The sequence below is a fragment of the Neopelma chrysocephalum genome, unplaced genomic scaffold (assembly GCF_003984885.1).
Source record: "Neopelma chrysocephalum unplaced genomic scaffold, ASM398488v2 Primary Assembly neopelma1_24, whole genome shotgun sequence".
NCBI classification, from domain to species: Eukaryota; Metazoa; Chordata; class Aves; order Passeriformes; family Pipridae; genus Neopelma; species Neopelma chrysocephalum.
The window spans coordinates 2228277-2372455 of record NW_020897693.1 but is presented as its reverse complement, the minus strand read 5'-3'; the positions used below and the strand labels follow the sequence as shown (position 1 = coordinate 2372455).

Sequence of the window (144179 nt, the reverse complement as noted above, 5' to 3'; positions counted from 1 at the left end):
TCCAAAACCCCACAAACAAATCAGAATATACCACAAAATCCTGCGGGTGGTGTGCAAAGGAAATTACTTCTTTATTAAAAACTCTGCAAAGCCATGTGACATTAACCTGCAAAACAACACTGGTGATGGTCCTTTTACTTCTTATAGAATCACCAAGCTTTAAATTAATAATTATTAAAATTAACTTATCAACTAAACCAATACATTTATTATCTATTAGTTGCCATCCACACACGAGTGACAAAAGTGATGATTTTACAAGCAGTACGTGCCACACCAGGTACTACATCAGGATTTACATGAAGAGGTAAACTTTGTCTTTAGGTGTTTAATAATTGTAGAAACAATATTAAAAGTTGAAATCTACTGAAGCAGAAAAAAAGTTGGGATTTTCAGTGGCAACCTAACTTCATTTATAAGAGTGAAATATACTGATGATTAAAATTGGAAAGGAGAAAAGCCATTATGGAGCCTCCCTGGTTTCAGCCTTTAAACTCCATCACTGGTAGCAGCTAGCTCTTATCAGTCCTGCTCAGAGCAGTAAACCCATCATTTCTAGAAACTTCTGACAGACAACACATGTCCCAGGTGACAACTGTGGCTCAAATGCCTTTGGGTAGAGTGCTCACATCTACACGCTCAGTGAAGACACTGGTTGTACGAGTGCCACAGACGGGTATGGGACTGTTCCCACAAACAGCAGTGTGGGAGGGTACTGGGTAGAAACTTCCCCACCATGATTAAAGAAACTTAACTAAAAAGAAAAGTAGGAATTACTCCTCATCCATTTTCTTTACCATTCCTGTTCCTTCTGTACATTGTATCTGGACGATGTTTTAAACCCTCCTGTTATTAAGCCTTTTTCTGCTTAGTGAGGAGGATATAATTTTAATCACGGGGTTGAAGTTACAGTTAAGCTAAAACAGCTCAGCCCCACTGTGATAAGAAGCACTTGGTCTGTCAGAGAGAGTTCTGCAAAACCACTCGTCCCCCAGCAACAGGGCTAAGATGATGAAGGTGCCCAGCCTGAAATACACTCTTTCTGCCTAATTCAGTTTCTAAATCTCATCAGGAACGGGATACAAGTACAAGCTCTATTTGTAGTAATGTGAACAGAAACGCACGCAAAAAGAAATGACTCATAGGAGAGACTCAAGGACCTCGGAGAGATTGTAATACTGTCTCTAATTTTGGAAACACTTCATGATTTGTATCCTCTTTCAATGCCAATGGAAATAATGAAAGTTAATACCAGGTGCACCAATGAGTCCTGGCAGTTTTGACCTTTAGAGGAACGAACTTGGATTTACAGATGACAAGATTCATTGTGAGCACATCACACAGCACTAAGCTGCTGACTTTCAGGCTCGCTGTGATTTACTGGAATACCCCAGCCCATACACCAATATTTCAATACCCACAGGAAGGGAAGTTCTACTAACAAACATCCCCGTCTGCAATTTTTACCAGTAATTCCCGAGACCTATTTCTGCCTTCTAAGTCGTGTTAACCAACATGATGTAAACTTATAATACTTTTTCCTCATAGGACGTATTAGCATTACACATTGCAAATCTAATACTAAGGCTTTTTCATTGCACACAAACATAGTACAAATATGACCATGAAGCAAATGTGGACCACCTGTTTAATAAAGTGCAGATGGCTTCTGGATAACTTCAGATAATAAAGTGCAATGACTTCTGGAAAGCAAAATTAATCTAAGCACTAGCACCAAGAACTTGCTTTTCTTCTGTTTCCTTTTGAAGGCACTTATCTAGCTCACCTGAGTTACAGCTGTAGGTATTCTTGCACAAATGTACTGTGTTTTGGAGATACATGTTCTGCTAACTCATGCTACAGTAAAACTCCTCCCACGTAGAAGGCCTACAGGTTCACACTAGTTATGCCCCAATTCTTAAAGTCCTTAACTTACTGCTGAGCATTTACATTGCAGGAACAGCCAAACAACTTTTCCAGCAGCTACACACTTTGAAGTATAACCGTGGGGCTTACCTGAGAATCATAGAATGGTTGGGGTTGGAAGGGACCTTTAAACCTCATCTAGTCCAACACCCCTGCAATGAACAGGGACATGTTCAACTAGACCAGGTTGCTCAGAACCCCATCCCAACCTGATCTTGACTGTTTCCAGGGATGGGGCACCCACCACATACCTGGGAAACCTGTTTCAGTGTTTCACCACCTTCCTTGTAAAAAAATTAATTCTTTCATGTATCTAGTATGAATCTACCCTCTTTTCACGTAAAACTATTGTCCCTCATCCTACCTCAACAGGCCCTACTAAAAAGTCTGTCCCTATCTCTTGTAACTCTCCTTTAATAATAGAGGTTAAAAATAAATACTGGAGACTTCCCATTTGTAAATAGGGACATCAGCCATCACCATACACCTAAAGTGTATTTGTACACCTGCAGGTGTACATAGAAAAGCAAGCCTTCATTTAGAAATTAGTTATTACATGTACACAGACATACAGGATACTGATTGACTTCTACAATCAATATGAACAGTAAATTAGGTCTGGGCTGGATAAACAATACAGGACATTGAACCAGACTTCTCAGAGGCAGTTTCAGAACTTTATCTCTCCCCATCTTATTTTAACAGCTGTTGTTCTAGCTCTCCTAACTTCATGTCTGGCCTTTCTGAGACCTGGAGACTGAGAGAGTCTTCAATTTCTGGGTTTTTTTCCCCTAATAAATCCACGGAATATGGTGTTTTTTCTTGGCATGTATGGCCATGATGGAAAGAAAATAGATTACAAAAGAGAATTTCCCCATTTCTGCCTGTACTTAAAATCCCATTCTTGGTTTGCAAAGACAAAACAGCTGAACAATTAGAATTAACCCAACAAATTGTAGTACTGTTCCTCTTTCTGTCCTTCCTCAAAGTTTACCTTGTCTTGGATGCAGCAAATCCTGGGCACTGGTTCCTAACATCCAGAGGTTAACTGAGAAGCCTTCCTTGCTTGCTTGTACCCAGAATGATTTTCCAGCACTTTATATCCCAGAGAACCATTCACTGACTGTACTCTGTGATCCAACAGAAAGTTCTTCACATATTTCCTTTGACTAGGGAAAAACCCATTTTAGTAAAAATAAAAGATTATTTAACTTTCAGTAGTGAGGTGCAACGACAATAAGTTTTTCTGCCTTCATAATGTATCACTGCGATCTTTTATTCAAAACAGAATTTGTTCCAGAGATCAGTGACTAAAATATGCTGCAGGCTAAAGAGTCATAAATTTTCAGATCTCACCCAATGAGTTTTAAGATGCTAAGTACATTAAATGTTTAATTACAAAGTAACTCAACTGCAATGTCATAACTTGAACAGTCCAGAAACCTCATGAATTCCAGCTTGCATTCAGTTACACCGAAAACAGAGCACTACATATTTCTATATATGTCTGAATTTGCCTCCAGTTACTCTCAAAGTTCTCTTTTCTTCCAGTAAATGAACACATTCTCACATTCAAACCTGAAAGAAGTCCCAGAACAGCATGGAGCCTCTGAACTCCCAAGGCCAGAAGGCCTCCCACTGCCTTCAATACACTTTGAATCAGGTCCTGTAAGAGACTGTGTTGGCACCTAACTTCTTTTATTTGCCCTAGAGTGGCCCATAGGCCTCTAGAACCAAAGTGCTATCAAACAAACAAAACCACCCCCCACAGCTTGATTTTCACATTTATAAGGGATATAATTTCCCATATATTAAAGCATTTTAAAAATAATTAATAAATATTTTTTAAAATGTTATTGATCTGACCTTGAATACTGAGTAAAAATATGTGTAACAATGTAAAACCTTTATGCCTTGGACTGTTGTGGTCAATTTATGTCCAGTTACCAACAGCAAAGGAAAAATATTTTCAAGACAGCACCTTCCTGTCGCAATGACTTGCACAAGAATTTTCTTGGTCTCACTTCAGAAAGGCAGGGGAGCTGGCAGTAACATTGTGTTCAGAAACAAATATGTATTTAAGCATTTTTCCAAAAAGGTAGGTCCTATTGATATTTCTAGAAGTTATTTGGATGTCCTGGACACACAGCATTCTAAAAGAGAAAAACCTCCCCTTTATTTTCATTTTAGCCTGTCTCTCTCTGCTGATGTCACCATGAGCATCAGTGACAGTGTCACAAACTTATCTTAGTGTCAAAGATTTTCTGGACATGGCAGTGTCCTTCTGTACCATTTTCTGACTCTCTCAGAACACCTGATACTGGTTCAGCAGAAATAGTTCATACTGGTATTAAACACATCAACAGAAATCTTAGTAGCAAGAGTATTTAGGTTACCTTAAGAACTGAAGAATACACTGGCTTCTAATCAGCAAAATACTTAATAAGTATAGTCTTAACTCTGGCACAGAAGCCTGAAAATGTTTTATTGAATCAAAACTAGACTTAATCTGAGCCAAACTTTATTCAAGGATTTACAATAATGACAGTGTTATGAACAATCTTTGGGCACATAAGAAGCAGGAAAAAAATGTTTAAACCTTTTATTACTATTTGCCTATTTTTGCACTGTAAAAATATTCTCACAATGTTGCAGCCCTTCAGCTGTAGAATAGTGAGGAAACATTCCTGTAACAATGCTTCCAGAGTGGAACAAATAACATTCACTGTTTAATAACTTCCACTATTTAATAAATAATGGATAGTACTTAATCCTGATTTGACTGTGTGGCAGAAAAACCTCATGGGAGCCCCAGTTCGACCCTATTCATTAAGGAGCAGAATCTGCTCTCCTTAGAGAGGAGGGGAAGTGTTTATTCCCTGATACGTCTCTCTGACTACAGGTGGCCAGAAATACCACCTGTGCTAACTGTACTGTGCTGTTTGCACTCAGATACAAAACCAACACCCTGAGTTCAAGCCAGTGTGTAGCTCATTTATATTTCACCCAAAATCGGGCCCATGAAAACTAAAGAATGCTGTTCTCACAGTCTACTTCACCTTCTGCCATTTGATGCACAGATCCACCTCCCTTCCCCTTGTTCCATGAGATCAATTGGCAAGTAGAGATTGCTGCAAGTGTGGCCACAGAACCACCTTACTCTGCTCCCATCCACAGTAACTTAGAAAAACAAAGAGCTATAGCCCACAGAGATATTATTAATTTCCTTTATCGATTGAAGCATAAGATACAAGGCACCCAGCAGCCCCTGAGCCACGCAACAAAATAGGTGCAAGGACCAGCAATGAAAAACACCAAGTAATGAAACAAAAGATATAAATTATGAAAAGTAAAGCTAAAAAAAAAAATCAATATGCTGCTTTTCTGAAAGACTGTGCTCAGTTTTAAAAACAGAGGCGTTCGTGCTGAATGTTTAATTAGCTATAGATTAGCTAAAGAAGGATTTCAGACCATCTGGAGTCTATTCTGTAACTTGATCTGGAAACCTCTAGCTCAAAATAGTCCCTGGGGGAAGGCACAAACATACATACCAAAACCTCTTTAGCAAGTTTCTGGAATATATTTTAGATAAAAATATGCCATCTTTATCTGCTGGGAAATCTGAGATGAAAAATAAAAAAAACCCAACCCCACAGTGAAACACCAAAATACTAGAAACAATTGGAGAAGCAAGGTATCATTTCTTAGGGGAGCAATAACAGGAGGTTTACACCAAAAAGCCTGATGAGCAGCTTTAGCTTCTAAACATTAAAAGGTGCAATCATTCAACAATGTCTGATAATCACCCAAATGATAAAGATACATCCTCTGAGTTTTGACAGGAGGCTTAAAATAAGACTTCCAATAACAGAGGAACAGAAGCCCCCATCGCACTGCAGGAGGGGGGGCAGAAATTAGAGCATCACACAAAAGTTGTCCTAAAATAGAACTTGGAATGATGCCATAGTTAATAGCTATAAATACAGAACACATTGATGTATTGAACATGTTTTTTTAAATACAGTTTTAAGCAGAATGGAAATGAAAGGCAAGTCTTGAAAAAAATTTTGGTCACCATCAGCAGTACAAAGAACACTGAAACAATTCTAGATAGTGACTAGTGAAAGATTTTTATTTTCAAATCAGGTTGGATCAGACTCAAAGGCTTTTCCTCTGCTTCCATACCAAGAAGGGAAGAATGGAAGAATTAGTAGGTGTGTCTTAGAGTGAAAAACACAATTTATGTACAATACCTGAATTACAGTCCAGCTGGTGCATATCTCCTGGGGTGACCATGTTCTGGGGGTGATATTGGTATGGTCCTTATTAAGCAGTTGCCTGCATAAGAGATCACTTCCCCTGAGAATCAGAGCAGACCTTTTCAGAGTATATTTTCTGTTTTTTAATAAAGATGATATCCTAGGAATCTAAAGAATGGGACTGAAAGCATAATTTTGTTCATTTTGACACTGGAAAGAGTTTCCAGAGAGAAAGCAAATGAAAAAAACCAACTATAAAATACAAACTGCCTATTTAGAAAATAAGATGCAGCCTGGAAGTCAGAAATGAAGTTGCATCTCTAACCTGGCCCATGACTGAGCAATACAATCAGGCAGAGCCTCACCAGAGGGTGTTATAGGCAAACTTTCCATCCCATTTCATTCCCATCAAGTGCAGCTTGTGCTCACATCATAAGATGCAGATGTGGGTACATATTTTCCCATTCAGACTGGGATTGCATCTGGCTCTGCACATGGTGTCAAAGAGTATGTCAAGCATGAAATACATTTCCCTATAACCCTAGGTATGTTGTGAAGTACAAACATGGTATTTGGAACTGTTCAAATCCTGGGAGAACTGTTTTTAGCGAAATCTTTTAAAAAATTCCCATCTTCACAAAAAATATTGACAACATAAATTGATAAATCAAGATTCTTATCAAGACTCAACACTTAACATAAATTCCAAATATCCGTCTACAACAGCAATTCACCTGCATCTAAATGACCTGATTTAAATGGGATGTAAATGATCTTTAGGGGGTTAGTCCAGATGAACAGAAGAATGGAGATGTACAAAGCAGAAAGTGAGGAGGGCGGATTCAAGTGGTTTCTCCTCTAAGAACCCGGAGATTGTTCATTCATGTAGGCAAATTTCTTTCAAGATTTTTAATATACAGAGATTTTTGCACTTCCTTCTATAGTTTTCCTTACATTAAAGATTAAATATCAGTCATCGATATCTCTGGAGATTATTTTAGCTTCATTTTATACATTACTATGTCTAAATATGATGCAACAGACCCTGCAGGCAAGTTTCTCCATGCTTTATTGATTTGCAAGGATGACATAATTACAACTAATTTATAAAACATTTTTTCCCCAAAACAATTTCATACTAATTCCATTTCCTTGGAGAAGTTCAGGGGAGGCATTACAAGGGTCATGCCACAGGGACCCTTTGTCCCCACAGTGCTCAATGCATCACATCACTAAGGGTTCTCCATTTTACTCACTCTTTAATTTCTCCAGCATAGTCACTGCTTTCAACTTCTAAACTCAGAGAATTCAGGGAACAAGAAAATTCACAGTATTCCACACTACACTTAACTCATAGTGGAGGATGATGAGGGAAAGCTCTACTAAAATCCAAGAGGCACAGTCACAAGCTATCTCCGAACTTGTATCAGTCTGAGCATCACTTTGTACAGCACAGTACCTCAAGAAGCAAAGCCCCAGCTCTCAGCAGCCCAGTCTGTTTAAGAACTCAGACTGAGCTTCCTTGAGACAGCAGTTCTTCATGATTCTTGTTCTGATGCTCAAAAAAACTGTTTTTGATCTGCGGCACCAATTTGCAGCCTTTCTGTTTTAGCTGACGTGACTGGGAACTGTGAGCTCTGCACCACCTCACTTTTACACAGGGGCTGTGAAAATTTGATCTCCCAACTGTTGCAGCTCCCAAACCGATATTTTAATAAATGATATCATCGGGGTGGTCAAACTTAATTATTCAGGCTAGGAATGGCAGCAGGCCAGAAGCCCACACATGGTCTGCCAGCCACCTGAGCTGCACAGGCTGCTGGCAACTTCTGGTGAGGAGCTGGGACACATAACCATTCAAAACATCCACAGCAGGAGTGACCAGAGCTCCTGAGTGAGCATGCCAACAATTTGTGAAGCACTTCAGCTGCCGTGGGAACACTCACAAGCAAAACATATCCTCAAGGCTAAGCAGTGCTCAGTGTGGAGTCTGCAGGTACCCACGTTCAACAGAGGTGCATGAAGTGACAGGCAGATATCCAAGTGACCACACCAAGGTACACTGACTGTGCTGGGGAGCCATAGTGATTTTTGTTTGGATTTTTCTCATTTCTGAACCATCTTCTGCAGGAACTGCAATTGCATGCTTCAGCTTTCCAGACACCTACTGGAAAGTTTTCATGGCTGAAAGGATTTTTGAGAAACAGAAAGCTTCATTTCACACATAAAACCTGCCTTTTACCTTAAAAGCTTACCTTGTTCCATCCCACAGACCTAAGCACAAGGGCCAGCAGAACTCACCAAGAGCCATTGCTAGTTCATATTAGCAATGCAGACACAAATGTGGTGCAAAGGAAGGAAGCACTGCTCTTTTCTTTCCTAGAATACTGCTGTCATTAAAAAATCCCCCTGGAACAGAAAACTTAAATATTGGCCCAAGACTCATGTTACAGGGGCCAATGTCACTGGTACTGTGTGATATCTGCATTGAAACCAAGTTTGACTATAAATTTTTCTGCATTCACTGTTTCTCTTCCTTTAGCACATTACAGAATATGTTAATTCAGTAAGATCAAAAAAAGCAATAAAAATATTATACATATAATATTTACTTGAGGTTTTGTTGTTTCAGAAGGAATTAAAGTGATTCAACTTTTTTAAAACCCAGCTACAAAAAAGACAACGACTACATACATAATTTCAGGGGAAAAAACTATAGAAAAAAAAGGAAGTCTTAGGTCATTGACTTCTTGACTCACTTTTGAATCTTGGGAGAAATGGTTTGATGATTTTAGAATGTATTTATCTATCTACACATATTACTATTTTAGTAAGCTAAAGTCAAATCGATAAAATCATTTGGCTTAAAGCCAAAGTGACACTGGTAAAAATTGCTAAGACAATAAAACAGAAAACCCCTAAACATTCATCTCAGGGTAAGCCCAGATATTTTCTCTAGCTATATCACTTCTTTTTCCTAAAACATTTTTTAATAGATTTCCTATGCTTTCAATGGATCTGCTTTTGAAAAACATGAGCCTCTGCAAATACATGTTCTGTTCCAAAAGAAAGAAAAACAGAGACTAAAAGTCATCACCCAAGAAATGTAAAATGCAGATGCAAAAGTGTGAGATAAACAACACTGTTTAACCTATTTACCCACATCTTTCTAGTTTTTCTCATTATACAAATCACAAATAAGTAAAGACACTATGACAAATCCAGCAAATGGGAACAATTCACAGCAAATGCTCCATGTTCAGGAACACTCCAATCAGTTGACAGAAGTCAGGCATAGGATATTTACTTTTTATTCCTACCAGATAAAACAGAGCTTCTACCTAAAACTGTGTCTGTGCTCAGGAAGCTGGAGTGAAAGATCCCTCCTTTATAACGGTGGATTGAAATTTACTGCGGCCACTTGTGAATTTAAATATTTGAAATCATCCATTAAGGCACAGTTGAGCATAAGAAAATGTCCACTGCCTTCATTAGGTTCTATTAAATCTTACCTATTTACAAATGCGTCTCTGTGGTTTCTGCAGCACTGACATGCACTGGAAGGAACAGCAACATTCCCATGAACTAGGTTCATACTCTTTCTGGAATAAAAACAATGGACAAGCAGCCACATAACACAGAAATATCATTCTGCCTAAGGTACTAGCGACACAAACCACAAGGACAAAGCTCTGGCAGCATCATTACAGTTAAGAGCATCTCCGTACTTCTGTGACAAACTCTGAGGCACAGTTCAGCAATGCTACACTGCAAAGGGGTTCCAGCTGCTTCTACAGGACAGGACAGATGTAACTTCTTACACAGAACAGGAGAGCCTCAAATAAATCAGATCATTTGGAGCTGAGTGTTAAAAAAGAACATACAGCTATTTCAAAGACATGGGCTCTGGGGGGAGGGAGAAGCTGCATACGTACATCCATACGTCCTGCAAAATAAGGTGCTTTTTAAAAAAATTAAATGACAGTTGTTCTGTGCAATTATGTCCATACATACTCCTCAGCAGATGGTCACGGCATCTGCACTGGTTCAAACTTGCTTCAAAGTTCTAACAGGCTCACTTGATGGATCTGCATTCTTCCCTCTCCTTTGGCACACTAATTTCATCACTCCCAGCAATGGTTTTACTCAGCACTTATAGACGTGCCACAACTTGACAGCTATACAATTTACTCTCACTAACAGCAAAACAAAATGCACTTATGTCCCATTATACTTACCAGAGTCTGCCTTGGCCTAAGATTATAGGAGCATTACAATTTCTATTTTGCTGCAAAAGAGCAAACTCAAAATTGACTATTTTTCCTTCTTTCAAAAAGATATTTTTTTCTGGTGCTTGATTTAAGGTCCACTTTTCTTCTGCAAGGCAGCTGATGCAGACTAGCATTAGTGACTGTTTGGTACAGTGCCTTTCATCACAGTCATCTCACCACTGGTTTTCTGCAGTACGTGTAACAAATAGCCCGAGTCCCAAGTGGGACCTTTACAACTAAACAGCAAAAAAAAAAAAAGAAACAGACCAAGTTCTTTGGAGAATGTGATGATATGGCTCACAAGTGTCAGTGGAGCAGCATACATTTTCATCAGCAGAAAATGTCATCCTGTGTTTTTAACCAGAGGAGAACTACAGGATTGTATAGTCAATGGACTAAATAATTCCAAAAGTACTTCTGGTTCATTATGTACCAAAAAGGACATTCTTTCAGGCGACATCTTCCCAAATCTACTATTCACCTGGATCCCTGGGGCAAACACGCATCTCCATTTACCTTATAAGAGCAGGTAATGAATTATCTCACTCTTAACTCACTAAGGTCACTGTATTCTGAAATAAATCAAAATAGAACCATGAGAGATAGTCTATCAGTCTTACAAACTGTTTCAATGATAGATATATGAAAAGTGCATGTGTACTGGTAAAACTTTTACTTCCTCATTTCATCTTAGCATTCTCTCAACACAATCTTTTTTCTTAAGATACGATCCAAACTAAACTTAACAGGGAGGTTTCCATTGACCTCAGCAAGCTTTGAATTAGACCTGTAAATTAGATTCTGACCCTTTTCACAGGATTTATGGTCTTTACAGCCTATCCCTGCAAAAGTAGGACATTGTGAACTCAGTGTTTTATGCATCTTAAAATAACTGCCGACAGATAGTGCAAACTATCCTGTTCATTTAAGCATATCCCTGAATCCTGGTTATTTGTCTATCTAATTCCACTGTAACTGACCCCTTGCCCCTGATTATGCTGCCTTCTCCACAGTAGTTCTAGGCCACCTGTCTTGTTGTCAGGGTAGGAAGCTCAGGAGAGAGGAAGAGTAACTGTTTGGCCATCTAATGTCATATTAATAATTTAAAACATAGTTTTAGCAATTTTTTTTTCTTATATTATATGAAAGGAAGCAAAAAAAATGAATGGATAGCAGTAGTCATCCTTGACTATTGTAATATTGAACACTAGTTAATATTTAAAGAATATACACATTCATACGCAGAGAGAATTTTTCCCTAACTCTCCACAGTTCAGCCATAACCTCAGTTTATAACCACCTTCCATACTTGGTTCAAACTGAAGTGATTAGTCAAACTACTTGACAGACCAGCCCCTCAGCTTTATCATTCAGATATTGATTTAAGCAAATACTCCAAAACCCAATAATTTTTGCAGAGTTAAAGTTCTTGCTTTACTAAAGAACAGAAGACTAAAGGAAAGAGATAAATCATTAGCCTGGAACTTCAAACTATCACGATAAGAATCATGTAATCCCAGGTTAGGTCCACCCTGAGCAGAAGCAGCTGCTTCAGTACTCTACCCCTAGAACCCCAGACTGTCCTGACTTGGAACAGACCCACTAGAATCATCAAAGTCCAACTCCTGGCCCTGCACAAGCGACAAGAATCATGCCATGTGCCTGAGAGCATGGTCCAAATGCTTCTTGAACTCTGCCAGACTTGGTGCTGTGATCACTTCCCTGGGGAGCCTGTTCCAACACCCAACCACCCTCTGGGTGAAGAACCTTTTTCTAATATCCAACCTAAACTTCCCATGACACAATTTCAGACTGTTCCCTTGGGTCCTGTCACTGGTCACCAGAGGGAAGAGATCAGTGCCTGCCCCTCCTCTTCCCCTCACAAGGTCTTCCCTCAGTCTCCTCTTCTCCAGGCTGAACAGACCAAGTGACTTCAGCCCCTCCTCACATGACTTCCCCTCAAGGCCCCTCACCATCTTCATTGCCCTCCTTTGGACACTCTCTAATGGCTTAATGTCTTTCTTATATCGTGGTGATCAAAACTGCCACAATATTCAAGGTGAGGCCTCACCACTGCAGAGCAGAGCGGGACAATCCCCTTCCTCAGCTGTCTGATAATGCTTTGCCTGATGCCCCCCAGGACAGGGTATAGCACAAGGTACAGCCCTGTATCCTCACATGATGATGGCAGCCCTTGGAGGAAAACAAACAAAACCAAAACAACTCCCCTGTGAATCACCTAGCTCAGCCTTTTTCTGCTTTGGAGTTTCCTTTGGCAATAAGCAAATTCCTCTTCCACCTGCACATCTCAGCTATAGCATTCAATGCCAGGAGACAAGGTGTGTGATGGAAAAAAACATCACATCCTTTTTACAGCCAGTTACACAGGAGAACGACTGGAATGGAGCACAGCCTTGCAGGGGACACCCAGTCAGTGCCAGATGTCTGACTTCATCCTGTAAAAAGAAGAGGTAATGTTAAACCACCTGCCAGTAACTCACAGGCAACTCTTCAATGGAATACCCTTACTGAAAAGGATTACAGCCCCCCGTCACACCTGTAAAGACCCTCGCAAAGAGGTGTTCTGATTTAGCAGCATTTTAAACACACTGTTTGGAGGCTTAAGTGAGTCCACAAAAGTGAGGCAGGGAGAAGCCAAGGGTATCAAACTCATATCAGCATTTCTACAGTTATGGGGAGACTGGTGCTTTAGCAGGAAGCCTTTATGGCACCCACACTCTCTGCTCAGACAGTTTTGCAGCACTCTCATTCAACCAAATTTTTTACCGTTAATATGATGTCATACTTGGGGGAAAATGCAGACAGAACTGAAAATCTTCAAGTCAGCTATTGAAAAAGAGTAGTTAAGTATTTCTTGTTTGAGATGTTTGACTGATATATTGAATCAACCAATCTATGGGATAAATTTCTGTTTGGAAAATAAAACACTTTACCTGACCCCAGCTGGTACAATTGGAGAATTCAGGTTTTATTTATAGCTACTTTAAATTACTGACCTGTCAGGGTGACTTCGCTGTCCTTTGATACTCTGCTTTGCCATAACTGCAGAGATTTTCATTGTTTTGAGCTTCACTGTTTCCAGAGTTTGCAGTGAGTTTCTGTATTGAAGGCTCCCTTTTGGTGCCTCTAGGTTTTCCACAGTGTTTTCTAACAAATAGATCTGATTTTAATTAAGGAAGGTAAAGAAATAGATCAGCTGCTCTATAGTTATACATGCCCCTGGTCAAATCTTCTGTCAGAGGAAACCCAGTGGCAACAAAACATCTCCACAGCAGAACACAGCCAGACTTATACAGAGAGGCTGAAACAGTCTTGGTTCACAGAGATTTGTGATGCATTTTGATTCTCCTATACCTCCTCAGGTAAAAAATACTCATTTACTAAAACTCCACTGATTCAATGGATGAATCTTTCAAACATGATTTTTTATGCCTACTCTTTTGAAAGGCACGAGTTAAGAAAGTCAAAATTGACCTAGAAACTGAACAACACATGCACCTATTTAGCATCTGAATAACTTGTAGTTAAGTATAAGTATATATGACTAATACAAGCATTGTGATAAACTGATGTGTTGTTGGAATTTACACAAAAAATAATTACCTAGAGCTTTCGTAGAAGTAGAACAAGAGCAGAATTATCACACTGAAAATAAATGTAGCAAAGTTTTCTAGGCAACCTTGACAGCTGTCTACTGGTGGGAATTTACTGCTGTGCATGTATGGAATTAATCCATAATTTAACATCCATGCTAGCTTACATTTCTTTAGAAGTCTTTTTTCCTACTTGATTGACTGATATGACCCTTCCCTCACATCAGCCAGGATACCATTATTTATGTGATAACAACCTCAATTTGCAAATTACTTAAATCTAATGGGGCTTTATTTCATTACCATACTGGCTGTAATTCCAAGTCAACATTCATTACTCACATCGTCCCATTTTAATGCAAACAACTATGCATTGCTGAGAAGTTATGTATAATATCCTAAATATTTGACTATGGAAGAAACGTGCACTTTTGCCTAGAAAAAAGTAAGAAAAAACTCAACATCATTCTATATTATGTAAACAAATAGAAATCTGAATTCAGGACTTCCTTGTCCTACAATCATATAGGACATATAATTAAAGAACCATCTCTCCAGACAATGTTCTATACAGTAAGGATGTATTATTTGACTTACATATCTGCTTCCTCACCATATCAAGTGCCTATCTAGCCACAAACTGCTGTTTTCTTCCCCCTTTCAAGCCCTAAAGAATCAATTACTGCAGTGTGTCGTTAATTCATTTCCAACCTGGGTCATACAAACATTTCAGTCAGAACTCATTTTTTTCCACACTGCCAAGGAGCGACCAGGCAAAGGGGGCACAGTACATGCTTCCATGGATCTGCCTCAAAATCAGCACTTCTCCAAGTCCAAGTGACACATAACATCCTGTGTAATGAGCAGAATGACACGTTAATTATTCTTGCATCGGTAAGGACAGCAAAAAATCCACCAACAACAAATCAAAACTAAACAGTTCGATGAAGTTCACTACTATTTGCAACTCCACTGCACTTACAGACTGGATATCCAGCCAGTCTGCATATCTGGCTCCAGAGATAACTTCCATATTTCTCTTAGGGATTAAAGTTCATATGTTAACTCAGAATCTGGGCATGACCAGCTGCTTTCCAAATATGACTTTTGTTCTGTCAGCCTGCTTCCAGTCCTAGAACAGATGAACATTATAGTTCATTGCTTCAATTTTTTTTCCTTGTATGGACAGCTCCTGTTTCCTACGTTTAATTGCATCTTTGTGGATTAACGCCCTTCAGCTCAGATCCTGGTTTCTCTCTCCAACAACAGAAGCTGGAACCTTATCTGGTTAGTCTTTCCCACCCAAAGCAGTTAACTGATAGCAAGAAGGCAGCAAACATAAATGTACAATGTGCCTAATAATATGTTTCTAGCAAAAACAGGTCCCTTTCCAAAAATTCATTTAGGTAAGTAAGCAAGTGAAGCTCTCATGATTTCTTCAGAAGTTTTTCTTATACGGGTCACTGCCCATGAACTACTAGAAAGTAACCCATCCATTTACTTTGAATGAGCCTTGGCAAATAGTCAGGAACACTCAAAAATCTCATGAAATGCCAGGGGCTCTTTTCCATTTCCCGTATTTGGTACATTTCACACCTTCCAGAGGATGCTTATTTAGGCATAGGAAACCACTTCAAACTGCTTTATCAGGAGCCAACCATTCAGAGACTGAAACTTTACTCCCAGAATTCTGCAACCAGCAAATTATAAGCCAGGAATCCTGAACTAAATAATTCACTTGGTAACAGTGTTAACTTTAGCAAATGCACAAAACCACCAGAATCCAGGGAGGAATTGTTTGCAACTCACCATGGTAACAGTGCACCAAGGCCAGCTATCAAAACTCACCCCTCCCCACTAAATGACTTGTCTTGCAGGAATAGACAGAATATCAACAACCCTCTCCCCAGCCTCCTTTTAAATACTAATACAGATTTCAGTACCACACTTTGCAAATAACACGTAGGTTGTTTGTGGTGTTTTGTCACTGTTTGTTTCTCTTCTTTTTTAAAAAATTTGTCTTTCTGCACTTAAAGGGAACGCTGAAGAGCTCTTCGTGCAGCCCCTCTCCAGCTCAGGAACAGGCCCAGCCTGCTCCCATTAATGTCAATAGAAGTCTCACAATTGACTTCAAGGGGGAAGAGAATCAAGCCTTGTAGAGTGCAGGAGTACACTGTTAAGTACAATAATATTTGTTTCACCTTCACCCATCTTAACCTCTTAAAAGGCTTAAATTTACAGGCAACAGTGTCTGCTCCTCTCAAAGGGGTTTTGCAAATGCGTAGCATTAATCTGGCACTTGATTTTCCACTTGAGCTGGTGCACACAATGAGGCAAAGAGCAGCAGAAAGGTATGTTGGTAATGACTCCCACTGATAAATCCATACATATTTTACATTGGAGTGTGACCCTTACACAGATTAGGCTCTTATTTTCCCACAAAAGGTGATTTGCATCTAGCTGGCTTCCTTCCAGATGGTGACCAGAAAGTGCACCAGGGAGGCTTGCACCAGACACCCTCAACATTCTAATAGCCTCAATACGGCTTTTGGATTTATGGCTAAATCATCCCATTAGTACACAGCTCTATTACAATACAACTGTAAATGTAATTACGTGAGATAAAGGCTACCCTTCAGCAAGGACAGCTGCAATAGCACTAACACTTTATTCTTACCTGATTCAGCATATGCTTTTAAACTCATGTATTTTGAAATAGGAAACAAGAAAAATGTCTGTGTCACACCATAGTGAACACTACACATCTGCTAAGCATTCTTCTGATGAGTCTTCTTGCTCTGAGTCCTCACGTATCTTCCACCTTTATCTTATACTTTCGATGTATTCATTTATTACAAAAAATATTTCTATGGTATCCCATTTCTTTCTAATGTAACATCATCAAAGATAAAAGTAATATACAAGTTCAAGAACTGCATCCTTTTCTGCATCTATACAGAGAATCTATACTTGCTGCAAGCTGTATGTCCAAAATGTATTGCAGTGATTTTGTTCAAATATGTTTAAAGTAATGCATCTATTCATTCTCAGGTATGGTTTTTCGGTAGATAAGTCAAATAAAACAACTTCTCTGCTTTACCAGGGAAATGGTTGAGAGATATTTGACTCCGTCCTGCCCCAATCCATCTCTTCTGATGAGACTGAAGAAAGCAACTTCTGTCTCCCTGCGCTCTCTCTCAGGTGGGCTCCACGCTCCCAGGCAGTGGGGCTGCAGGGCTGCTTTGCCCTTCCCTCTGCTGTCTGTGCTCTGGCATGAGACCCATGGATTTGGCCCTAAACATCTGTCAATGCAGGTGTTAGTTGATGCAACTGCTTCTCAAACAAATGGGTTCTTTCCTTCCGGCTGCTCATCAATTCCTTGGGTCCTGAGTATTCCTAGTTCCTTTCTTTCCTGCTGGCACTCACCAATGGATCTGACTCACCTAATAGATGAGTGATGCAATAGTTTTCTCTTAGCAAATATATTACTGCTCTGAAGCCTCCTGTGTACATATATTTTACGTGAAGATGGCCCCTCTGGGCCACTTCCCTGCTAGCCAGTGACGGGCAGTTATCTTCACACTAGATCATTTTACAATCACTCACATTTATAGCTCCCTCCTTCCATCTGACAGTGCTTTACAGAGGAGCTTGCTAATTCTCAGATTCCAGGCACCCCTTTCAACAGAAATTACTCTGTGACTTAATTACAGAGAAATTAATTATACCTGATCTGCAACATAGGTTTGTCCTGCTCATTTTGTCCTGTTTCCTCAGGCTGGAAACACATCACTGTTCATTGCTTTTAGTGAAAAAGTCACTAAATACCCCTACTTACTAAGCAGCAGCCTCATATTTGCTGATGATCATTCTCTCATTTAACTTTTGGAACCGAGACATTTTTCGTGCTGCAGCACAGGTTCTCCTCAGGTTGCAGGTCCCACACAGTGGCTGCAGGAAACCAGAGCAGAGTTAGGATTTCATGTCACACACAAATAAATCCACCCTTGTAGCGTGTTCAGAGCTGCATGACAGAGGTGATCTCTCCTATTTACTGTCTCAGCACACTCCCTGAATGAATACAGCTGCACCTTGGAAGTTTAGCAGATCATACCATTTACGACTTTTATAAAGAGAATTAATGCAAAGTATAAAAACAGAATCGCTGAACGGAGAGCACAAAAAAATCATTGCATTCCCCCAAGTCTGAGTAAAGTACACTATTCTTGAATGTAGCAACACTGGCAGAGCTGGTATTGACCTATCATAGTGTTCTGCAACCTCCTGTCCAACACCCTAATATCACCTTACACCTCAAAAATTAACTCTGTACTGACAGAAACCATTATAAAACTAATATGACTTGAAACCATTCATCAACAGTCACACAAACTCTGTTTTAACTAATGAGCCATTCTTATCAATTATGTAATGTTCATTGTCTTTAATGTTCAAACATCTCAATAGCAGCATATTCCAAAAGTCATTAATATTCAATTAGCTCAAAGCCTTCACATTTGCATATTAATATTTGCTTTATAAGTCCCACAGAAAGGTATTTGAAAGGCTAGCAGTGCTCTGATCTTGTAAAAAGCAAAAATGTTAGGATTATTAGATTTTGAACACCTTTTAGGCAATGCTTCTAGAATCACAGATCCTCATGCATTTTTTCCCTAAACTCTAGATCTTCCACTGAGAAATCAGACTTTAAACAGTTTGACGCTATTACTGGTGCAGTCACATAAACCAGATTGAGGATGTACAACCTACAGTATTGCAAAGCAAAGAAATAGTCTAAAATAATGGATTTTTCCAAGCAAAATTCCAAATACATTCAGGGCTAAAGCACAATATTGATTTTGCTGCTTCTGTGAATGTATCAGAGACATTTCCTCACAGAACAGAGGTGTAAATGATGGGAGGGACTACCTTGATCACCCTGAAGTCCTAAACATATTTAGTAGATGTTAGATTAAAATGTAAAACCAACACCCATTCTGCCCATACATACACTCACAGCAGTGGAAAAACTCTCGCAGCCTGTAACGTATATCTTTAGTATAAAAGATAAAAAACCCCTTCAGACATCACACAGAAATAACAAGAAAGTGTATTTAGCAGCACTGAAGGTCTTGCACTTTCAGGGAGCCACAGTGAAGCAGCTGAACTAAGCCCAGGAAGTGAACTTTGCTCCATAAACCAGAAGAGCACAGAAAAATAAAGATCCCAACAGCCTGTGCCAGCGTAAACAAGGATGAGAGGGTGGGAGAGAATTCCTTACTCTCCTCAAATCTGGCAACTGCATGACAGATGGCAGTCCCAAGCATGGGTGGAAAACATAAACAGGATCATTAAGATTTCCTATAGGAATGGCAGTACAGCATGTTCAGACTCTCATCTTCAATTCCTAGCAAAGAAAAATAAAAAAAACCCAACAAATGTAATGATGAAAAAATCTGAATGTATGAGGGAAGAGATAGGGGAAAGAACTCTTCTTCAATCCTTCAGGGACTTAGTGGCAATCCTCAACTAATATAATTGATTAAAACGAAAAAGACACTCAGTTTAACAACTCTTTCTAATCCATTTAAAGTATTCAAGAACATCCTAGCCTTGAATATAACTCTTTCCTTGAATTTGTCAGGATCCACTTTCAAATGCTGTGTTCTTTAGCCTTTTGCTTTACTTCCAAGTTAATTTCCTAACTTCAGTTCTCTTGTTTCCAAACTCGGTAGTGGTGCTGAACTAGCCATAAAAGCATTGCATGGAGCACATCCTTACTAATGGATTACTTTAAGAACATTCAGTAGCACAGAATAGTGGAAATTTATAAACTGTATTATCATTGTTTTCTAAAGTAACAAGAGGTATTTAATTACTATCAAAACTTCACACATGGCTTCCAAGCACAAGGTGTCAGGACTGTAAATGTTATCTGGAAAAGTCCTTTAAAAAGGGACCTCAGAAAGTGCAAGATGTTACGTAGAAAATATGTGTAAGAGTTTAAAAAAATTCCCCCCTCCCCCTCAAGAACCTCACTGGTTGCCATTTTCAGACATCAGTCCAATCCAAATAACCCCAAACTTTCCTCTTATGTCTTCCCCACCAAGCCAACCAGATACATCTATCAGCCTCATTTCTCCCCCTAAGGAGGTCAGTTTTATCTTAGCTTTTTCATCCTCATTGTTTTATGCTAGCTTTATCCTCAGCTGTAATGCTGCTTCTCATTTCCTCTTCCCTAAATAAACAGAAAATTAGGTTTTCAGTGCAGATACCAAGTCCTATCTTCTTTCTTCCCTGCCAAAAATAACTTGTTTCAGTGAGCTTGCTGGAATCATCACAGTGCTCAGATTTAGAAAGGCTGTTTTTATAGCCTGTTTAAACAATATATTGCAGCTGGTCTGAACCAAACCAGAAATACCCACACAATCCTTGTTAAGCTACTGTCTCCACAGTTAGGAACCTAAACTCTATGCAATCCACATGGCATTTCCTTTAAAGCCCCTTCCGTGATCATTTCAAATGCTTAACAAATACCATCCTACTCAACTACAGTTAGAAGACAAGATTTGCCACGAAGGCAGAATGTAATCTGCAAAGTCTTTATTCTTCTTGAAACAAATTTGAAAGAACTAAGTTTATTTTTGCTCCCACCACTTCATTTCTGGTTAATTAGATGGTGTATTTCCTCACCTGCAAAGGAACAAAGCAGAACAACTTAATTCAATGCCATTGAGCAGCACATTTCAGAGCTGAACAGAGTAACATGGAAAACACATAGAAACTGTCTCCAGAAACACTATATGACTATAAAACTCCACTTTGTACACAATATAAATATCAAGTGCCTTACGTCAGGACCCTGCAAGTAAATCTTAACTCACTATGTCAGTATTAAGACAAAATTTCAGGTTATTATATGCAAATAGCATTGCAAAAGGTATTGGAGATTTCCTCCAGCAATCTCTGAGCTAATACCATACATACCTTTCACCACTACATTTTACTCATTCACGAGAATTCATAAATGTGCTACAGCCCTCTTACACCAATTAATTTCTTAGCACAGGATTAGCATGTTACAGATTGTTACAAACCTACATTGTATCAGGCACCTAATGCTCCTGAGCAATGTCTTCCAAAAATGTAAAGTCAATTTGCAAATGAGAGGCATTTGCTTACCCTGAGCTATTATATTGGGACTTATATAATAATTGGGACTTACAAATAATTGGGACTTATATTCGGATACTGCACGGTTTGGGGAGTTTTTATCTTTCAGAAAATGACAATTAAAGGCTTTAGGCTCAGAGCAGGTGTTAGTGCTTGTTTTCAGAATACAGTCAAGGTTTCTGTTCCTCAGTTGATTGTTCTTCCAACCTTACTTCAAATATTCTCCACAAAACCTGCTGCCTGCTAACTTTTGTTGCTGGCAATGCCAGTATCAAGGTCACCCATCAATATACATCAGTTGTACATGGCTTTCTTTCTTCCCCCTCTGAGACTGGAATTACAAAAGCTCTTCCTGCATTTGTAGCACAGGTCTGTGTCTTGCAGAGGATATTTTCAGAGCCTACACCTTGTTTTAGTTTCAATAACTTTCAATAACATCTGACCACTTAAGCTTCCTATTGATAATGGTGGAGACTAACACAGCCACCCCTATTTAGTGCAAGACACAAACATCCTTTTCTCTTCTTACTGCACCTTTTGCTGCAAACACTCCAGCTCAGTTCTACTTTTCAGCTTTTATTCTTGCACAGGGATTTGAGAAAGAAACAAAGAAACAACTGCCCCTGGAACACTGCAGTGCACATTCTTTTTTAGCCTACTTATCCTTAACTGTCAGGTGTTTTATCTCAATTTTGTTACCTATGAGAAAATTCATTGCAAGTATCTTTCACTGACAGGTATATTTATAATCTTGGATTTCTGCAGCGGTCCAGCCACAAACAATTAGACCATTGCATTCAAATGTACAACTGCTATTCCTGCTCCAAATCCGCTGAGAACCCTCCTGCAATTCCTTACTATGTATTTTCCACATAGGCCTGCATGCAAATGAAGCAAAATAATCTGCTCTTTGCTAGGACTGTATGGAGCCCTAAACAGCCTGATTGGATTATGAGATGTTAAGACTTCTCTCAGTTAAGTTTACATTTTAAAGACTGAAAGATTCCTAAATTTCTAATCACCTATTCCCATATATTCTGTCCACTCTTTCCATTACTCATGATTCATTCAGATACTTCTGTCTTCAACCTGCCTTTCTCCTGGATTCATTTTCATCTGCAAACTCCTTCATGACTATTAATTTACCTTCCTTTTTATTCTAAAGCCCTCCAGCTTCTTCTCCAGTATCTCTCAATTTACTGTTATTCATAAGCTGGTTTTCCTTCCCTTTTATACATCTTCAACCATGCAACTGAATGCATGCACTTACATCTTTCACCTGTCAAGTGTGATGAACTCTAAATAAATATTTAATATATTGTTTTAGGACACATAATTTTAATAAATTTTACAAATTATATAAAATATAATTATATAAAATGTAACCTTAAAATTATGTCTGTTTTTACACCTCTGATACAGCAAGGCATGTATGTAAAAAAAGTTAGTCTGTTAGGAAGGTTGAATGCTGTTGTATCAAATAACAGCTCACATTTCTTGAAAAGCTCTTCCACAGCCTACAAATCTCTGTTTTGCTTAATTTGTCATGAATTATCCCTGAATAAGCACCGCAAAGATCTGAGGACTTACAAGCAGCATTAACTTACATGTTCTACATTAATAGCCTAGCATTTTACCCAAATACCACTGCTTTTAGGCTTTATTTAGTTCTCCCCAACCTCCAAATGATAGAATATTACCAAATTTCTTAGCAATACTAAGTAAAGCATAAAAATTATTTATTGTGCTACTTTCCAGAGAAGCCAATATAACAGACAATGCTTAGGACTAGGTAATAAGTGTTGAGGTTACCACATACATTACCCCTTAAAAATTTATATACACCAAATGGAACAGACACTAATCTCAAACATGCCAGAATAAAATCTTTGCAAGCAATATCTCGTGTTTTTCTGCCATTTTTCCGCTTTATGTTTATTCCACATCTGTTGTAGCAGAAAGAAAGTGGAATCTGGCCCAAAGGTTACTTCTAATAAATCCTTTCCTTTATTAGTAGAAACATTGTTATTCACAATGCAACATATGTTCCTCTAATTACATTTTTGAGCAAAAGTATTAATGACATTTTGGCCATATATCTACTTATCCTTTTCAGAGCAAGTTTTCTTTTCACACATTTGCATTATATAAAGTTCAGAAAATTATAATTAAAAAATAAATAATTATTAATTAAAAGTTTGGGATCTCAATACCTCTTATTTGCAGTAAAACAGAAGCCAAATGCAGACCCATCCAATGATTTTGAGCAGCACTCAGCTACTGAAAAGCATTTTTATGAATATTCCAACATAATGTATCCTTTTGAATAACCTACTTTCTAATGGTGCACCTTCATCAGGATATGAACCAAGTAAAATTTAAATGTTCATCCCTTCTTACCTTTGTAAATCCTTAAAGTATGGAGAAGTAAAATGGGATGGGAATTTGAAACGGAACATTTCAGTGTTTCTGAGTGAGAATTAAATTTTGTAATCTGGTCATATTCAACAGTATCTTTGCAAATTCTTTCATGACTGAAGTGAGGCACTGAAAAAGGAGATGCTCCCAATTATTTGTATGTTACTCCTGATAATTTTTAGTCATGCAACATGGCTTTCAAGAGTAGCAAACAAATACCAAGATATTCCATGAAAATTGCTCATATGGATCCCAATACAAACTTGGATTAGTATTATTCTAGAAATGAAAACAAGTAGACCACACTAAAAACTAGTATAAATTCAAAATTCAGCATTTCCTTAAATCATCTAAGATCTGTACTGTCCTTGTTACCTGCTTTTCTATTATGTTCTCTGAATACTCACAAGGAAGAGCATTATTCTTTCTATTTGTGCTTTGTATTAAGCATGTGTGAAAAGTACTGTCCTTCAACTCCTCAGAATGAAATCTTCTATTTGAGTCAGGTGCACACAAATGCTTATAGAATTAACACACATGAAAAAGTTACATCATGGAAGTTTTGGGTTTGTCTTACAAGTGCCACTATAAAGTTTAAAAGTACCTCATTCTCCCATTTATTTCAAAAGTGCTTCTAAATAGCCCTGAAAAACATGGTAAGAGCCAAACACATTCTAAATGCTTTCTAAAGAAAAATAAATTGACTTAAACATTAACATCAATAGTTCTAGATTAAAGGACCACAAATATGATCACTGCTGATTAAACCAGTGAGACCCACTTAGAACAAGAATTCTCATCTGCTAGGAAGAGGGGAAATTTGTTTCATGCTGTATACTAAAAGAATACCTTCTGACTTTTAACAGTGTGGGTTGGATTTGAATGTGATCAATAGTGCATTTCATCACCAACAACCTTCATTATTTAGTTTCCTTAAACAATCTCTCTTAATTTTCTGCCACAGGCTTGCCCTTGAATTATCTTCCTCTCTAAAGCAAATGTCTTTCAATTCCCTTTGAATGCCAGACTTGTCCTACTGCCAGGAGGTGTGAGAGAGGAGGCTCATGGAGACTCTCACATGCTTCGTGTGAGCAGGAAGTCCTGCTCTCTCTCTTTTTTAACCAAAGAGAGCTGCAATGATGGAGGTGTGCTGACCTGCAGGAGCCAAAACATTCTCCAGTGTTTGAACCTACCTTTTTGAAGCTCTCACACGCTGCTGTCCACGTGTCCCAGTTCAGTTCTTCCAACAACTCAGAATATATATTAAAGTGGAGGCAGCAGCCTCTGCAAATGAAGATACCATCAGGTAACATTTCTTTTGTTTACTTAGCATCTATGCTGGAGTAGGAGGGAAAGAGCAGAATTCAGCATTTTTTTATTACATGTGGACCTGACTTCGTTCTCCTGATATCATTTATATCCATGGCTTTTTTCCTTCAGTAATTTTAGAGAACGTGTTCAAAGCCACAAACACAAATGACGCTAATGGTAAGATTGTGTTTGGGAGGCCATACTGTGAATTGCTGAAGGTGAGAAGAACTGCACCAATAAAAATCTCCAGGTACGTTAAAGAAGAAATTAAATACTGAATTCATACATTCCAAGCTTACATATATGAATTTTGAGATCTCTGAACGTTAAGTCAGATGCCTTGGGCTGTCAGTAGAAAGTTAAACTTGCAGACTAAACCTGCCTTAGTCCAAAAAGTGCAAACAAAGTGACCATCTGTCAGTAAACCCACATCTTGAGCATTTTGAATTTTGAGAAATTAAAAGAAAAGCAAGCTAAGTTGTTTGGGTTTTTTTTCTGCTCAGCCTAAAAATCTCCAAGAAAATGAAAATACAAGCCTTTAAATCTTTTCTTGTTAAAGTATTATAGCATATCAGCCAATATTTCCTTGAAATAATACCCAGGATAGCAAAGTACATCTCTTTCAGTAATATAAGTATAAAAAAGACATATCTCCAGGCAATCATGGAAAATGCTTTCCTGATTTAAAAATGAAAATGGTCTTGTTAGCGTTTTTGCCAAGTGGAATATCTGAAGAGAGTTATAAAACAACAACAGGAATTAGAAAATATTATTCTTCAGCTCACAACTCATGCTTTTGATTTTAAAATCAAAATCACAGGAAAAATGATAATTTAAAGCAAAAAATATACATCTATATTTTTGGGAAGTTGGACCTCATCCAAGACAGCACAGTGAGGTTTCCTGTATTTCCAAGCTTTTTATTCCTTATGGGTAAGGCCTAATTGTTAGACCTGCTTTTAGAATCAGAAATAAACTTGTGTAATTCCTTTAGAAGTTAATCAGTGGTGCCCTGAAATAAAATAAAGGTAATGTCCAGAGGTAACTCAAGGTTGATGCTTCTAATGGTTCAAACAGCAGCTCTTTCATTATTCCTGATTATGTATATAGGGAACAAAATACAAAAATAAATAAAAACCTACTTTATTCACATTTCTTATTAGCTGTTCCTATCCCCTTACAGGACTTACTCTAAAATTCTAACTCAGCCATTGACTTCAGAGAGAGTTGGATCAAGACCCTAAAGAATAAAAGCACTCGTACTTTTTTTACTCATGTAAGAATCTGAAATTAAAATTCCCATAAGATATTTCTGCATTTGAAACAATCAAATTTTGCAGCTGAAATCTCAGAAATGCAACTGCATTATTAACTAGTCACTGTAATAATGACAAAGAACGAAAATAATGAGATAGTTTCAACACAATTCACAAAACTCATTAGAGCAACTTATTTTCATCGCAAAACCTGCAGACACAGCAGCAAACGAATGAAGCTCATCCTGTCCCACCAACTGATGTTGATATGTAAATTCAGACAACACAAATGAGCACACCTGTCAGAGTTTCTCTCACAGACTGCATAAAACAGAAATAGTAAAAACTCCCAAGACCTCCCGAGACTTATTCCCTGAAGCAATGCTGCCATCTTGCGAGGGAACAGATGAAGTCAACGCTTTCATTTAATAGATATATCCTAAGTGCTGGGGAGATCCGTGAGACACAGGGGTAAGGAATCACCAGGGATGTGAGCTGGACGTTTGCTCCCCCTCCACGGACACAGGTTTTTGAAAACAGAGTGGAAATGATAAGCAATACTGTCCAGGAACTTGCTACCTTGAGTAGCAAGCAGAACACTCAACGTTGCAGTGGTAAATTCAAAACGAAGTGAAGTGACATTTCAGGCGAAAATGGAAGCAAAGGAACCACAGGCAGTCCGTGCTTACAGTTGGTGAATCCCACTCCCTTTCTTTTAACTTCCACTATGCAGCTGGTATTTTGTATTGCTGGATTGGAAAACCCAAGCAATTTTAAAAATAATAAAAAAAAAGGCATTTTGCATGGCCAGATCCATCCATCCATCTATCTTTGATAGATGGGACAGAATGCAGGTTGCTGACAAAAAACAGGCCATTGTTATTCTTGCTATAATTCAAACATTTTATATTTTTCTAATTCTCTACATTCTAACTCTCTATATCCTCATTCTAATGCACACACACCAGATTTCAAGACAATAATTACAACCACTTATAGCTGGATTGAATTTAATAGCATGGGCTGCTATTAAATGTAGACTGAAATTTTCCAACAATGCTTTTTACTTCAATGTCACTTCAAGTGCTGCACACCCTCAGCAGGAATCTGTTTTGAAAAACAAGTAAAGTAGCTTTAATATGATCAAAATATGCTCACTTCACCTTTGTGAATGGACTATTTCAGTCTTCTATTTCCATTTTTATAATGTGTAATGTAGAAAATAAAATTTTATCATGTTTCACTTCGTGAAAGTAACAAGAAAATTTACAGTATTCTAATGACCGTATGCCATAGAGTCTGCATACACACTCAGCTTTCACCTGGGAATACTGAAAAAGCTCCTAACATCAATCTATTGGCACACCTAAAGATTTCCTGTGGTTAGAAAAAAAAAAAATCACCTGCTCTTCCTGGCTGCAAAATTCATATCTTCCTGCAAACCCCTCAGAGCAGAAACAGCTTCAGGTTATTTAGGTTTAGAGTTGTAGCTATAGACAGCAACCTCTCCGCTCTCCCAACATGCAAATTTGTTATATTACCAGGAGTTCTTAGAAATCCTTGCTGGTGTTTCTAAAATGAATCTGTTACTTTGCAGTTGAAGCAACTGCTGAGTAGACTGAGGATTACTGGTGTCCATCATTGCTGCATACTGTTAGATTTTATTCTTGCTCAGTCTATTACAGCTCTGGGTCTTCATTTATTCCTTGGAAAAATAGTGTAAACCACCATTGTGCTCTGTGTACGAGAGTGACACAGCTGTTTACACAAATGTAACATGTTTTGGTATGTCTTAAGGAAAGGACTACAGCCTCAATTATCAGACATTTCGGCACTTACTAGTTGAAAACTATGTGTATTTATTAGATTGCATCTCCACCCCAGCATGCACAATGTGAGCCAAGAACACCTTTTCCTACTCCCCTGCTCCTGCAGAAGGACAGGCAGAGGAGGGGGGAATTCTACCCCCCAGGCTTCCCAAAGAAGAGTTCTTCACTGGGAAACTGTAAACCAGAAAATCTGACCATATATAATTAGAAAATGCTTTTGTTGTTTGAATTACCAGCAAGATCTGCTCTTAGTAATTACTTGGAGGTACAATGAATCAAGATATATTCTTCCTGCTTCTCTGTAAAACACATTGCCTTCTATTCACTGCAACAGTGCCCCTGAATTTTTAATTCAACATACTTAAGGGTCTGGAGTCTCTAAACTGTGTACTTGGTTATTTATTTAACCTGAAACCACTGCCTAGAACAAATTGTTTAAGGAGAGATGAGATGATGATGTATGTCTCCTCCATCTGCAAAGCTGTCATGGATTTGGGGGTAACAGCCTCTGAATCCTTTGATGCTTCACACCACCAGGTTAACTCCTGTAAATATGCTTCAAAATACTTCAAAAATCCGAAAATGTTTATGGCCTAAGAAAAGAGTAGGTAAGAGGAGGGAGAAGGGATGATGTGACCCACATTCACAAACAAAATCTGCTCATTATATTTCCTGATACTGGTTACCCAGTTGACAAATTTAGATTTTTCTTCTTCGCTGGAGTTTGAGAACTCTTAAAAATATTGACTCAGGAGATGAATGTATTTCACTTGGAAAGCAATCTTACATAACCAGCATTGAAATGACCCTGTAAAGTTATGGGGCTTTGATTTTAATGTCTTTTACCTCTATATCTCCCTTCAGAATGTTAGTCTGCCCTCACATATTTTGCCTCTCCTACACACCTGAGCTTATTTTGCTGTCTTGAACCTGTAAAAAAAACAGATGCACTAGAACTGTTTAATACAGAGGACACATTTGTAAGGGTAAGATTTTTTATGAGGTGTAAGATTTCTGTTACACTATGCAAATTCATAGAGCTGAGCAGATCAATTAGCCTTCTGCTGCGAATTCCTTCTTTAGAAGTGGTCAGGATCTGCAGAAACCCTTCAAAGGAAGAGACAGTTGGAGTAAGAACTTCGTAATAGACCCCATTAAATGAGGAGGAACTTAAAAATAAGTTCAAAGCTAATGATTTAACACATAGGATTTGTCTTTTCTGATTTTTAGCAGATTTTCTGCTGATACAGAATGACACACTAAAAAGAAATAAATATACTTCTTATGGTATAGTCCAAACCAGTAATGTCATCTTCACTATCTTTAGATCAGTTTTATGACAGCCCAAGCTGTGGCTCCTGGTACGTATACACTGTTCTTCCTTCAAAATATGAAAAGCCTTAAAGCTCATCTAACTGACCAAGAACTCCTCCAAAGTCAGAAAATGCCCGGTGGAGGACTCGGTGACGATAGTCTGGGGGTAACTGTGCCCCCACGCTGCCCCTGCAGCCCAGGGTTCCCTGCCAGCCCCACGCAGCAGCCTCCTAGAAGGGCCAGGAACAGCTCTGACAACAGGGACGGCCCAAACTCTGCTCCAAACAACCCCAGAAGTTTGGGAACAAGAACTAAGAGGTCAGAACCCCTGAGCTCCTCTGAGATGATCTGAGCTTCCTACACGAATTCTCATGTCAGAACCATCTTTTCTCAGCAAGCAGTGAACATTCACGACTCTATTTGAAGTGCAAAGGGGTTGAAAAAAAAGCTACTTCCAGAGTTACAAAATTCTATTTTTTTTTTATCTCCAAAGCTTTTTTCTCCTTCTTCTTTTGAAGGAGTGTCAGTCATGGCTATATGTTTATGGGGGACATCTAGTAAAGTATCCGCAGGCTGAGTTCAGCCAAGTATCCAATAAACCTGCAGTGAGACAACCATCACCAGTACCTGCACCCATGATGAATACTCAGATTTTAACTGGCTGGGTTTTACTCTAACTGGACTTCTTTACTCAAAACCTCTATCAGCAAATAAAAGACCACTTTCTGAAACCAGAGGAATTCTTACCACAAAACTGTTTAGCAAGATAATGTTTCTAACAGTTTTTGAGTAATGTAATTCAGAAATTTAAAATATCCATATAAATTGAGGTATAGCTCCCTGCTCAGCCAAACCCATGACTAAATATGACACACCTTGTTCCAACAGATTCACAGAGTACATCAAGAGAATACTGTAATAGCAACTTTCTATACATCTATTATCTGATGTATTATACATGCTGAAACTATTTTTAGCTGTTTATACAAGTATCATAAGGAATGCAGAATTCTGCATTCCAGTGACAGTTTCTGAAAAGAAATTATTTCCTGAATTAACGGCTAAAGATTCTGACCTATTCAGGGTACAGTTGGTCCTCTCTTAAAAAAATTATTTTAAAATAGTAAGTGCTTCACCTTGCAGGTATAATTTAACGTATTGCAAACATCAAGTAAAGAATGACTACTTACCTAAAGTAAGGTTTTAAGAGATATTTTCCTTGATAATGTCCACAATTGTCAATGCCATACACAACAAATATAATTGCTTAAAAGAACATTATCTGCCCAAAAAGAGATTTAAGAAAAACTACATTAAAGAAAATAATAAAATAAAAAGTTAAAAAGACAATTTTTTTTGACCACTAGGTTGCTCAAAAACATTAATTACTAGAATAAATGACCTTCACTTGAACTACTCTCCATACTTTGCTAATTGTTTATAATGATGGTTCAGTCCCACCAGAATTAGGTGAAAACAGCTCAGTGTCTTCATGCTGAAGTCCTTAGTGTTAAATTGAGATCTTATCCTTCTGACTGTTCACTTCAAAGTGCTACCAAATTAATTGCAAAGGCTCTATAAAAAAATAAGGCATAAATAAGGCAGCTCTTTCCATAAGGCTGGAGCATCAATCAGGCTTTTGAGGAACAGCTTAATGTCTGCTTACAAAAATAGAGGAATAAATCCTCAAAGGTATTAAACTTATTACAGGAATACCTAAACATCCACATTTCAGCATGTTAATTGAAAAAAGGAAGAATTTCTACTCTGAGAATGTTACTACACAAGAAACAAAATACTATCTCTACGTAAGAACTCTAGGAAAGGCAGATCAAAATTAGCAAGCAGATAAGTTGGCATAGGGGAAGGGAGCAGAAGTGTAGAAATGTAAGAATGATGGCCCATTTTCTGCACTGTGATAGTAACTTTCCCAAATTAAAAAAAAAAAAAATCTCTTGCCTTCTCTATTTCCTGCATGTTAGCTTCACCTTGCCTGTTTAATCAGGAATGCTTCTACCATCAGTACTTCACCAAATCTATTTATGTCCATCTGCTTAAGAAATTTCACTTTCGCTGTTGTTCAGTGAAGGAAGTCAACCCCAATCAGTCTGGCCTTGCTAGTTCAGGTAGCACTTTAAATAATAAAAGGCTTATCATGTATCTGTGCAGAAAAAAAATTTAGAAAAAATCCAGTTTACCCAAGGCAGCAAGTTTGTAATTAATGATCATTACAGAAGCTTGTATTTGTGTCATGGTGACTGTGCTATCCCAGGTATTTCATATTCCTTCTACATATTGCACACAAATCAGCAATAGCTCAAGGAATAGGTCACTTGCCTCAATCCTATGAATGGAACAGGCACACTAAATCTGATAGAGATCACAAAACCAGAGCAATGAAGGTGCACTCCTCATTGATCCTTTCTCTGGATCCCTCTGATAGGAATACAAGGTCTTCCCATCTACTCCCAACATCTGAGAAAACACGTGGTTTTCCTTTCATTGGCAACACTGAATCTGACATCTACATAAACAGGGATCTGAAATTACTGTATTTTACACATTGAACAAAGTGCATTTAATACTTATCCTTCCTTGAATATTTATTTGCACTTTCAAACCCAGTAGAAGTCAGTCTAGAAAACACAAGTACCTTATTATCTGAATAACGAGGTCTTCAGACAGTGAAAAGTAAAGCAGCTTGAGTATTTCACAAAGACCTAGAAAAGAGAGGGCAAAGTTAAGAGAAGAGCAGCTTTCCACTGTTCTGTTGGGAGCTATGCCTTAAAATATTTAAGAAGGTTACATTTGGAAGTTTAAAAAAGAATATATGGGTTCTGCAGATTGCTAGAAGAAGGAAAAGGATCGTTTTCCCTGCATATAAATGAAATACTGAATTTCAAAGTAATGTAGAGCTCTGTAGAAAATATGCAAGCACCACTAAATAAGAGCCTTATTTAAATAGCTGCATTGTTTAAATCAAAATCAAGCAGGAATTCTTTTGATGAAAAATAAACTAATTTGCCATAAAAATAAGGTATTAACAAGACAAGTAAAATACTTTCATAATATTTTTATTATTTTTGGACTAGTGTTAATTTTATTTTTTTAATAGCAAGAACACACAACATTTCTTTGTCATACTTTAAACTCCTTTAAATTTGCTAGACCAAAATCCAACAAAGTTTCATTCATTTCAACTTTCTGCTCTCTTATTCCCTTTTCCCAAAACCAAAGTCAAAACACTACCAACTACACAGAAACACAGACTTGCTAGGCAGTCCTTGAAAATAAATACATTTTAAGAACAGTCTAAATATAACCTGCCCTAAGTTATTGAAGGACTTCAATGATACCCAAGATGCACACAACATGGTACCAAGGACACTTCCTAAAATGTCATAAAAGAACAGCATAAAGGTTCTTCTATGATGCTGAAAAAATCCTTGCCTGTTTAACTGACCTTTCTTTCCAGTTACAGAACATTAACATTGAAACATGGTCACTAAACTTCAGTTACTCAGCTAAGAACCTAATTAAACTATTCCCATTTTAGAAATTACAAAAAGCTATAGTCTTATAACACATCTTAACTGGCTGATGTTGTAGAATGGAGCAGAGAGGCCCCTGGGCATCATTGTACAGAAGGCTCATGGAGAATACAGACCTCAGTAAGGTAAATCAGGTATTCTTTATCTCTGCCAGAGGTGTAATAATTTCAGTATAAGAGCACACTTCTTCAGAACCCACTCACTGCATTCTGCTATACTGAAATAAATCAGCCTTCACAACTACCACTGAATCCATGCAAATACATTCCTTTTAGTTTGATCAGCGGTGGAACAACAAAGATGTTTCAGTCTTATTAAATTCCTGGTGGGTTTTCTTTTTTTCCCCACCCTCTTTTCTGGCACTGGATTCATGCCTGATCTTCTGGAAAACTCAGCATCTGAATCACCTCTCACTGTACAGAAACAGGATTAATTAAGCAGTATCTGAACACAGTTTACACCCCATTAAATATCTGTGACTTGGTGAAATCACAATTTTCCCTTTCCTGTGAAAATACTACACCTGCAGGAAGATGTTTAGTGGATCCAAATGTTTACATATGCTTAGAAAATATGTGAAAATGTCACTAGTAGCTTCTAGTGAGGAAAGCACTCGTTATCACTTGTTTTAGTTCTGCAAGGCAAACTGAGGTCTAGTCACTGAGTCAGTCTGTAGATACTTCCCTACTTAAAGAAGCGGTGGCTAAGGCTGAAGAGCTGAGAGAGGTCTCTGTTTGCATTGCACACTCTCGTGTTGAGGATTTTCTCTTCCCCATCTCACTGTCACGCCACAATGAGAAACCCGAAATCTCTTCACCACAGGTTTCTCTGTTCCGAGACCCCTGAGAAAACTGTAAAATACCTCTCTAGCACAGGGGAAGAGAGGTGGGAGGTGGGGAAACAGTTTCAACTTCTATGTTTGTCTGTTAAAGTTTTGTTTACTGAGCATTACTGGCAAAAACAACTTCTGGATTTAGAAAGCTCTTGTCTATGATCAAAACTACTGGAAGCTGAAGCAACGTGCAAACTTCTGTGACAAGCTCCCTTATCCCATAGGCTTCCTCCACTGAATGCAAGGCCTGAGCTTTAGGTTTTCATTCCCAGTCCTGCTGGACTGGGTGACAAAAGAGACACTGTGCTGCCGTACAGCTGTTTATTCCAGCAGCACTGGCTACTCGTAAACAAGGAACAGAGGCGTCCTTATGCCATTTCCTGCTCTCCTCAAACCTCGCTCGAATTCCACTACCAAAACAGCTCCCAGCAGAGTCACGGACCTCCTGTTTGCAAGGTGTCTCACACCTACTGCTGTCTCTGGGATTCGGTACATCAGGTTCAGTTTTCTCAGCAACAAGACTTTTGCAATAAAGAAAGGAGGCAGAGATGGTTTTGTGCACTTGATATGAAAGTTTTAGCGTTTTTATAATAGTATTTTTTATCAAAAAGTTTCTTAATTATCAGTGTCTACTGCAATATCAGGAAGTAGCTTTACTGCTTTTGCCTTCTGTCCTATAAAGGCACGCAGGGAAATGTTTTGGTTCTTCCCAGAATCTCACTGGATACAGAAATATAACAAAAAAAACAGCTGGACAGTATCACGCTTATTCTTTTAAAGATGTTCATTCCTTTTATGATCAGCATCATGGCTACCCATGCATCCCCCCATGCACACGGATTCTCAACTTTCTCTACTTTTCCCTTCGTCTCCCATTATTTTCCAAACCTTTTGGATTTGCCTTTCACTTTGTTATGTCCTTTTCTGGGCAGTTCTTTAACATCATGCTAACCTTCAAATTTACATAAATTAAGCAAGTTTATTTCCTTCTTTCAGGTTTAATTTGAAGAGCTGAGGAAAAGAGAGAAGTCTTGAAACTAATGTGAAAAAAATCCAGTATATATAGTAACATGCAAAATTTTAAATGTCATGAATTGCATCGTGCATGGTAAAGTCTAATGTTCCCATGCACTTATGTCATGCTGTTCCCACACTTGAAATTTCCATATTCTTTTCACGTGCTTTCTGATGACATAACCATCCCTAAGCACAAGGAAACATTGCTAATACACTGTTAGAGCACACTATTAAAATAAAAATAGTCTCTCTGCAGACCCAAAGAGATGTTAAGCTGCTCACATCAACCCTCTCAGCACAGTGATAGAGGAAGGTCTAATGGTGCCCTCAAGAAAATGTCATTTAAAAAACTCCAGCAACTTAAGGTTAAGACATGTTAAAAATCCAAAGAAGAAAGGACAGAGAGCTGCAGTTAACAATTCACAAAAGGATTCTAACATCTAACTTCTTCTAATGTACAGACATATCCACTTTACAGTGTAAGAGGCTGCCTGAGCTACTCTCAGGTTTGAAAACCAGAAATTTCCTTCTCTGCATTCAAAATATCTGCACTCATCAACACTCTATCTCAAGATTGGCATATTTGATACAAAACTCTAAGTTCTGCTATTTCAGCTGTGACAGACTATGTTGGCTAAGTAGAAATAGGTAACGCTAATAAGTAAAACCACTTGCCTCTTAAAAATGTAAGAAAAATAGTTAATGAAATGTAAGTGGATAGTTCAAAACCATAAGTCCCAGCTATTTCCAAGATTCAAGGCTGCAGCAACACTCAGATAACCTGAGCATCTCATGTATTTAAACATTAAGTTACAGACTTCTGAAATGTACTGAAGCAAATAGTCATGGGAACAACAGGACCAAACATAACCATGTATTCAAAATCAAACTTCTCATACCTCCAGACTTTACACAGATGAAGTGAGTACTGCAGAAGAAAGTGCCTTGCTTTTTTACTTCATATCTGGCTCTTTAGTCCTGCCTGTGAACGTCCCCTAGGTATTACGGTTTTAACACGATTTCTTCATAGAGCATATTAGTACCAAACTAACTCTGTGGTTGAAACAACATCTTACCTAATTACTGTTTTACAACACAACATTGCCCAGAAAAAAGTCATTAAGCAATCCAAGTGCAGTGAGTGGCATCATTCTCAGTCACATGATGGATTTTAAATAGCCAGCGCAGCACTGGTAGCCAGTAATTACTCTGAAATTTCCATAAATAATCACTTCCATTGGAGCTTTTAAAAAAAATTGCATGTCCACTTTAATTCTTACTACATTCAGTTTTTCCCCTTCCTCAACTAAAAAGAAAAAAACACAGCTAGTTACTTCATCCTAAGGTAAAGCTACGGTTTAAGTAGCCAAAGGGCCAGAATCAAACTAGCAGTGAGGCTCTGAGAATTGTTTCTTATACCACGGATTTATTTCCAAAAATTAAATCACAAAAACATCTTCAAAACACCTTTTCGTGAACGTAATTTTTATTCACTTTACGTAGGAATTCTTGGTTTCATTACCTGTTCACAAAAAGCTGCCCTCTCAATTTTCAGAAGAGGCACTATAAAATTGCTATTTCTGCTGAGGAACATACAAAAGGACCCCCCTAAAGATCCTGTTAAATCTAGTTTGGCTGTACAGAAATATGGCAATCAAAGAGGATAATAGTTCTTGTACATGACTGGAGGCAATAACTCCCATCCCCAAGGCTGCCAAGAACATGACTGGTATTATGAGGCAGTTAAAGCTTCATTAACCTCTTCATGCCTGAAACACATATATCACATTAGTGCCATCCTGAATAAATTCAAAGACATGAAAATAAATTACACGGGAATACAAAAAGCAGATTAACAAAAGACAGGTCACTATAATTTCAGCCTGTCTCTGAAGGGGTAGCCATAAGGGAGAACAGACTAAAGAATGGTCAGGGTATTAGCAAAAAAAATTGCATTTAGAAAAGCATATTATAGTCAGGCTTTTATTTTTCCTCGAATTCAGAGGTCAGAACAGATAAAAAAATCTAAAAGACAAATATGACCGACTTGATGATCTTCATTTATAACTCCTTGGGCAGTATTGACAATAACCCCCTGATGATCTGAGCCTTTCACTTTCCCCATTTCAGAAACCCTCCTAGATTTAAAAAAAGAAATCTACCATAAAACCCAGATCTGGGATGTAGAGCAGGATGGGAGCTTTATTGTTTACGCAAGTTTTCTTGTATGTGGAAGCAAACCTAGAATATCAAAAAGTTTCTGGATATTTTTGGCTGACTCTACAGCATTCCCATCAGCAAGTCGAGAATTTGGTTTCCAGTAAGTAGTTCCATTATTGGTGGTATCAAAAGCACAGCTCTATATGCCTGTTAGTATTTAAAATTGTCTTGGGCTGCTTAATGTAAATCTTTTGTTACCATAAGAAACACAAAGCCAGTGTATATGCAAAGGCACAGGGCACGAAAGGCACACATTTCCAGCACAAGGAAGGGCACAGATTAATTCTGTATGTAAAACACTGTGGTGAATATTGCAGTACCCAGTCTATCATTACATCTATGAGCCTGGCAGTGAGACCCTTCTGATTCACACACCCCTGCATTCCATGGATGCACCCCACATTACTAACCAGCCAAACAAAAAACCCCAATGAGCCCTTCTTTAACACCAGCATGTAAAAGAAACCTCTGCTGAAGAGTTAAATTCTCATGAAAGGATTTGGATTCAGTTGAAATGATCTTGAATTCATCTCTACCTATGTGGACACCTCTGGCAGACCTCCTTACATCTGACAGGCCCAATCCACAAGCCTGGTTTAAATCACAGGTGAGAGGCAAGTGGGTTTTCATCTAACTTATAACAGCTGGCACAACTCATTGCAAAAAAGTAACAGCATAAAAAGAAATTTACTTCCCACACTGACAGCAAATAGAAGACTCAAATTAGCACAATGTCTTCAGCCAAGCCTTCTAGTAAAAATATTGAGGAAACACAACCGCTCTCCAGACACTTTTATTCACAAAGGCAATGATGACAAGCAAGGACAGTAGTAACAATTTTTTTTTATTATTTTTCCCATGTTCATTCAGTCAATCAACAGATAAGTTCCAAACATTTAAAAGAAAAAATCCACTAAAAAAAATTAAAATTGAGATATACATGTGACCAAAATTACTGATTTTAGAAACTACATTCTTTCTCAAGACTCTCACCACCAGTGCTTTGCCTTACTCTTTCACCCAGAAGAGAGACTCCCAGTCCTACCAGATTACTTCATCTGTGCAGACCCCACACACTGACAACTACTTACAGTCAGGTCTGAATACAAACCACAACAGTCAGAAGCCAGCAGCATTTCCTTAAATATGACCCAAGCAAGACAGGAGACAACTTGCTGGGAGATTTCAAAGGGCATTTTACCAACGTCAGGATACTCTGTACACAAGTCCCTGCCCTGCCTGACTCACGCTGTGTCCACACTGACATTCCCTGCATTTGTCCTGTGACAGCATTCCCGCTGCCAGAGCTCCAGTGCTGGCAGCTGCTCTAGACCGGCAGCTGACATTTTAAATGCTATGTAAGACCTCTGGCAGCTCCCTTTGCTGCTGCCAAAGGTAAAGCTACATTAATTAATGTAAGAAAGAGCTCAGCAAGCCCCAGAGCAGAGTAGCCCTTAAAGCCTGGGAAGGCTGCATATGGTCAGGAGACAGCCTGTTGCAAAACAAGGACAAGGTTGAGCTCAGAGAACTACGGGGCCACAGCAGGTTTTAGACCAAGCCTCCCAACCAGCTCTGCACAAACAGCCTAAAAGCTGCTTTAGAAAGGTCTCACCACAGGCCACCCTGAGCCCCTGCCAATGTGGGAGCACAGACCAGGAGCAGGGAGCTACAGCACTGCAGACACGTGGCTCTCCTGGGATTGACGGGAGAGAGCCCTGGCACGAGGAATGACTGAAGATGAAGAGCAAGTCCCATCCCCTCAGCCATCCTAGACCAGTTATAAAATAACCAGGTCTGCCCCAATACTCCTCAAAATACAGAAATTCCTCCCAAGAAATTTATTAGTGAAAGCACAGACCAAAGCAGAGAGAGTGGTGTCAGGCACTGTCAGTGAGCACCATTCATGGAGGAATGGGAACATGGGTGACAGCCCCCTCCTGCTTTCCACCCCTGCCCAGTAGAGAAGGCTGGCAAGTCTCCACTGCTGGGCAGTGCAGAGAGGCCAAGGGCAGACCACACCATGGGGCAGCCCAGGGCACAGATCCTGCTGCAGGTACTGCCCTGGTACTCCACACCACGAGTCTTGAGACATTTAAAAAATGCCAACTGCTGCCCTTTCTTCCCTCCCCTCAGTGAGGAGATGGGGTGGGGCTCAGGCAGCTGTGAGCTACCTCTTTACACTGATAATCATGACACCTTACAAAGAAAAGGTAAAGAAAACATATTTCATCCAGGGGAAGGCCACCTAGGAACTTAAATCTGGGAGGATGGAATGTTCTCTATGTGCTAGGGCATGCTGAGGATGGGAAACCACTTCCTGCTTGCCCAAAGAGCTGTAAGCAGTATAATTAGCACTTGCTTGTAACATTAAACGTCACCAGATTTAATCTGAAGGGTCACTGGGAAACCCTCACGCAAACCTGAACTATTTAACTATAAATACCTCGACTGTCCATGCGGAGAGCTCCTGAACACTGAGAGCACACTGAATTTAAGCTACTCTGTTACTTTTGCACTTTTACATAGTCTTATTTAGTGCTGCCCTTGCACTCCTAGGGCCACTCTCCAACAGCAATTCCTCACATGCAGTAAGTGTTAATTCAAGGTTTTGAAACACACTGGCTATGTGACTGCGAGGTTTTTTTGAACCACTAAAGTAACTGAACCATGTTGGTGAGTGACATTGCCACACCACGGTGGCACTCAAGGCAACACTCCTTTCTTCCTGCTTTCCCATAGGAAAGCCTTTGCTGTGTTGCTGTGCACAGAGATTCCTTCCCCCCACTGACCCCCCTAGACTTGGAGGAGGGGGTTAGATAACACCCAAGCCCATATTCCAGAAAGGAAGCATGCACTCCACCAGTCTGCGCATTTCCAAGCTACTGCACACATTTTGGCTGGACCAGTCACAGTCTGGCCACGAGGCTAAGCCAGCAAACTCCACGTGAGATCTGCTGGGATGTCACAAACCTTACGTGATACCAGCCCACATCTGCTTCCAAACTCTCACCACACAAAGTGGAAGTTGGCCTGCTGCTGCATGTTTCGCTCCCAGCTACACCAGGAAGGTTTTGACAAGTGCATCAAGAGGTCAAACACCCTGGAACTGTGCTTTGTTTAGGCTGCTAATGCCAGAAACTGCTCTGTAGTTATAAGTACACAATGCCGAAAATTGTAAGTCAAGCTGGTAAAAGAATTCAGTGTTAATAAAGGAATCCATGGTCCTGCAAAACTCTCTGCGGTATTTTTATTTCTCTTTACGACTAATTTCAGCTCCAAACTCTTTCAGGAATTCACTCATAAGATAAATGCTATCATGGCAACAAAACTAACTTCCTAAGCTAATATCTGAACACTCAGTATCTTGAAACCAAAGTAATAAGACAATCTTTAACAAAAATGTTAGTGAAGCTTGGCTGCCGATTTACAATGAATTAAAATAATCCCCTACTGGTTTCTATGAAAAAGATCTTGGCATGGAATACCACGTCAGAGGAGAGAAAAGCACTTCTATGTTCATAAAGATTATGGCAGAAAACACTGCTTAGGAACAGCAGAATGCAATGTTAGCACTGAACATAAATGAGTTTTTTCCTTAATCTCATAAAGTTTAACTTCAGAGGGCTGCTTACCTATCTACTACGCCCACAAGACCTGCTACAACGGTCCTTCCAAAGCAAAAGAATACCTTTTCCAGAGTAAATCTTCCACTTAACATTTTAATTTCCCATAGCATTCTCAACTCTTAGAAATGGATTTTTTTATTTCCTAAATTCTGTATACACTTCTTCAGACATGGAAGTCTATAATCTCTGGGGAGTTTTAAGGTACAGATCATAGAAAAATCATTTAATAATTCCTTATCTTTAAATTAATACCTTGATTCCAGTGCTTAACACATCCAAGAAACAATCTAAAATGTTAAAATATAAAAGCCTCCTAACAGGTACAGAATAATTGAAAATAATCAGTGTTCTTTTTTTAAGTATCTGAATTTGCTCTTTAGCCTTTTACTGGTCTCTTTCATACTCAGGGAGCTATGATCAAAGAAATTAATACCTAGTAAAAAGCACATTTAAAGATGCAGAACTATATAATTTTCTCTTCTTTACCTTTTACTAATTCTATTTGTTCTCCCTAATAATTCTCCCTTCCTTTTCCCTCCATACATATAAGGGTCAAATTTACTGATTATTTTTTCTTTTCCTTATTGAAAGGACTGGATGTGCAGTTGGTTGCAGATTTTCAGAGAAATGCTTCAAAATTTGCTGTGCAACTGAGGAAAAGTTACTTGCTCAAATAGCAAAGTAACCAGCAGTGCAATGAACTGCTGGACTGTGATATCCTGAACTTTCACACATCTCTGTTTCCATCAGTAGATGTGGACTTGCCAAAGACCGAAAAGGGGAGAGGCCTTGAGCTGGTTTTTCTTAAAGTGCTGACAGTGCACACGAGCTCTAAAAGAACCCTGCATCAGCACTGGCTACATTTCTACTGCTGGCAAACACAGAGGTGCTTTGCCATTTTGATAATTCGTCAACAGCTTGCCAAGGGCTGCAAACTTCAGTTTTGGGAGTTTTTATTGAGGGTTCTGTTTTGTTTGGTTGTTTTCTGGTGGTTTTGGTTGATTTTGACAGAACAATAAAAAAAAAACCCAAGCACTGCAATGTTGGCTCTGCCTCTGAAACAGGACATGCATCTCCCACCAACAGCCTATTTGAAAAATCAAAACCGAGTGTTTCAGAGAGGACATCCCAAATCAGCGGTATTAGTCTACACAATCCTCTTTATAAAGGCTTTCCATTTCAAACAGGTGGAACAATAATTTGGGAAAGGGATCAGTTTGCAGCACCTAACTGCACATATGAAAGAACTAGGTTACAGCACTCCATTTAGTTTTTAAAATGTTTTTCAAATTTTTTCATCAGTTATCAAACCTGGCATATGGACACTGGAATGGGATTCAGTGATTTTTTTACAGAGAAGGAGAAATGATTAAAGGATAAACTTTAAAAAGGCTGCAGAGGAGGGGAGGTATCCCATTCCCACAGACTAATTTACAAGTTCATCAACTTTTATAATGGAGGCCTGCTATTTACTTTAGCACACCAACATTGTATAACTACATTTCCATTAATTTGATGCATACATCAGTGTGATAAGTGCTGCATTAGCTGAAAACTGACACACTTCAGCACTTGTGACTCTCATCAATGTATCTCTGAGCAAGAGTTTGTCAGTCAACAGCCCAAAAATTCTACCTGTGCCTGCAAATCCAGCATCAAGTTTAGTCTGAGATATCAATTCTTCTTCACACTGATAACAAGTTAAACCTCTGGTATATTAAATCGGTCTTTACATAAGGCTAAGAATCCCTTCATGAAACTCAAATGCTGAATATTCCTCTTTAAGAAGTCTCACTTAAAGAGATTAAATACTGTAGCGTCCACAAATTACAAAAGCACTCAGAGATTTAATTATTAACTAGAGATTATTACTCCATTAAAGATGTTTCATGCACACATGCTACAGTGGATGTTTGCACAGTTTTAAAGGCTGGCAGGAGGATCTAAAAGAGTATTTCTTTAAAAAACATACTCCTGATTCTTATCTAGTAGGCACATATTTGTGGTAGCTACCTCTTTATCCTAATAGAACAATATATTTCAATTAAGTCATTAAGTCCTGCAGCTTTTTCTCTTGTTAAGCTCAAATGACAGAAAAAAAAACCAATCAAAAACCAAAACCATAAGAACATAACAGTTCAGAGAGCCAAAAGAACTTTCTAAAGTAACAATTGTGAAAGCTTCCTGTCCTTAAATTCTGAATTCCTTATAAAACTGAGGAAGAATCCCTCAATTTTGAAAGGTTTTGGGAAGTTTTTCTGGCTCTTCAATTCAAGGACTTGCTCACTGACCTCGTGGATCTTTGGACACCACTGGACAATAGGAAATCACATGGCAGCTGTGCTCCTTCAAATTATCTACAATTGATGATACAATTTTTCATTTCTTCTGCAATTACACCTTTTCTCACACCATACTTACAGAAGTCCCCCTCAAAAGAAACCCCAAACAAAAACAAAAAACACATCCCCAACTAAATCCCCAAAATTTTAAACAGATGACACAGCTGATAAGCATTAATAAAACATCTCTTTTGCAAAAGTCACGGGTTTATTAATTACATAACCTTTTTCCTATTAAAAAACCAAATTATTTTATTTTTTTTTCCTTTTGTAGAGGGGTAGTTCTGTGCAACCCCTTGCTTAACATAAAGTAACATTAACAAGGGATTCCCAGGTTCCTGCCTTGATGCTTAATTGCATCACATTAGAGCTCAAAGGTCTAGGGCTTTCAGGTGCAACATATTTTAAAGCTAGAGGGCAAGAACTGCCTTAAAGAACCTCCTGACTTTTACTATATAAATAACTTGAGCCCATTAAGTTATATAATGAAAACCAAATTAGAAATATACTTAAAAACTGCTCCAAGTTTTTTAATGAGAAGATTTCTCTGCTTAGTTCAAGGAGCAGAAATACATAAAACAAAACAGCAATAAAAAAGCCAGAAACACAGCATTTACCACAGCGTACTTGAAAGATGAAAATAAAACCACTGATATTATTCACAGAAATGACCATTTGGAAGACTTTTTCTTTTTTAAGTGCTAAAATACTATACTGATACAAGTACTAATAACATATCCTGTCTCCAAAAGGTTCTACCTATCTCCAAGAAAGCAGGGAGATGGACAGGGACCTGAGAATTTACATACTTTGGACATGACAAGGGAAAAGAGAGAGCTTAATTTTATTAAATCTTCACAACACCAATAACCTCCAATACAGTGGGTTTCAAAAATTACCCCAAAACACGAAATTTCTTTGACACAAAACCAAAAACTACCCTCAGTACTGCGTTTTTCCACAAGAGGACACTAAAATAATAAGAAAAATAAGTTGTACAGAAACGTACAACTACCATATACCATTCTTCTTCATTAGCCAAGTAGAATGCTTTTCACTTACAAACTATTTTGCAGTGAAGTAGGCAATAATTACTTTTCTACTAATGCGCATTTTAGTCATTCTAGTGATTCTCACTTGGCTTTTAGTGTGTCTCCGGCGGACAGATATATTTAAGCTTGTCATAGACAAAAATCTACTCTTTCGAGCCCCGTGCCGCACCTGGGGCAGCGACCTGGGTGCGCTCCCTCCCCGTTCGCCTCCTGCTACTCCATTTTCACTGAATCACAGGATCCACTGGGGCTGGAAAAGACCTCTGGAATCATGACCGGACACCACCGTGTCACCCAGACCAAGCGCCACATCCAGTCTTTCCTCAAACACCTCCAGGGAGGGTTACTCCAGCACCCCCCCGGGCAGCCCGTTCCGCTCATTCACCCCCCACTCCCCCGCGCCACGATAACGTGAGGGGGAGCGGCGGCGGCCGAGCGCCATTGCGGGGCGCGGGGCGCCTCTGCCCGCGGGGGCTCCGCGCCGCGGCTCCTGCGCCACCCCTCGTGCTCAGTCAACAACCGCGCGGCTCGGCCGGGCGCGCCCGGCGCTGGGCGAGGCACCGGAGCCGGAACCGGGACCAGCCACAGCCACGGCTGAGCCGAAGGCGCCGAAAGCGGCGGGCCCGGGGCGGGACGGCTCTCGCGAGAGCCGCGCCGGCGGCCATTTTGGCCATGGATTGGCGGCGGGGCGGGGCCGCGGCGCTGCCCGCGGGAGCGGAGGAGGAGGAGGAGGAAGAAGAGGAAGAGGAGGAGGAAGAAGAAGAAGAAGAGGAGGAGGAGAAGGAGGAGGAGGAGGATGAGCCGCGGGTATCCCCCCGCCTCCCGCTGCTGCTGACGACGGCGCTCGGCTCAGCCTGCTGCGGGCTTCGCGCCGCGCCAGCGGCCATGGTGCCGAGCGAGGAGAACCAGCTCGTCCCCAAGGAGGTGAAGCGGGCGAGCGGGCGGCGGCGGCCCCTGCGGCGGGCGGGAGGGAGGCAGGCCCGGGGCTCCGGCCGCGGAGGGGGCGGAGGAGGCCCGGACCGGCCCCACTGTGCTCGTACGCGGCCCGCCTTTGTGCAGAGAGCGGGGGGGAAGGGGCTGGCGAGGGGAGAGGAGGAGGAGGAGGAGGAGGCCGGGGCCGAGCGCAGGGCCCGGGCGGCCCGAGGGCTGCACCTGTCCGTGCCCGGCATGCGGGCCCGGCCTGCGCGGCGGGGCCGGGCCGTGTCACGGGGCCGGGGGCAGCGCGGCCCCTCCCGCCGGGCGGGCAGGGCCCTGCGCTGAGGGCCGAGCTGGGAGCGGGCCCGGCGGGCTCGGCCCAGGGGAAGGGGCCGGCGATGCCGAGGGGCCACCACCGAGGTGCGGGGCCGCCCCGACCCTCCCCGGGGCGCCCGCGGTGGGAGCCGCGGGGAGCGGGCCGAGCAGCGGGTTGTCTCCTTTATTCTGAGCCCCTCGCCTCCCCTTTGCTGCGGGGGAAAGGGGGAAGGCTTGTTTTTGGCCACGGGGTAAAGATAAGAGGCTGAGTGAAAGAGGAAGGCGAAGGCTCTGTCCCGCAGCGATAGGCGAATGACACGTGTCAAGCAGAGCGATTCTGTGCAGGGGAAGGAGTGCGGGTGATGGCATGGAATGTTTGGAAACAGGTGCTCCTGGAGTGGTATCAGCAGAAACTTTGTTTCCAGAGCAGGTAGCCTTACACATTCAGTCAACTTTTCTGACAGTTTTGCTGTTCCTGGTAAATTACTCAAACTCTTCCTGTTGTATTTTTGTCAAATGTTAGCGTTTACATTTACCTGTTCTGTCGTGTGTTCTTGAGGGAGGCTTTGTCAGGCAAGGACTTCGATTTTGTGGAGTTTAGCAAAATGAGGTGCTGGTCCTTAAGTGGTATCCTTGAGCAGATCTGTGAAACAAATAACAATACAGAATTTTAGAAACTATTTTTTTTCCGTGCAATTGTACAGGTGTGTATGTAGGACTGAGGTAACTTCACCTCTTGTTTTCTTTCTTAAAATACTGAGGTTTAAAGGACTACATTTAGTCTTTCTATAGGAAACAGAAATCTCCAGAACCTTCAAATAAGGGATGGAGTGTAGTAGCTAGTATACTTAAATATTAGCTTTTAAACAAAATCTCCAAAAATATAAATTTAGGTATAGAAGATATAGTGGCTTCTATACTTAAATATTTCATTTTAAAACCAAACATAGAGACAAAGGAGAGTGGCAGGAGAAACATTGTGACAGTAGCTGTAGTTAATTGTAACAGACCGAAGTATTTAATAAAAGCAGCTAGTTGAGGCTGTTTCTTTAGTTCTGTGTATTAATAGTATCCCCCTTGGCTTTAGGGTTGTATTTGGAATATATGCATGAATCAGATGTGTATTTTTAACTGACTCATTGGACTAGGATTTTGAATGCACTTTTATCTGTAGGGAGGGAAGTGTGGGTAAAGGAAGATGAATATATGTGATTATAGATGTGGATATCTTGAACAAACAGTGTGAAATCTATAAACTTTGTACATTGATAATGCTGCAGTGAGTTGCTTTTTCTCTGCAAGTTTTCTCAAGTTCTTTATTGTGTCCCTGTGCATTTTTTAATAAATTAAATGGAACAGAATATCAATAAAATCAAATTGAGAAAGAAAACAGATGAACTATTTGTGTTAAGTCCATCTGTTTTTTTATATATGTGTATATACACACACATGTTGTAATAGAAGTTTGTCTTGAACTTTTTCAATGTCTTTCAGTATATCCTCATTTTTATTTTAGTGATATGAAGTTTTAACAAATGTTATGCCGTAACGTTCACATTAAGTCCTTCTGAGAGTCATTAATAGTCTCATTGCAGAGAACACTGTGAGTTATGGGTAAACAGAATTCTCCAGGTCTCAACAGCCTTCTTCTAAATATTCCTATTGTGCCATTAACAGCAGCTGGAGGCAAAGCAGATCGTTTGGAGTTTCAGTTCTGCTCTTTAGGGATGGATAAAGGATTATAGTTCATGATTTTTGTCCCTTCCCAGCAGGCTGAGTGATATCACTTGTATCACTGCCTTGTGCAGTTTCAAAGATTAAGCTGGGCTGTGAACCAGTGTCTGGTAAAGATGAGGACACAGCCATCTTTTTCTTTACATTCCAGTGTAAAAGAGCAAGAAGAAATGTAATGTTGTGTGCTTTAGGCCGATTTAGGGAATGACTAATCATCTAAAGGAGTGAATGGCAAAAGGATTTTGGTTCATGTGTACGGATGATGCCTTGGTAGATAAGTAGCAGGAGGTGTCTGTAACATTACCAGCCTCTGTGTGTTGGAATGGAAAGATAAGTATTAGGTTGATTTTAAGTCTTCAGTTTATGTTTGTATCCATATTTTTGCTTATGCTAACAGGAGCGCAGCTTGCTGTTTTTGAGGTCTATTGTATGGATTTTTTCATTAGCTTTTGTAAGGAGTAATAGCATGTTTTCATGGATACAAAGTGCTAGTAGTTTCACTGCTGCACTTAGAATATCTTCTATTAGTCTCCTATGAAAACTTTTCTTTTGGACATTGCATAGCTTCAGCTGCATCTCTGAAGTCCAGGTAGTCAGGGCCTTGTTATTTTCTCTTGCTCATAACTTTGGCATAAAGTTCTTTTTCCTTGGGAACAGACGGATTAAAGCAGTTTCTAATAAGCCAGTGTTGGGATTTCTTTTTATATTTAGATTTTTGCCCAGGCTATGCAGGCATTTAGTACACTTGTTCTTGCATCCCTACTGTTGCCTAATGCTTTTCCAACTGTTCCTGTAATTGTGTGACCAATAATTCCTTATGGTGTGGGCAATGAGAATCCCTGATCACTAGATGTGGGGTTCAGTGTGAACTGGTCCATGTTCCTTTTCCTTCCGATCCTCAATTCCTTTGCCCTCTTCATCTGAAAGATAAATAATTCAGTTTAGTTTTATTTTATATCCAAGAAACAGAAGGCATTAGTAACATACAGAATATTGCTGCATCCTGGTAGTAAAATCTGAGCATATTCTGTAAAAACTGCTTTATTAATAGGTGTCAATTTTTACCCCCTTCATCTAGTAAAACAGTAATCCTGGGAAAGGAGGGGGAATGGTATAAGTAAGATAATAATGGAAATAAGAAAATGGTACTATCAGAAGGCAAGACACATCTGTGGCTTTCAGTGTTTCTTACAGGAAAAGTTAACTTGAAACTTATTTTGGGAAAATCTACTTGAACTAGAAAACAATAAAATATTGTCATCAATACAGTTGGTGAGAAAGGTGCCTGTATGTGTTTACTGGTAATATGAGTGAACTTTACTAAGACTTATCTTGAAAATCAAGATGCATCAGAACTTAGTGAATATTGGTCGGAATATAAGAAATCTGTTGTGTTCTGAGGTTTTTTGAAGTGTCTGTGCCACTGATTAAATAAATGCTGTGCAGATACTTTTTCAACATGTTCCAGCATGAACTATCCAAAGTACACCTGTCAGAATAAATATATATATATATATATATGCTTTGTACTTGCTGCCATTAAATCAAGCAAAGTAGTGTGAGTTCTCCCTCAGCTAAACTAATGTGAGTCTTTTCATCCCTACACTAATGAATCCATTTTAATCTTCTGCATTGAACAAATCAAATATGTTTCTTGATGGATATCGTTCTGACTTCCTCATTAGAAGAGTGGGAATCTGATTAAGATATTTTGCAATTCTGTTCAGTAAAGGGATGCTGTTCTTTTCAGTGATGATGACATCCTTGTTTTTTCATTCCCATGTATTAAGAGATTCTACAAGTGGTTACAGCTTGCATAATTTATCAGTTTTTCTTGTTTTCCTTCTCATGTGCTCCATTATACAACATAAAGGTGTGATTGTGACAGCTGGAGAAACTGACTGCTTCATGAACAGCTATTTTGGAAATTTAAATTTAGGAAACACACAGAATTCTACCAAGTAATTTGTTCCTTGAAAACAGACACTTTTTGAATGATATTCAGGTAGTAATTTAGTTTGGTGGATAAGGTTTGAGAGTAGAATGCAAAAGCTTTCCTTGCTTTGTTTAGCCACTGGGCTTCCCAGTCACAGTTTACTTTGCCTTGCTATGTACATCTGGGTATTTAATCTGCAGTCTAGAAAGATGATCAGGATAATTAACTGACAGCACCTCAAGATCATCTGATGAAGAGTTTTTGCCTGAGAGGTACCAACTACCTGTTGGGTAATACTTGGTGTTGGAGCCTCAGTCTGTAAATGCTGCTGGCTCAGTTACTACTCAGTAGAACAATCTGACAACTAAATAACATACCACTTTGTTTTTTCCTGCAGTAATACATTTTGAACATCACCACAAACCATAAAAGCCGTTTTCTCTGTGATTTGTGCGTCACTGGTGATTAAAGTTTCTAAATCAAATGCGTATAGTAGTAGAAGTATAATCCTTAATTTTTTTTGCTGTGCAGCTTCGCACTGCTGCTCAAACTAGTAATGAAGTTTTTCCTAAGCTGTGAAGTATTTATTGGGAGGCAGAGAATACTTTAAAGATTTGTTGGTGTTGCGTTCTACGCTCCTTTGAGCTCAGACTTTCAGTATACAATGAAAAAGTTTCTGATGCTTCGCTTGTTGCCATTATGAACTAAAGTCCACTAATTCTATTTTCTGTTGTTTTTAAAAGCTGTGGACTTAATCAGTGCAGCCCTGCCTCATAGTTTTAAAATGTTAGTCGAACCAACGCACAAATACTGATTAAAATCATTATTATCCAATCTCTTTTTGCTGATAGAATGTGTTGATATTAATATAAGATTAAAAATTGTGGACACTTAATGAAATAGACCTGTAATTTGTGTCACCTTTGAATTACGTGTTTTAGTCTTGTCAGAATTAAACGGGGGGGTGAGGTATTATTTTAGGTGTTTTCTCCCATACATTACTGTTGGTACTGTAATGCACTAAATTATCTAAAAACATTCATATATCCAGGCACAGCTTCACTCTTTCTGTTGTATTTGAAAATATGTTGGGTTTGTGTAAGAAAGTAAGTGTGAAAGTTATGTCTCTGGACACTTGAGCAGTTGAGTTACATGTACATGTTCAGCCGCCTTATTCAGTTTGAAAAAGTTTTCGATTCCTTTGTGAATGCTTAAGGTGATATTTTACACTTTACCCTTTGAGAATTAATATGGTATACCTTCAGGTGAGCTGCCTATTTAGCATGTTATTATTTTTCTTGTCTTGAACAAAATATTTTGAAAACAAGGCCATTCGTAACTAAATAACTGATTATTGTAAACTTGTGATCAAATGACAACCAGCTTGACCACAGTTTCAGGCATTGCGAAATGTGTAGTGTTTTCTTTGATTCTTTTTGATATTTGGTATGTCTTCAGCTTGCACTGAGCAATTGCTCTTGCACAGCATTGGCAATTGAAATAACTTCTAAACAGGATGTTGGGCATGTTCTAAAAATACTGAGGGGTAAAATTGGTACAGATCACTTGATTCAATATAATGTTTGAGATCATGATCACAAGGATACTTTAGGTGCTTCTGAAAAATGCCAACAGATTATTTTAGGTTGGCAGTTCTGTGGATAGCTTAGAACTGGTTATTGTGCTGTAGCTCGGGTGTAGCTTCTCAATAATCACATGTGATGAAAGCTGCCTCAGTAACATGAGGAATTTTGTCAGAGAACTGCAGGAGCTAAAGGAATGCAAGGCAGGTGTGCTGACTGATTTGTGTAGGTGTTGTGCTGAGATCAGTAATAATGAAGGAAAGGAAAAAAGTATCAGAGAAACTTTCTGTAGAGTACCTGGGTTCTGTAAATAAAGTATTTTCATCAGTTAATGCATGGAAAAAGCATCTAGGTCCTTTCTCATATACACATGCCTAGTGGTTAGCATGCAGGACTCTCACTGCTGCGACCACGGGTTCGAATCCCAAGTCCCCCGGGCAAATGGTAGCTCGTTAGCCCTGTGAGGCCATCCATCTATGAGAAGGTCACTCTAAACAAACCTACGTCCTGAGGACCTCACTGCCATTGTCCAAGCTTGCTTGGCCCCGGCAGATGAACCTTAGGATTAAAGGGTGGGCTCAGTTCAGCGCAGGCTGTGTCTCACCTAAAAAATCCATTGCGCAGGCTGGAAAGGTAAAAGACCTTTCCCCAAATCTTCGTTCGCGAAGACTGGCCATTATATATATATATATATATTTATATTGTCCTATCTCTTCTTTCTGTGGAGACACTGTGCTCAGAGTTCCATGTTCTTCCTGGGGCCCTTTGTGGCAGTGGGAGCAGGCAGAGTTTATGCTCAGGCTTCCTGGGTGCTGACACACTGAACTGTCCCCCTTCACTCTGCACATCACTGCTGGAGAGCTAACAAGAGTCCCTGCTAACACACCTCACTGTTCATCTTCTATTTTTCCTACCCCAGCAGCAGCTGGGCAGTTTAAAATTAGAAAGTTATAAAAGAGTTTAAAACTATGCTTGTAGTCATGTTTTAATCTCTGAACTGTACAGGATTTTAATTTTTTAGCATACATGTCTGTTGGATTTTGGAGGGAAGTAAAACTTTTGTTTCGAAATTGTCCAAAAAGAGAAAGCTCTTCTTAGTACTAGTTTTGGTCAGACTTTTAATTTGTTTTTATGCTGATGTTGCCTCTGTAATGCAATCCAGCAGAAAGTCCTTTAGAATATTAGCATAGGAAAATGTTTCCATAAATTCATGGTAATTCCATGCTGGAAGAAATGGAGGGCAAAGTGACTCTCCATAGGAAACAAATGTTGCGATTATAGGTTAATATGTGAAAGCGTAGTAAGGATCTCATAGTGTTCTTGCAGATATTTCCTTTTTTGAAGGAAAAGAATGAGCATGGTGATTAAGAAGGTGGAGAGAAGATGCAAACAAAGGAAGCTGTATAAAGATGAGGCTGTTTCAGATCTGAATGTAAAGGTTATATTGTAATGAATTAGAGAGGCTGGCTGATAGTTTGGAAGTGTAGAGAGCTTCATTTACATTTAATTCTCACAATTATTTTAGTGGGGTTATAAAACTTCTTGCAAGTTAAACAATTCAGGGTCATAGGATGAAAGAAAATACAATCAGTTAAAATTATAACCTTTAGGAATAAGAGAGGAGTGATATACTCAAAATGTCCAGCGGTTAAGAGAAAACTATTTCGATTTAATACTATTCTCTATTACCCCTTAATTTATTAACAGGAATCTGTGTTGAAGTTCTTGTGTGATCTATAGGCATGACCAGGAAATATTTGCACTCTTTTGTTATTGAGAGTTGCTACCTTTGATTTTTTTTTTTTAAGGGAAGCAATTAATTGTGAATCACCTTAATTTACCATATTTAAAAGACCATTAGGAGATAAGTGTAAGAAGACTGGTTCTTCAGGATGTCCTTAGTAAGACATATTTAAAGTCTTTTAAAATATGAAAAATAGCTTCTGTGAAACTGAGAAGTGGATGTTTTGGTCTCTAGTTCAGCTCTCCCCAAATATGTGTTCCCCACACTGTATCCTTTTCTATAGTCTCTGGAGTGCCCTCCAGGCATGTACTTATTTCTGGTCCCATCACAACTTTTTTCATTGTCATTTCTGCTCTTTTGTGTTTTTTTACAAATGACCCAGTAATACACAACAGTAGGAGCAAGCTCTCAAAGGTAAACGGTAGCCTCATAACACACTCTTTATTTCTGAGGCAAAGTGTTATTTTTGGACATATTTAGAAAGTTGGAAGTATTAGACTTTGAAGTGTATATGTATTACAAAAATAATTTGTCTAGTTGACAGCTGGCATGCAACTCTGCTTCAGTGAGGTGGCAAACACTTTTGTTTTTAACTGCAATTTGGTTACTAAAGAAGCATTTCTGAGGAGGTGGTCTTTGAAAACAATAAGGGAATCCATAATCTACATGAGGCAGAGAAGAGAGTAAAACATGTACCCCCATTTTCCAAAGGGAACAAGATCACAGAGGCCCTGCTACAGAATTTATTTTGTACCTCTTTTCTTCTCTGCATCGGGTCATCCCCTTCAGGAAAGCATTTGTAGGGTTCACTTAGGCAGGGACATTGGGCTCAGTATGGCCCAGCTTCCTTCTGGGATCTGCAGCAGGCTGGAAAACAGAGCAAGCATGGCATGAGAACAGAAGCAATGGGATTGATGCAGTAATGACACTTTTGCTCCTCAGGTAGTGTTGTTATTTAGTAATTTAAGCACTACTACATATAATACATGCATTTAAAATACTCTTTTTACTCCTCTATTGGTACTGTTATATCACTTAGTCCTTTCCAGGAGAGTTAAGGATTCTGTTTAGAAGTTAGAGGGCTGACTGAGATTAAAGCTAACCCAGTAAAAAAAAACAACCAGAAATTATTAATTTTAAGAAGGCTTAGCTATCTGAGCCTGCTCAGCATGTACCTGCATGACCATTTGTACCAACACAAGAAAGGGGAGAGTGTTGGGGTGGAAAGAAGCAGGTGGGAGCAAGACTGCTTCTTCTGGCAGCAGTTTCAGCTATTCCAGCTTTAGCTGCTTGTGTAACTGAAGCTTTGCTGTGTTTGAAGGTTTTAGGCTGCTGTGTGCGTGTGAAATGTCACTAGTGCTCTGTAAATTCATCAAACTCTTACATGTTGAGTTTCCAAAATAGGTGGAATACGCTCATATTGTTGTATAAGGGTATTATTTTAATTTTTTAATTGGAGTGTTCTTAATGAGGTATCTCATTCAGGCATCAGTTTTGTTCTTTTGAAGTATATCAAATACTATGGTAGGAAAGCATTACTGAGTGCCACAGATTGAAGTAGAGGGGAGGCAGTGTAACCAAGGTCATAATGCTGCAAATGCATTCAGTGAAAGAGTTTGTGTGAACTGAAGTAGATGAGAGTTCACAAGGTTGAAATCAGAGATCAGGCTTTCTAATGGGGGACATCATTGGGCTACCCTGTGTGGGGGTTTTTGTCTCTCAGATTTTTAATCTGTTGAAAACTGTCAAAAATATTGTCATTTTTTCTTGATTCTCTTTTCCTTTCACTGTCTTTGAAGACTCTTAAACCGTAGTTGTGGCAATGGGAAGTTGTTTGAAGTGATCCATTAAAAGTGAATGGGTATTAGAAGTTGATAAGCAATGAGGATAAAGACATAAACAAAAATAGACACATTTGAGTAATGACAAATTAAACCAATAACAATATCATTTTCAAGACTATATATTAATATCGCCCTGTTGAGTGTTAACCGTGGTAGGCATGCAGCTGCTTGCTCCCTTCCCACCCTCAGTTTGACAAAGGAAGAGGAAAGGAAGAATATAAGCAAGAAAACTTGAGGATCAACATAAAATCGTTTAGTAAGTAAAGAAGAAGTGTAAGAGTAGAGGGGGGAAAAGAAGTACCAAAAATAAGGGACACAAAGGCAATCACTCACTGTGTTCTACAGGTAGATCAAGGCGCAGCCAATTTCCATGCAAAGGTGGAGCCTAACTAAACCTCCTCTTTTCCCTTTTGATGCTGAGCATGGCATTACATGGCATGGAATATCTCTTGGCTTGGTTTGGGTCACCTGCCCGGTGGTGGCCCCTCCCAGCCTCTGGCACAACCCCCAGTCTGTTCCCTGGGGGAGCAGAGTAAGACTCATAGGAGATGTTGATGCTGCGCAAACACTTCAGCAGGAGCCAAAACTTTATTGTGTTATGAACACTTTTTCAGTCACAACTCTGAAGTATAGCACCTTAGAGGCTTCTGTGTAGAAAACTGTATTCCAGCCTGCCCTGGTACAGAGTCTTTTGGTAGTTTTCCTTTCTATTTTCTAGTCTTGTTCCTAGTCAAGTGGATAGACCGAAAGGGCTTCCTTAAGTCTTGTGAATCCTTAATATCGCATCCTGGGGGAGAGGAGGGGAACCAGGGAGGGGGTGAAGGTTCAATAATTACCTATATATGGGATATATGTTCTTGAATTTTGATGCTATTTTAGGCTTATGGTGAAGTAATTTTTTTTCCTTATTTTCATGGGACTGAAATCCTGTGTTTAGTTTTACTAGCTTCAAAACATTGTTTTGGATTTTGCCTGAAGTCTCTCCAAGTATAATGAAGAATTTGAACCTGAGGATAAAGTATGTTATTCAGGTGCTCACAAACCTGATACCACAAAGTCTAATTCAAAATTAAATGAGTGTTTAAAGGTTCTGATTTTTAATTTATTTTTTTTTTTTTTCTGACGTCAGGAAACATTCTATCAAGTTAACAGTTCGAAGTTACTGTTTAAGATCTCCTGGGATCAGTATTTTATAAAGTGTATTCAGTTTGCCACAAGTGTACTATAAAACACTTCTTTGTAAAGTCTGTTTTGGTTCAGGCATTTGTAACAGGATTGTAAGTGCACTGTTCCCTCATTAACTCAGACTAGGCTGCAGTGAGGCACCTGTGTTGAGTAACAACTCACAGTGCTCTGACAGAATTAAGTAAGCTGTCTTTGTTTAGAGGAAAGAAGCAACTTCTTTTTCAAAGCCAAATGTGAGTCTGAGACCACCTGCTCAATGCTTCCCTCATTCTGAGGACCTTTATCATCCCGTGTTTTTGCCTCCCAGGGAAGTGACCCTGCTCACCTCGCTGTATCAGGGAAGCTGGCCTCTAAAAAGAGATTTGTTGGGCTTGGAAAAAGCGTGGAGGAGCGTGACTAGCTCTGCTGGGGGGAGAAGGGAGTTGTGGACTGTAAGGACTCTGGAGTCTATGGTTCAAAATGGGCTGGGATAAAAAGAGCAGGTTTTGGGTGGAAAAGGTACCCTGGTGCTCTCTGAGTATTCTCCCCTTACTTGCTGTATATTTGAAAGGTTTTTGGCCTTCAGGTTTTGTGCAGAATACAGTGCTGTCTGCACATATCCAGTGTGGTGTTGAATGGGCTGGACCTCTTGGAATACGTGAAGGAATTCCTGAATTATGGTTGTGGGTTCTCAAGGAATTGATTTGATAGTAGTTTGTCATCGCTGAGAAAGAGAGTTGAAATAAGGTTCTGGTCAGTTGAACTGTAGTTAACGCCTGAATGTTTTTGTGTGATGTTACTTTAGATGTAAAAGGTACAAATGCAGACTACTTTTTTTGTGATTGAAGGTACCAGATTTTCCTTATCCTTGTAACTGCTGGAAATGTGCACCCAGTCAGTTACATAGACTTGGAATTTGTGTCCCGAAGTTTTCCCAGCAGTAATGTGACAGGCAGCTGTCACTTGTGTACACTTCTTATGGTAGTCTTTAGGTACTGAAGCTACATGAGAACTGCTGTCTTAGGCTTAATCATGCAAGTAATTTTGTGAATGTAAGCAGGATGTCTGCCTTTGCTGCTTGCTGCTGATCTCTTTGTCTTTCCTCTATATTGCAGTGATTTGTAAGAATTATTTACAGAGCGTGGGTATGTAGCATCTTCTCTACTGGTGATCATTTCAAGTCTCTGTAGACCATTAACTTTATTTGGCAGTCAGACTTCATACATCTGTTAGTTAAACCCCTGACCTGAAACTTGAGATTTTACTTACTGTCTATTTTTATCTGTTGGAAGTACTGGAATTTGGAAATATTGAGTAGAATCTGCACGAAATTTGAGCTGAGCTTTAGGTTGCACTTTCAATCTCTGAAAATAAATTTATAAAAGAACTGAAGCAGGAGTTAAAAATCTCGTGAGAACTTTCTGTCATTTGAAAAATAAAATGTATGGTTTGTCCTCATAAGAATAGTAAAATGCTGCAATAGAATGTAATTAATTCAGTGATTCAAAGCTGAAAAATAGCAAACCACATCTAAATGCAGTGTTAAAACCACTGCAGTTCTGCATTTGAATATTGTTGTGACAGGTCTAGTAACACTCTATTTTTCCTCTGTTTTCAACAAATACAGAACCTATATGGTCAAAGCAAGTGTCTGTCTTGCAGATGGCACTAATAACAGTTCTGCCTTTGTTAGTATATACAGAATTACAGCTTGAATTACTTCAGTGCAATAAAATACCTTATGCTTTGCACGTAACAAAGATGAAATATTTTTTAGAAAGGTACATGGAGAAAATGCTTGTGTAGCGCAGCACTCCAGAATGTCCACCCAGATCAGACCAGAGTGTTGATTGCATGTTTTTATTTAAAAAAGTCTTTTTTAAGTCTGGTCTAATAGTCATAAATCTTCTACATGCGGATTTGTGAACGTCATCTCCTTTCTAGAAATGGAAAAATGTAAAAGGTCATAGAATCATGGAATGGTTTAGGTTGAAAGGAACCTTCAAGATCATGTAGTTCCAGCCCCCCTGCCATGGGCAGGAACACCTCCCACTAAACCAGGTTGCTCAAAGCCCCATCCAGCCTAGTCTTGAACACTGGGCAACCTGTTCTGGTGCCTCACTACCCTCACAGTAAAGAATTTCTGTCATATATCTGAACAAATTTTTCCCTCTTTTGGTTTGAACCCTTCACTCCTTGTTCTTTCACTACAGTTCCTGAGGAGGAGTCCCTCTCTGATTTTATTGTAGGTCCCCTTCAGATACTGGAAGGTTGCCATGAGGTCTCCACACAATCTTCTCTACTCCAGGCTGAACAGCCCCAACTCTCTCAGCCTGTCTTCATAGGGGAGGTGTTCTAGTCCCATTAGCAACTTCCTGGTCTTCCTCTGGACTCACTCCAATGGGTCCATGTCTTTCCTGTGCTGAGACCCTAGAGCTGGATTCAGTACTCAAGGTGGAGTTTAACCAGAGCAGAGCAGAGGGGCAGAATCCCCTCCCCTGATCTGCTGGCCCAGCTCCTTTTGATGAAGCCCAGGATATGTTTGGATTTCTGGACTGTGAGTGCTTTGATGGGTCATGGTGAATTTTTCATCAACCATCACCCCCAAGTCCTTCTCCACAGGGCTGCTCTCATCCGTTTTCCCCCGGCCTGTAGGTGTGTCTGGGATTGCCTTGGCCCACATGTGGGACCTTGGACTTCGCTTTGTTGAACTTCACGAGGTTCACACACCCACCTCTCCAGCCTGTCAGGGTCCCTCTGAATGGCATCTCTTCCCTCCAGCATGTCAACCACACCACACAGCTTGATCTCATCTTGCAAACTCGCTGAGGCTGCACTCAATCCCACTGGATTTCCACCCTCAGCAAGATGGAGGGACTTGGGATGAAAGTATCAGTGTTTCAATATTTTATAAAACATTAGCATTTGAAATTAGAATTTCAAGTATTTATTGACCAAAATATTAGCTTGAGGAGATTTCTGTGCTATGACAATCATAGGATGGTTTCCTAAACTGTAGCCCTAAGTAGCCATCTGCATTTGCCTTTTAGATTCTTATACAGCTGAGGGTCTGCAGCTTGTTTCACTAAGCCACTGGTGTACTATGTCATGGTATGGCAAAGTAGCAGCATCGAGCTATAAGGACTTCTCACCAGTACTGAATGGATGTGCTCACTGCCTGAGGAATTGCTCTTATTTCTTCTGAGGAAAAGTCTGCAGGGTATTTTTGTATGTGGCTCTGAATGCCATGTGTATGTTAACTTGAAACCCTTGAAGTATGTAGTTAATATGGTTATTGATTTTGTGGGGTGTAATAAATAATTGGTTTTGGGAATTCCAGAGTAATTTTTATCAGGGTAAATTTAAGCAACTTTATAGAATGACCTTTGTTCTCTTAATTGTACTTTAAACCATAAAGTTCCATGATGAGAAGAGCTTTTTTGTAGTAGAATTGAATTAGTGGTTATTATAAAGTATATTCGTAGAGCGTTAGAGTGGATGCTTTAATTGAAAAGTAGGGAGTGCTGCATTTGGAAGATTGACACATCTGTATGATTTTAACAAGGCCAAGTGCCAGGTCCTGTACTTGAGGCACAACAATCCCCTGCAGTGCTACAGGCTTGGAGAAGAGTGGCTGGAAAGTGACCCAGTGGGAAAGGATCTGAGGGTGCTGGTCGACAGCAGCTAAAGGTGGCCAAGAAGGCCAATGACATCCTGGCTTGGATCAGGAACAGTGTGTCCAGCAGGACCAGGGCACTGATTGTCCTCCTGTAATCGGCACTGGTGAGGCCACACCTCGAGCTCTGTGTCCAGTTCTGGGCCCCTCAATTCAGGAAGGAGACTGAGGTACTGGAGTGAGTCCAGAGAAGGACAGTGGAGCTAGTGAAGGGTCTGGAGCTCAAGTCCTGTGAGGAGCAGCTAAGGGAGCTGGGAGTGTTTAGCCTGGAGAAGAGGAGGCTCGGAGATGACCTTACCATTCTCTACAACTCCCTGAAAGGAGGTTGTGTGAGGTGAGATTGGCCTCTTCTCCCAGGCAACCACTAACAGTACAAGAGGACACAACCTCAAGCTGCGCCAGGGGAGCAATGTCTTCACAGGAAAGGTTGTTAAGTATTAGAACAGACTGCTCAGGGAGGTCGTGGAGTCACCGTCTGGAGGTGTTCAAGAAATGATTGAACATGCACTGAGTGCCATGGTCTAGTTGACAAGGCAGTGATCGGTCAAAGATTGGACTCGATGATCTTGGAGGTCTTCTCCGATCTAAATGATTCTGTGATTTTATGATTTGTCTTGTCAGAGCAGCTGAAGGCTCTCAGTTACTTCTGAAATTCCTGAACATCATGTAAACAGTGTAATTTGTAAATTTGATTTGTTTGATCTCTTCTGTGAAATAGCTGTTGAAAATCTTCCAGCAGTTCTTTAACTGAGAAGACAGGAGCTGAGAACCCAGCATAGAAGCATTTTTATGAAAGAAGCAGCCTGTAGATATGCCTCTCTGCCCCTTCCACCCTCCACTGCATACCCCAAGTCAAATAGCACACCACACTTTACATGTGCCCCTGTGTATACCAGACTTGGCTGCCTGTCTCTGGAGAGAAGGAATTCAGGCTAAAGCAAGGGCTCTTTGGAGTCTCTGATTAGGAGGAAAACTGTAAGACTTAATTAAGTCTTATGACACAGGGCATTGTACTTGATAATGATCAGAACGTTATAAGTCAGCAGTTTCAAAATTGTGGTTCTGAAACTCTAGTAAACTTTTGAATCATTTTAGCAAAATGTTTGTAACTTCCAGTTGAGAACACGTAAAACTAGTAAGCAGCAAACCATTTCAATTGTGGGATGTTGGTTTTCTGATTTATTTGTTTGGGTTTTTTAAATTCTTAAAACCTCTGTCAAATCTGAAATTACAAACTGGTGTGTAAAGAAACCTTCTAGATAAAACAATAATCTTGGAATTTTAAGACTTCAAAACTGGATCTTCAGCTCTGTACACAGAGAAAAAAAATCTTGCTTTATGTGTCATCCTGCTGAGAAGTTAAATGCAGGAGTCTAATTTGGGCTGGTTTTGTAGGTCATTTGGTGGGGCAAATAGGGCACGTCAGTAAAGATCATGTCGGTGTTTTTTGTTTTGATAATCTTTACTGAGGGCACAGTTGAAGAAATTTGGAGAAAGAACAGTGATGTTATTAGCATCTTCATTCTCCCTTCCTGTTTTTCCTTACTGGAAAAATGCTTCGTATTCAGAAACTGGTTAATTTGATGTTTGCAGTCAGAAAACAGTTGTGTCAACTTCATGTTTGCTTTTGCATTTTTGGTGGTGCCACAGAGATACTAAGGCAGGGTTACTTTAAGAGTGTTAGGAATAAAGTCAGTAACGTCATCTCTTTTCTACCTTCAGCTGCATACTTCAAAATGGGTTCATATTAATAAAAACTTTCCTACAGGAAGTAATTCAGGCATGAAAGAGGAGTTTCATATGAAACTGGATAGCTTCATAATTTATACATGCAATAATAAACTGAATTACAGGGTTATATGCTAATCCTATGCCTGAGCCATTTCAGGTAAAATGTTTACCTATGGCTGGAGGGCTTTTTAAAGATAATCAAGGAACTTGTTAATATGAATTTGTACCTTGAATTGTTTACATTTTCTTATCCATTCACTTCTTACTTTATGAAATGTAGTCTGACGCATATTACAACTTAACTGGCATTTTCTGTAACATTGCTGCTATGATAATTTAAATATTAAAATAGTCTGTTCCTTCTGAAGTTATTATGTGAATGGTGCTTTGAAACTCAGTAATAATATTTTACTTATACTGCAAAACTGACTTTATGCAAAATAAAGGTCAATTGACAACGTTAAAGTATTATGACTTGTTAATTTTGTTTTCATATGCTATAGGATATGTTTTGGAGTTGCAGACAAAGTATCTTTGCTGAAATGAAGAAGAAATTTTCACAGGTAGACAGATGAAATCAACTTAATAAAATGATAACCAAGAACCATAATAAAAGCATGATGCTGTAGCTTTTATTTTAACATGAGCATGACCTATTGACATTAAATTCCTTGTGCATGTTCTTGAATACAAAGATGATGTATGTAGCCAGTCTTAACAGCAGAAGCTTCCAACTGAGTATGTGTTTGTATGCTTGTTACACTGGTGTGTGGGGTTTGGGCTCTCTCTAGCTTTACATTTAAAAAAAAAAAAAAGGAATTCTGTAACTGTCATAACAGATTATGTAATTACTAAAATTAAATTTTGTGCTTATGTTGTGAACTCTGTTTAACAGCAGCCTGTCAAAATGGTTTAGGGATCTGTCACTGGCCAGTATTGCCTTTCACACCATTTTTGCAGTAAAGGAGCCACAAACAAGGTGTTGCCTTGTCTGATAGTTCAGATGGTGTGTGTGAATGCTTGCCAGGAACAGAGATGGACTGAGGTTATTTTTGCTTTATCTATTTACTATGAACGACTTGAAGCAGCGGCAGCAGGAATGATTGATGACTTTGCTATACTAACACTGAGTTAAACCAGTTCAGTCTGTCAGAATTACATCTGTGAACAAGGAAGAGAGGATTTGTGTGACATGGAACATCCAGCAACCCAACCAGCAAATCTTCTGTAATCTTCTATAATTTGTTCCCTTAATGTTATTTCCATCCGTCAGATTCTGCATGTCTAATTATTTTCAGTAGCAACTCTAATGTGAGTCACAACTGATTCACTACCAAAGGTAGCAGAGAAAGTGTGAGTGGGAGGAGTTGAATTTATAAGTAACTTCTGCAGAGAGGAGGGGAATTAGTGTTGGTTACGTAAAGACAATAGCACAAGCAATTGAGTCTCCAGTGGGGAACTTCTGTTCCTAATATGCTCATATGTAGTAGCCCATCAAGCTGTAGGTTCAGTACAAAATTAGTGTGGGAATAATTAAATCCAGATGAACTTAGGTTAGATGAACCTGTATGAATAGTAGCAAGTGCCTCTTAACCTCTCTGCACTGTTCTATAGAGAAGGGTGGGCTTCCACCCAGAGCTAGCCTTTACCTTTACCATTGCTGAGGGCTCTGGGTTGTAAGTGTAGGTTCATCCTTCCAGTTTGCTGGGTTTTAGCTGCTGCTCATATTCTCCTAGAAAAATCAAGAAAGAACACCACTGAACAAGATTTATCTTCTCTTTTCTAACCACACAGTGAAAGAAACAAATTGTGTGATGCTTGTTTAGCAAAAAAAAAAAAAAAAAAAAGGATGCTGTGCTGGGAAATTTAAAGAAGAGAGTCCAGGAGAAGTAATCACTGGTGAAATTTAATTTTAGTCTACTCAAGTACAGCCCTGTGTCTCTCTGTGGGTGCTGTAGATGAAAGTGAGGATATTATATGTCAAAATTAAATTACTTTGACTTCCAAATCATTTTCTTCTTAATGTGTGGTTAACGTTTCAGGAATAGTTTTGTCTGTCTTCTTGGAAAGTAATTCATAAACACAAAATTCTCCAGTAAAGATGAAATTTATGAAGATGAAATGTTGCAGATTTGCTGGAAATGGTGCCTTGAATCTTTTTGAGCGTGCAATGAATGAAGGTTTCCAGACAGGATATTACATTTGATAAACTTAGAAAAATTGAGCTCTAAAGTCCAATCACAATCAAAAGCAAACTAACGTCATACTCAAACTGGGGGTCAGAGTGGTTTTATTTGCCTTTCTCTAACAACTTTTTTCTGATGCTGATAGGAATAGATGCTGCAGTCAGCTAACATTTTATTTTTTTAGTTGCATGAACTCTGCTGGCAGATCTTGGAATTTTGTAAAGTGAAGGCATGCAGCATCAGCTAAAATGTCCATGTTCCTTTTCAAAAGGTTTGGTGATGTAAGAGCTCTCATAAGGGACTGTACCACTTTGGTGGTGGTCATCTGTGTTGTGAGGCTGGTTGTGTAGAAATACGAGGGATGCTGAAGTTGTTGAGATCTTTGTAGTTCTTTATTCTCTAGCAGATGCTTGTGACGTGGCTGACACTTTTAGCACGAACACAGTTATTGCCATTTATTGTTCTTATCCACTGAAAATTGTGATAGCACTGCATGTGCCTTTTTGCCTTTTTAGATGATGTGGTCTTTTAGCTATGGACTGAGATTTGGGCACGCTGACATGCATTACTAATGCTTTCTGCGTGTTGCAGCTTGAAAAGGCTGAGTCCTTGGGGACTAATTATTCCTTTTGCTGACCTGATCCTTTCTTGTGTGATGTGTATTTAAATATTAGCTATTCCTTGTTCTGCAGTTTTGGACAATTGAGAGAATTGATTAGTTGTGCTTAGATCTTTAACTTCTTGGGTTTTCACTGTTCGGAAAATGCCATTTTTTCTTGGCTTACCTGGGTCCATAAAATTTTATCATTGTTCCATTGCAACTTTCATTCAACATTGTTACTTTTCTGATTTCAGATATACTGAAGTTTCTGTGTAAACTCTCCTTACTTTGTCCAGTAGCCATTGGGCAATGCTAATTTTCTTACTCTGTTCAGGCAGAAGAATATCTCCTGTGACTCAGACAGTGGTGGATTCAGTAGGAAGTTGGTGGCTTGATTACGAAACTTTTTGTTTAATGGTCAGCTTCCAGGATTATTTGAAAACTTGCAAATTTTCTGGGTTACATTCCTCGAAGTCAAAAAGCTATATTCTTCCTCAACAGGATTTATGATCGTGTCAAAGCAAAATACAAGCTGGAAATGATGATTTGAAAGTCTGTTCCTGATTTGAAACAGTCTTGTATCTGCTTGCTGGCTGAAATTCTGTGTGGAACTTGAACAGTTTCTCTACACCCAAACAAATTCCTTCTTTTTCTATAAAAATTGAGCTTGTTTTTGTGTGTTTTTCAAAAGATTCTTTCATTTTCTTAAGCCTACTTTCAAAAATGAAGTCCTGTTTTAGGATCCTTAGGTTGTAAAAGTATATACAACATTTTATTGGTGTAGCCTTGTTTTGATTTTTCGGTTAAACTCCAAAACGTTCTGAACTTTACTCATGAATTACCTGCTGTCATTTCAGGCAGAAAGTGCTGCTGAGGAGCCCAGGGTGCTGTGTATAATACAGGATACCACGAACTCTAAGACAGTGAATGAGCGTGTTACCTTGAACCTTCCAGCTTCCACACCAGTGAAAAGGCTGTTTGAAGACGTGGCTTCCAAAGTGGGCTACGTGAATGGATCCTTTGATTTGATGTGGGGCAATGGAGACAATGTCACTGACATGGTACAGCAAAAGGGCTTTTTATTTCCTCTTGGGAGCAAACACTTAAATCTTCACAGTGTAGAAAACTTCTGTCAGTATTGCATAGGGCTCATTCAGTTCCTGTAAAATTTTGTGGTAGGTGCACCAGAGCAGACTGACACCACTGTTTTGGTTTGGCTGAATTTTAGTCTCAAAGTGTGCTCTTTGATGATGCATGTGCTTAATCATTAAACAAAAACTAATATGATCCTTCAGATGTAATGTTAGTTTTCATTATCAGTATGTGCTTTTAATAATAATAATACCCATGATAATTAATCTCTGTTTCCCGTGGTCTTGTTTGAGAAATGTCATCTTCTCGATAACAGCATGTGGTATAGTGACTCCCCACATTTTTTATACCTATTTTAACGTATTATATACAAAAAATGTGATTAATATAACTCATATGCTGTAAATCAGTGCTGGTTTTAGTTAATAGGATTTCTGTAGATGCACCTAGAAAACTTTGTAAGATTTGTTAAGAAATAGATGTTAGTTTATTTCAGGTCATGTTTATTCCTGCTGAAAGGAATTTTCTTTTAAAGAAAATAGCATCTGCAAGCTATAGAGGACACTGGATATTGTGATGTTTGCAAGAAACTTGTAGACAATGTCTTGACTCCTGCATAGATTAACCAACTTCTAAGCATTAAACTGTACTGTTTCTTAAACTGTTCCCAAGTTATTTCAGTAATAATGATGAGTGTATTTTGTTCAGTGAATGATTATTTATTTTCATGTAATCTTACTGTGTCAGTACAGTAAAGCATCAAGCAATGGACTTGAACGGGATCTGTTAGTTGCATACAGATCAGTTAAAGAAAAGCGGTTTTTTGTTTTGCTCTTTTTTAGCAGACTCCAATAGATCAGAACAGTGACAAAACTATTCTTGATGCTGGTTTTGAGCCGGGGAAGAAGAACTTTCTGCATTTGACAGACAAAGACGGTGAGCAGCCTCAGACAATGCCGGTAAGTAAAACCTTCACTCAGCTACAGAAGCTACAGTGTTGGGGGGAGAGAGGTGTATGTTCTTTGTATTGCTCTTGTGAGATCAGAAAATGAAATAAAATTGGGCTGTATGTTTCTTAATAAGCTTCTTTGGGAACCTTCCCAACAGACTTTTAGACTGCTGTTTTACACTTGTGGGTTTCCCCTGAGTAGGGCCAATTCCAGTAGTAATGATTTGCTGTCACTCTTTATTCATGCTTGTTAAATATTTATGTAATGCTTTGCTGTAAGTAGTTTTCTGAGGCTGTATAATTAAATAATCATTGACATGTTCAGAGATGAATCTTAACAATACATATTTAATCCTTTACCTGATCCTATATTAGACCACTCTGACAGAATTCTCAAAAATAGCAGTCCTGTATCAACAGCAGTTATCTACTTCCACATTTACCTTTATGGAAAAATAAATAAATATAATTTATATTTATATATATAAAAAGAAGAGTTGTCAGTGTTGCTAGAAGCAACTGTTTGCCATAACAAAATTTTTGAAGTTTCTTATTTCTCAAATATGTGATACACATGGCTGCAATTTATTTAAATCAAGGATTAGATAGACTATTGGTAGATCAAGATTTATTACTCAGCTCTTATATCAGTGCAATGCTGGCCTCCTTAGCCTTTGTTATGGACTTTATTATCTGAAAAAGGGAAAAAGAACCCCACATGTAAATACTTGTCCCCAAGGTCAGAGTTTAAGGATGATTCTGAAAGAATATTGGATTGAGCTTTTTACATCTGGAAAACTTATTCTGTATTTCAGTGCAGAAAACTTGAGACATAAGAGATCCTAAATTGCAAACTTGCTTGTTGTATACATTTTAATACTGTATTTGATTATACTCTATTCAACACAAGGAACTATTCTCAAGGGATTGAGAATTTGGAGGGCAGAACTAAAGTTACACTGTGTATCTGCAATTTTGAAAAATTTGTGTGATGTGCTTAGCAAAATTTATTTCTCTCTCATGGCTAAGAAATCGAACTTGTAGGTGCTTCAGTAAAAATTAATTGTCTAACTTGTGCATCAAATGGTTGTGTTTGTTTTCAGGAGGAGTCAGGTACAACAGATGAGAGTGCACAAGAGAGATTTATAGGCCCTCTTCCAAGAGAAGGCTCTGTTGGATGTACCAATGACTATGTCAGTCAAAGCTATTCTTATTCTTCAGTCCTGAGCAAATCAGAGACAGGTATAACTGTTCTCTCTTGTAAAGGCAATGCTAATTTGTAATTATTTTAGCACATTTTCAAATAGCAGCACTTCAAGATTATTTTTTTTTTTAATAAATGCAGTTTCTTTAAAAAAATCCACATCACTGTAATGTTTTCTATCATGTTTTCTGTGATATTCTCGTATCACTTTAGAAACAGAAGAACTGTATCCCATCCTTTTTTTACTTGGGATAGTGCAATTCAAACTCTGTCAGGGAGCCTAGTTTGAAGTATTCCTGTGCTCCTGCATCCCTAGTTGAGTAGTCAGGGTTGTTTTAGCAAAAAGTTCAACTCCAGCTATGTGTTCACTCACAGCTTAGTGAGCACTTGAGGGGCTCTTGCCAGATCTCTGCACTTGGCATATTGACTGAAGTCTTCCTACTGTAGCCACTGGTTGCAGCTTCTCTGCCTACACCTCCCCAGGAGGTTCATCATCCATCCCCCCCAGGAAGCAGGGATTCCCTTTGGAAGGGCAGTGCCAGGGCAGATCCCGGGAAGCCTTGACTGTGCAGCAGGAAACGGAAAGTTACAGCTGTAATGAGACAAACTCCTCATAGGAATTTTAGTGAGCAGGCACAAAGATGACTTTCATATTACACCAATTCATGCCTGCTTAGGATTTTTTTTTTGACAAATAAGGAAGTTTATCTTCCACATACATTTTTTGATTTAATATAACTGAAAAGATGATTTATATAGAGTGATAAATAAAATACATGTGTTCTGACTCAGTCTCTTCACAGAAAATGCCTGTGTTGTGGAGTAGCTGCCTTTTCATTACTAGTATGGTACTGAGACTATTCTTTTTTTTTTAGTAGTTAATAAGAACCTCACAGTAAAAATAGGCATATTTAATTTCTTTATTACACTGTCCTTCGATATATGATCCTTGCTTATCAATTGTTGCTATTATTGCATATTTTGGAGAAAATCTTAAAATTACATTAAAGATTAATGCAAGTAAATAATTTCATTTTCAGCTAATAAAAATGAAACTGGTTTAGTAGTTTAATTAGGTTTTTTATTTAAGTATTAAGGGGGAAGGTTGTAGAACAGTAGTGTTGTGTGGGCACTTTAGAGATTTATTTTTTTTATTTATTTCTAATTCTGAAACAATAGTACAAACCAGTGCAGATACAAATTATATTTATGTTATTACTGGGATACTTTTAGTTGACATCAGGTGATAAGTAAGCTAGTACACAGTTGTTTCTTAGCAAATTCTAGTTTATTCTGTAAAATATTTAAATCTACTATTAAAATATTTGTAATTACCTACATCCAGTAGGTATTAGTGCAGTATTCAGCATTAAATATTGGTTATTATTGTGATCACTAAAATAGCTTCATGTAATTCAGGGAATTATTTCTGTTATGTAAACTATTACTCTCTGTTACTCTCAGAAATGAGCAAATGTAACATTCCCTCAGTTTTTATAGTGTTAGTAACAATAAATAACAACAGATGAATGCAGTTCTTAAACATTGTCATAAAATTGTTTTCTTGTCAAATGTTTTAACTCTTAAAGTGATTTTCCATCTTTTTACATTATTTCCATCTCGTTATTCTTGTATTTTTAGGTTATGTGGGGCTAGTAAATCAAGCAATGACTTGCTACTTGAACAGCCTTCTACAAACGCTTTTCATGACTCCTGAATTTAGAAATGCATTGTATAAGTGAGTATATAGAGTCAAAAACTGTTCTTAAATTTGTGCTGGTGTATATTGGTAGGAGACACTTTGGGACTTGTCTTGTCAAAATATCATTTTTTGGGTACTGAAAAGCATAATTGAAGTCAAGCTGGATAGACTTGTAAATTATATATGCTTAAAAGTTTCAGATTTTTAGTAAAATATAAGTTATGTTATTGGTTGTGTCATGGACTGGCTTTTTAAAGAATCTTGAAAACAGCAGACTTGAAGTTAAATTCGATACTAAGTGCAGTTCATGTCTGTGCAGTGAATGGCTTCAAAATTTCCATTTGTTTATGTGAGATCTGTGAATTTAAAAAATAGCATTGCCATTTAGTGCAGAAGTGGAAAGCAATTGCATTTGGCTTTTCCCAAGAAACAGAGGTGCAGTTAACCTCTGTAACGTGGCAGACCTCTTGAAATGTAATAAATGCTGCTTTAAATGCCTTTTTGAGTAATGTTTTCAGGGCGTTTTTAATTGTCAAATATCTTGTGTTGTGAATAGATGGGAATTTGAAGAATCTGAAGAGGACCCTGAGAGGAGTATCCCCTACCAGCTTCAAAGACTGTTTGTTTTACTGCAGACCAGCAAAAAAAGGGCGATTGAAACAACAGATGTTACACGGAGTTTTGGATGGGATAGTAGTGAAGGTGATGTGCAGCTTGTGTGATTTGCTTCAGCTGCTGCCTGCTGGAGGGCCTTAACTGCTGTTTATGGGGGAAAATACCAGAATAATGTAAAATAAAATGCACTTTTTACAATGGATACCAAGTAGCCTAAATGGATGCTTTGTTGTTGGGCATCTGATTTTTAAAGAAATGTCATCTGTGAGTTTTAGGCTGTTGAAGTCTGAAAGCATTACATTTTTTAATTACTCTGTCATTACAGTTGTTAATTGTTTCTAAAGAAGTAGCTCTTTATGAGAAACTTGCTTCTGTTTTGAATCACAAATGTCAAATGCACATGTTGCACTTCTGAAATTACCCATGTTATTGTCTTACTTCAAATCAAACACTGTATTTGTCTTCTTGACACTTGTGTGTGCTGGTTTAAAAGTTAACCAGCAAGGCAAAATGAACTCAATTCAAAAGAGAGATTTATAAGTCAGAATAACAATTTATTAAAATAATGCAATAAGTACAATTATACAGACAGACAATTGGTTTTAATCCACAAAACCCAAATGTACAAACCCAGCACCCTGGGGTATGAACAAAAGTGGTGTACCTTGGCCCACCCCCCGAGTCCAAAGCAAAGGGAGAGGGGATAAACCTGCTGGTGGGAAAGCTGCTGCAGTCTGGTCAGAAGTGGTGATTGCAGTCCAGTCGAGGGTGGTGGTCTCAGCCTGGTTGGGAGCAGCGGTGGTCTGCTGTCTTCCTCTGGGTCCCACGAGAGAGAGAGAGAGTCCCAAGGCTCTGAAACTCCCAGTTATATACTCTCCAGTTCAGGCGGGAGTGCTCAGTCCCTCCCTCAGAGTAGGGAATTCCATAAAAGGGCATGCGGATGCTCAGTCCCTCTTCCATATAAGGGTATCAGAGCAGGGAATTCCATATAAGGATATCAGAGCGGGGAATTCCATAAAAGGGTACAGGAACATCTTCCCACCTTGCAGGCCTCTACTGACAGCAGTTTTTGGGAAATGGCATGGAGGCTATAGAATACACAGTTTTGGGTTACACCCATCCAGGGATGAATTGGTCCCAGCCGTTCTAACCAGGACATTGTGTGATGTAATTTTGCCCCATAACCCGTTGATTTTTTCCTTTATCACATGATGATAAGGAGTTGGAACTTGAGTTTTGGAGAATCAGCACAAAGAGGGACATAAGTCTGAAACAGTTTATTTTATAAGTGTACATTAGCATTTCTATAATTTTTTACGTATTCTTGCTTATATACACGGTTCTTGTTTATGCATAAACACTGTGAGCAAGCTGGCTGCTTGTTTTTCTGACTTGAGAGGCAGCAGCTTGTGGAATTGAACACTGGCCCAGTAGTGAATAACAGTAAATAGTAGGTACAGGCTTAGACAAATGGGTAGCTTTTTAGAAAGCATTCTCAGGCTACAGTTAGTGTTGGGACTAATAACATCTCCTGTTTTAATGAGGAATAATTTCAATTTCTAACAGCATGGCAGCAACATGATGTACAGGAGCTTTGTAGAGTCATGTTTGATGCTTTGGAGCAGAAATGGAAGCAAACGGAGCAGGTAAGCATGTAAAAACTTCCTTCATTGAGAGGTGTAGTATTGTTGTCAGGTTTTATGGTTTTTTTAAGGATGGTTGTAAAAAATGTTTACTGAATTCTAAATACCAGGTTATTGAAAAATCTGTGATAATTGCCAGTTTTCCTGTTTGATGCAATAGTTAAGCTACTATAATGTATGACTTCCAAGAGTGTGTTGCATGTGCTTTCCTCTCCCAGTTAAAAGTGGAATATTCTGAACTCTGGATGCTTAGTCTTTATTTGAAGCACAGAAAGTGATTGTGTAACTCATGTGATGGCTTTCTTGCTGTCAGTATTTATTAGGCTTTGTTGTGGGCTCGAGAAGCTCAAGCTCTCTCTTCTAATATAGGAGGAAGTTAGAAATATATTTGTGGCACATGATACATTCTGATAAGGGGACAACTTTTTACAGGCTAGTTTTGAAATTTGTAGATTAGGAAATACTCCTCTCTCTTCCTGCACTTGTCTCTGAAGGCACAGGGAAGGGTTGCAGGATCAGACTGTTAATGTCTGGAAGACAGGCTTGTTTTAAAAGTTACTTCATTTTGGTGGGTTTGTAGTCACTTGTAAGACGTGACCATAAAGGACACTGTGAAACTTATGTAATGTGTTTTGAGAAGCTCATTTGATATGTCTTTTGGGCGGGAGAAAACAGGAAATCAGAGAGTCGATGTGCTGCTGGGGAATGGTGTTTTGGATGTGTAGCTGTACAATTTAGACATGAATAAAAAGTAATGAATAAAAAAGAATTTTCGTGTAAAACTAAAGAAAATAAATACGTTAAGGGTTCATTCTTCTTAAACCTCTTGTTTCAGGCTGATCTTATAAATCAACTGTACCAAGGCAAACTGAAGGACTATGTCAGGTGTCTAGAATGTGGCTATGAAGGCTGGAGAATCGACACTTACCTGGATATCCCGTTGGTCATCCGGCCGTACGGCTCCAGCCAGGCGTTTGCTAGCGTGGTGTGTACTATTCTGCTGCCTAATAGTGCATCCATACACACATAGAATACATAATGCGACAGTGGTATAATTGGTTCCGTGGTAAGTATCATCCTAGATACTCCATCTTGGGGTGTTCGTCTTTGTGCAGTGAACCAGCTAGCAAGTTCTAGAAGATTTTTATTTTTTATTTTGGCTTTTTGGTTTATTTTTTGTTTTGGTTTTTTTTTTTTTTTTTTTTTTTTTTTATTTTGCCCTTCAATGAGTCCTACTGGTGCATGTATAAGGGGAGGGGAAATGCAACTTTATTGCCTTAGGGCTGCAGTAATCAATTATTTTCTTCCTGATAAAATCTTTGGCATTTACTCGAGATACATTTTTATGAGATCACAAAAGTTTTATTTGGGTTGTTCTTTTTATTGGCACATCTGCTAAATTTTCTTAGCGTTGTGGCAAAGCTTAGTGAAAGAGCAGAATACTGACTTAAATTTTTTAGTTTATTTGCCATTTTGTTGCTGTGCCGTTTAAAGTTCACTTCTTAAATACCATATGCTTTTAACAAGCGATGTGATGATGATAAAAAAATCCTATCATACATCAGTGTTCGTGGTCACTCTTGCTCCAGCTTTACTGATGCTGGCAAGCATATACATTGCTTAGTAAATCTGTGGAAGTTCTTTTGTTCTAATTTTTGCACCCCTCTGGAAAAAAAAAAAAAGTAATTTCAAATTGTGAAATTCCACGGTTGTGGCTTAGGATGCCTGTACTATGGATGGAGTTGTGAGAAAGAAGAATGAATCAAAAGGTTGTTTTAAACAAACACTTGTTGTGTAATTGGCTTATTCATTATATATTTAGTATTTTTCCTTATGTATTTAGTATGATAGCAATATTTTTAAAGCACTGATAGCCCATAATTCTTAACAGCAATTCTGTTAAGAATTGTTAGGATTAGTTCAAACTGCAGTGTAGGTTCAAAGTACTTCATACTTTAAAACTTTAAACACCAATCTTGAGAAGTAGTAAAGGTGAGGGACACTGATCTCAAAAAGAATTCAAGTTAGTAAAGTCCTTTGAATTCTTTTAAAGATGACATGAAAATTTTTTAGTACTGTCTGGCTAATTGAAGCTGTCTTGATACAGATTGATATTGCAATATTCCCTAAACCAATTTTTTTTTTTTGTAATTTTTATTCAATAGTGAGGTTTTTATGATCTGTTAAAATACTATTCAGTTTGTGTAGTTGGATTCCACATTTAACAATTCATTGTACATGTCTCTCAAATTGAAAATTTTTCTCTTTAGTGAATTCTGTAGTGGAACGCTAAAAAAAAAAAAAGACTTTGTCTATTCATAAAGACACAGAAAACTTGAAAAAATAAGATCTTAAATATCAGATTACTTTTAACAGTATTTGATATTTCTCCTGTAAATCAGCATTTACTGGGTTTACTACACTGAGGAAAATAATTTCAAGATTTTTGTTACACAAACTTATATGGTTGCAACTTGTATTGCTGCTTCAATTTTTGAGCTTTTTTAATTCATACTCTGATTATAATCAATTGATTCTCCTCCCTGCATTTGTATTATCTATAGCAGCTGTAATTTTTAGTTCTGTAGTCTTCAGCAGTGGGGAGATATGGAGGATACTTGCTTTTGGAGAAGGGAAAAATCGCCTGTTTCTAAATGGAATTCTCTGAAGGTAGTATCCTCCATTGATCCATAGATGATGGTGATTTAGTAGGTGTAGGTAAAAGGGCATGAATGAGAGATCCAAAACTTCACACATGCGCTAATAGGGCTTATAGAAGGGAATGTAAAACTTTTTAGACCTTGCTAGTCAGCTCCTGAGGGAACTTGCAGCAGGCGACACAACCCAAGATAGGGGATCTAAGGAGGATACTACCTTCAAAGAACTCTAGTTAGAGGTAAGTGATTTTCCATTACTTTTTAATAAGAGATGGATGAGCCTTAAGTAAGTAAGGTGAATCTGTAGAATGGCTTACAAAGAGTATTATCCCACTGTTCGACATTGTGTACTACCAAAAAAATGTAGATACTTGAAATGTTGATTTATTTATAAATATATATGTAAAACTTCTCAATACATGGGAACATTGAAGAACTGGGAAGGGTAATGTTATGCTTGCTTTATTTTCTAATGTGAACTAATTCTGAAATTCTTCAGTGTGGTCTTAAGGTTTGCATTTGGAATTTTTTTTTTCTGATTCCCCACTCCATCCCTCAAGTTCATGTAGTAAGACTGCATAGCTGCAAACTCATTAGGGCAGCTCTGGGACACAAAGATCTGGCACACTGTCAGTGTGTAACTCAAGATGTTTTCTGAAAAAGTACTTATGCTATCTGAATTGTTCAAGGGCACGACATCAAAAAAAGATCAGTCTTTTCTTGGGGTCAGTAGAAATACAGACATAAAAATATATAGTTTATTTCAGGGAGGTAAACAGGAGCAGCAGTTCACATACTCATTTTTGCAGGTATAAGTATCTTTTGTATAGATGCCTGACTTCAGCAGCATTAGACATAAGTTGAAATGTTTTGCAGTAGAAAAAAATCTTAAAAATTTTGCAAGATGAACAGCTGAGAGAAAAGTAGATGTAACAGGGAACTGGCAGTGATGTTGACATTGTTACTAGAAAACAGTGAAAGTTGCTTTGTAATACCAGAAGACTAGTAATAATACAAGTATTCTGCAGATGTAGTAAGTACAGTTGGTTTTTTTTCAGTGTTGTTAGTTTGCAAGATCTTTTGTTGGCTTGTTTTTCTTTTGAGGGTGTAAGTCTGCAAACAAGTAGTCCTCTTTTGGGCAGAAATTAACTTGGACTTCTATGTGAACTTACTTTATGGTGTCCTTGCCAAACTGTTGAAGGTGGAATAAGGATGATGTGATATTTACTTTTTTTTTTAAGCTAAATTGGTAACAGTGAGGTCTTTGAACATGGTGAACTGGTGAGCTCTGAAAATCTGAGATGGCAGTTTCTAGCTTTTTTTCAAGAGCAGTTTTGCCTAAATGCTATTTGTTGTGTAATTTTTTCATAGAGATTTTGCTGCTAATCTTCACAGGTTCTACAAATTTACACAGTTACAAGTGCAGTATGATGCCTGTTGAACTGCTCACCTAGATCATAATGTGTTTTTGTCAAGAGGAGGTTGTCTGAAGTGCCTCTCTAGCCAGACAATAATTAGTTTGAACTGGTTTTTTTGGCATTTTAATATGCTAAGTGATAGAAATCTCAGAATATTTAAAACTGGATATAATCAGAACTTGGCTGAGCAATGTGCTTGAAGTTGGACCTGATCTGAGCAGGGGGTTAAAATCAAGTGTTCTCCAGAAGTTTCCTTCAGCCTGTATTGTTCTTTTAATTCTTTGAACTCTAAAGAAGTTTAAATAGCTTTTGTCACACTAATCTATTGCTTGATCATTTATGGGATATTTTGAAGTGTATGTAGGCAGTGTTGGAAGTGCTCAGTAACTCCAAGGCTGCATAATAGTCCCCACTTTGAAGGTAACTTCAAAGGTAGCGTTGACTCTTGAAGCAGAGCCGCACGGCAGGATGTGTGGTGTGATAGGCTGTGCAGTGTAGAAGCTTTGTCACTGGTTTTGCTGAGTAAACTGTCAGGGTAGAAAGTAGTGAACTGCACTAGAATAGGAATTGTATTAAGAGACATCCTAATCAGCAGAACTAACTTTGGTGTAAAGATTGTCCAGGAGACAGATGAGTAAATCTGGGGAACAACAATGCTGCGTACACAAGGATTGAAAAATACGTGGCTATTTATATAGCTCAGAAGTAATGGAGTTCCCAGGAGTTTTAATCAGGCTTTTCAAAGCAAAGCTCACTATGTGTGGTAAGCAGTGAAACCACAAGAGTAATGTATTAGTACTGCATTGCATTTTTAGGGGGCTGAAGCATCATCACTTTTTGCCTTGTGTAAAAATTTAGAGTATATTTCCTTGTTAAATTGCACATCACATGAGTCTACATAAGCATTACACAATCATTTATGTTCCATCCTTTGTATATTTCCATTTATATTCATGTTGATGCATGAATGGCAACATTTTTCTTACACTCAAAATACATTTATATTGCCTTAACTGACATTTGATTCATAAGAGATAGTTCTGTCACTATCTGATTATTATTATTATTATTATTTCATTATGTAATGTTTTCTGATTCATGTTTTCTGTGTTGGCTATTAACTTTTTTTGCTTTCATTTAAATAGTTCTGAATAATAGTCAAAATGCAGTAATCCATTTCTTCCCCTTTTTGAGCAGGGTTATAACTTGCTAGGTCTTTTTTTCTTAGAATTTAGGATGAGATTCCTCATATTTCAGTGCATGATATTACCAAGTGTAAGCTCTTGAGTAAAAAGCAACTCAGCCTCTGTAGCATTTAGGAAGTAAAGACATAGACAACATTTCAGTTCAGACTCTTAAAAGGTTTTCATGTGTCTAGAGAGTCTCTTTACCCAAGAACTGTGATTTCAGGGCTGTTCAAAGGCCTTTCTGGCTGTATCCAAAAATGGTAAATTGACATGACTACCTTCATTACAGTTGTTCTATTGAGTTTGGCACATTTTGCATTTGTGAATAGTTGTCACCTGAAATACAGTCCTTTTTAAAAGTCCTATCTCCTAGAACAGCAACAGAGCTTTTGTAAATTATTTGCTTTGTTGTTCTTCTTTCTGCTTGCCTGAGTTCTTGGAAAGGAAGAAGAGAAAAGGGAAGAACTTGGCATATCCTTGATTTCCTCCCAAAGTGGGACTTGCTAAGCAACACAACTTAGACAGCATTTTTAAGTTCTGCACCAGCCACGTTGTGATTAGTGAGTTTACTCTGCCCAGTTAAGCCTCTTTTTACTTATTCAGGCTTCAGGGAATAGCTACAGTCCTTCACAAGGCGATGATGATTTTAAAAGCATTGTTTCTGTTGTCATATTTGCCTTAAAATAAATGTCTAAATGTGCAAGATGAATTTGTTTTGACCTCCATAGGTGAACAGAGAACTTTTGGTCTCACCTTGGAGTTCAGAAACCCAGGGCCTGTTGGCTTGCAAGCTGACTGCATTATAGGTTTTAACTTTTAAAATCTCTGGGTAAGATTCTTCACTGAACCCATCTCAATATTCTTAGTGAATTTTGCTTGAAAATTTGTTCTCAAGTATATTCAACTTACGTGCAGTGTCATTGCAGCAAATAATTTGTGGGGAAGACAAATCAGATCGGTTTGGTTGTATTTGGTTTGCTGTAGAGAGGAGTGAAGTAGAAACCATTAAGCTCCTGGGTGTAAGCATTAGTGACGGAATTATTGGGGTTTTTGAACTGCCCCAAACTAGCCAGCTGTCAGAAGAGAAAATTCCAGTTATTGGTAGTTGCTTCCTAGGTTTGCACTAGGAAACTAGTTCTGCCATTACAGGAGATGTCCATATCTGATTCTCACTTCTTTGAGAGCAAAACTGAAATACTCTCCCTCAGTCCCTTCCTCACCTTTCACTTAAAAATAGTGTCTTCAAATGTAGTTTCTGAAGACCCTTTGTAGAATGGGACTAATGCTGTCTTCATGGAGGGCATTTGAGGAACTGAGGAACATTTTTTCCTCCAACCTCCTTCTTCCCCTTGTAAATATTGGATGGTATTTCTTGGGAAAAACTTCTTTAGAAATACAGAAGAACCATCTGAGAATTCTGGGAGAACTAGACAAAGCAGGGTTAAAAAATAAGCTTGTTTTCACAGCATTTGACTCTATAGACATGACTAAATGTGATGTGCAAGATAACAGGAGTAATTTTATTTTGTAAGTTTATTAAAACAGACAATTGGGATTCATCAAATACCGAATGAGATATAGTTAACAGCAATTGTGGTTTGACTGTTTACCTTGGGCTGGGTAGAAAGGTTAATTTCTTGTCATGTTTTCCTGACTCTTGTATCTGGATCAAAGTTTATGTCAATCAAATATTGTTGGTAGATTTAATTGAAGTATTGGTACATGTTTGTAATCTCACTGTCAATTTATCATTCTTAGTTATACCTACATAGTAAACATTCTCTAAAAATTGGGTAACATCTTTTTGTTGTTAGGAAGAAGCACTGCATGCTTTCATTCAGCCTGAGATCCTTGATGGCCCAAATCAGTACTTCTGTGAACGATGTAAGAAGAAATGTGATGCAAGGAAGGTAAAGAACGTCCAAAACATTTGCAAAAATTAGTTTTGGTAAATACCAATCCTGATAGTGGGAGCATAACCTTGTCTTTGCTTTGTTCAGGGTCTGCGGTTCTTGCACTTTCCATATCTGCTGACATTACAGCTGAAGAGGTTTGACTTCGATTACACCACGATGCACAGGATCAAACTCAATGATCGCATGACTTTTCCTGAGGAGCTGGACATGAGCGTCTTCATTGATGTTGAAGATGAGGTAAAGTGTTCGGTTTCAGAGAAAGCTGTTTAACTTCCTTGAAGTTTCTGATTAAGAAAATTAAAATTTTGATCTTATAAAGCCATTTTTAACATCACTCATCTACCTAAACTGTTGTTTAGCCATGGCAGTGCTATAATTTGAGGATTTTAAATCTGTCCATGTGGATTTTTTTTCTTTTTATACTGCAAAGGAAGCGTGTTCTCTAGCCGCCATAGGGTTTCCTGGTTCCATAAAGAAGCTGTTTCAGATTTCTTACATCTTCAGTGTTTTAAAGACGCAAGTCTCAGGGCTTCTACGTATACTGCAAATCCACAATCGAACATTTTTTTGAAACCTGTGTCTGAATCTGTGTTGGTCATAACAGATGATGTAAAGTTTCAAGACTGAATGCTGAAGTTAGTCCAGAAATCATTAATGATGAATTCCTTCCCTCTGAGTCATACTGGAATATATACTGTAGAAATGAGATTTTAAAAAATTTTTATTTTTCACATCCATCTTCTGGCTTTTTGCTCTTCTGCTTTTGACCAAAATTCAGGTTCACCAAAAACTATTTACTGTGTGTTCTGCATTGAAGACTAAATTTATTCTCCTAATTCCATTCCTGAAAACATTCTGTCACTTTGTTAGCTTGCACTGGTATAAGAGAAACACTGCCTTGATCAGCTTTTCTCACTCCATACAAACCTTTGTTTTATAAATTATGCCACTTAAGCAGTTTGATATGTCTCAAAAAGTGTTGCACACAAACCCCAGAAATACTGGTCAAGGAGTGAAGACACTAACAGAAACAAGTCTGTTCTTGGTGCTGAATTGCAGAGGTCTCTAGGTTTTTGAGGAATTTCATTGGTTTGCGGATTGGAATTTTTTCATTTCACAAACACTTATTTCTTGTTCCATGTAGCTGTAAATGTTGTCTAATGTTAGTATGTATGTTTTATTTTTAAGAAGTCTCCCCAGACTGAGAGTTGCACTGATAGTGGAGCTGAAAATGAAGGCAGTTGTCACAGTGATCAGATGAGCAATGATTTTTCTAATGATGACGGAGTCGATGAAGGAATCTGCCTTGAAAGCAACAGTGCAGCAGAAAGAATTTCTAAAGCTGGCAGTGAAAAGGTATGCTTAAAAAATGCTGTCTTGAGTTTGATTCAGATGGAGTTAATTTCCTTCATAACACCCAGTAGGATGCTCTGTTTTGGAATTGTGACAAGGTGTTGATGGCACACCAGTGTGTTGCCACACCTCTTGCTTGAACAGCGTTGTGCAGTGCTGAATCTTCCTGTTTCTCATTCTGCCCCTGTAAAGGGGGTTTTGTAGGGCTAAGGGTGGGCAAGAACCTAGAAGGGGAATATAGCTGGGACAGCTGACCTGAATTGACCAGAGGGATATTCCATATCATATTCCCTGCTGTGTAGCATCATGCTCAGCAGTAAAAAGCAGAGTCTTTCCAAAATAGCTGTTGCTCAGAGACTGACTGGGTCTTAATCTGCTGGCAGGGGATGCTGAGTAATGCCTTTTATTTAACACACTATTATTTTTTTTTTCCTATTTCCTTTACTTATTAAACTGTCACTGTCTCCAACTACAAGTTTTTTCACTTTTGCTCTTCTGATTCTCTCCACCATCCCCCTTGGGGGAAGGAGTGACTGACTGGCTGAAATGCTGCTCAGTTGATTGCCAGGGTAAACCCACCACAAAAATGATAAAAATACAATTAATTCTGATATTGGGGATTAGGTGAGAGGTCAGGAGTGTGTGTTTTATTCAAATTACAAACATTGACACTAAAGCAAAGCAAAGAATTTAACTGATTTGGAGGTCACCTGAGAATAAAGGTCTTCCCAGCTTGTCAGATTGAGAATTCCCTCGTTTTGGCAGCAGACCCTCAAACTGAAGACTGTTTTGTCTTGTGAGCAGTGTTTTCTCTTTGAGGCCAGCTGTCAAAGGCCTACCAGATTTAGTTACAAAAGTGTCTTGCAGCTTAGTAGGAAACTGGAAAGTTTTGGTCAGTTGAATAGATGAGGCCAAGGGTCTAAATGTTAAATATTCCTTCAGTCATCTTAAATTAATATGAAAGAATTGAGCAGCAGTCATCCTTCTGTGGGACTTAAAGGTTGGCAGAGACCTTCAACAAACTTGACTGAGTTTTCTTGCCAATACAAAATTAATCAAAAATCTTGTTTTATGGTAATATCTACAATGTGTACTTCATGTGTTGTTGTTCAGTGAACTCATCTGTAACTTGGCCAATAGCTTTTATTTAGACTTGTTAGAAAGCTATTTGGCTTCAACTGTTACTTTCATAAATATTAGAGGCTGACTTGCATTTTAATCTCCACATCTGTCCCTGGTTATATGTACCTTAAAGCATTTGAGAGAGTTTTTTGATATATGTTCTGAATACTGTCAATCTTACTCAGACAAAAAAAGAAAAAAAAATATTCCAGTCACTTGACTGGAACAAGACCAGGATATTGTAATGTGTAATGCAAATGACATGTCCTAGTACTGGCAGTAGCTTTGGCCAGTTATTTCATACTACTTGTTCTCAAGGCAAACAAGCTGTCAAGCTATGCCATTAGCTTTTAGGTTTGGATGTCTTATTAGTGAATCCAGGGTATGCAAAGCATTTACAGAGTGTTTCTTCTATGTAACCTAAAATATTCTTGTAACACTCGTGAGTCAGTATTGTTCAGCTTTATATCTTTAATTTATGTGCGACACTGAAGATATGTCCTTAGTGCCCTGTATTTCCATCCATTTATCTATGAAAAAAAAAGTTTGACAGCAAACTCGGAGTGGTGTGAGAGGAAGTAATGCAGAGACATAAGCATTGAATGGTGTGTGGCTGGGTTGCTCTGTACATTAAGTGGCAAAATGCAGTCTTCAAGAATGCAGAGAAGGGTGATAGCAAATAAACCTAAACTTTGGAGCTACAAATTCCTGTATAATGTTTAGCATCTCAGAGCTCTGATTCTGTTCAGTGCCTATTGCAGTAATTAATTTCTGTTACACAAATCTGCTTTGTAACATCCAACCAGTTAAATACTCAGGTTCCTGTAATTGTTTTAAAACTTTTTTAAATGACCATTTGGTTAGCTTTGCTTTACTCGATACATATCACGCTTTTTTCTTCTCTCCACAGAGTTCTTTACTGTATGAGCTTTTTTCTGTCATGGTTCATTCTGGAAGTGCTGCTGGTGGCCATTATTATGCCTGTATAAAATCTTTCAGTGATGACCAGTGGTACAGCTTTAATGATCAGCATGTTAGCAAGGTAAAAATAGTATTTTTATTACCTTTTATACTCATGAATGAATGTTTCTATTTTGTGGTTTTTTCACTTATATATAATGAAGCTGGTTTTATGTGCAGATATTTCAAGCATTTACTTTGTTTTATCTTCTCATCCTAATGTCCAGCCATATACATATGTTTCACTCAGTAGCTTAACTGATTTCTAGAGGTTTTTTATTTATCTATTTGTTTTTATGTGGTGGGAGGAGGAGTGTTATTTCTTGAAGATGAAGGTGGGATGGTTCACAAAGAAGCTTTTACTCATGCTCAGACTAGACTGGATTTAGAATTTTGCCTTCTGTACATATGAAGAGCACTTTTTGCTTAGAGAAGTATATTTGTAGATCTGTTACAACCCAGACTGCTTTTAAACCTGTCCTGGTGATGCAGGTGTTACATGTATCCTTAGATACTGTTGCAATCAAGAATCTTTATATTGTTTCTCTAAGAAGTTCCTACTTGAAAAAATAAAAAATAAAAATGTTTACATCCATTGTAAAATTAAAAGGCAGATCACTTTGAAATAGTTTTTTAGCAGTCAGCAAATAAGCAGAAAACTTTTAGAAAATAATTATAATTATTATGTGTTAATTGTGTAATGCCACTTTTCCTAGTGAAAATAAATGCATCTTAATTAGTGCAAGTTTCTCAAATAATCATTAAATTGAATTTTTTTTTTTTTTTTAGATAACTCAGGAAGATATTAAGAAAACATATGGTGGATCTTCTGGAAGCAGAGGCTATTATTCCAGTGCTTTTGCTAGGTTAGTAGTACTGTAATATTAATTTTCTTTCTGGTAGTGTTTTAGTGTAGTCAAATAATGGCCAAGATGCATGTGCCTAACATATTAGCTTAGCAGATGCTATAGTTGTAAGAACTACCCTGACTGCTGTTTCAAATCATTAAAATAATATATTTTTTTTTTAATTCTGTTTGTTTACTGTATTGCTATGATATATATGACATAGCTCCTTACTGGGAAAAAAAATAAAAGCAGCTTTTGAAAGTTTCATGTTTCCTTCTGTCTGATATATCTGTTATTTTCTCCACCAGCTCCACAAATGCATACATGCTGATATATAGACTGAAGGATCCAACAAGAAATGCAAGTAAGTTAGACAACTGTATTTGCAAAAGTTGATTTTTAAAAAATTAAGTATTGCATGTTTTGATTTTTGTTCATCTTTATGAAACAGTGGTAAAGTACACTAATCTGCATTAAGTGTAACATTTACTTTATCATGATATTGATGATCTCTTGAGACTTTTATTGTCAATTAATTCACTTAATAGGGTAGGATTTACCTTTATTGTAAAAACAGGGTCAAGTGCAGTCATCAGTCTTAGTGTATTTCTTTACAACAGCAGAGCTTCCCATACTGATATTGGAATACTACACTTCTGCTACTAGCATTTTCTTGTGTTGCTGATGTATAATTAGGGGGAATAAAAGTCTGACTTCAGTTTAATTTAAATAATGAAAAAGAAAATAGGACGTGGTATAGTGGCAAATCTGGGTGGAGAAGAGAGAAGGGAAAAAGACAAGAAAAATAACTATTAAATATACCTATAATGCCTAAGATGTTACCCACCAGGGAAAAAAATGTCTTTTTTTAAAACCATTGCTTTTTTTTTTACTGTCAGAGTTTCTTGAGGCACATGAGTATCCAGAGCACATCAAACAACTGGTACAGAAAGAGAGAGAATTGGAAGAACAAGAAAAGAGGCAACGGGAAATCGAGCGCAACACTTGCAAGGTGAGCATTTCTGCTGAATTGAGTAATAATACACTGCTGGGAAGCAGTGTTTCTACAGAGAATGATTTTTTTTTTATTGCAATACAAGGACTCTTTTGTGATAAATGTGTTTGTATTAACAATTCTTTTATATTGGAAACCTGTACACAGTGGAGGCATCTGCTGGAGGTATTCACCAGAGATTTTTGCTGAGTTCATGTCTTCCATGTGAATTCGAATTGGTATTAAAACCAGAACAAAACTAGTTAATCTGACATCACTTGATTTCAGCAAAATTAGTTCCAAAGAGTACGTCATGCTGCATGTTAGGTGCTTTGTACTTTTATATCTTTTCATATTACAACTTCTTACTTTGTGAAATGGTGATTCCTCAACTGCTTTTCAATAGTTATTTGGCAGAAAGAGCAGAATTTTTTCCAACCAGAGATTCAATAGTAACAAACAAAATAGGACCTCAGTGACCTTACAAGTGTGGCAGTCAGCTGCTCTATCTATGAATCCAGTGATTGTTTTATGAAGAAGTTCTCTGGCATTGCAAAATGTGTCATTCTCTATGTGAAAAGGAATTTCACATTTGTTGTTCATATGTGCATTTCATTTTGGAGGATTTGCTCACTGCCTGTGGTTACAAGATGTTCTGGTTATAGATGTTGTACCCTAGCTTGCAAAAAGATTCAGATACACATAAATACCTTGTGTGCCTTTTGACATTTTCTATCTTCAGTTGTGTAACCAGCTGAAAGGAAGCTGTCCTATAGCTGAAGTAGAGCTAAAGGTGTATTTTATGTTGGATTGTTTGAGTATGGGTTGTAAACGTAAATGTGCTCTAATATGAAAGGTATTTGCAAATGCCTTCACGATCATTTTTCTTCCTTTTGTATTTCATAGATTAAATTGTTCTGCATGCATCCTACAAAACAAATCATGATGGAGAACAAATTGGAGGTTCATAAGGACAGGACACTGAAGGAAGCTGTGGAAATAGCTTACAAGGTATGCTATGCATAACAGGGTACTTCAATTGTTAGATGTATTTTTCTGCTGTTGTGTATCCTGAGTTTTTAAATTTCTAATGCTGTGAGAGTATTTGGGAGGGCATGACTATGGATGTTTTTCGTTGGGGGTTGGTTCTGGGGAAATTTTATATGTTGGGATTTTTTGGGCATTTGTTTCTTTTTTAAAGGTGTCCTAGTCACCCATTATTTTACGAGTTTTCTGTCAGTAGCCATCAGATGATTTCTGATTAGAATGGTAAAGCCTGCCTTTTTAAAAGGCAGTATGATTTTACATACTTTTATTTTAAAATCAAACAGAGAGAGCTGCTGTTAGACTCACCATAGCCTCAGCAAGTTGAAAGAATTATGAACACTTATATGTGTATTGCAATAAAATGTTATAGTAGATACATAAGAAGAGAATTCTTTCAAGAGTCTTTCGGTGCAGCTAATACAATAATAGCAGTGAACATAAAGGCATCTGTTGATCTTTATCTTCCACAAACAGGTAGAAGATGAAGATTTCAGTTCTTGCTTACCTACTTGTGCTTTTTGTTTCTGGCCATGTGTCTTTGGCTGGGAGAGTACCAGCAAGGCAGACTTGGAATGTGTTAACATCTCCTTGAGATGCAAGGAAGATAATCAGGGGATATGACTTCCTCAGGCCTCTGTGAGGCCATTTGGTATAACTGATAGGCAGTGTATTCCTCTGAAAATACTTCTGGGATCTGTCTTCATGTGCTTGTATACATACTTCCCAAAATTCCCTCTTTTCTGCATTTTGATGCAGGCTTCTCTTTTGATTTTGGAAACGTGCATATATTGCATGTCTACGCATATAATATCTATGATGTATGTGTATGTGTTTTCTAAATCCAAGTTGAAATTAGTGAATTCAAAGTGAGATGTTTCTACTTACAAGGTAAAAACTACATTCACAAATAAACCATTATTAAATGCTTGGGGGGTTTTGTGTGTGCATGATTTAGCTGATGGATTTAGAAGATGTTGTTCCTTTGGATTGCTGTCGCCTTGTCAAATACGACGAGTTTCACGACTACTTGGAACGGTCTTATGAAGGAGAAGAGGACACACCAATGGGTTTGTTGCTGGGAGGTGTCAAATCAACGTACATGTTTGACTTACTGCTGGAAACAAGAAGACCTGACCAAGTTTTCCAGTGCTATAAACCTGGTGGTAAGACATGTAATTACATATAGACAAGGATAGACTAAAATCATGTGTTGCACAAACACAAAACTTGTAAAACATAGAGCTTCAATATGATGTACCAAAGAAGAAAAACTTCTTGTACTGCATTTTACAAAGTCAATATTTAGAACTACATACTGTGCTGTGGTTCTAACTTGTTTCTAATTGAAGCAGATCTAAGGTATACTAAAATTAGTCAAATTGGAACTTTTTTCTTTTTTGGCATTACATTTGGTTGGAAAATTTAATTCTGAAATTGGACTGCTTTTCAAGTTCTTACTGTTTGTATGTATTTAATGCAACCCTTTAACCAGTACATCAGACCAGCATTTTTGTTTTTTCTTTGCCTGTTGAATTTTCTCTCTAGGTATATATATGTGATTTATTTTTTTTTCCTATTCCCTACAGAGGTCATGGTAAAGGTTCATGTAGTCGACCTAAAGAGTGAATCTGTTGCTCCTTCAATAAGTGTACGAGCTTACTTGAATCAAACAGTTTCAGAATTTAAACAGCTCATTTCAAAGGTAATTTACAGTCGTTAAGGACTTGTACTACAGGGTTTTCATTCATTTTGGCTGTGAAAATGTGTCATAATTTAAGTATCTAAAATGAGAGCCTGCACCTTTTGCAGATCACACTGTGAGTTGTGCAGTAGGTTTAAGTTAGTTGTTGATCTTGCCTATCTGCTCCTTCCTGCTAAAAGCAGCAGTCTGCTTCTTCCTTCCATCCAGAAGGCTTCTGCACAAGCTTAGCCACTGTCTGGCCATATCACTTATTAGCTTACTCAGTAATAACTTCTGTGGGAAAGCTGAAGAGTTGAGCTCATGTTCTTTTTGGTTAGTAACTTGAACAACCTCTCTGAGTGTCCAGTCGGTGATAGAACTAGTGAGCTGTTACTGTATAACTGAACCAACATGTTATTTCCCCTGTTGTAATTGAAACTTAACATCCAAAGCTGTCACATTCTCTATACAAACTCTTTTTCATTCCAGCAGCTATTTGTTATTAAGATTCAGATTGATTTTTTTACATGGTCTTAAACCATGGGATGTTACTGCTTCCATTGAATTGGAAGACAGGCCCTGTGCATGCTCAGTTCGCTGTAAAGTAGTTCAGTGGTTGATGTAACTACATAATATTTGTTATAAAACATGATTCCAGCATTTTGAATTCAATCTAATTAAGAATTAAGTCAGGACTATGCAAAACCTGATGCTTGAGAACATTTATTTTCTGTTGGTTCATAGACTAAATTATAAGACCAATTTCTTATATTACTGGTCATTAACAATTTGCCAGTTCTCTGCAAAGAAAGCCAGTCCATTTTAGTCATCTGACTTTGAGGAAAAACTACCATTTGCCACATATCACATCTCTAAGAATGAAATGCTTGTTTCAGTATTTGAAGCTATGTACAGTGCACGTTACCTCACTGTCAGTGTCTTGTTTTAGGCCACGCACCTGCCCGCTGAAACAATGCGCGTCGTGTTGGAACGGTGCTACAATGACTTGCGTCTCCTGAACGTTTCCAGCAAAACACTGAAAGCTGAAGGCTTTTTTAGAAGCAACAAGGTACATGCTCTGGTTTTTAAATTGTTTTTCATGTCTTTGTAGACTTGCCTATTGTGTTGTAAAAGTGCATGGTCTGCATAGAATTGATAATGGATAACATCATGTATTTTACCGTGTACTGTGTGGGGTTTTATGTGCCCAGTACTGTGGTGCTGAGGAATACTATAGGCTATATATAAAACCAGGCGTACCTAAAAGAGTGAATTGAGAATCTGGTTGTTACTCAGTGGTTCAAATGATGGTGAGGTTAACAGCCTTAAGATGAAGACTGTTAAAGGTCAACCATTCTTAGGGAACAAAGACTGATACATTGCTGTGAAACCTACCTGATTTTTCTAAACCTTCTGAACAACTGTACCTGCTGTCAGTATTAAACTTCCCAAAAAAACAAATGTCAAAACTAAAAGCAAGTTTTTGGTGGGTCTTCATCTTAAATTCAGTAATTTTCACTATGCAGATTCTCCCTAAATAGTTTATTTTTTCAAAAAAGACTTCTAATGTTTCCAATAATAGTTGTGCAATTCATTCAGAAAAAGATTTACTTGGTACTCAAATAACTTTAACATTTTAAATTTGTACATTGTCTTTTTTACTGCAGTAGTCGTAACACATAGCACATTTTGCTCATCCGCTGTCTCTGAATTTTAAGCTCAATATCAAGTCTTCTGGATGAAGAAAGATTAGTGAAGGCTTTGGCTTTTAGAGGAGCAAAACAATGGCATTGACTTGTTATTTAGTTACTTTGAGTCCATTCATGTTGTCACTACAACAGAGGCCTTTGACAAAGGGAGAAGAGGTGTTTGATTTGTACTATTGCTTACCCATGTACACGTTTAAAAATTTCTTATGATGTTCTACTAGAAAATGAAGACAGACTGTCTGCTGGAGTTGTGGGGCTCATTGCTGCCAGAACTAGTGCTACTGTACAGGCAAAGGGTGCACATGAGGTGATCTATGAGTATGCTTCTGAACATAAGCACTTACTGCAGCTGGTCAGTCTGGTTACAGCTCACTCCAATCTTAACATGATTATGAAAAATGAAACCATTATAGTACAAACTCCTTTGTCTTTTTCTAAGCATGTGTTTTAACTCTATTATAAAAGGTGCTGTTTCTTGATGACATTATTTCTGATGTGTGCTCAATCCTGTCTGTTTGCTATTGTTGCTTTTATTTGAAATGACACTACATGATGAAACACTGTTATTTTATGTTCAGGTATTTGTTGAAAGCTCAGACTCTTTAGATCGTCATGTGACATACACAGATTCTCATTTATGGAAACTTTTGGACCGTCATGCAAACACAATCAGACTGTATGTTTCATTGCCAGAGCAAGCACCTGGATCTCAGTTTAGACGAGGGGTTTATCAGAAGTCTAGTGGAGGTGCAGGCAACTTGGATGAAGCCTGTGAAAGAGTTAAAGGACCTGTAGGTAATATGAAATCTGTAGAGGCGATTCTGGAAGAAAGCACGGAAAAACTTAAAAGCTTGTCCCTGCAACAGCAGCAGCAGGAGGGAGATAATGGAGACAGCAGCAAAAGCACAGAAGCCAGTGACTTTGAAAACATTGAATCGCCTTTAAATGAAATAGATTCCTCAGCATCAGCAGAAAACAGAGAACTTGAAAACCAAATTCAGATTTCTGATCCAGAAAATCTCCAGTCGGAGGAACGGTCGGATTCCGATGTAAATAACGACAGGAGTACGAGTTCAGTGGACAGTGACATCCTCAGCTCCAGTCACAGCAGTGACACGTTATGCAATGTGGACAATGCCCCGCTTCCCTTGGCTAATGGACTTGATTCTCACAGTATCACAAGCAGTAGGCGATCAAAAGCAAATCAGGGGAAGAAGGAAACCTGGGACACTGCAGAGGAAGATTCTGGAACAGATAGTGAGTACGATGAAAGTGGCAAGAGCAGAGGAGAAGCACAGTATATGTACTTTAAGTCAGAACCCTACGCTGCAGATGATGGTTCAGGAGAAGGGCAAAAATGTAGGTATTCTTTTTTAAGTGCCTTAAAATAATCCAGTGTTTATTGCTATTTAATTCATATGCTGTGTTAAAATAATGACAATATTGAAAAACTTGATTATAATGTCAAATTAAAGCTAACAACAGTGCAAAGATGGCATGTGGTGTCATGGTCAGCAAAAATCTAGCCTAATTTAGATCTTGTAATAAGTGATTACATATTCGAACAGCATCTTGCTTTTTTGTTTTTAAGAAAATGAACATTTATTTATATGTAATGAAAGTGTTCTCTGGAGAGGGAGCTGTGTTGTCTTCCAGTGAAAGAAACATTGTTTCACCTGTTGCTGCTGATCCACCTGTTTCAGAATGCGCTTATTTACTGTGGTTAACGGAGCAATAATTCTGTTACCATTTAGACTAACAAACCTGGAAGTCCTAGTCATTTGGTTGTAAAGAAAGTTCAAATAGACTTGATATTGAAAATTTAATTCAGTAGACCATTGCTTTTCACTGACTGAAGTACAGTAGGTACAATGATGTGTAAGGCTGACATGAAAGTGTCCAAACAAGTTCAATGTAAGAGCGTAAGTAGTATATAATTGTCATAAAAATAAATAATTTAAGCAATGCTCTGCACCTGCATGTTTTATAACTAACAGAATAATAATTAAAGAACAGCAGAATTTAAGATAAATATTTTGAAAGGCAAAGGTTTTCGTGTCAATCCAGAAATCCTGATGTAATAATAATAGGAGAAAGAGGAACATCACTTTTGCTGATTTTGGTTGTTTGGGTTTTTTTGGTAAACAAACATTAAATGTTATAAAACCATGGAGAAATTGATTTGCATCTACTAAAGTTTTTTAAAAATTACTCCTTTAGCTTGGAGTGATCTTTGGGGCTAATTTTGAACTGCTTTAATTTTTCCCTGTTTTGTTTTGGTAGGACTAGTTGGATTCAAGAATTATTTGTTTGCAGTAATTTTGATATTTTCATAATACACTGTATAAATTATTATCCTGAGGGGAAAGCTTTTATGGATTTTTAATACAATAGCATGAACAGATTTATAATTCAAATAATTTATTTGTTATTTAAATATTCTGAATAGGAATTTCTTCTAGAGAGTCATGACATTATATAATCCCTGCACAGTTTGTAGTGTAGTACAAATTGCATGTATCAAAACCACAATTTTCTAAAGATAAACTATTCACTTTACTTTCCAGAATTTCATATTACTGCAGTGGCTTTTCCTTAATTACAAAATTATTCCCTGAAAAAGTCCCTTAATCTAGACTTGATCTTGCCTTGTGATATCCTGTGGCCTTCCGGAACACAGAATTTACGTAACTTTTTAATCCTGAAAACCAGGGTGGAAAAAAAAAGGGGGTTGAGTGGCATGTGCCTGGCCAGTCCCAACACCAAAGCACTGCTGTCTCTCCCTTGAGGCAGGGGAGAGCTGTAGGAAGATTATCTGCAGTTGCTTCATCATATTCTCTTTAGTTTTTGTCTTACTGGATGGAGGAGATGCTACTTTGCTCCACTGCAAATTCATTGCAAACCAGGGCAGCTGGGAACTGCTCTGTCTTCCAAGAATGTCTGCCCATAAACACTTAATATGTAATACGCAAATATTACTTAATGTTGATATGCAAAGCTTTTAAAGGTTACAGTAACACCATCGAATAAAATGTGTGGTAGCCATTAACTGTAATTGAGACTTTTCAGTACTGTTTTGCTGCAAGTGATAACTGCAACTATATGGAAATCATATAAGAGTTCTTTTTTTTTTTTTGGTAGCAGGGTTTTTCATGCCATTTTTATCTTTATTTTTGTTTAGGGCTGATGGTGCATGTTGATAAAAGAATTACACTGTCTGCCTTCAAGCAACATTTGGAGCCTTTTGTTGGAGTTCCATCTTCTCACTTCAAAGTCTTTAGAGTCTATGCCAGCAATCAAGAGTTTGAGAGTGTTCGGCTGAATGAGACACTTTCATCATTTTCTGATGACAATAAGGTTATTCAGAAGTTATTTTAAATAATTAAGAATATATTGGTACAATATAAATAAACTTAACATAATTTACAACTTTTGTTAATTTGCCAGGTGAAGTAATTACTTTGGTCTTGGTAGTGTGTTACGAAATACAGTTGTGATTTTGACACCAGTTCTAAGAGATGCTCCTTTTGCCTTCCAGATAACTATTAGGCTTGGAAGAGCCCTTAAGAAAGGTGAATACAGAGTCAAAGTCTACCAACTCTTGGTAAATGAGCCTGAGGTAAGGTATTGAATATTTCAAGATTGATTCAGGAAAATATTAATGCATGCTTTGGCCAAGGTTTTCCTGTGAAATCTTGGGGGAAAAATGGAAGTCTTTCTTTTCTTTGCAAGTTTTCCTGGATTTAAAAAGGGAGTTTGAGGTTATTTCTCTTTATGCTGTTCCAAGTAAACCATTGGAATGTGATCTGCTGTATCTCTCAAGTGTCTTTCTTTCTACAGTGTAATTGCAGGACAAATGAATTGTTTCTTTGTTTCTCTTAAATGCATGACAGTCACATAGCATCCCTCCCAAAGAAGAAACAACTCATGGTTGTGGTTTTCAGTAATGTTGAACTGATCTAATTTGTCTCATTCATGTGCTGCAGACAGTGCTTGTCAGAATGGTCAGCTGGGTAATAGTCCTCTCTGTGTTAGACAAGCCTGAAACAAAAATGCCTCTCTTGCAATAATGCAGCTCACGAGCTTGGGACATCTTTTGGGACATGAAAAGTATAGAAGTGATGTCACTATATAGGTTGCAGTCTTCAAAAGTTGACTTTGCACTTTAATTTTATTTTTGGGACAAAACTGCAGAATACGTGTTAATATTGGATAAGAGAATAAGCTGAACTGCTAAAGCAGGGAATAAGATAAATTTAAAAGTAATTTCCATAGAGTCATAAAGTTCTGGTCTGTCTGATCAATGAAAGCCAAGAAAGCAGCATTTTTATTATCATATGGCTTATTTAATTTGAACACTCCTCTCCAATTGTTTGGAATGTGAATGTAATGGTAGCAATTAGCAGTGCAGCACAAGGCAGTGTTTCTGCAGGGGCATTCAGGGTGTCTTGAATGGCCTGCTAAAGGGCTGCTGCTGCACAAAGTAGTTATGCCCCATTTTAATGAATTCATTGCCTACCTTGTTTATGAGAAGGGTTCTGCATTTTGCCAGGTGGATGGGACTGGTCACAGAGCACAAACAGAGGCAAATCACATTTTTGTGTTCAAAGAATATTTAATCTCTTTCTGTTTATGTTCACAGCCGTGCAAGTTTCTTCTAGATGCAGTTTTTGCTAAAGGAATGACTGTCCGACAGTCCAAAGAGGAGCTGCTGCCTCAGCTTCGAGAACAGTGTGGCCTAGACTTGACAATTGACAGGTAAGGAGATTGCAATCCATTGAAGTTACCTGATTGAATACTACTTTAAAGTGTGTTTTGATTTTTTTCCTCTTGTGGACAAAGGAAGTATTGAAAGAAGCGGAAATAAGTTACTGTGATCTTTGAATCAGCCTGTGAATACAAACAGTGATTCAGCAATTCTTGGCTTTCACCTTATGCAGAATAAATTCTATAGGGAATAACATTTACATAGAATTGCCTGTGTGCAACATGTCTGCAGCTTTAGATCTGATAAGTTGTATTCTCTCAAAAGGATGATCTCCTTCAGGAAGGAGAACATTAAGTAAATCAATTCATAAAAAAGCCACCTGCTCTCTAGATGCAGCTTAGATCACTGCAGCAAAGCGCTCGTGCAGCATCACAGCGTGTGTACAGCACTGATCTGTCCTGCCTTTACCATAATAGGGTAATCCCTAATTAGGAAACTCTTCCTTTAAATCTCTACACATTTCTTGCACTGAACAGGCAGAACATGGGCTTGTTTTCCTTGTGGTTATGAATGATTCAGCCCTAAGCCGGTAGTGATACCCTGCTGTAAGGACTATTTCAGAACGTGAAATCTTTTCTGATAAACCTTACCAAACCTTGCATTGATGAGCTGTGTTCCAGTTGTGTCAGAAAATACTCAGTTTTGATCTCTGGTGGTGCTGAGTGTTTATGAGCAGATAGAAACTCAGTGTTTTCTTTGTGATATATTTATAGGTTTCGCCTACGAAAGAAAACCTGGAAGAATCCGGGCACTGTGTTTCTGGATTATCATGTCTATGAAGAAGATATCAATATTTCAAGCAATTGGGAGGTCTTCTTAGAAATACTTGATGGTAATTATATAGTGTCAAGAGAAAATAAAAGAGATTTTTCTTTATAGGACATTGGAAACTATACTTTCCCTTTTCTTCCTTTTTTAAAGACTATTGCTGACATTTTCATGGAATTTTATTAGAAAAAAATGGATGCAAAAAGAATTAAGAATAATAAAGCCTCTGTGATGAAGCTGGGGGCGATTGTGCAAGCGCAGATTTCCTGTGGCTGTGTGTGCTAAAGGTCTAATAGCAGTACTTTGGCAGCTGTGTTCAATTCTGGTATTTTTAATTTTTAACAGAGCTGTGCCAAAGCATGCCAAATGAACATGGGAGATTCAGGGGGCCTGTAGATTTCTATGGACATATGTATCAGCTCACACTGCAATTAAAACTTTAGTTTTAAATATTTTTGGTTAGATTTAGCTAGTTGCTGTACTGTTTCTGTACTGAGTAGGTCTTAGAGATATAACTACTGTGGCCTCCCTAGTTCATAGACGTGCCAAACTATAGATTACAAGGCTTCCAGTGTTCTGTAATAGTTTGTAGAATTCTAGCTCTGCCCAAAAGGTGCTACTTTAATCCAGTTGTAGAAGATGCAGCTTGATCCCGCTATAATCTGTGGAAATCAAATTGTATGTACCCACTGCTACCCCAGAGCAGCAGGTACTTTGTTCTAACAAAGAATAGTGTCAAGGCAACTGCTTTAAGTCTGGGTTTGCATCATCATTGCTTTCATCTTTGCTGTCAGTATTTAGCTGAAGAACTTAGGCAGGTAACTGTAAATTATTCTAAATTGCATTTATTTAAGTTTCTTAGCCTAATAGGTTCACATCACACTGTTGCAGACATACTTAAATCAGTTATTCTGTAGCTCTGAAGAAAATTTGTGTAATTGCTTCAGACTTGAAATAAATGCCAAGAATCACTAGGTGACTGTATCTTCAGTTCAGACAATGGGTTACTGTTGAAAGGTGGCACAAATGTAGTCACAGGCAAGGCTTCAGAAGGTATTTAGGGAAAAGCTTACAGAGTGGTGGTAGTTTCATGCAAAACAAGCATGTAAGGGTAGACAAATGTTTAAGCCACAAGTTCTGCATGCTAAGTTATAAAACTATAGACTAATTGAAAATATGAATAAAATCAGCCCTTGGATATCACTTCTGCTTATCTAATTGTAATGTAAACAGTATTACTATATCAGCCAGCGAGAGCTCTGGTACCTGAAAGTGGTATAAAAAGGCTGGAGGCAGCACATACTGAAACTCTGGAAGGTGGTGGGTGTAACACAGGTTTTAATAACAAGTGTGGAGTTGGTATGGGAAATTTGGAAGTCAAACAGGGAAAGCTTATTTTGGTAAAGGAAGTGAAGCACATGAGTAAATACCAGATTGCTGAGGAAGGCCTCATGCAAATGTCAGACCTGGAGGTCAGCCTCTGGTTAGGTGGATGGATATTGTATGGATAGCCAGGCTGGCTGTGATGGAAAACTGTGCCCTAAAGAAGAGCAAACAGCATGGCTTCTAGGAGATTCTACCTATGAAAAATTCTCTGAAAGGAAGCTGACAACAGAAAAATTCAACTAAATTCTAGTTCCTTCCCCCTCCCCTTTTTTTCAAGTGAGCTATTTGCAGCACACTTACTGTGTTGCTTAGTTTGTGTATATATACCTATAGGGCAGTCAGAGTGTGTTTAAGCTATGGAAAACCCCTAATTTAAAATAGGATATTTTGTGATGTTAATACAATAAATTTCCTTTTTCTTTGCTAGGAGTAGAAAAGATGAAATCCATGTCACAACTTGCTGTTCTGTCCAGACGATGGAGGCCATCGGAGATGAAACTTGATTCTTTCCAGGAAGTAGTACTAGAAAGCAGCAGTGTTGAAGAATTAAAAGAGAAGGTAAAATGTGTAACATGATGAAAGTTTCTTGTGGTGACCAAGAGCCTTATTGATGTCCTCCATGGGGAAGCACAAAGATGTTATAGCTACAAAAATCTTGTTGCATGGTGATTATTTTTTTCCCCCGGGAATCAATAATCTATCCCAACCTATTACCAAAACCACTTGAATTATCAGCTTTACTTCTTAATTTCACATGATGGTCTGTTATGAAAGTATTCAGGTGAATGTACACCGAAAGAGGTCACATTTTGAAGTTTAAGCAGCCTAATATTACCTGTGTCCCTTATCCTTGAAAAACACATGTGAAAGAAAAGCTAAGCTGTTGTCACTGTGTGTTTTTTCAAGCTCATTTCTTTATTCCAAAATAACAAGCCTTTCAGCCTCTTCATATATGAATTTGAGAGCTGTTGCTTGGGGATGGTGTTACCAGTATCACATAGACTGAACTGTGTTTTGGTTGGAAAGAAACATGGCTATGGTGTGGTTTGGTTTTACTTAAGGCTGGAACCCTCTAACAGGTAAGCAGACCTGTGCCATCCTAGCAGAAGTCTAGAGTAGGGGTGTCTCATATTGAAACTATTTAGTCAATCCAGTAAATCACAGGGTTCCACTCCTGGTGAAATGTTAATCTGTGTGTGGCAATACCCAGATGTCAGAAGGCCACCTTGGATGTTGAGGGCAGCAAAAATGCTGGTATCGGTGGACACTGAGCATTGATAAGTTAGAAGAGGTTAGTGTGTGTACACAGATTAAGCTATGGACTGGTATCTTGTATTCTTTAGATAGAAATGAAGTTATGACTACAGGTTCTTGCATGCAGCCTTCAAGATTTCCTTCTCACTTGTATCTGAAGAAAGAGTTGGTTGTGTTTGTTTTCTTAGGAATTGATGTGCAGGGAGCAATTTTAGCAGCATTTGCTCTAAGAGGCCTTAATCGTTTTACTGCTGCCAATAGCAAGAGAAATTTGCACGTGAGACATGTGCAGGGCTAATGCATTTGAGTTTGTCTGGCTTTTGTCAGCAGTTTTTACTTATGCTAGTTTCCTGCTGAAGGCTGGCTGATGAACCTGAGGGTTTAACATGAGGCAGTTGGTCTCTTTTTATCTTGGAACGTGGATGTTATTAATTAATTGTTTTTATGAACTTTTTTGTCTCCCCTTCAGTATTAAGAGAAGTGTGATGAAATACTATCACAGCAAGCATCACTTGTGACACACACTGGTAACTTCAAAAATGTTAAAAATGTGTACTCTGTCACTGTAATTTTGTACTGATGCTTTGGATCATTGGAGGACTTTCAGATACTTTAATTGACTTCTAGATTTGGCAGGTCTATTGACTTTTTGTAGACAGTGTGTCATGTTGTTTTGGAATAGTACTAAACCCACCATTTTTCTTCACTTTACAGCTGAGTGAAATAAGTGGAATACCCTTAGAAAACATAGAATTTGCAAAGGTAAGTAAGATTCTGTGTATTTTTACTTTCTAATGGCACAGACGTGTGATTGTGAGTTTTATTGTATTCACTGAGTAATTGTTTTTTCTCAGGGTAGAGGAACCTTTCCATGTGACATTTCCATACTAGAGATTCACCAAGACTTGGACTGGAATCCTAAAGTATCTACATTGAATGTCTGGCCTCTGTACATTTGTGATGATGGTGCAGTAATATTTTATAGGTATGCATTGCATTACATTATAATAAACGGTGCAAAGAAAGCTGTGTAAGATCTGAGGGATGATGTAATCGACAGGAACATAAAATACTCTTCTGTCACCATAAAGAAAAGAGGGTTTAAAACAGTCAGCTGAAATATTTGTGCTCCTCAGCTTCCTAAAAACCTATTAATTAAGTTTAAGAAAACAAGCACTGCACCCTTTTACTCAATCCTCCTTCCCAAACCACTGAAAATATTTTGCTGAATGCAAAACTAGTTGCTGTGCTTGTGTGTGTGGATTTAATATCTTAAAATATCCCTTGTGGAGTTTGTGAATGTCTTGCTGTATGTTTTGGACAGCAAGGATTTTATTTTCTGAGTTTGTTCCTTTGAGAAATTAGTATGGCTTATTTGGAAAAAAAACTGTTAGGATAAAAATTTTATTAAGCTGAAAAACATTGATCAACTGGGGGCAGTAGCCCAGAGGCAGGATTTGAGGACTGTAAGCTTGAATATTGTCATTCTTCTAAACTTGGTAGGTGGGGCAACCTCACTGCTTCTGTGGTATTTTTCGTAATTGCATGTGAGTTGGGGGGGAAACAGCTGGTTGATAACGTGCTGGTCTGGATGAAAATTATTTGGGAGAACATCTGCTGACACGCTGCTTCCAGCTGTTGGCACTGAGACCAAATATAGAGCAGAGCCATAGCTGTCAATAAAGAATAGGAGTTAGGGAGATGGAGGAGTATGGGCTTGTTTCTTCCCCTGGGTGAATGTATCTGCTGGAAAAGCAGGTTTAGACAGATTGTTCGTTTCTGCAGAGGAGGGAAAGAATCCCTAAGAATTGTTGTGCTTAGTTGCGGTTTTAATAAGTTACTCCAAGTGAAAAAAAAAAAGGCAGAAATCTAACTATGGTTACTGTATTGATCTGAATTTTAACATGTTTACGTTTTAGGGATAAAACTGAAGAATTAATGGAATTAACAGATGAGCAAAGAAATGAACTGATGAAAAAAGAAAGCAGCAGACTCCAGAAAACTGGACACCGGGTAACCTACTCTCCCCGTAAAGAAAAAGCACTAAAAATTTATCTGGATGGAGCACCAAATAAAGATTTGACTCAAGACTGATACTTGCTATAGCATTTTCCCTGGGGAATTTTTTTTGTTTCCAATAAAAAGGTTCACTACTACTGTGTAGTGCCATTACGGCAGGACATTCATTAGGTGTAAAGCGCTGACACCAGCACCGGGCGGGCGGTGACCCGCCGGCAGCGCAGGGCCCCGCCGGGTCACTGCTTGACTTGGAATCATGTTGTGCACTATAGTCAAATGTACTGTAAAGCTAAAAGGGATGTGCAAATAAAAGATTAGAACTAAAAAAAAAAAAAAAAGTGGGCGGGGAGGGAATCGAGTGGAAATTTTTTGAGGACAGTGTGCACATAGTAGCTAGTGAAACTAGCCTCAAACAGGATACTCATAGCTTAATAATAAAAGCTGTGCAAAGGCCATGAAAGAATCCTTTTCTCTGTTTGTTTCACTGATACACGCATTACCTCATCAGAGAGTCAGAAGTAAACGTTAACACATTGGTTCTAGAAGAGCGGCAGAAAAGGGCCGGAGGTGGAAGTGCTGCAAGTGCAAGGTTTTATAATATTCTTCCATAAAACAAGTGGTCTGAGAGGTGTCTGCAGAAAGCTGCCAGCAGGCGCTGTTTGTTTGCAGAAGTGCTGTTGTAAGGTAAACTGGGGTTTTTTAATAGGTTACAGAAGCCGATGAGCAGCTCTAGTGTATTGCGTTCGATGTGTAAATAAAATTTGCCCTATCCATTCACCAGAACTGCAGTTCAGCTATTTACCATGCTATTTCTTTTCACATATCAACATTCATTGTGTACATTTGGAAGTATAGTTGCCTATTTAAATTTGTATTCATTTTATGTTTGATGATGCTGGGTACTTTAGGGTTGTACTTCCCCTTGTTAATTAAGGTTTTGTTTTGTTCCGCTACTTTTTGTACATTTTGTTTTTAAGACTATGACAAGTTTGCATCTTCTCCACCCGCTGAAAGTCAGTTTATTATTCCCAGAGTTGATTCCATAGCTATATGTAGTCAAATATTGGGGCAACCTCTAACACCTCAACGTACAAACTTAGTAGTTCAGGCTGTGGTGCAAAGACTGATGCAGTCAACATGATTTCATTGCAAAGCCTAGGAACAGCAATTTTTTGCTTTGGTCCATAAAGATCAATAGAGAACAATTCTCCATAGTTTTTGGGAAAAACCACCTAATTTATAACAATCAAAAGATTTTGGTAAACTTTTTCATGCCAGATGCTGTTTACAACAATGAACATGCCAATAAAACATTTGTTCATTCTGTTGTGTTATTTTAATCATTAAATGCTGTGTTTTTTATTTAAAAAAATATGGAATTATTTCATGGAAATAGTTTCCCAAGGCAGTGCTGGAATTGTAAGGCTGTGTGTTTGTGTGTATGTGCACACCCCCCCCCCATGTACAGAGTGTTACAGGAAGTGGTTTATAGCTTGTTTGCTTCTCTTGTTTAAGTTCCCACCCATTTTTTCTTCCACTGTGAGTTTCCTTTTCCAGAATTGAATTTTTCACGAGTGAAATTTTCAAGTTCCAGATATGATTGGCAGCTAATTTCTGCTCCGGAGGGGAAAGGCAGTGTTCAACAACTGAACCTTCAGGTCTTCCTTGCGTGCTGGCCCACAGCAACCTAAAAATCCTGAGGAATCTGGCAGCTTGAGAACCAGGCACTGCACAGATGAACTCCCTCATTCTTCCTCTTCTGTTTGTCCTGTGCTGCCCAACATAAGTGAGGTGGAAGAGGGGGCAAAGGGAGCAGAGAGGGAGTACCATCCTCTAGGAGGGGTTTGTCAATAAACTGTCCTTTACCATTTATATAGACTGCTGAAGGAACCTTGGAGCTTTTGAAGAGAGGAAATAAATTACCTATCAAATGGATCATGAACTTTCCTCAAAGACATTTGGAGAGGCAAAAATCTAGAGATGAGATGTGAGGATTGCAGCACCAAGAATTTGTATTTACAGACAATGACTGCTCTCTAGTGTTTTTTTTTAAACAGATTTAATTCCTTCTCTTTGTATAGATGGGCTGTCTCTAAAGGAGAGGTGAATTCAGTGAAGTCTCAGAGCAGGTGCCTGGGTGTATGTGTTGGTGTGAGAATTGGTTGTAAAATCCTTAAACTGAAAGTCAGACTGTTCTGATGAAATATCCTCATGTTGATTATGATTGTTAACATTAATTCCAGTACCCAAGGAATTTATTGAGAAGTTTTCACAGAGCAGACATGGTGAAAGATGTGCAGGCTGGTAGCACAGTCTTACAGCTGCTCCTGTTGGTGCTCTACTGTTCCAAATAAAGAGATAAGCAGTACGGATTATTTGGGAAGAAGCGCCATGAAAAGTTACTTGGCTGGAACTTCATGTCATGTTTTCTCATGTGGAATAACAGATGGTGAAATCTGTACCCCAGAAAACCATTAATAGGGGAAGAGCCATTGAAGCAAACTGATGAGACAGCTGAGGAGTTTGGTGGATTGGATTTTACTCTTGGCTTGCCATCGATTTCTTAAATCAATGACCTCTTAAAGATGGTCACAATAACCACATCTTGTAACACGCAGAGATTTATGCCTATGAAGTGTATTAAAAGCATCAACCATTCCCCAGAGGTTGTTCTCTGGGTGTAAGTCTCTAAGTGCAAGAAGCTATTTCAGTTGTCTTACTGCTAAACTGAAGTCAGGAATTGATGTTCACTGCCCCTGCATCTCACAAAGGGCAGGTGATGATGGAATGTAGCCAACAGGTCCTTGAACAACATTCCCCCAAGAAGGAATGTTCATGTGGTGCAGAGTGCTCCGTGGCACTGTGACACCCACAATCTGGATGTTGCAGCTTCACTGACCATGTTTTCTAAAGGAAAAAAAATTAAGAATTCCCTAAAATTAATGACTACAACAGTTTGAAGTAGATGGTTCATACTCAAAAGTCACTTCTGAAGTTGCTAATAACTTAAAATTATTTACGCTCATGTGTATTTTTTAATGAGTATAAGTACTAATAAGTTTATTTCTGATGTACACGGGGGAAAAAACTAATCCAGAAGAAACACTTCTCATTTGACGGGTTTGGTCCAAGGACTGAATGAATTCAACAGTAATTGTAACATGCAGGTTTGGTGCACAGAGAAGTATTTTCATTGAAGACCTTGTTTATTGCACTTCTATCCAGCAGTGTGTGTTTAGGGTTTATATAAGCAAGACACTAGACAAAAAATTGCTAGAAATGACTAACTAAACTGCCTGGTGCTTGGACTTTAAATTTCATCTCCCAAAACCAGGTCCTGAGCTGAGTCAGGCTCAGGCTTCAAACCTGCTTGCTCCTCCAGACTTTCTAATTCTCTACGCACTTCCTGGATGACACTGCTTTCTTCATAATCAGAAAGAATATCTCTGGGGATTAAGCTGAGAAATGGCATCTCATCCATGATTAAGGGATCTTCTTTTTCATTATTCCGGGTTTCATTGGCAGACGGTTCACACACAGATGTAGGGCTGTGGCTGTTGGAAAAAGAGAGACATATCTGGTCATACAGAACAGCATTTTGTGTTCTGCTGGTTTCTTTATACAGTTCCCTCCCCACATGAAAACATGTTAAATGCATAAAAGATCTACCCTAGCTGATTTCATAAAGATCTGGGTTTTTTACATGCTTGACAGTTGGAGAGTTTCCACCTTCAGAGCTAGAACAGAACCTAACAACACAAAAATGTTTGATCCTGGGACACAAGGTGGCAGTGGCCACAGCCTGGCCCTTCTGCAGGCACTGAGGGTGACTAGACCTTGCTGTTCATGTCATAACACCAAATTAAGAAACACAGTCATCCAGCTTAGGAGGAAAACTCTGAGCTTTATGCATTTGGTTCCTCACAGTGCAGTGGAATCACTACAATTGCCACTCTCTCTGTTTCGTGAAGCCACCTTGAAAAGTGGCTTCAGTTGCCTGCAAACAAACATCCCACATTTTTTGCAGCAACCATGAAAGGGAAAGGAATGATTTATAGTTGTAGTCAGGAGGCATGGGAACAGAATTTGATCATAATTCCTCTGCTATTTCCCTGCAGTGCAGAGGATGCTACTGGGCTACAGGTCCATGTCAGGTGAGCACTACTTGTGCCAGGCACCCCTCAGCAACTGCTGAAAGCTGCACCCTCTTCCACTGGAAACAGCATAAATGAGCTAAAGATGTTCCTGAAACTTATTTTCTGTATATTTTGAATTCTTTTGCTCTCTAGGAGTTCTAAGACTTCCATTTGTGCACAGACTACCCCTGTGTTCTCTTTGGTATAATCTAATAGTTTCAGTGTTTATCAGTTGCATGTAATATTTAGCCAAGGGCCATTTCAAGCAGAGGTGGACTATTTCTTTTATTTAAAAAAAGTTATCAGAATCTTAAAGTTCAGATAAAAAGTTCTTTTGACTATAGCTGGACAGTTCAGTTATATTCACACCCTAAGTAATTTCTGTGTTTATATATCCTCATCTGAAATGTCTTCCTTCTAACTAGACACGACATTTGCTGACAGATCTTCCCTGAGGTTAATGGCCCATTAACTAAAATTTTGGTGCAGAAAGGATGGGATCAACTCTGCTTGTTTCCTTAGATGACATTTACGAAACAAAATGTTACCCAATTCCTTTTCATGCATGAAAAAATGTAGAAAGAGTTGGACACAGAGGAGAGAAGTATTAATATACATCTCTATCCCAGCTATGCCATCTTGTTGGAAGTTTATATGATGCTGGTAGGACAGGAGCAAACTTGGAGAATTTCACAGAAAACATGTAAGTTTTGTAAAAATGCTTTTAGTGCAAAACTGAAATGATCTCACTTCCCCCAGTGAAACTGCTGATTATGCAATAACTGTCCTTTTAGAGAATGATTAAAGGCATTATCTATGCAAAGTTTTAACTTCAAGCAGAAAACATCCTGCTTCCTATTTGGTGAAACTCAGTGGTAGTGAAGAAGTCTGCACAGTTTGAAGGGTTTCAAGTCTGAGAGCAGATCATAAGCTGGTGGTGGAGAAACTGGCACCCTGGGTTAGTTTGAAACTGGGGAAATGTGCAAACAAAGATAGATTAATTTTTTTTCTTCAATACATGTGCCCATCTGTAAAGCTGATCAGTAGTGCAGGAAATACTGCATGTATTCAAAATATCTTTCATGTGTCTTACATATGAAAGCAAGCAAAACATCTAACAGAAGCCCAGCCTAAGACAGAAAGATGGTGGACAAAGAACTGTACGCAGAGGATTAAATTGAAATTATACATCTCAACAGCTGTTAGTACTGACTGATTAAAAAGCAGTAACAGCCTGATTAACTCACAGACTTAATTCACATGGGATTAATGTGTTGCCAAACTCAATTAGGCACATCTGTGTGGGACAAAGCAGAAAGTTTCAATGCTACTGATGAGAAAAGTTGTCAAAACATTTTCTAGTGAGGCAGACTCTTCAAGTTCTTTAGCTATTTACCACAGAAACAGACCCCTCCAAATTTTTAATCGGGTTGTCTGCCCAGTTTTGATCTTTACCTCTGAGGCTGGCAGATCAAGCCACTTGCACATGGGCACTGCTCGAGCACTCCATCGGGTTCCAGGTCCCAGGTGATGAGGTTGAGAAGTCTGTTGGAGGGATCATGGCAGGGTTCACCTTCCTCAGGTAAGGGCGTGCACACAGGGAACAGCAGCTCTGTGTGCCAAAGGAAAGTCATTTTGTGAGAAGTCCGTGGCTGTCTGCTAACCTGAGATGGCCTCATTTCTGAAGTGTGTATGCATGATATAAAAAAACAGATCTGACCTCTTTTTAAGTCCCCTTACAAATAAAGGAGCCATAACTTAATGTTTTTTTCCACTAGGTGGGAGTAAGACATTTGAAGTTTATGCTTAATGAGCAAGATCAACTCCTGCTCTTCCCAAAGAGAGTGAGTGTCAAGACAGCAGTACTGCACAACTCCATCCCTTGGAGATTCAAAAGGTTATTATAAACCCAAGAAAAAATAACAGTGAATCCTTTGCAATGGTTTAAAATCTGAATAGAGAAATACCTCTGTATTTTAGAACTCTGTTAGTTTTCCTATTTCTTTGCAGAGGTTACAAATATACAGAGCAACTGCTCAGAGACTAATTAATGAGGTTACAGGAACTACAACTCAGATGTTTAATTTATTACAGTAATACTGCTACACATAAAGCTGTCTGATGGCATTTGGGGCTTGGCACCCTTGTTTCTGCATAGGGATGAATTTCAACTTGTGTAAGAAATTATTTTAGAAGGCTACATCCTTTGGGTTTCCTGTTGCTTGTAACTTATAGTGTCAGTCTGGAATTCAGACTTCCAGATGTTCCTATCCAACCTCCCTTCCTCCTCTTGTCTTCATTCTCCTCATACGGCAGAATAAAATATGAGAGGAATTCAAAATTTAAGTTTTTAAAACAGACTTGGTCAAAATACATATGTATGTGTGTGTATACACATATATGCTTCAATGTACGTGACCTATCAGTTCCCAATTTCAAAACAGATTACATATTAAGAAGTGAATACTTCATAGTTTACTACAGTTTTATATAAAAAAATATTAGGAAAATCTTTTGCAATACTCTGGTGATGAAGAAAGGCCTTGAAGTAGGCAGGCCTAATCTGAAAAACCCTGCTAAAGCACACAACTATAGAGAATAAAAACTCATTGCTATTAATCAATAGCTCTTTTTTAAGTTATAATAAGTGTATTCTATCCATTTTCATCAATATTCTTATCTATTGATTTATATATGCATATATATGTATAATATTTTTTTCTCTATAACTGTATATCTGTTGTTCCTTCCTGAGTTACAGGTTTGTACTAAATTTCTAGTCAAGACCTAAGGAGCAGCCTGGTGCTACCAACACCAATGGGATGCATACTACTAATTTACTCATCTCTGCAGCATAAGCAGATTCAGAGTCCTGCATGGTGAAAGTAATAGGCATGTATTAAAAATGCTCTTCCTATCTTATTTCAGAATCAGAGTACAAATAAATCTCTGACAGAGCTTGGCAAAACCTGTAAATGCTTTAGGCAGAACCTGATGAAGGGAGAAAAAACTGCTCCAACCAAAACTTGTTGAAACCAAACTTGTTGAAACCAAATCGAAGGTCCACTATGTAATAGTCAAAATCAACATGGGAAAACTGAGCCTCTGCTTGGTTTTCCTGAAGTGCCCTGGCAGCCTGATCCACCAGCAAGCTGACAGCAGGACAGGCACCCCAACCATCCGTGAAGGTACAAGGTCACGTCTTGCTCATAGCAAGAACCAGGAAGAAAGCCAGAGAAGTATCTACCTGGAGTAGGGAGATGTTGGAACTGTGTCCTGTCACTACAAAATTAAGGTGAATTATGAAAAAGGCAGTGAGAAACTAGTGGGTATAAAACAGTAGAAGAAACTGGACCCTAACCAGACAGGATTTGGGATTAATTTCAGGCCTGAGACCTTCTCCTCCTGTCCTCCCTTCCGTAAATCAAGTTTCACATTCCCATGTGGAGCGACAACATAATCTGGGACATCATTCCTCTGTGTATCTTGGCTGTCTGGTCAGTATTGCACAGTGTGGTGCCCTGGAAGGCACACATAAAACTCAGAGTATGAAATGTATGTGCAGTCTGATTCTGATAGCCTGCTTGCTGATAGGAAGGAGAAGCCACTTTCAGTAATCTCATCATTTCTTCTGTATATTTTTAACTCTCTTATTTTTGCTCTATTGGGTGAAAATTTGACAACAGAGTTCTGCTACTTTTAAATGTGTAAGATTCCCCTTTAGAAACATAAATTTTTGTGCTTCTCATGCTTGTCTCATCTCTAGTGTGCAACAGGCTTGTCTTTCACCGTTGTGCACCCCTATCAGGCTGTTTCTCACTCCTAATTCTATCAAAGTTTTATAATGAAGTTATAGGTGAAGTTATATAAAGGGAGAATGACCCATCAATTCTGTAGAGATTCAGCGACTTCCCCTGGGCAAAAGAGGGGATATATTATATATTATACAGTATGATGCAATGAATAGGATAAGCCCCTCTGTACCTTTCTGAAAAGCACAGCACATTCCAGGGTTGCAATCGTGTTGGTTCTCACAAATGGTGCCGTTCTCTCCTTTTGAAGTGGATTTCCTGCACTCGCCCCAAACGCAGAGCTGGTCTCCGCAGCATTCAACGTCCCGGGAGCAGGGCTTGCAAATGGGAAAGGCACGTGAGAAAACTGCCACTTTAGCACTAATTGCTTATATCACAGACAGCTAAACATAGAATTAACCCTGGTCCTGAAGGCAGCTCCATGTATGTGCTTGTAATATATGTGTCTCGTGTTCCCACTGTTTAAATAGAAGTGCTTGGGGTTCTCAGTTTAAGCGTACGTAGAACTTTTTGCCAGACAGGAACCTCCACACTGCAGTAACAGCACCCCTTCTACACTAATATACTTCCAATACTATAAGACATGAATTCTTACTTTAGCATTCACATGAACACTGATCAGCAGCCAGACATCCCACGGTGTGGGTTGGACAGGGCCTTAAAGGTCATCCAGTTCCAAACCCCACATCGTGGGCAGGGACACCTTTCCTTAGACCAGGTTGCTCAGAGCTCCATCCAACCTGGCCTTGAACACTCCCAGGGATGGGGCAGCCACAACTTCTCTGGGCAACCTATTCCAGTGCCTCACCATCCTCACAGTGAAGAATTTCTTCCTAATATCTAATCTAAACCTGCCTTCTGTCAGTGGGAAGACATTCCCCCTTGTTCTCTCACTACATGCCCTTGTAGAAAGTCCCTCTCCAGCTCTCCTGTAGTCTCTTTAGGTACTGGAAGACTGCTCTAAGTTCTCCCTGAGCCTTCCCTTCTGCAGTCAAGGGAAATAAAAATTAAGAAATGAAATATTATCGATGGAAAACACTACTGATTTTTTTTTCCCTTTGTTAAATACAGTCAGGAATCTACAATTTGTTCAGAAGGATTGTTTTCAAAGAGCACAGCAAAAAAATCTTACTAAAATCCATTTGCAGTTGTAATAAGAACCAGATCTCATTGGTAACCAAGAATCTTTAAAAAAAAATGTCTGAAAAAAAATCTCTTTGAAAAGCAGAAATGCAAACCTCCAGCTAAAGATAGCTTTGTGTGACAACTGCCCCAGTGTTTCAACCACACACACCTAATAAATCAACCTAATAAAAAGGGTGGGTCACATTGTTCCTTTCTTTAGGTAGTTTGATTAACATCTTAGAGATTCCTAACAGGTCAGTGCTTTAACAGCTTTTTCCTGTCTATGTTAAGCCCTGTCTGGGCAGCCATACAAAATCTGAATTTCTTTTCCAGTGAATGCCACAGGAAGTGCTTAACACAGGGCAAGGAGTAGGAGTGCACCGGTACTATTGAGACCTGCTAATTAGGGAGAAAAATGCTTTGTAATTGTAGGGGTTCAAGGTCAGGGAATTGATCCCACCTCCTTCAGTCTGAGCTCACTTTACAACAGAAGTGCAGCTAACACCCCATTACTTTCTTTATCCTACAAGTGTTCTGCTGAGGACTGAAAAGAAAAGGTGGGATCATAGGGGAACGTAGGTGAGGGGCATCCCGATCTTGATTTTGAATTATTCTATATTAACATGAAAAAATATCAGTTTAACATTTTCTAAAATACAAAGAATAAGCTTTCTCAATGACACACACAGGACATTTTCAGGACTTTAAGCAAGCATTCAGTACAATGAAGTCAATAAAGCTCCCTGAAGTTATCAAGATAACTATTTAAATCATTTCAGGAACAGCCTGGTGCTTTTAGGTTACAACAATCCTATTGACTTTACATGAATTTACAGCAACATTTAGTTGCCTGTACACTGGACTGCCTGCAAATGCTTTGAGGATTGAATTTGTTTTTGCAAGAGCCCATCAGCAGAACTTAGCTGAAAAGGGACAGTCAAATAAAAGGGCTTTTTTGACAGGCTTCTTCTAAACTGGATTTTGACCACAGAAAAAGCCTGAACTTCTCAGGCATCTGTCCCTTACAGAAGATAATCTAACCATAGCTACTATTAAGAACATTGATCTTCTAGCTCAAAAGACAGGAATTGACTGCTTCCTGAGGTTCACAGATTCAAATAAGGGAAGAGGATCCTGTACAGTCCCCACTGCACTACAGCATTGTACAGTTTGCCAGTGAAGGGAAGAGGGCAGGCTGCTGCAATTCCCTTTGGGAATGAATCCAGAGCTGGAAACGACCAAGTCTCAGCTGAGCCTTAGGAGCTGCCACAGTATTTCCTCTTTGCCCATTCCACTGGCAACCTACAATGTGTTAGCTTACACTGTCCTTAGGCCACCCAACAAGGCAAGCTTGAATCAGGAGGAGCTCAGGGCAGATTTTGGGAGCATATGAGAACAAAACCTTGAAATTTATTTTTGTTAACAGGAAGAAAAACCCCACACAACCCAAAAAGCTCTACACACCCATTTTTTTACCCTCATGCAGAAAGCTTTGCCACTTCTTTTCTACCAATTTTGGCTTGTTGACATTAGCAACAATAACACTGAGTTTCTACAGATCACATAAAATCACGTCTCATTCAAGACTTACTGTATGCTGTGTTTTGCAGAGCTGACATTTGTATTCAAAGGTGGAGAACTGGCAATATTTCCCTGTTTCACAGTCTTCATCGATGATACACTCCTGAAGAAAAGGATAAAAGTGTAATTTGCCACTGTGTGACTGAAATCTGTATCTCTTCTTGAAATACCAGAAGCTCTTGATTGATTGTATTTGTTACTTGAGAACCAAGAAAAAAAGCTTCAATTCTTCATACAGCCACAGCTCTGTAACAGATCAACATTATCACCCTGGCTTATCTAAATACTCTGGCCTCAAACTGTTAGGTGGCTTCACTTCTTGTATACACATTAATACCAGCAACCTCAAGCGAAGAAATTATCTAGTTCTGCAGGCTTTTTGTGCTTTTGTTGTGTGGGGCTTTTTATTTTTTTGTTTGGGGGGCATTGAAGTCATTTGTATTAAATCTGTTGTATTTGAGTACAGTTGTGATTTATTACTTGTTCACTGTTTTTTCAGATGGGGGACAAGACTGAAGGGAAGAGGCTACACTACTGCAGCCACAGCAGCCAGGAGTATCTTTATGCTCTGTGGGAGACCCTTCTGCATCAGCTTTCTTGATCTCAGGCCAGGTAGCTTTAAGCTGTCCTCCCTCCTCTTCCCCAGCAATATCAGTGCCGGCATCAGAAACTCCCCAGCATGCCTGGCTTCACTAAACCAGCAAGGACCTCCCTAAGGGAGAAGGGGAATGTGTTTCCTTTTCCCTTTAACTGTTCCTCTGCTCCCCTTTCAAGGGGCACACAAATTCTTCTCAGGCAATCTTTGCAGTGCCTGAGTATTTTTGTCAGCAGTTATTTCTATGCTGAAAAATGCAGTTTTCCTTCTGCAGGACTGGTAACGTTCAGCATCCCTGGGGCTTTGTGGTAGCAGCAGCACTACTGCACAGCCAGTCCTTCTGGGAAGCATGGATGTAACACACCATTGGATTTCCTTTTCTTGGCTGGTGGCATGTTTCTCATGTACCTGTCACCATAACCCATCACCTGCAACCTCACCGCTGCAAATGTCTAAATGCCTACACATGTAAATTTTAAATCCTTCCTTTAATTTGATTCAAATATGGCAAAATATGCAGGAGCAGATTCTCAGCTGGCATCTCCCTGCTCTCAGCGGAGGTAATTTACATTTAGTAATGTAAGATTGACAAGCACTAAAGAGCCCCAAACATCCCAGGGAAAAACAGCCCCACATTCCCTAGTGCATCAGCCTTTGCTACACAGCCTGGACTTCAGGACAGGCCTCAAGCCAGCACGCCTGGCTTTTCAAACCTGGGATCATTTCATGGCCTGAACAAAAGTGTTCATGGGAGAGGGACACCTGAGTCTGAACCTGAATCGCAAACTCAGGCTGAAGTTTCCTCACCCGGAGGTCCTACAAGCATTGTGGAAGAGACAGCTCCCCTTTCATTCCTGCTGCATGGAATGAATGTACAACCTGGTCATGAATTCTTCCCAGAACACAGCTCTGCAGGAATGGCAGTGAGGAAATAAAGAGAGTAAGTGTACATGTCTGTGTACCCCTCGTGTCTGGTTCAGAGGGAGGGCCTGTTTTCCCATCTAAAGGTTACCTCCTCAAAATTGTGTGATTAACCCTGTTCTCTAAAATGTTTTCTTGTTTTTTCAGACTGGAAACAATCTACTCAATAGAAACATAAATAATAGCACCGTTCTGAGTCACCTGTACTCCATCATTGATTGGTACCACCCATCATAAGGTTGATGTTATCTTTTTGCTATTAGTCAAAGGAAAGGATAGGAAGGGAAAAAGAAAAAGGGAAAAGAGAAAAAGGGAAAGGGAAGGAAATAACACAAAAATCCCTGAATTCTCTGAAGTAACCATTTGACTGCTCTTTGGCAGATATTAATCTCACTTGCTGGAGCAGATCAACTGTCATCTGTGTAACCTTTATGGAAAGCTTCCACTAAGCTTTTCATTTTCTTCAGATCTTTCCAGATTAAATCTTATGGAGGTTTCTTGCCCTGTGTGAGTCAAGGCTGCTCTGCACGAGTAGCAATGGCTTGTCTAAATTACCCATTTTGGTCACCTTAGATGTTTTCAAGCAGTTTGATTACCCAGAACATAGAACAGAAGCCAAATACAGCCTAGGGCCTGATTATTTTCAAGTCATCGACTGGATATTCAGGTTATGTTTATAATTCAGAAGAAGCCATTTTAGCTATTTTAAGAAATTAGTATCACCAGATCTATTCTGCTATAAATTATCATAATGTTTTCAACTTCATTATTCCAGTACTGTCTCTGTTCTGCTTTTTTTTTGCTTTTCCATTGCTACATAATCAGTTGGATCAAAATCCAAATACCCAAATATTATATAGTATGTTGGAGGTTTTGTGGTTCCAAGTGAGCAGTCAGCGACTTCTCCTCAGCAGCCACGCTCTTTTTGGCCACTTCTCTGTTTGTAGCTTTGTCAGCTTCTATTATGAATCCCTCTGTATAAACCACACTCAGAATAGACTATATACTGTTTCATTCCTGTTCCATCCACTTTCAGGCAAACAGCCAGGTCTCGCTGTAGTCAGTTTTTCCAACTGTCCCTCTCCACAAAGGAGAAATCTTGCCACGATTGTTTTTGAGCTCATGGAATAACTCTCTCCCAGCTCTAAAACCACCTAACACCAAAGCTGCAGTTCTCCAGTCACTGACTTCTCCTAGTTAATGAGTCCCACACCAAAAACCTTCTTTTTCCTCACTTACTGAATTGTATCCCACCAGTTCAGACTTCCAGTTTTATGAGGGTTTCCAGCTGGGGAAAAATCCCTTCATGGTTTTCTTTGCTGGCATGGAAAATCTTCCTTTCATATGCTGTCTGTGAAATTTTGTGCCACACTTCAAACTGACTTCCTTCACCCAAATATTATAATCCATAGTCAATACAGAACTCAGTAATTCTTACTTGCGGATGTGTAACCATGTATCTTTTCTTAATAATTTATTTTTATTTATTTAATCAGGCTACAGACCTTTTATAATCCACTGCTTGAGACACAACAGCTTCTGGACAAGGAGCAAATCTGAACATCTTCATCAGTTAAAACAGATCCTGAACAATATATTTTCCCTGGGATTCTGCAAACTAAGGTATTTCTCAGAATATTTTGTCATTGCAGGAACAACTGCATAAACAGAGGAGAGAGGGTGCTGGCTTCTGACGTGCAGCAGAGCATACAAGTAGAGCAGATAGCTCAGATAAAGACAGAATTAGCTACACTGATAATGGTGTACATGTCTCTGAAATCCATTTCAGTGTTATACCAGTTAATGTTGCAGCACAGGAATATGCCCTTTGAGAAGTGCTAAAGGATAATACAGAGTGAAAGCAGGATTGTTTATTTATTACTGGGTATACTAGGACCCATAAACAACAGAGGCCAGGACAGAGAATACCATGCTATGTACCTGTAAGGACACACACAGCATCCTCTGGACTCATAATACTGTACTCTGCAGTGAATATCCTGCAACACCTGGAAGCAATTTGGGGCTTAGGATCTGTTCCAGAACCAACAGGGGAAAAAAACCCACCCAACAAAAAACTGAAACTCACGGAAAAGGTTCCTTGTGTCTTATAACTGCTAAAACAACTGCTGCTGAAAGAAACTTCAGGTTTCTTGTCTCTGGCAGATTATGCCAAGCTATCATTTGCTTTCCTAAAGAGCGGTTAGTGCCCACATTTGAGAATAAAAGAGTGACTGATGTTAGTGATAGTCAAGTATGGCAGGACCACAGCTCCCAGGAAAAGGGAACAGATGGTGCAGGACTGTACAGGTCAGAACTGGTGTGACAGGTTTTGACACCAGTGCTTCCCTTTGGGCTTTATGTTCACATACACATGGAAAGGCACAGAAGGAAAAAGTTTTCTTTCAGTGTGATGTGTCCATCTTCACCCTCCAGCCCACAGCACGCCTTTGGCCTAATGGTACTACAGGCTATTTTGGCAGACTGTACTGACTGGTGGAGCATAGCCCACTGTGGTGTGGACCACATCATCCTCTGCCCTTAAAGCACATGAGGATAAAGAAGGAGAAGCAAAGAATTTCTCAGTTTGAGTTCTGAAAGCAGAACTACAGACAAAGTTAACCTACTTTCACACAGAAACCCACTTTCTTTGGCAGTGTTCATCTGGTTTCTGTACCTCACTATGGGAGTAGTTTTAATACTTGTTTTTGCTGGTATGTACTGAAATCATGCTCATTTTGCTTTGCTCTTTTTCCCCTTAATCCTTAATTAAAACCCTAAGAGTAGACTAGAAAATATTCCAGTCTGTTCTAGGACTGTCTGACTTTCAAAATGTAATAATTTATTTTAATTTCAAAACAGACATTTCATTTGTCTGTTCCCTCTCCCCACTCACACTCACCCTACCTCCACATTCTCAAAAAGTCCTCCTTCAAAGATAACTTTAAACAGAACTCTCTCTTCACTAGTCATATCTTCAGCTAATATTTGCCTGTCAGGGAGAGGCAAATGACTGTCTGGAACAAGGTTTCCTTTTGGGCTCTTTACACTTTAGCTTAGAACCCAAGAAAGCAGAGAAAGTCGCTGTTCATGACTTTATACACAAGTTTTCAGTGGTGATTAACCCATCTATCAAAGGCAGACACTGAAGATACAGGAGGAGGGGAGGGCACATGGAACAGAAAATGCCCCTGTGGGTGAGGGGCAGCTGTAGGGGAGAGACTGAGCAGCAGTTCTCTGCCAAGGTCACTGCTCTGACATGAGAACAGTAAGTGGGATTCAAGCAGAAGAACCCCTTTTCCCCTTGGAAATGCATGGAAGCACCTCTCACAGCCTACAAAAGCTTCTCTGAACAAAGAGCCCCCTTACATGTTTATTAAAAGCTCCTGACACAAAAACCTGTAACTCAAATAAAACTCCACAAACAGCAGCTATAGGTCCTTCCCAGAGGGGAACTCACCCAGCTGTACCAGGGAGACAAAAATTTCAGCCATATCTGAAGTTCTTTAGCAAAACCACTGTTCGTGTTGGAACTGACATTTCTTAGCAATTGGCACTTCTAAGACTTAACATTTACTTGTGTGTTTACATATCCCCTTCTAGGTTTTGTTTTAATTTCTACAAGTTGCTTTACATAGGGCTGGTCTCCATTATTGCAGCAGATGGCAAAAACTGCTGAGTAGCAAGGAAAAAAAAAAGAATAAAACCTGTTTTATATCCTACACACATTAGAAAAATGGCAGAATTACACAGAATGGAATATTGTTTTATGGAAACTACTACGTTAATATGAATTGCAGTAGCACTCCAGTCCCTAATCTCTTACTTGTCTAGACAGGGCACATAATGCATTTGTCTTTAATGAGATATGAATTAATTTGCCTTGAAATACCTCAAAACCTCTGTAATACTTTCCAGCAGCGCAAACCTCGTACTGCTGTCCTGCCAAGCACACAGAACTCATAAAACTTGGAACTACTGTTGAAAAAAGACATACTAAAAAGAGCAGACATGAGTTGCAAACTATGGTATGGGTCACATCCCAGTGCTATGTGGGAAAGTCAGGTATTTGGGTGGCTGTTTGACCAGAATGTCACTTCTGAGCTCAAAAGTAACAAGTAGGAAAACTTATAAGTGACTCCCCTGGTTTTGTCTTTAACTTCTCCATAGAGCTAATCTCGCCTGACTCCTCTTCCTCTATTTCCCATAAGTATTTTAATTGGAAAAACTTTATTTCTGGCTCTCCACATGATGCAATATAAATGGATGAAAAAGATGTCTATGTGACATAACTGAAGGAGGCCTAAAGGCACTCAAGCTTGGCTTTAGCCAAAAGCAACATTGCCATGTTAGCCTTAACATGCTGTCATAAAGCCAAGGGAATTAATTGGGGCAGGCTGTGGTCACCCAATAAACTGCTCCCCACCACAGCTAGCACAAGAACTGCATCCCTTTCTACTCCATCTGTTTATTCTCACCAGACATAAAGTGATCCTGTCACTGACCAGACTCCTCTACAGTCAGTGTTCAATATCAAAAAAGCAGTAAATAAAATGCCATCTTATCCAAAGCTTCAAGGAACTGAGACTCCAATGAAAGAAGAAAACACACAAAAAAAAAAAACCACCAACAAACAAACAAACAAAAAAGGTTCCTGACAAATGCTCAGAATAATGAGGAAAATGGTGCCTAGATGCTCTATCAGATCATGTTCTGTTCATGCTTGGTCAAAATTTCTGTAAGTCATAATAGTCTCATAGCAGGTCACTCTGCAGAAGCACTCATTTCATTTTCTTTCCTCACCCCATATTTTTCCCAGTAATAATGATCTGACCCTGGCAGGACTACAGTCTCTGTAAGTGCTCCTGTGTAGGAAACACAGTGCCAAGTACTTATTTCAATCTATTTTGCAATGATATCAGAGGAGGCACACTAGAAGAACTGTTCAAATTTGGTAGAAAACCTCCACAAATTGTAATCTGACAAGTAATTAACTTAGTCTGGAAACTGAGAGCTACCCAAAAAGGTCTGTATGTCTCTCTCTCTCTCTCTATGTCTGTGTATGTATATATATATATATATATATATATATGTATATATATATATACAGCCATATTTTTATATATATATTTTTATATTATATATATAAAAGGCTGCATATCACAGTGACTCCCTGCAACATCAGAAGTCGTGTCTCATCCTACACATTTGCTCTAGAGCAGACAGACAGTTCATAACAAGGAATTTCTCTTCTTTTCTCCTACTTGTCAGATGTACCAAAGGCAGAGCAGGATGATAGAAATTCTGACAATAAAATCTTCCTTCGGGCCTTCTGAAAACTTGTGCCAAGCTATACACTCAGCCCATAATTTTTTAAACACACAGAGGCTATAATCTTCTCTATCCATAATTGGAGAAGGAACATCCTGAAGTTACACCATGTGAGATGCAAACCTAATAGCCACGTGCTCCATGTTTAATTGTTGCATGCTTTTCATGTAGTGTGAGATAATCAAGTGAGGTCAGAATACCGATGCATGTTTATAAACAAAGTTTTCCTAATGATATTGAAACTAACTGTCTTACCAAAGAAAAGCATCTACCCATGGATTCTTCAGCCTTTGATAACCAGATGTGTCTAAACACTGGTGGCCTAAAAGCCCTTGGGTTTTATTCTAAATATTTTGAGATCCAGCAACAGTTATGGAATCACTGTAGAACTGTGTTCAAAGCACCGAAGTGCCATTATTTGTAAGTAGCCAGTAATCATACAAAGATACAGCTCTCATGTAATGATGTTTCCCCGGAGGCTGAATTTCAATGCAGGCGGCTCTTTCCTCTACAATTGGCAGCTACAAAGTCTCCGTGACTCACCACTGAACTATGTAAATTTTGTAAATTTGTAAAACCAAAGCAACACAGAGTAGCTGTACACAGCAAGGATGTGAAACAGCTGTGCAAAAAGGAAAACATTTGAAAACAAGAATTCTGTACTTAACAGCTTCTTGCTAAATTAAGAGTAGCACACTGTAAAACACCAACCTGTGCCCTATCCATCCCTCACAGAACTTATTTCAAGCCCTGAATCTTGTGTGCTTTATCCTTATATGATTTTTGGGGGAGTTTACAGTTTCAACAGACTTATTAACTATGTTTAAGGTGCCAGCCAAAGGTAATAATACTGGAACAGAAATACATGGGAAAGGATTCACCTACAATGGATTTTGCCCATGGTGGAGTTGACAGTGTAGGAGACTGCTGTTACTGTAGAGGAAATGGAATAATTTTCTTTTCCATGAGCTGTAGATGGAAGAAGAAGGTGTTTAAAGTACATCAGTAGAGACTTTCAAGTAAGCATGGAAAAGCATTGGAATAAATTATCTCCAGCACTTGCAGATTTTGAGAACAGGACATTAATATCTGCCTAAGGATGGAGCTGGCATCTGGTCACAGGTGTTGACTCTGAAGCTTCTTCAAGACCTCCTCTTTGGGGCATTTGTTGGGATTACAAAAGAGCCCTTTTCTTTTTCGCCTTAATTTAATTTTCCATCTGAAATCATGTCTCTAGAGGATATCAACAATATGAGATGATGACTATTCATGAATACTTATTCCATTTCCTGAACAAATTCCAATGAGGAAGAAATGAAAAAGGGTCTTCAGCATGCTCTTTATGTCCTTCCAAAAGGGACACAAGAATATGAATGTGTTACCAACTTCTACTACATATGAAGTCCAAGACAAACACCTACTGGGGGGCCAGAACTGTCCTTTGCTGACAGCTAAGAAACATCTTTGACACAGAAGAACCACTAAGGTTCCCCTTTGCCTGACACCATGATGTCAGTCTCTCTACATGCCCTAAGATACTTCTCCCTCCCCCTGGACTTTCTAAGGGAAGAAGTTTGAGGGATTCCTCATGCGATATAAATTCACTAACAGGCTCTGAGTCATTTCCAGACAGAATAACAAGTAAACAGATCCAAAATTCCCACCCCACCCTGTATATTTTTTTAACAGTTATTCTCTATTACAATATATTACTAACTGGAAGGGAGAAGTGGACTTGTTACTAAGGTAAGAATCGGGACAGGTAGCACAGTTGGAGGAGGGTTCTCTCTATAAGCTGCCATGGTGAACAACCATGATTTGGCAGCTGGTGAATTCACCAGTGTGGTATTCCTCAGTGCTATCACAGTGACTCAGTCCCTCCAAGGGCCAGGCAGACACTCACTCCACAAAAGGTGCCAAAATGCTGTTTGTGAATCAGAGAGGAGGAAGGACAAAGATAAGACTTACTCAGCTGACAGAGAAATACATTTGAAGCCACCATTCTACAGTGCTTTTTTTCCCCCTCAAACTTGCTTAGCCTTTGATGAAACAGGACTAAACAGAAACAGGTTTCCATTGACCCCTTTCCTTCAATTTCCACAGTTTACCTGAGTAAATCATAGTACAAAACACCATCAAGCTGGACTCTTGGCATCTCACACATCTTCCTGACTATAAACAATTGCACAGAATGGATCACACTCATTCTCTCTCCTCCTACTCACTGGTAAAAAAACAGTATCATTCTTCTGATTTTGTTGAATCTACCCTTCCTGAAGTCCAGGCAAAGGTTAGAGAAGATGTAGGCTCATCATATATGGGATAATGTGTTACTGGGCCAATCACCCAGCCATTGCAAATTGGTACCACTCTGCCACTGTGCGACAACACAGATGTAACCAGCTGCAGATTCAACCCATTCATCTGTGTCCTTTGTATCTCAACCATTCTAAGATTATAACAGATGCAAATAAAAATAAAAATACAAAATATTTATGCTTTACATCTAGTACCATAGACTGTATTTCCTAAAGCCTTTGATACTCTCATTACCATTCCAGCTAATGAGATAACATGGTTTCAGCTAAAATCTCAAACAAGCAGCTCCTGGAGCCAATGGTTTAAGCCATGTAATCAAAACCAGTGGAAAAAAATTCTCTTTTGCCTTAAAGCTTTTCTTCTCATGATTAATTTGCTACATGTGTCTGACAAGGGGAAAGACAGTCCATACTACAATCTCTTAACACAATTCAGTAGATCACAGAATTGTTACCAGCCCATATAAAAGATTCACTCTCCTGACTGTATCTGTTACAGAGAAGACAAAAAAGACCACATTTCATTTCTCTTATAATAAATGGGTAGATCTTGCAGAGGCAGGAAGTAAAAATATTCATGGTGATTTGTTTTTAAATCTCCCTACAACTTGGACATGATTTGTAAAAGACAACCTTGGATCCCTAAACTCAGCATGTTACCTGTGAGAAGCCTGAACTAAAACCAGGGAAAAGGTGAACAACCACCCTTTGACTTACACTGCTCCCTTACCACAGCTTGTTGACAGAGGAGTTGCAGCAACCAATATCCAAACATGAGAGAAGCAGGAAACTGAACATGATGCTCACCTCCCCACACATGAAAAGTGTCAGACAAACCAGAATTTATTCCCACAACCAACAAGAATGCTGTAAGCTTTAGAAGTGGTGCATGGCTCTCAGACAGACTCTGATGAAGCACTGGGTGGGTACTGACTGTCTAAGAGAAAGTGTGTTTTGTAGCCTCCTGGAGAACTTACAGGTTGTGCTTTTACTAATAACTGGCACCTGGAACAAGGAATCAATCCTAGGTACACTCACTGTGTTACAGTAATAGCTTGGTTTTGGTGAGCAGAAATTTGTCACAAGAAAATCTTTCTCTCTTCAGTATTTAGCTACTCCAAGGGTAATAGTCCAGACAGATAAAAACGGTGAGGCACTTCTTCAGTCAACTTGATTTTGCATAAAAATATTATTTTTCTTTGGGGTTTAACTGGAATAGAAAGGTCACATTATAGCACACGAGGATCTGGCAAATTTTACAACAATTTTAACACAGGCATAGATTTGAATTTCTAATGAAGACTGTTACTTTCAGAATATCTATTAGTATTACACAGTTTTGTTTCCCTAACTTGACAGAAAAAAACTTACACTAAGCTAGACCAATAGGAAATATGAAAGAAACCCTAGTCACTCTTTTAATGGTCTTTTTTTTATTACTTACAAAGTAAATTTACTAAAGCATTTGAATTACTTCAGACTCCCACTGATGCAAACAAGAGTAGGATTTGATACCTTTAATTAGGAGTAACCCCTTTGCTGTTGCATCAGTTATTTGCTAGGAAATCTAAGCCCCTATTTAAGACCAAAAAAAACCCATGATACTGATCTGTGTTCTCTGACCTTTGCTTGTTGTGTTTTCAGCCAGAACACCTGCCTGGTTTGCCTCACCTCTCAGCAAAAGGCACCTTGTTTCTCTTCACTCTGATAAGGTCTAGCAGCTGTTTCCACCTGCTTGTTTGTTCAGGGTCACCAAGCAGCGAGAGCTGAGTCCATGGAAACTGCAGTCTCACTTTTCTCCACTTCATGGTCGTTGGACCACTATAACATTGCAAAACCCTCTTATGTTGGCACACACTGTCCGCTCCTGGTTCTCTGTGTGGATCCATAACTTTCTACACAGCATTCTCTAAGAGAAAATAAGCCAACTCAGAATGGACTAAAAGTTTAGTAAACGAAGACATGGACACTGAGGTATGTGTTATACAGCTGGCAATTAGAGAGGATTCCCACCTTCTTCCTCAGAGAAGTTTTCTCATGCAGGATCAGAGGTGACACATGTTTTTCAAACACCTTATGACTCCTTAGGTCTTTCCATTCACTGAGGCTAACATTCAGATTTTTTTGGCCATAGTCCAGTGAACATCAGATGACTGTCAAAAATGTTGGGTTTAGATACATTGTGACTGACAATAAGGCCATGTCATCCATGAGCTACATTAAATTTCTTAAGAGCTTTTGCATCCCTAGAAAGCATTTGCTGCTCATGAAGTTATACATGAAGACTCAGCACACACTCCATCACACCTTTCACACAAGAAGGATATGTCCCTCTCTACAAGAAGATTCATAACCTGAAAGTATTCCAGACTAATAAGAGCAATTCAAAATACTAATTGAACAATTCTTCTCATCTTTGGCTAAATCCTCTTTCACTTTGCACCCTTCCCCACATCATTTTCTACTCTAACAAATACAAGCTACTTTTCCTCATGAGCTACTTGCACTTGCCCCTCAGCTTCACAGTCTACACTGCCAAGACTCAAAACTGGAAAGAAAAGGGGGAAAAAAAGTGGTGCCAGCAGAATGTTAAGAATGTCTAACCCTGCCTCTCTGAGGAGCTCTGGTTCTCCAAAAGAAGCCGGGAGATGGATTTGATTGTTTCAAAACAAGACACGGGTACTCAGGCCCCTCAGAATGCTCTTCCACTGACTGGGCCCAAAGAGCTCAACATCTACATTCAGTTTGCATGGCTACTTCATATCTTCTCCAGTGGAGGAAGTGTAGATTATGGACAGATTGCTAGCATCAGGTTAGCAAACTTGAAACATGAGAAGGGCAAAACACACACCACACTGCCTGGCAGAGGTTGTGTGAGAGGCTGAAAGAACCGAGGGTAGATGTGCTAGTGAAATGCAGTAATTTTCAGGTATGGAAAGATTAAAAAAAAAAAAAGAGCCTATCAGTTTGTCTACAGGAGTTAGAGACTGGATGGGAACCTTGCCTATACCTCCAAGAGGTGTTCTGTTTTAAACTGCAAGCTGTGACTGGCAAACACTTGAGGCTTAACTGCTTTAAAAGGATGTGACAAAAGACACTGCAATAGCCTTAGACAAGGCTAGTGAAACTAGGGTTCACTATTTAACTGATTGACACCATAAGCTCTTCATGCTTTTTTTTTCCAGAAAGCTTTATCCTATGTTACAACTTTGATAATCTATTCGAGTTACTGCATAGCATATAGTATAACATATAGTATATAGTTTAAAACAGTGATGCAGCTTATTCAGATCTCTCAATTCTCCCCTGGAGCATTAGCTAGCAAGTACAATTTGCCTTATCTACTCCTGAACTAAGAACTAAGGGTGGGTGCTGTGGAAAGAACTGTACTAGACCAGACATTAATCATGTAGCACATTACATCAACAGAGCAGGCTGGACAGTCAACAGAGAAGCAAACTTAGAGAACTAAGGAATTAAATTATTAAATATACAAAACCCAACAGACTTAGATATGATGTGATTTTTTGCTAGACAGAGACCAGGATTTCAACCCTGGAATGCACTTACTGTGTCTATTGATAGTTGTTGAGAGCAAGTCACCAGGGACTAAAAGTCCTGTGAAAAAGGAAACAAAAAACTTTGGACCCAAATGTAAGATTGCCCAAAACAAGTCTCTTCCCTGAGACACTGGCATGCTAAAGGGAGCAGCAGTCAACACCAAGATGCTGCATTTTCAAATTTCTGCCACCAACTCCTCTCCTACTCATGGAAAAATTGCAATTTCTGTTCCATTAATGCTTCCTTCTCAATTTTCAAAGCCTCCTTTCTCTTCAGCACTGGTAGGAACTCCTCTCCCTGGAGCAGCACAAACCTCAAAGAGAGCAACTGCGGTACATGTGGCTGAGAACATGCTCGGTGAAATCATAATCAAGTTGCCCAAATAAGAATCAAGCAGTTAGTTTAGCACTTCTGGATATCTGCAGAGAAGTGGAATCTTGGTTATGAAGTGCTACAGCCTAACCACCTAAACCAGATTTTTCTCTAGAAAAGAGAAAAATGGAACTATTTTTTTTCTTTTTACTACTCTACTGTGAGACTAAAGATAAAGGCTGAGAAGTGCTTTAAATAGGCCATTATAAAATGGATGCCATCCATTCTATCTGCACAGATAAAACAACAACCTGACTGATGGTCACTTCCAGAACCTGCCAAGGCAGCTTGTAAAGGCAGTTTCACAGTGGTGCCATCCTCCGTGCCCAGAGCTTCAGGGATGCAAACAGCAGCCTCTCCCCACGGAAATAAAGGCCTGGTATCATGGGACCTCTTTCTTAAGGATGGTGTTTGAAATTACTCACAAACACAGTTGCTGTGTTTGCAAAAGGTGGGTGCCAAATCCATGTGTTTATACAGGCACACACCCACCTTTGTGGAAGAAGAGCAAGCACCTTGCAGAGAATCACACTGAAGGCAGCTCTCCTTACCTCCCACAAAGAAACTCTGACCTGTACTGTGTAACTAATGAGAAGGGGCAGCCATGCCCTCAAGAGCCTCCACCACCAAGGACAAGCAAAAGAAAGGAATTGGTTCCACAGTGCCAAAGCTAAATGAGAAATGCGGGATACTCTTCCAGTTCCCTGGTACACTCTGTCTAGATACCAATATCTCTAAAAAGCTCTTTCAAGAAAGAGAATTGAGAGCTACCAAAAAAAAAAACCCAACAAGACAAAAAAACCCCTCTTGCTAAAAAGAAGGTGTTGCTTTTTTTATCTATCAAATTAACAGAGAAAAGAAAAAAGCCCAGGTACCCTAGCTTTGAATTAGAAGAGAGAGCTTATATAAAATACTACTCTGAATGTAACTGAGAAGAAATGCAGCTAATCTTTGTGCAGCAAATCTTACCAGTATAATTTTTTTTCCCTTTTACTTTTCCTCCTTGCTTTTCATTTGTTAGGCCAATGTATCACAACTGAAATAGGTCTAGTCAACAAGGCAGAAAAGGTTTTGACTTTCATAGGATAATAAGGAATGCTGTAATTTTTGCTGGGCTCTATACTTGAGCTTTTGACTGAAAATACTCTGTTAATTTGCAAGCTAGTCAATGTTCCCTGGGGAAGTAAATGATAGAGCATTTGAGCCTTAAACCCAGGAGCAAACAGATGTAAAACCTTCCACAGACGTTGTGCCCATCCAGCTACCTCTTGCCTGTGCTCGGCCTCTTTAAAGACACAAGAGTGTTGGATCAAAGCCTGACATCTCTGGGGGTGACTGCCAGCCCTCAGTGACACCTGAGAACATGAATGTCAGTCTGGGAATGTAAATGGCGCCTCCCGATAATGCAGCACCTCTGAGGAGCTGGATTGCATTGCCTGAAATTGCAAACAGCCCAATCCCTCCTCTGGAGACTTCAAATACCGATGGCCCTCTGGCCATAAAAATACTGTCAAACGAGCCCTCCAGTAACGAAGAACAGTCTGAAGAGAACAGCTCTGTGATGCAAAGCCAAGGAGAAATACTGCCTGAGAGGAAAAGCGTGTGTGTGGAAGATTATGCCTTATGTTTATATAGTGTTTTGAGTGTTGTGTCCAGTTCTGGGCCCCTCAATTCAGGAAAGACATTGAGGTGCTGGAGCAAGTCCAGAAAAGGGCAACGATGCCGGTGAAGGGTTTGGAGGATAAGTCCAATAAGAAGCAGCTGAGGGAGCTGGGGGTGTTTAGCCCGGAGGAAAGGGGGCTCAGGGGGGACCTTATTGCTCTCTATATCTACATGAAAGGAGGTTGTAGCCAAGCAAGGGTCAGCCTCTTCTCCCAGACAACAAGTGACAGGACAAGAGGAGTTGGCCTCAAGCTCTGCCAGGGGATTCAGGCTGGACATCAGGAGTAATTTCTTCATGGAAACAGTTGTTAAACATTGGAATGGACTGCCCAGGGGAGTTGGTGGAATCACCATCCCTGAAGGTGTTCAAGAAACGACTGGATGTGGCACTCAGTGCCACCACAGTCTAATTGACAAGGTGGTGATCGGTCAAAGGTTGGACTCAATGATCTCAGAGGTCTTTTCCAACCTAAATGATTCTGTAATAGTGTATCTGCACTGTATGTATGTGTATATGCTTATGTATGTGTATTTGTACCTGCTTCAGGAGGACAAGCACCGTGATTTAAAAAGCAGACACAACCTATTTTCCATGAAGCTGCTTCTCCGGTGCTGAATTTCATTCCAGCCATATGGATTTATTATTGCAGTGCAGACTCTCCACAAGACAAATCTTGTGAGGATTTTGTGTCAGGTCTCAAAGCCCAAAAATGTCACATGAAAAACTTCCAGTGGTTTCAGAGGCTTATAACTCGGCTCAGAAAATAAATGCAAACTGAGAGTTGTAAGGTTCCAGTTATTACAAATTACTGCAGTAATAAATTATATAGAGTTTAAATTTCAGAGCAGGTGGTTTGTGAAGGTGTTCGGAAAGTTCTTATATTTACCACCCAAATTTGTACCCAAAGCGCAGGAGCTATGGGAATCCTTAACTTTTATAAGCTAAGCCTATAAACTGAACTTATGAAACTGGTTTGGTTTTTAGCATTTCTTCCCTACAGGCATAAAAGTTGAGCTTGTGTGATAGCAAGTATTGTACTTGGCAGATCAAAAATAAAAACCAAAGTGCTGTTCTAAGGAGGCAGCAATCTGAAGGCTCGGGGAGTGGCCCTGTTCCCAGAGCTTGAATCCCTACAGCTTCTACTACCAAAGTGTCCATCCCCAGGCAGAGTTGTCAGTATCACCGTTTTCTAATGACTGTCTCTACTTATAAACACAATTACACAAACCTCCTGTTGTGTTGTACTGCACAGAAGGATGAATCAGCGATGGGTAGTAAGGGTGAGCGCTACAGAACAGTACATACTAGCTGTATTTTAAGATCACTGAGGTAATCTGCAAACAAATCTCAAAAGATTTCCTTTTTTAACTGCCTGGAGAATATAAAACCTACACATGTATTACTTTGTTGCTAATATTTAAAATTAGCAGCAAAGAAGCAGAATTACTCTTACACTACCCAATAGTCTGTGGAGCCTGCAGACTGGGAAGTGACCAGGAAATCCCACATGAGGCTCCAAGTATAAAAATTAATGTATATAAAAATTATCAAAGGAGACAGTGCAAAGTCTGCCGCAACTCATTTCCCAATACTTTTGCCTTAAGTTTACATATCTAAGGGAGTGATTTTTTATTTGGACAAAATTTTTTGTCTATTAGGTAGATCTCTCCTCAGCAGCACTTTCTCTTACCCAAATTTTCCAGTCCTCAATCACATTAATCCTGCAATAGTTCTTCAGCCTTCTAGTACCAAAAGTGATTCATGTTCCTCCTTAGTGTTTGAAGTTTTCAAGTATTTTCATATTTACTTCTGCTAGGCATCTCTCAGTCAAATTAATGTATGAGTGTTTGCCTTGCTCTACTTAAATAACCAAGTACGTAGGTTGTTTTTCCCACTTAGCTTCTTCTCCAGCCTGGCAACCTCTAAATAAGGTGTTTGTACCATGGGCATGCTGAAAGTTCAAAATGAGTGTGAGAGGGGAAATAAACATTAACAAATGCAGTTTTGTCTCGGCAGCTGCTGCAGCGAGAGCGTCGGTGAATGACGCGCCCCAGGATTTCAGTGATTAGGAGCTAACGTGATCAGTTCTGATTATGCCTCCTTCATAAAAGGCTGCCACCATGAAGTTTGACAAAAATTTGCATTCAGCCCTCAAGTTCTTCAGCTGGAACACTAATAACAGTATTAGTTCTGGATGGAGCACTGGCTTGGTAAGTGAGGCAACCTTCCCCTATGGAAAACGCAGATGTCCCTTGACATATGAAGCTTAATATGGTTGGAGAAAGTTAATTTAGAAGTAATTTTTACAGCTGTGAAGAATGATTAGACACCACAGGCAAGCCAAATACTTTATGAAACACCATCAGCAGTGTGTTCCACTGCTAAGAAGGTTGTAAAGTTTGCTTTTGTACGCTGGGTTTGAAGATGATGAACATATTTGCTTGAAAAAGATGTTTGGATTGCTTTCATTACACATATCGTATTACTAAAAAGCACTGTTGACACTTTGTATAAAAGCAGGCTATAGCTTAGAATAGTTGCAATTCATTTTGTACCTTGATTTACCACTTAATCTATAAGCTTTGCAAAATAGTAACAAAAAAGTAAGTATAGCATAAACAAAACCTTTCTTTTGCTACTTGCCATTCTCAGACTTTAATAGCAGCGTGAAAAATATGAGCTGAAAGAGGGAAAACTTTAGAGGATGATACAAGAAAAGATGCACTAATTTCAGGCTTTAAATCCATTAAAAATAGAAATTCTGTGTTTTATAAAATAGTTAAAGAGCTCCTTCTGTGAAAGATCCGGAAGTAAGTTACTCTGAAAAAAGACAGTCTTAGTAAGAGCACAAAAAAAGAGTCCATTTTGGTAAGACTATAACCAAAGAAAACCTACCAGTTGTTCTAGGTAGTGCTACATGCTTAATTTCTCATGGGACTACCAATGTTTAGCAAATGGACCTGTTTGCAAGACTCAGGTAAAGAACACTGTTGATCTTTTAAACCTCTTTGAGAATCCTTTAGCAACTGTATTTCCAGAGGGGAGGGGGATTTATTGTCGCACCTCTCTCCCCCCTCCCCAAAGTGACATTTCACAACCAATTGTCCATCACTGTGTTAGGCTGAAAAGCAAATAGAGCCATATATTGTTCCAGAGACCTCTCACAATAGAAGATTAGGGGTTTGTTATAAGTTTATAAAGCAATGTTTTTATTAAATACAAGAGCACTGTTATACTAAGGGTTTACTCACACTCACTGGAAAAGGCTGTGTAACTCTCTTTGTTATTTATCATTTACATTTGACAGACAAATTGAATATTCAGATCAAACACCTCACTGAAATTCTGCTTCCAATTCATAATATTCATAAGTTAAATTAATTAAAACCACAAATATTTTTGACTGCTTGCCCCAATGGTTTTGTGTGTTTTAAAGCATTCCAAAATTTTGTTAGGTGAACTCTATCACAGTCTTCTGAACAATGAACCCCCAAGTATTTGTTTCATTTTCAAAAGGAAAAAATGTGTTCACTTACATGATTTCTTTTGTTTTCTCCATCTCTTATAGATGTAATAACTGTTTCAGAAAAAACTGTTGATCCAGTTTTATTATCTGTAACCTGACACAGCAAAAGAAGAACAAAATATCAAACCACATTTTTTATTAGCCCTTTGCTACTCTCAGTCTTACATTCTTCAATAATTAACCCACTCCCTCCTTTTTTCCCCATTTTGCTGTCACTCATATTAAATGCTATTCTAAGGGGGAAAAGTAGATGACAAGGCTACCTCCTTATCTATTTAAAATGTCACTGTGATGAAGGTGGCTGAGCAGGAGATGGTCATTCTTTTATGACCCGTGTAATAGCTGTAGCTGTGTTCTGTTTTTAGGAGGCACGTTTTTCAACATAAATTATTATTTCGCATTAACCTTTTATGACATGTGTCCTTACACAGTGACTAATCAAGCACGCAAGACACAATAAAACCCCAAAGTAATTATCATCAGGAAAGTTTATGCTCCAAGTTATTTTATTCCCCCCTAAAACATACAAAATTGTTTTTATTTCTGAAGGAAAGGTGTGTAAAGGTGCTCACCATATACGTGTTTTCTCATACCTTATCAATTTCTTGATGAGTCTGAACAGTTCTGTTACCAATTCTGGTTTCCTTGTCGGACTCATTATGGTAGTTGGGAGGTAAGTTTTCAAAGTTTACTTCTGACAGTTTTTTTGCCCCTTCCTCTTCAGCTTCCATCTGCCAAATTAAAAAAAAAACAAAACAAAAACAAAAAACAACTGAAAATTAGCAAAAATTACACAAAAGAGAAGAAGCAAAGCTTCTTGTGCAGCCCTTAGCAGCACCCTGTTTAATGACATTCTGCTGTTAGCACAGATGCCCCTGGATGAGAACGCTTACTCAGCTGCTTCAGACCCTGAGCACAGCAGCTCTTCCAATGGACTAGAAAAACAGTAGGGAGCTAAACCCTTGAGCTCTGGGCTGTTAGAGCCAAAGTCAGTCCCTGTGAGGAAAAAGGGTGCAGACTAATGAACAACTGGTATCTGCACAGGCTGATGCCAGTCAAGAGCCCAGCTTTCTATTTTTCCCACAAAACCACTAAAGATTTAAGACAGACTTTCCTATCTGACAAAGAAGAGAAAATATTCTGGCAGGATAGAGAGACAAATACAAAGCCCCTCAGAATCAACAGCAGCAGTCCTATAGATGAGGGTGCATACACCCAGAATTTCATTCTCTATTTCAGTTCCCACTGTCATTGTTTGCCAGATGAAGAAGGGCATGAGTCTTGTAAACAACACAAACGCTGAATAAATTGTATCCCTTTGTTATTTGGAACCACTGTAACAGAGCTAGGAGGCCACAAGTTCAGCCAGGCTGAACAACTGAATTTTTCCCAAGATAAAATTTCTCTTTTTGGTGTGTCTGTTTATTTTAAACAACAGCTGCAAATCTTTTATAGTGTAAAGCATTTATCTGCTAAGATGCAGCTCAAACAATACACATTTTGTGCTGTACACAGACCATTCCTCAGTCCAGAACTGACTACAGGAAGAGTAAAACAGGCAGAAATTTCAACAACGTCTTTATTAATAACTAAGCATATTTGCTGCCCTGTAAAGAATGTTTTGTCTCAATGTGTTTGCAGTCTAAATGAAGTGGATGACAGAGGCACATTTCAGCAACTGTCCAGATGACAGCAGAAGTTCAGAAATTGCCTAATTATAATAAACTAAGGTCTGTTTCCCCCACTGGTTGCCAGTTACAGAGGCTTTTTGACTATGTATTTTTGAATGAGAGGAAAAGAGAACCTGGAAGATTCTTAGAAGAGAGGAAAAGCACACAAGAAAGGAGAGCGCAGGGACAAAATCTTTTGACAAGCGGTATGAGACAATGGCTCGGGGTCTGGTCTCAATTCCTAGCTTTGAAATAGGTCCTGTGCGATTCTGGGCCGGCAATTTGAGATCAAGACACGGAACTACATCTCATTCTGAACACGTGTTTTCAGGACTGTCTCACAGCTTTGAATCCTGGTTTGGGATAGTCGCGTGTCTTAGTTCCTGCTGCACCAAGACAATATAACTAATTCTTCCCTTCACTCCTCCCCTCGCCACGTACTGTTCTTTCTCACTCTTGGGATCCAGACGGGACTGTTCGCCCGCACCTTTGCCTCGCTGTCCGCCGGCACCGCTGCGGGAGGGCGGCTGTCCGGGACCATCGCAGCGATGCCCGCACTCGGCGAGCCCCGAGCGGGCGGGGAGGCTGCCAGGGGACAGCGACAGCGCCGGGACAGCGCCGGGACCCCCGCGGCCGGTCACCCCATCCCATCCCCGCCCCGCCGGGGGGGGGACAGCGGCTGCTGCGCCGGGGGGGATTCCGGGAGCGCTCAGGTCCCGCCCCGGGCCGCGGCTCCTCCCGGCAGGGCCGCCCGCCCGCTCCTTTGTCCCTCATCGGGCGCGGGTGATGCTGGCGGCGCTGCCCGCAGGTGCGGCCCTGCCCGGGGGGCCGCGGGACGAAGGAGCCCCTCACTCACCACCCCCCTCACCCCTCGCCGCCCCCTCACCTCCTGCACCGCGTTGCGCAGCTTGTGCTGCGTGTCCTCCATCAGCGCCTCCACCTCCCGCAGCATCTCGCCCAGGCTGGCGGCCCTTCTCCGCCCGCCGCCACTGCTGCCCTCCGAGGCGCAGCACAGCGCCCACAGCAGCGCCCACAGCAGCGCCCATCGCCGCCCCGGACCCGCTCCCCGCCGCATCCCGGTGGCCGCCGCTCCCGCTCCCGCCGCCGCTCCCGCCGGGGCCGCTCCGCGGTGCGGGGCTGGCGGGCGGAGCCGGGGCGGGGCGGGGCGGGACCGGCGGCACCTCAGCGCTAGTCCGGCCCCGCAGCCCCCGCTAGAGCCCCTGGCCCGGGGGATGCGAGGGGCAGGACAGGCAGCGGGGCTCCGGGCAGAGAAACTCACCCCGGGGGTAGCGGGGAGGACAGGAGGGCAGAGACGCTGAGGGAGAGATGCTGAGGGAAAGGGGAAGATGCTGAGGGAAAGGAGCAGTACGAGTTTCCCGTTCAGACACGAGACTTTCCTTCTCTCGGTGTTTTGAATAGGTTTGATGCGAAGGAGACGGTGAGAGCTGCGTGGCCTCCATTATGTGTTTTGCTTTCCAGGCTCCGGCGAAGACTCTCAAAAGATGTTTTCAGCTCCGAGGACCAGCTCGGTCTCAGAGGAGTGACATGTCCTGCATCTGGCTGGCCAGCACCCCACTCTCCCTGATTGATTCCTTTCAAAGTTTTTTTAAAAAATACTCAGATAACATCATAATTTTGTATCTCTGTGTGTATTCCCCAATTCCCACATTACTTTTCCTCTTCGTGCTTCACCCCAAGAACTTCATGGACAGATTGTGCTGCAGTCAGCTTGCTGCTCTGGGGCAGCACTGTTGTTCCAGGAGGGAGCTGTCCTATAAGCCTCATTTTATTTTGGAGCCTGGGTGAGAAGTAATGGTGAGTAAACTATTTAAGTCCTGTAAGTGCATTATTACAATAGTCAACAGTATAAACCCAGTGCTATTGTCAGGCCAAGGCAGCTTCAGTCAGTTCTGAATGCTGGCAGAAATGCAGTAGAGAGCAGCAGAGATGGGAAGGCCCCTGTGTCCCTCCCCAGAGGGAAACCCTTCCCTCAGTCTCCCAGCCACAGCACATCAGGCTTCTGTTCAGTGCCACAGAAGGTTTCATTCTGGACACACCATACACTGAGTGTATTGGTACAATAGTTTGATTTTTCTTTTTGTAGCTGCCAACTCTTGGAGTACACAATTTAAGTAATAAGGAACGTTAGTAGCTATCTGGAATCACTCAGTAGTTGAACTATGTTCCATCACATCGCAGGAAGTATGGCATATGGAACAATCCTTTACTGCCAGAGAAATGTTTAGAAAAGATACTCCTCTTTTCCACACCTATTTTTATGGTTAGGTTTCCAGTTCACCCACAGCCTCAAATGAGCTTAATAACATTCACAATTTACAGGTGACACTTAAGTAACATTTAGAATGTTAATTTTCTTAGTTTTGAAGAGTAACTGAAGTTTAGATCAGGTACAATGAAAGCATTTAAAAAAACTATTTGAGGCCCAAATTCCCAAAGGCATATGGTCATCAGATTCCCAAGGAAATGGATTAGAAATTGGATACTTCTTTGTAATATGTTTGTAAATTTGGGCCTCAACCCAATTTTCCAAACAATCCAAAAATATATAAATGTTAGTTGACTAAGTAGTTTAGAATAGGTAGATCTAAAGAGCTAAAGTCTCCCTTTCTTGCACTGAGAGAAGGGCCACAGTCCCAAACCCTGGCTTGGCAAGACTCTCCCATACTGCCTTCAATGAATGTGGTTTAGGAAAACCAGCGCTGACATTGATGGGGCTGACAGGATATGAACTCATGCATTGTTTGGCCAATTACCAAGATGCTGCAGCATACACTTTATTCAGTATTGATGCAGTGAATCAAGACTAAATTCTTCTTTCAACATGGAGAAGTACTGTGGAGTTAACTTACAATGCAAGCACAGTTACTCTGACTGTTTTAATGGATTTGAACTCAGTTTTTCCAGCTCCTTTGAGTGAGCTTTCTTTGGACAGGGGTTGAGCTGAGTGGTGAGGATGCACTTGTATCCCAGAGTGAAAGATCTGCAACTGAAGTCAGTGCAGAATAACTCTTCTGGTTTTCCTCTCTCACCTTGGTTTACTTCACAATAACTTTCTTGTGCACACAAGGCTTTAGACAGACTGTGATTACAGCCAGGGGAGACAAATGATGTCTTCTAAGCTGAACCATCAGGACCCTTAGGGTGCCTGCTTAGAATTGCACTTCACCCCAGAGCTGCTGAAGTGTCCTGCACCTGTAATTGTGTCTGCAAGGACAGCCAGGGGCACAGGGGTGAACATGCCTCGTTCATATGTTGAGTCAGGTGACCAGGTTAACACAAAACAGATCTAGTTCACTGTGCTCCCATGACGTACCTGAGCTCATCAGCCCTACTGAAAGACTGAAATATATGAGGGCATGGTGCTATGCACTTATCTAATTCAGTATAAGTATTTAATTACTTATACTGAGAATGTTAAACCTGGGTCGTCTCCCACCGAGGCTAGTGGGAAAATTCCCATATATTCCAGAGGGACTTACACTCTATCTTTAAAGAGAATTACTGAGGATCAGAAGGAGTTTATAGTATTGATCACCTCTTCTGGTCATTTGTTCTACTATTTTTATCTTCTACGATTAAAGCAACACTGACAACAACAACAACAAAAAAAAAAAAAGTAAAAATTCATCTGTATTTAGTGTAATCTCATAAACCCTGTAATCTCTCTACTGCATTTTTACAGCAGGCAGAAAGTCACGTCTATTGAAAATATTGCTTCTGTTTAAAAGCATGCTGCTGGGGACATAGGATTAGCCATGAATAGCAGGTTATTATGTCAGACTGGAGCAAAGTCTTGTTTAAAATGATATTAGATCAAAGATATCAGAGAATATGTTTTGGACTATAACAAATTTTCATAGCTGAGGTGCAACCCAGAGAGACAATCTTTTTCCAAGACAAACCAACACAGCTAAAAAGCATCTCTTCCTGAACACATATATTGCACAAACCCCAATACATTACACAAAAGCACATATAATCTCTTTTCCAATATATAATTTTTTCTTAGACTTTAGACAAGATGAGCTGGAATAATTTTAGAACAAATATGTACATAGTTAGAAAAAGCATATTCCAGAGATATTACCTAAAAAGAGTTTGCAAGGCTTAGATCAGCAGCAATACAAGACACTTAAGGCAGATTTGAGGCAAAGACGGCCCCCCATCATGGGGAATGAACTCTTGTCAAAGGCAGACATCATCTGAATCAGTGATTCTGGAGAATAAAAACCACCTTCTGGTTGGATGAGTTTTGAGACAAAAGGCCATTGTTCCTGAAAGCAGCAGGGTAGGGAGTTGAGCATCTTTGATTTATTTTTTCCCACACATTGTTTATTCATTTAAAGGCAGTACATTATATTCTGTTTTCTGTGTTTCGAACATCTGTTATTTTGCATGTCCATTTACCAATTAATTAATAGAGATCTCTTCCCTCTCCAACAATTGTGCTGTGAACAATCAATCAATTAGTTAGCTGGAGAAAAAAAGAATAGCAAGATGTCTGGCTAATATACAACCTATAATACAAGAAGAAAAGGCAGCTTTCTGAAGTATGTGAGTATAAACAACATCAAACATCTGTACAACAAAGGAAAAAAATCTATCACCGGCAGGCAAAAATTCCAGAAACAGAAAGCCTTAATTCCTTGCTGAAGGGGGAAGGAGAGCATGAGAGAGGGAGAGCAGAGTTAAGAGAGGGAATTAACACCAGGTAAATTTGCAGTTTACACCATTTTAAGCTGTATATGTCTCAGCTGTTCATGTGAATTCCCTCCCAGAGGCTGTACCACACAGCTGGAGTCAGTCCAGGATGTTTAGGATGTCAGCAATAAGTATAATTACCTCGTGAAGTTCTTTGCTTTGTTAGTACGGTATCAGTCAGGGGTTTCCCATGGCAAAGAAGCTCTCCAAACAGATTAAGATGTGGTAAAAGTATTGATTGTCTACTCTTTTTACTGATAATTTGTTGTATCAGATTACTTGGGCATATAAAGCTCTAAGTTGGGGTAAAAATGTTTTTCTACTCACGTGAGGTTTTACAGCGTGGAAACTTGTAAATGTTGGGACTGAATAACTTGAAGTATAAAAACCCACAGTTATTTTGCTGGGTCAGCTCAGTGTTTAACTTTCTGACCATTTTCATATATTAAACATATATAAATTTTTTAAACTCAACCTGACATCTGGGAGCCTTAGAGAAGATTTAGGAAAGAATTAGGCATTTCAAAGCAATTAGGGCAGAATGAGTTAATGATCATAGTTTTTTCAGGTCTTTCTCAAGTAAATAGATGTTAAGGACACTGAAATTCTCACATATGTTTGGGAGAAACTTGATTGCAATGAGAGGAAGGGTAACAGATTGAATTTTCTCAGAATTATGGGTCCAGAAAAATTTCTAATTTAATACTTTTTGGCAATACCTTTGCCTCATTCTAGTTTATTTTAATTTGCTCTGCAGGTTCATTAAATCATAAAGTAGCAAGACCCTGTTAAAAAGAAATACAAAAATATCACACATAGATTTGATTATGAGCAGTTATTGTATTTATCTTCACACCTTCTCAGAACCAGAGCAATGTTCAGGTGTAGGTGAACACCACATGAGCCTTTGTTGAACAGATTGCAGAAAGAATTTGGGGTTTGCTTATTTTTATGTTCTTGAAGATGAAAGGGATTTATATTAGTTTTCTGTTCACAGCTACAGAGTTGAGAGTGGAGTTCTATTATCTCCTTTTGGCCTTCTCATTGCAAAATTTTCTAGTAGCTAAGTTATCATATGCCGAGGAATCATGAAATATTGATCTATCAGCACACAGTATGTCTTTGACAGTCTTTTCAAACACAGTAATCAAGTAGCAGCTGTACTTTACTCAGGAAAAACAGAATTATGCGAATACAAATACTGTTCAGTTTTAATGGCCCATTATTTAGCAAGATAGCGCCTATATATTTGAAATATGAACAGACTTTGATCTCATTTTTACTGCTTTATGGATGTATTTTCTTTTTAAGGTTCTGAAGGTTCTGACTGGTGAGGACCTAACAAATCAATAATGCCTTTTTTTTCAGCGTGCCTTGCATTGTGTCAGTGACTCATGACCACAGCAGATGGAGCAGTGAGTCACCTACCTGATGTTATTAGACTTGTGACAACAAGAAACTAGATGAAACCTCTAAACTGCATCTGCTTTCCAGACCACAGAAATACAGCATATTGAATTTGTTTTGACTTACACAGACTGCAAAGCCTGGTAAGGACTCTTTCCTTCAATCACAACTGAAAAAATAAGCACACAGGCAAATGGCTGTGCTCTAGTACATAGTTCCATACACTCTAAATGCCACTCCAAGACATTGCCTTCATTTAAAAATGAGGTCATGTGGGAATAAGGCTCTGAAAGTTATAAGACAGTATTAAAGTATTTATTTCTATTTGTAATGCCTAAGTCCATGGTGGTGGATGGGAATCTTTTTGCTTCTCAAGTACACTGTCCATGTGCATTCAGATGTGTAGATGTGGCACTTGGGGACATGGTTTAGTGGTGGACTTGGCAGTGCTGGGTTAACGGTCAAATCTGATGATCTTAAAGGTCTTTTCCAACCTAAGTGATTCTATACAATCAATTTACACTTTAAAACTTCTGCATGCCAAATTTTTCTACCTATTCAGGAAGGGCAATATTGTCTGATAAATGAAAATGTAAATCCTATTTACAGAAGTGTGCAGATGTTTTTCTGGGGGAGGAAGCAGAGTGTCAGCTGACACATAGTCCGTAGCTTTAAACACTCTCATGAGGACTGTCATAGTATTTCATGCTTTTAAGAATTTGTGATTAAGAATACTGGGAGTGGAATTCAGAAGTCTACCTTCTGATCTTTTTCAGAGTGTATTTCAGAGCATTAAGAAGTGGTTAAAAGTTTTTTAGTGATTCATACAAAATTAATGAACCAATCAGTTTGTAGCAGATAGATAGCTGATAGCTTTGTTGATACTAGTTCCAAAAAGCAAGAGGGTTGGGTATCAACAAATATTAAGACATTCTGTCCTTATCAGAGGGGATCCTTCCAGGCCATTGTGGAATCATATTGCCTGGATAGCACAGGGAAGCAGGTCCCATTTTCCCTGGAGGTGATGTGTGCGAAGAGAAGCCATCCTAGAGTCAAATTTTTTATTCTGTTTCATGGCATCCCTTGCTGACCAGTCCTATTAGCTTCAGCTCTTTGTAACGTGAAATTAGGCATGTTTTAAGTCTTGGTACAGATCTTTTCTCCTAGCTCCATTTCTCCTGTTCGGCTTCTAGCAATTGTACAATGGACAAACATAATATAAATATGAGAGTTGGGATAAAAGAGTCAAGAAATGGGCAAAGAGGTGCTGTGAAAATCAGGCCAACTCGTGAAGAAGTACTTTCATGAAGAAGGTGCATGCAGGAGAAGTAACCAAATAAATTAAATTAGTTGAAGATTAGATAGATTAGTTAGTTGATAGATCAGATAGTTGATAGATTAAATGAGTTGAAGTAAGGTAAATAGGAGCTCACACAGGGGGAATTTACAGCAGTAGAGAGGTTTTTTGAAGTGGTAGTTCTGTGGGAAGACAGAGGCACTGTGAAGGAAGAGCTGCACTGAACAAGTGCTTGGGAGTGGTTGTGTGAAAGAAAGTCACGTAGACAAAATAATGAAGCTTTAGCAGGGGAACAAAAGAGCTAGTTAAGAAAAGCACATGACTGGGGGAAGAGTACCTGAAGCTAATTTAAAGGAGAATGAAAATAGCAAATGTGCTTGCATGGAATAAAAGACATAGGAGAAGAATGAACAAAATGCACAGTGAGAAATGGAGAACTTTTGTTATATACACCATAAAAAAAGAGACATTTAATTTAAGGAAAAATGGTTTTCTGGTCTGTTTTTTTAACAAAACATAGGAAATTTAATGTGCAATAGTGCTTTGGTTGTGTATGAGTGTTGTGGTTTAACTCTAGCCAGCAACCAAGCCCCACACAACTGCTTTCTTACTTTCCCCCCCCATGGGATGGGGGAGAGAATCAGAAGGGTAAAAGTGGGTTGAGATAAAGACAGTTTAATAGGTAAAGCAAAAGCCATGTGCACAAGCAAAGCAGGAAAACAAGGAATTAATTCCCCAGTTCCCAAGGGCAGGCAGGTTCAGCCATATCCAGGAAAGCTGGGCTCCATCACACGTAACAGTGACTTGGGAAGACAAGTGCCATCACTCCAAATGCTCCCCTTTTCCTTCTTCTTCCCCCAGCTTTATATGCTGAGCATGATGTCATATGTTCTGGAATATCCCTTGGGTCACCTGTCCAGGTTCTGTCTCCTCCCAGCCTCCCCTGCACCCCCACAGCCTCCTCACCATCAGGGCAGTACGAGAAGCAGAAAAGGCCTTGGTTCTGTGCAAACTCTGCTCAACAGTGACCAAAACAACTCTATATTATCAACCCTGTGTTCAGCACAAACCAAAACATAGCCCCATACCAGCTGCTGTGAAGAAAATTAACTCAACCTCAACCAAAACCAGTGCAATGAGAATAAAATTTTTTTTCTTCCCTTGGTCAAGAATATGTATCATACATTGACAAGTTTTCTCCTCTTTTATGCTATAAATTGCACTTGCTGCTATCACAAACCACAAAGATAATAGTTGTGTTAGGAAAATATCATAGATCAGTCACCCACTTCAATCTTTGCAGATTCTAGGCATCAAGAAATCCCCCAAAGGTCACGCAACAAATTGCTCCTCGAGCCTTTCTCAAAATGGTGAGCAAGCAAGAAGTGACAAAGTACACATGAAGTTCACAGTTCGACAGCATCAATTTTGTAGATGACTCACTGGCCAGTAGGTTGTCTTTGTCTAATCATACAGGCAATCTGACCTTCCCTATGAAAGCTATGAGCTTTAGTGCAGCTATGTCAGTGTTATGCTAGATGGTGTTTAGCTGTGTATGGTAAACATTTATGAAATTAGGAGAATTACAAAACTGCGTCGTTGTCATTTCAAAATAGAGAAAAATGCAAACAGTGTGATAAAACCTTGTAAGAAAGTCAGTCATTCATATACTCTAACTTCCCATTTCTTATTCTAAACATATGTTATGAATGTATTTCCCCCGTGCATGTGTATCTAACATCACGTTATTTACTTCATTAAGACAGAACAGAATTTAAGCTAAAATTAGTCATTGTACTTTTACAGATTTTAGCAGATTTGTCATTATTTATATCCACGTAAGAGGAACAGCTCCAATATTTCCAGTTTTAAAATTGCCTGCCCTTCTGAATTATGGTATTTTGTTCATCTTTCCATTGTGGAATTGAAGGTGGCTTGAATTAGTATTCCTTCAAAGATGGGTATTGCTGCCTTTTTTTTTTTTTACTGTTTCATGCCACACAGTTTTTAGTGGTTGTTATGGTGAATAAGTTTGTGTATTAAATAGAAGAGAACAGAAATCCCACAATAAAGGTTAGCCATTTACAGCTGGCTTCTTCCCCGAGGCTACAAAAACACATGAATCCTTCATTCGGAAAGGTCTGACTTTTAAAATTCATAAATTAAAGATGCTCTAATCCATTTGCTCAAGCCAGGACTAGCCAGGATCCTCAGCTGACCGTGTATCTTCAAAATTGCTAGTGCAAGCACAAAGTCATTGCTACACTGATATTTAACTTGGATATGGTTTTTGTTAAAGCACACAAGAAAAAGCCGTTGAATGACTTGGAACAAAGAAATGTATTTAATTAAGAAAACGTAGGTGCCCCCTCCATCTTGCCTTTCTTGAGTTTGTGAATGATTATACAATCCATTGTTCTCACGAGTATGTTTTTTTACTTTAGCACACTATTTCCCCACATCATCTGCTTCTCAAGGTTGTTGTCGAAGTCAACAAAACAAGGATTCCTCTGTGGAACCCAGTTCACTCAATTTCTCCTGCAGTTTTCCTTCTCTGATGAGAAATTATCCCCCGGGACTCAAGATCTCGCTTACGTTTGAGGACACAGGAAGCACACAGGGAAAGGAAAAGGTGGTGCACCCTGGTAGCCCTCTCACAGACCATTAAGATTTGGGAGATACCCTCCCTGTCCCTCCCTGCTCCTCCTACCTCACCCTTAACTTGCTGCTGCCCTGGAGAGATCTGCCTCCCTCCTGCCACATCTCAAGTGCTGCTCATGTCCAAGCAAGGGAGGCATCTGAGAGACATTCCACTAAGAAGTGGCATTTGGGAGAAGGCATCAGTTCTGGCATCACTGGTTCCTTGCAAAACCAGCAACAAATAATTGCAGGAGCTGGCAGCACTCTCAGAAATATTCTGCAATGTACTTCCTGAGGGAAGATAAAAGAACTCAGAACAGCATGCTGTCTTCACTGTGTATTTCACTGCTATTTTCCAGCTTTTTTCCAATATTTTTTTTCCAATGTTAGTCAGGCAAGACGCTTGCTTAAATGCCTATTGAAATATATTGGGCGAAGTTCATAATCCATATGGAATGTCATTTGGAAAAAAATATCGTGGCACATCCCTCTGTAAGTTCACATCACGTGCAGTCTATTGGGGCTATTATTCTTGGGCTTTCACACAAAATTATGCACAAAAAATATTTTTAAGCAGTTTAATTCTAAATTCAGGATATTTAAAAATTTAAAGTAATGGACCGCAGTATCTTTTGTAGCTTTTGAAACTAAATTTGTATTGTTTACATAAAAAAACATAAACCCGCTAAAATAACAGAATTGAGACTGGGTCACCTACAGGGAAAGGCTTTCATAAGCATCTTGATTTTTAAAAAATCAAATACTTCTGTGTACTTCAATACAAGGGAGGATTCTACTTTTGATGGAGGCCTGAATCCCACGTTATTTAAGAATCAGAAATGATCTGGGGGCAGAGGCAATGATCAAACTATGAAAATTACAGCAAGTACACTGCTTTGCAAATTATTTTGAAGTACTTGAACATGAGTAGGCCAGAGGGTTACTGTGGAATGAATTTTTGTGGTCACATTTTAGGAACAGGAGCTGCCAGCCCCATATGAAATAAAATCTAGGTGACACTGACATCCTAAATGACCCAAAGGAGAGATAAAATCTGCTAGAGGAGTGGCATAAGGATAGCAAGAACTACTGTATTGCTGCAGGAACTGTGAAAATAAACAGCAAATGATACCATGAAAGCAATCCAGACAAGACCTCCTGGAGCATGGAGGTTGTCATGGACCATAAAATACTGTTAAAACTGCTCATCAGAAACTACAAATAAGCACTAAAAGGAGAGGCTTTACAAGCAGCTAATATGACTTGCCAGGAAGCTGCAAGCTCTGAAGATATATTCCTGATGCTGATCTTATAGGATGCAAACATAGGAAAAGGAATAATAGTTGGGAGAAGTTTACATCGTAACACCAAATTTATCATTAAGAAACAGGCTGTCAGAAAGAATAAAAAATGACTGATGATGTGACTAAGCTGTAAACGAAGGAAAAACAATAGAATCACAATGCCTGCTGAAAAGCAGCATGTTCATTAGCTGTAGGGAACATCTGGGAGTGAAAGTTGTAGAGAGAAGGGAATTACTGAAAGAAGAGAATATACTGATTTAAACTATAATTCACCAAGAACTTCTCAAAAGTATTAACAATGCCCACTTTAATATGGGCTTATGCTAGAGAGGAAGAAACAGCCATAATTCGCCCCAAACAAATGGGTAAAAGAAATTACCATTTTTTCAAAGCAACACAGAGAGAATCTGGGGGGACTGAGGGAACACGATGTATCTGACACAGCCGGGCAATCAGCGACTGATACGACAAACATATTTTAAAATAAACTAATGAATCAACATGGTTGTGAGCCTGCAGCAAAGCAGGTCGTGGTAACTTTCTAGATCCTGCTCTGATGAGATAATGGTTTGCCCAGGATGAGTGAGTCCTTTACTGGGCCAGTAATCAATTTACTGATTCTTTTCACCTATGACACCATTCAATTTTCAAATAATGTGACTCCTCTGGCTGTTGGAGGTGAGTTAATCTTCCAAGCACATACTTTTTATTTCAGCACCTTTGAACATCTTTCAGCAAACAGGCTGCAGGTTATATCCTTGTCCCTTATGGAGTGTGTGAGCTGCTGAGGATCTTTGATTTGTATGCAAATGGAGTTAGGAGACAACCCTTGTACTGACAGTGTTGTTTTAGGGCAATGCCTGCAATGTGGCAGAGGCCAGTTTTCACGTGATTTCTGAATTTTTCTGGGTCACACCCTTCTCCCTGTGGCCTAGCACCAAGGAGCCAGGTTGAGTAAGGGACAGACCGTCATCTTCTTTCAAAGCTTTCTTTGTTGTGCCCACCCTAATACCCCTGTGCCATTCTCGGTGTTTATTCCCTCAGCATCATGTTAGGGCTGTCCCTAGGGAATACCCCAGCTGACATCAGCCAGCAGGTCCAGAGCTGACCTTCTGTTTCAAACTTGCCTAGAAGTCAGCTTGTAGTTTCTCTCCCTGGGAATTTGAGATGAGACTTTGAAGCCATATTTTCCTTCTCTATTTTAATTTTAATAACTTTTATTTTAACAAAATGTATGCCTTCTTATGTTTTGTGTAGGTGAAATAATTCTCTTCGTTCTAATGCCATTTCATAATGGAAAAGACACTCAGTTCCAAAGTCTGCATGTATTTTAAGGTGTCTAAGTGCAATGTTTTCCAACTAATCAATCTGTAAACTGTTGATTTTTTTCAAGTGATTTTAGTATGCTACCCACTGTGACTACTGATTTAACAGGTTTCTGCTTTTGACTGAAAAACAAAGGACCTTCAGGATTGTTTTGAAACTCCTACATAATTTTCTTGCCTTGCAAGGTAAAAGAGATGGCAGAAAACAATTCTTACAGTGCCGTAGAAACAGTAAGGGCAGAACTTCGTAGGAACTTGAGTTAATTCAATTCTATGTTAAAAACTTTTTTTTGCAAGCATCTCTACTCCGAGGCAAAACTGTGGAAGCAAATAAAAAGAGGTTTGATTTATTTGGGTTTTGGTAACCTTTAATCTGGACCATATCACCTGATAATTCTGTTTTATCTGTGTAATGAAAACACATCTTGCTGTAGGTACTTATTCAAGGAAAACAAATAATAAAGCAAATGCTGCAGCAAGAAGCTTCTGTTTTCTCCTTATCAGAACAAAAAGTCCTCTGAGCATGCAAAGAATCTTGCTCTGATTTACAATAATGATTTTTATATTCTTACATATTTCAAGGCAACCAGCTTGTGATTTATGAGTTGAGTTTTCACTTTTTTTCTTGACTGACACAGCCAAAGGCAGGCAGACCATGGCCACGAACTGACTGGGGAGATGTCACTGTTACTTAGCTGGAATAAAACATTTAATGCTTCAGCTTCTCTGCATCACAAGACTGCAGCCTTTCTTTTATCTCTGATTGACTGCTCCCAAGCCTCCAGTCATAAAAATACTTCCACAATGTTATTGATCTGTCAAGTCCTGCAAAAACAAAGCACAATTTCTGTTCGTGCTATATCCCTCCTGTGATGTATATGTGACACGGAAATAGCAAGGGACAGACACATCTTGTGTCTCATTTCCCAGAAGGCCACAGTATTGCCATCATTTGGGTCAAAAGATAGGTTAATAAGCCATCTATCTCAAGGTTTTAATTTACTTCAGTAAAATTATGTACTATGAAAAGCACAGGTTTCTTCATGAATTTTTAAGACACGTGTTTCTTTCCAGCATAATTCACAGAAGTCAGTTGATTAGTATATATTTTCTGCATGCACATCCATCTGTGTCAGTTGTGGAAGGAAAAGGGTTTCACCCTAAGTTATCTACTTTTGCAGCTATGTTATATTTAATCCGTTCTCATTTTTTTAGCAATCACCACTCCATATTTTTTTGCCCGCTCCTGCATAGAGATGTCTCCATGGACTGTTCTCTCATTCCTATATGTGTTTGTGTAGAATAAACTCTCCTTTCTTTACCCTGGCTGCTCCATTTAGATGTATGGTTAGGCACAAAAAAGCATGCCATGAAACTAGAAGCCTTAACTTTAGTGTAGCAAGCCTACAGTACTCCCCTAATGAGGCATCTAGTTCTTTATTTGAGATATTCTGGAGTTGACATGAAAACTAAGCAACATTCAAACTCCTGATGCTGATTTCAGCCACAGCCTCCCTCTTGTTTCTTTTGAGATTTCCTTTCAGGGCTGGCATGGACAGATGCCTTTGAAATTAGGGTAGGAGGGTTGGGCTGAATCTTGATCCATGGAGCATTCTGAGCTCATTCCGGGACCTCAGCCTGGGTCAGAACTGGGTCTGATTGATTAGTTTGATATGATTGGTATCTATAGCTATTCAGCTGGTGAGGTTGGCTTTTAAATGGCAGTCAAAACAGTTGTAGGCTTTGGGGTGTTTGAATAAAATTGCTTCCCCTCCTGTGGTGGGAATGATGGGGAAGCACAAAGATGTGCTTGTGTGATAAGGAACTGTGAAAATGAGACTCGCTGTCGAACAACACAAACCATGATACTGGTAGCATTTTTATAAAAAGATAAGAGAGGGTCATGTTTGCAGTGTGGAACACAACAAAGCTGTAACAAAAGCATTTTCTAGTGACTAATATTGGGTTGTAAATGACAGTGTTAAAAATGAATCATTAGAAATTACTGTCTTTACTGTCGACTGTATAATTCATATGCTGCTTTGGGCTAGATTCCCAGCTGCCTGTGCATCACTCTCTTCTCAGGTCTACAGGACTGGAAAACAAAAGTGGTTTTTAATCTAAGGGATTTTGTAACCTCTGTTGAACTGCAAGGCTGAGCTCCTTGATGCCTGAGCATGTCTCAGAGGGCGTCACGGCACCTGGGAGTCTGCACCGTGCACAGGTACTCATCCTTGCTTTAATGGAAAGGCTGCTGAACTGTGTGCCTGGTGCTGCCACCCCGCCTCTCCCACACTCCTAACCCTTTTTTTCCTGTGATTATAATGTTCTCTTTTGTAGTTTATACTTCGTACTTTCTACCTACTTCATAGGAAGCTTTCACCAATGGTATTTTGGTCTTTGGAAGTCTTTCACTCTACATATTTGAGAAAGGACCTCAGCATTGCAAATGCATGAAGTTAATTTAGTTGTTTCGTTTTTTTTTTAAAGAACATGTAAGTATCAAGAAAGGCTCTGTTTTAAAAAACAGAGTTTCTGTTTGTTTTCTGCAATAGTGTGTGCTCAAACGGAGACATAAGATGCTCCCCACAACACTTGGAATACACTAGGTTTTTTAAGTTAATGGGATGTTACAGTTTGAAGAAGTAGCAATTTGCTAGTATAAAAAAAAAAAAAGACTGAGCAAACACTTGTTTGAAAACAGGATGCTACAAAGACCACCTTGCCTCATTATTATAAAAATTCTATTTAACTTGTCCTGGAAAATGCTTTCTGGCAGTTCCACTGAGTTATATCACTGATGCTGGAAAGTTGTCCAGAATTAAACTTGCACTGACTAATGATTGATGGCCTATTTCACAAAAGCTGTAGGCTGTGGATACATTGTCAGTTTTCTTACTCACGGTGTATACAAGTAAGGAGATGGGGTTGTAAGTTGTTTTTTTCCATATGTTTCACACTCTAGTTTAAAGCATGAATCTAACTTGCCATTTGAAATGCTTCTTAATAAACAAATTAAGACTGGGACAACGGAAGGCACTTCAGAGAATTTGAATAGCACCCAACATTTAAAGGAAAGCTACCTGTTTCAAAGAAATACAGCAGAGAACAAGGAGTTAATTTGTTCTGGTGGATCATCCC

At 39.1% G+C, this 144179-nt stretch overlaps 2 protein-coding genes and 2 long non-coding RNA genes across 9 annotated transcripts in view; 2 read left to right on the top strand and 2 right to left on the bottom strand.

Moving 5' to 3' along the window:
- Positions 1-41882, bottom strand: part of LOC113975653 — a 51355-nt gene extending 9473 nt beyond the window's left edge. The window contains exons 1-8 of one of the 2 annotated variants that reach the window (XR_003536872.1): positions 35671-41882; positions 32025-32091; positions 30562-30653; positions 24855-24945; positions 14782-20763; positions 13474-13624; positions 12696-12912; positions 2921-3095 (exon numbers count right to left, since the gene is read on the bottom strand). This is a non-coding gene — a long non-coding RNA (uncharacterized LOC113975653). Of the gene's footprint in view, positions 1-2920; positions 3096-12507; positions 12913-13473; positions 13625-14781; positions 20764-24854; positions 24946-30561; positions 30654-32024; positions 32092-35670 lie in introns of those variants that run through there. The other variant, XR_003536871.1, reaches the window with a different exon arrangement.
- A 2786-nt stretch (positions 41883-44668) lies between these two features.
- On the top strand, positions 44669-98192 carry USP47 (ubiquitin specific peptidase 47). 5 transcript variants are annotated; one of them, XM_027699783.1, is made up of 29 exons: positions 44669-44935; positions 61157-61216; positions 64298-64501; positions 65375-65491; positions 66585-66723; positions 68327-68423; positions 68944-69089; positions 70569-70648; positions 71481-71630; positions 77722-77817; positions 77908-78060; positions 79012-79179; positions 81209-81340; positions 82048-82124; positions 82415-82470; positions 83006-83118; positions 84007-84111; positions 85103-85310; positions 85734-85849; positions 86778-86897; positions 88116-88896; positions 90719-90894; positions 91076-91156; positions 92180-92295; positions 93019-93137; positions 94887-95017; positions 96428-96475; positions 96568-96698; positions 97633-98192. In XM_027699783.1, exons 1-29 carry the CDS (start codon positions 44684-44686, stop codon positions 97805-97807), a joined length of 4347 nt encoding a protein of 1448 aa, XP_027555584.1. In that variant the 5' UTR covers positions 44669-44683; the 3' UTR covers positions 97808-98192. The 5 variants fall into 5 exon arrangements, with proteins under 5 accessions (XP_027555584.1, XP_027555558.1, XP_027555565.1 ...); XM_027699757.1 differs by lacking the exon at positions 61157-61216 and having other exon boundaries at positions 65378-65491; XM_027699764.1 differs by lacking the exon at positions 61157-61216 and having other exon boundaries at positions 79015-79179.
- A 2555-nt stretch (positions 98193-100747) lies between these two features.
- Positions 100748-129433, bottom strand: DKK3 (dickkopf WNT signaling pathway inhibitor 3). The gene is made up of 7 exons (XM_027699834.1): positions 129230-129433; positions 127267-127404; positions 126684-126767; positions 108397-108489; positions 105853-105997; positions 103324-103480; positions 100748-101286 (listed from the first exon to the last, which is right to left on the bottom strand). The coding sequence occupies exons 1-7, from the start codon at positions 129416-129418 to the stop codon at positions 101043-101045; spliced, it is 1050 nt and encodes a 349-aa protein (XP_027555635.1). The 5' UTR covers positions 129419-129433; the 3' UTR covers positions 100748-101042.
- A 5020-nt stretch (positions 129434-134453) lies between these two features.
- LOC113974984 lies at positions 134454-143248 on the top strand. The gene is made up of 3 exons (XR_003536725.1): positions 134454-134615; positions 137073-137139; positions 143124-143248. It is a non-coding gene; the product is annotated as an uncharacterized LOC113974984 (long non-coding RNA).
- Positions 143249-144179: the final 931 nt, after the last annotated feature.

What these genes read in the sequence shown, in the direction of transcription:
- DKK3 (XM_027699834.1), bottom strand. Translation starts at nt 129,418, where the DNA reads ATGCGGCGGGGAGCGGGTCCGGGGCGGCGATGGGCGCTGCTGTGGGCG. An exon ending in TGCGCAACGCGGTGCAGGAG is followed by an intron (nt 127,405 to 129,229) that starts GTGAGGGGGCGG and finishes TTAATTTGGCAG; the next exon opens with ATGGAAGCTGAAGAGGAAGG. An exon ending in GAGAAAACAAAAGAAATCAT is followed by an intron (nt 108,490 to 126,683) that starts GTAAGTGAACAC and finishes CCTTTTCTTCAG; the next exon opens with GAGTGTATCATCGATGAAGA.
- USP47 (XM_027699783.1), top strand. Translation starts at nt 44,684, where the DNA reads ATGGATTGGCGGCGGGGCGGGGCCGCGGCGCTGCCCGCGGGAGCGGAG. An exon ending in TGGATGGGATAGTAGTGAAG is followed by an intron (nt 69,090 to 70,568) that starts GTGATGTGCAGC and finishes AATTTCTAACAG; the next exon opens with CATGGCAGCAACATGATGTA. An exon ending in GCCAGGCGTTTGCTAGCGTG is followed by an intron (nt 71,631 to 77,721) that starts GTGTGTACTATT and finishes TTTTGTTGTTAG; the next exon opens with GAAGAAGCACTGCATGCTTT.